This window comes from Tachypleus tridentatus, chromosome 5 (genome assembly GCF_004210375.1).
Source record: "Tachypleus tridentatus isolate NWPU-2018 chromosome 5, ASM421037v1, whole genome shotgun sequence".
Classification (NCBI taxonomy): domain Eukaryota; kingdom Metazoa; phylum Arthropoda; class Merostomata; order Xiphosura; family Limulidae; genus Tachypleus; species Tachypleus tridentatus.
This window is the reverse complement of record NC_134829.1, coordinates 13,628,711-13,762,777: the sequence shown is the minus strand read 5'-3', so window position 1 is coordinate 13,762,777 and position 134,067 is coordinate 13,628,711. Positions and strand designations below refer to the sequence as shown.

Genomic DNA, 134,067 nt, shown 5'->3' with positions numbered 1-134,067 from the left:
ACTTCTACCGTTACTCCCTAAAATTATATTATATACATATATAAACACATGTAGAGTCTTTTAGAGCAAGTCCTTGTTTTTAATAATTATTTATTTTGCAAGATTTTAATATTGGGTTGATTCTAATTGTAAGTAGAAAACTTTGAACATAATTTTTTTAAATTAAACATTCTCGTATCTACATTAAGTAAAGTCCTATAGTGAACGAGCTATTTGGAAGGATAAATTATAGAAATTTTAATTTGATAAAAGTATCATTGGCATATCGACATTTGTGTCTGATATGCAGAGCTTTATTATAGTCTTTCTTACTGATAGTTGTTAATTACGACAACTGAAGTTCAAGTATATATATTTTAAAGTTACAAATATTACAGTAAGTTTTTGTTTTTCTTGGGCTTATGGTAGGTTGGGATGAATAATTATTTTATATCATCATTTGGCATCTTGTTACGAGGAGGGGGTCTTTTTTCAGCAGTTAATCATGTTTTCTCACTGGTGATACACTGAAAATGTCTCGTCAGAGTCAACAGGTTAACTTCTGCGAAGTCTTTTCTGAAGCCAAGAAATCTATGAATCTTCTCCTGATGTACTTACTTTCTAAAATACTCGTAGCTTGAACTGTCCACATTTCTAGATTTTGCGCTCTTACACTTGTTACATATTATAATTTATCTTGGACAAGTCTCACATTTATTATATTACGTACGTTACGTATTACGTTCTCAAATAACTGGAAATTTTAATTTAGAAGTTAATTAAATGTCGATGTGTATTAAATTTGCCGACAAGATTGATACATATAATTATATTTTAACACAAATTTATTTTTATATACAAACAACAAAACAATTTACACTAACGCTTATTATAAATAGTTATTACAAATAATGATTTATATACAAGAGTTGTACAAACTTACAAACAACACAATAGCGAGTCTTCTGTCTAGTCTGGAATTTTTTTTAACGACCTTTAAGGAGAGCGAATTAATTCTACATTGATACACAAATAAAGGTCACTTGACAGGGAAGCTAGCTAGTTACTTAACTCAGTACACTTAAGTTTTCCCGACGACGATATTTTATGTCTTAGTAGAAATATTGCCTTCCAAAGTTTGTATTAATGCGTAGTCTAGGAAATTTTTTTCTAGATTCATTCTAAGCTTTTCAGATCTTGGGATCATCACCATGACAAGCTACTTCTAGAAAACATCTAAACTGGAACATTGAAATTATAGCTTACGACATACAATTAAATTTAAACGCAAATCATTCACTCTGTTAGTAAGCCAGTTGGTGTAAATTTTTGTTTCAGTAATGTAGGGAGCTTGCAGGTTTTTATTTATGAGTTAGGCCTATCAACAAACTTAACCTGTAAAATTTTAGTATTAAAATTGAAGAAATAAATAATTTTCAACATCATTAAGTGCAAAGTTATATCCACAGTGGTGGGGATAGTGTTGACCCCATTAGAAAGCTCTGCTCCCCAGCAGCCCCATTTTAAATATAGTCCTTTAATACTTTTAAATTCTTTACGTTGTGACATCCACAAAAGATGAAATAAAAGAACAAAACCAATTTACAAGAATAATATAAGGCCAAGAAGCAAATGATGTTGTTTGCTATTAAGCACAAAAGGCTATAGGAACTTTATAGCAAGATAAGTCTGCCAACACACCACTGTGCCAGTGGGGAGCAAGAAGAAACTGGATATATCAAGCAGTTGAATGTAATGTTTAAAAATAAAAGTGAAACAAAGAAGTAAAAATACATTAGGAAAGTCATAAACAAAGGCAAAAATATATAATCGAGGAGGTAGAAAAAACATACACAAAATGTATGGAAAATAAACCTGTAAATGCAAGGGCCAAATCCATCATACTTTACTTCATACTTGTCTGAGAATTCCCATCTCGGACACCATTAACAGTAAAAACTATGAACAGTAGAATACATTGGTCTATCACTAGTACTGCTGTATAACTTATGCCTGCAAAACCTTTTTCGACTACTCTAGTTATACCAACTATACTCACCAAGTTGCCCAATTTAGCACGACAGCAACAACATCCAATGAAGATCCCAGCAACCAATGACGGAAAGGTTCCAATGGAAGCATTACAAGCTTAGTTTTATAATGATTTTCAAATAAAACAAACTGAACAGTGAAAAATAAGCTATTCATATTTCTGTTCATCTAAAAGAATAATAATAATAAAAATGATAACAGCATTAAACTACGTGGAAGATGTAACAAATATCAATCACTGATAGCTGCTTTGACAAACAGGTTTGTATTGACATATTTGAAGAAAGCTTCCAAGTGATAGTTTAAGAAAGAACGAGATTAACTAAATTTGTAGAAAATGTTTCACGTACGATAAGGAACTTAAGGACAGTTGATTCTTAAAAAGAACTTAAAAGACATTTTTAAATGGTGATAATGGCATTAATTAGTTTACTTTTGTAATTGTAATACGCAGGTAATAATCTTTATTAAACTTATAAAATAAAAATGTAAATTACTATTATTATTCATTTGCAGTTAGTAAGAAATTTGACAATTTCAAATATTTCAAAATAACGCTAATTAGTTTGACTGCTGGAGGAAATTAGCTTTATATTTTTAAAAACTATCCTCATGTAATGTTGCCTATGAGTAAAAAGACATCTTAAACTTCTATTGATAGTTCAGTCATTTATATTTTCAAATAGTTTTTTTTTTACCAGTCTGTTATTTTTCACTCCACTAAAGTTGCGACCGCAGCACTCTTTTCACTTCTTTTTTTTTAGTTGTGTATAGTTAAGCGCAAAGCGACACAATAGGCTATATGTGTTATGATCACCACGAGCATCGAAGGTAGATTTGTAACGTCCGAAGTCATACTGATGACCCAGTGGGGGCTTGCGCGACTTCACTATGACAACCGAGTTATTTATCTAGTGATTTGTTTACTCATATACATCATTCGTCGAATGCAGCGCTTTCTGAACTTCAATCTTCGCATACATCCTTCAAGATTTATCTGTATGGTAATTGGTATATCACTGAACGTACGCTCTGAATGACGGCTAGCCAATGAGCGAATTAGATGACGCGCACGCCCTCTGACTATTAGCCAATGTTTATTTGTAGACAGATAATGCAATAATCATATTTAAATTTGTTTTTCTTGGAATATTTTCTAATACACATTTAAATAAATATATAACTATTAAAATAAAACAAAAAGACGTCCGTGTACCACTTAAAATCAACTCGCGTACCACCAGAGGTACGAGTAACAAACTTTGGGAAGCACTGATGCAATGTAAAATGAACACCTGATAAACTAGAATTAGCCAAGTGAGCCGTAACATTAGATCGTATTATACAACAATTTATCCAGTTGCTTCCTGGAACACAACTAACGATTACACAAACAATTATATAAAATATAGGTGAAATAAACAATAAAACAAAGTAAATATATTTATATCAAAATTAGACTTTAAAACTCTGTCTGAGTTGAAATCTCTATGACTGATATATATATTACTTTCAGTTTTAAGCATATGTGTGTGTTTTGTGATAACAAAGCCGCATTAGATTATCTGCTGAGTTCACCGAAGGGAAACGAACTCCTGATTTTAGCGTTGTAAAAGCGAAGACTTACCGCTGTACTAATAGGAAACAATTTAACCATAAATTTAGGATTGATTAAAGTTCATGTGTACCTTTGTGCTTAATCTTTAAACAAACAAATATAATAGAGTCCGTTTTTAAACCCTTCTTCTGACCATTAGTTAGTTACCCAAATATTATTTTTATTTTTATTTCTACAATAACATGTATTAATTATATTGAAACAATATTCTAGCCGTTACAGCTATTAGTAGAAACGTTACCCTACGGGCAGTTGTTTATCAGCTGCTAGTAGAAACGTTACCCTCCGGGTGGTTGTTTATCGGCTACTAGTAGATACGTTACCCTATGGGCGGTTGTTTATCGGCTACTATTAGAAACGTTACCCTACGGGCGGTTGTTTATCAGCTATTAGTAGAAACTTTACCCTACGGGGGGTTGTTTATCAGCTACTAGAAGAAACGTTACCCTACAAGCGGTTGTTTATCAGCTACTAGTAGATACGTTACCCTATGGGCGGTTGTTTATCGGCTACTAGTAGATACGTTACCCTACGGGCGGTTGTTTATGCAATGCTAGTATTCATACTTCATTGCAAGAAAATTAGAAATAGTGAAGATTTTCTAAAAAAAGATAATTTTGAGGAAGTACTACACGAGAAAAGTGTTCGGATTGTTCTCTTTCGTCATAGAAAACTCAATTGAATGCATCAAGATGATTCAACGTACAGAGCTCAAAAATTTCATAAATGTTACTGCTATAAACTGTAGTGTTTTTATGTATTAAAAGTATATTGTTTCTTATTAAGCACAAAGTTACACAAAGGGCTATCTGTGTTCTGCCCCTCAGGGAGTATCGAAATCTGGTTTCTAGTAGTATAAGTCCACAGACTTATCATATGACACTGGTGAGCTATTAAAAGTGCTACACTTTATTAAAATATTTTTAATAACTCGTTTTTAGTGCTACATTTAAAAATTACATCAATAAAGATTTAATCAAACCCTCAAACACAGTCCAAATGAAAGTCGTGTTCTTGTAAGGTTATTATTTGCAGTGAAAATGAAACATTATTCAAAGTGTTTGGTGACAATACACCCTACTTTGAAACTATCTGCATGTAATAAATGTTCAGGCTTTAACTTGCCTTTTATTGTACTAACTGCAGAACTAAAACAGCAAATGTAACCAACATTGCTGTAAAATGAGAGTTTAAACTGATGTGCACAATATAAATACTGCTTGAAAGTATTTTGCAATGAGATCATCAATCACACGATCAGCGAGGTAAGGTGACGTTTCAGACAATTCTACCATTTATAATGAATATCAGACTATAGCAGCCATAGATGCAGTAGAATTTTACAAAGTAAATTTCAGGTCCTGGCATGGTCAGGTGGTTAAGACACTCGACTCGTAATCTGAGGGTCGCGGGTTCGAATCCCCCGTCACATAAACCATAGTCGTCTTTTCAGTGTTGTTGGCGTTATAATGTGACGTTTAAGCCCACTATTCGTTAGAAAAAGAGTAGCCCAAGAGTTGGCGGTGGGTGATGATGACTAGCTACCTTTCCTCTAGTCTCACACTGCTAAATTAGGGACGGCTAGCACAGATAGCCCTCGAGTTGCTTTGTGCGAAATTCCAAAAAACAAACAATAAAATAATGTCCATAAAATTAAATTTATATTAATTAAAATACTTAATTTTGGAAAATAGCCTTTTAAAACAAGAACTTTGATAGGTTTTTCTTTGGGTGGAGCGATGAAAAATTTGAATTAAGGGTCCGAGCGTTTTTTTCACATTTGAGAACTATTGGACTATAGGCTTAGAATGAATTGGCATATCGCAACGTTAAAGGTGTTCTGGTTTGACCAACTAACATTTATGGCAAGCTTGTAAAATTTATCCATTAGAACTAGCTATTTATGTTGAAACATTTTTGTAGCCATTGCATTTGTTAATATTCATGTTTATTTGCTTTACCGGCAAGCACATATAAACTTTAATGAATCGCAAATCAGCAGGCCTAATATTTAATTTTTATCACAAATAATCAATATGTTTAAATAAAATTTTATGCTCAGTAAAATCAGGTTAGATTGATTTTCAGAGTACCAGTGTTTGAAGTTTATCTTCCTTTATCTTCATGAAGTGTCGATGCAGGATTTATTTTTCAACTGACTGCATCTTTGAATATGCTGAAGAACCTAAGAACGTATATCGTATGTTATTTTATGGAAAGTCTAACTTGTACCCTGGTGAGACATCTGGAAGTAAATGAGTTCATAATGCCAAAATCTGGAATTAGATTTCCGCAGTGAAAACAGAAGATAGCCTAACACTGCTTTGCTAACGAAAGAAAAAAAAAGCCATAACTTGTGGTAACTCGTCCACCATGACCCAAATATTAACATACTACACACATGCGAGACATTCTAGAATATTGAAAGGGATTTACTGTTATACGTTTATTTTAATACCTACGCTTGCTTCTGTATAGTTTTCTTTCTTTATTTTTGCATGTGACATATTTTCGACTGTGTATTGTGCAAGTATTTCTTGTTCTCAAAATTTTTAAAAAATTCTTGAGAAAAAGAATCAACAACATTTGGTTAACGAAAACGTGCCAAAACATTGTTGAAATTTCGAGTAACTTGCGTAATTTGTATAAAAGCAGCTAGCCGATTGAGGTAGAAGACGAATATTATCAGTCAGCTACAGTCAGTGCGCTATAGGCCTCAGAAGCTATAATTGTGATTAACTCTTTTTGATCGGAAAACTATATAATTGAACCAGGAACGTTTGTACTTTTTGAACATTATGAACTGTTTAACTTCAGTGAATTAACTTCGGACTTCAGTATTTCTATGAGGACAATGGATATTATCGTTGTCGAAATGTTGCGGATGCTCTAAGCCCGTGGTTCTTAACCTGGGTTCAATCAAACCCCAGGGGTTCTGCGGAGGTGAAAACACACACAATGTGTGTGTGTCCGTTCCGTTCACCCCACTCGTATGATTCGTGACATCATGCTCCACTTGGCCATCATTGGCTGCGGCTGATCACGTCACATCACTTGGCCTTAATATATATGCTGCAGGGAACTTCGTGCTGTGTGCTTAGCAGTCGACTTGTGACTGTAGTAATCGTGTGCCATTTGTGATTTTTTCCTAATCTTTCAATCCCTTCATACTAACTATGTCGAGCAAAAACAGAAAGTTGTCGGACGAATACGTACAATATGTATTCTCGTGTATAAAGAAACATGATGGGAGTCAGGGTCCTCAATACATGATTTGCAATGTCAAGTTGAGCAATTCTAGTCTAGCACTGGTAAAACTAAGATAACTCTCCCTAAAGTTGTATGGAGATGGGAAATACAAGAACACGACGCTTGCTAAATTCAAGGTAAAGAGAGCCAGGTTCGATGAAGAGGCTACTTTGCCTGTTCTGGGCTTTGTACCCATCAACAAACCGATCCTCACAGCATCGTACGAAGTTGCGTACTTGATTGCAGGGCAGGGCAAACCACACACCATTGGCGAAGCACTCGTAAAACCAGCTGCGTTGAAGATGGCGAATATCATGCTGGGAAAAGCTGCTGAAAATAAGTTATCCTAAATTCCTCTTTCAAATGACACTATGAGCAGCAGAACAGATGACATGAGCGATTACATCTTGGCTCAAGTAGTTGCAGATCTGATTTCAAACTCAGCAAAATTCAGCCTTCAACTCGATGAGACCACTGACGTTTCCAATCAAAGCCAACTTGTTGTATTCGTGCGCTATGTGAAGAACGACGAGATAAAAGAAGATTTTTATTTTGTAAGCCTCTTACAACAACAACTAAGGCAGCCGACGTGAAGAAACTTGTGGATGACTTCTTCAGAGACAACGATCTTTCGCGGGATATGGTTTCTGCAGTTTGTTCAAACGAAGCTCCAGTCATGCTGGAACGAAACTCTGGTTTTGGTGCGCTTGTGAAAGCCGATGCACCGCACATCATTGTAACGTACTATGTTCTGCACAGGCATGCGTTGGCAACAAAAACCTTGCCTTCAAAACTGGCAGAAGTATTAAAAATTGTAGTGGAATGTGTGAACTTTGTGCGAAATAGTGCCATGAAGCACCGCATCTTCAAAGAGCTGTGTAATGAAATGGGCTCTGAATTCGAGGTACTTCTACACCATTCTAACGTTCGGTGGTTATCCCGGGGAAAGGTGCTGAATCGTGTTTTTGCCATGCGTGTGGAATTAGCCCTGTTTTTTTTGAAAGCACCAACATTGTCATGCAGATTGCTTCGAAAAAGCTGAGTTCATTCTCATTTTGGCGTACATGGCCGATATCTTCAATGCTCTCAATCATCTCAATCAACAGATGCAGGGCGGTGGAGTCGACATCATCGAAGCGGAAGAAAACATGAAGGCTTTTCAAAAAAAGCTACCTTCGCAAACTTTCCCCTGCTGGACGACTGTGTAAGTAAGATTGAAGATGTGTATGAAATCGGATATATTCTGTTCCCGATGAACTGAAGCAAGCAATTGCCATGCACTTAGATGAGCTCGCAAAGTTTCTCGACGGATACTTCCCCATCAGAGAGTTATATCCAGCATGGGTGAGACAGCCTTTCACGTTTAGTGTTGCGAGAGCGGATGTCAACGATGAATACCTCGACGAAATAATTGAACTTCAGCAGAGCCAGGTTCAATAACAACTTTTCAGAACAATAACGCTCTCAACATTTTGGTGTCACGAAATCGCAGCGTACCCTCTTATTGCTAAGAAAGCCCTTGAGATACTCATACCGTTTGTATCTTTGCGAGTAATCCTTTCCGAGGATGGTAGATATAAAAACGAAGAAAAGGGACAGACTTTGTCGCGAAAATGATATGAAAGCGGCACTTGCCAAGATGAAGTCGCGCATTTCTGAACTTGTCTCTGAAAGTCACATTGGTTTGCAGTAAATATTCATTGAGTTATGTTTTTGTGTGAAATTCATGTTCTGTTGGTTTTGTTCTTTGAACACAGTGATATTGTGTGCAACTGATGCATGGTTCATTTTGTGCACTAATAAAATATCTACTTATGTTTTGAATTTGAAAAAAAAATCATATTATATTTTTCCAATTACGAAGGATTCAGTGAATGCAAGTACGAAACTTCCGGAGTTCGGTACTTCCAACAAGGTTAAGAACTACTGCTCTAACCTAACTAGCCGTCAAAATAAGTGTACATATGTATCTACGAAGAGTAATTTGCTCTCCGTGAACTTCGATGAAAGACTCAGTTATAGACAGGTTAGAACACTTAGTTTAGTTTGTAAAACTGTTGTATATAAACTATCATTTGTGATAACTATTAGTAAAAACCGTTATCATAAATTGCATTGCTGTTGTTTTTTGTTTTTATATTAAAAATATTTGTATTAAAAAAGAAAATTGTGTGTATAGAACTTGTTGGAAAATATTATAAATTGGATACATAACGTTTCGTGCTGTTTGAAATCTTAGTACGTAGTATACATAACATAATAAATCGGAAACTCGTCCAAAATAAATAATAACACGTAAAAATATCAATATTTCAGTATTCAAGGGCTTTTCATGAATTTAATAGCTATCTCAAATATTTGTAAGGAAACTTAGCAATTTACAGAATTATGTTACCTGAGTGGCTGAATGATCATGTTACCTGATGATATCTACTTGAAGCAAATCCGCAAAATGTTTTTATTTTACACAATTTTGCGTCAGATACCTTGTTCTTATGCACACCTTCTCGCTTTTTTTTAGGAATATTAATGGTATTCAGATATTTATTTCACATAAAAAACTGTATATATTATGAGGAATTGAAACCACATTTTACACCTAGTGTCTTTAATTCTGTTGCTCTAGATATCAGAATATCAGAATTTGAACTTTAAAATTTTTGCTAATTATCGAAATAAAAGGTTTTTACTTATACTTCTTAAAAGTATAAATATTTGTATACAGTATTGTTGTTGGGCTTAGGATTCTTCTAAAGTAGGTATCTGTGATTTCTTTGCGATACATTCAATAACAAACGAATAGCAGGCACTTCAGTTGTTTTCAAACTAATATAAGTATTTAAATGGTCAAGTGGTTAAAGCACTCGACTAGTAATCCGAGGGTTGCGGGGTCGAATCCTCATCACACCAAACATGCTTGCCCTTTCAGCCGTGGGGGCGTTATAATGTGACGATCAATCCCACTATTCGTTGGTAAAAGAGTAACCTAAGAGTTGGCGGTGGGTGGTGATGACTAGCTGTCTTCCCTCTAGTCTTACACTGCTAAATTATAGACGGCTAGCGCAGATAGCTATCGTGTAGCTTTACGCGAAATTCAAAACATATATACAGCAAAATTTTCACATTATAGAGATTATTGGCATATCATAAACACCATATATGATTCTCTTTTTCTTGTCAAAAGTCTATTTAGATCTATTCAATTGTTTTAAAATTTTAGTTGACAAGCTAAACTATATTAATATAGTTAGAGTAAATCTAACAATAAGAAAGAAGAAGAATTTATTCCATCAAAGCCTGTTTCATAAGTACTGTGGCATTAGTATTTTGCAATTTTGGTGTGGGTTGCCGTAATCGCTTCGTCTTCTTTCTGCAAAATATTCTCTGTTCATTTTGTGAAAATGCACACAGAATGATAAAATTACTTCAGAAACACGCTTTGATGGAATAAATTATTCTTATTTTCTATTGTTAGATTCACTCTAACATATTAAACGTTAGGCCTATCACTTCTGTGATAAACTTGACTCCAAACTTTCCCTCACTCTTAACTTTATTTTCTTCTGCTGTCGTCCATCTGGTGTTTTCGCTCGTTTGACAGCATTTATATCTTTATCACTTAATAGCCCGCCTGACTTCTAGAAATCTCTGTATTCTCGATGTCAGCGTATTGCGTTCGACGTTCAATACTTATAAGGATAATTTCCTACAATCGTCTTATTACAACAAAAACTAAACAATGGTAAAATGTTCACTTGCTAAATAAATCAATCAATTATATCTAAACTAAATAATGTTTTATATCATGACAATCACGTATGAGAAATTCAAACTAATGTGAACAACTAAAAGATGATAGTGTTGTAACATATATTTCTAATATTTTAATTTAGGTGTTTTGATTGCTAGACTGGATTTTAACATAACGGAATGATCATATCATTGATAAGTGTTTAGTATGACGTAATAACAATGTATGATGCCCAGGAGTTACCTGAATGTCTAAATTTGATATGAAATTATCGAGAGGTTTCTAGAAAAATACGTAACAGATAAAACATGATTGGCTTTATAAGAAGAATAGTCATTAAGTCAACAAAACAACGTGTCAGACAGTCAGTGTTATTCACTCTTGAGTTTATTTTGAAGGCACAGTAGGTTTCTTTATGAATTTCGCCCAAAGCTACACGAGAGCTGTCTGCACTAGCAGTTCTTAATTTAGCAGTGTAAGAATAGGGGGAAGCCAGCTAGTCATCACGACTCACCTCCAACTCTTGGGCTACACTTTTTACCAATGACTAGTGGGATTGATCAAGACATACTAACGAACCCACGGTTGAAAGGACGAGCGTATTTGGTGTGACGATGATTCGAACCTGCGGCTCTCAAATTACGAGTCGATCGCCCTAACCAGCTGGCCATGCCAGGTCAGATACAATAGGAAATTTAACAAGTAATAGAAGTTCGATGGCGAGCTAATTCTAAAACTTGGTTATAGTCAATTCGCAAAACTATGTAAGTTGTGACAGTTTCAGTGAGTAATAAGACACTTTCCTTTTCGTGGAGTGGAACTTGTAGTATTTTTACTGAATGATCCAAGAGAGCCCAAGATATCATCACAACTTATTTGGAGTAATTAGGAAGAACCAGTAAATTTTTACAATCGAAACATCTACATGCTTCCATATGAAGGCTCTTCCATTGAGACTGCAGCTTGTATTTCCTGTGTTAGGTAATTTGCCAATTACTAAACAGTGGTGACTGTATAAAATGATTATTCGCATTTCAATCTTACCACCTAACTAGGCTTAGCATGGCCAGGTGGGTTAAGGCGTTCGACTCGTAATCCGAGGCTCATGGGTTCGAATCCCCGTCGTACCAAACATGATCGCCATTTCAGTCGTAGGGGCGTTATAATGTGACGGTCAATCCCATTATTCACTGGTAAAAGAGTAGTTCAAGAGTTGACGGTGGGTGGTGATGACTAGCTGCCTTCCCTCTAGTCTTACACTGCTAAATTAGGGACGGCTAGCGCATATAGCCCTTGAGCAGTTTTGCGCGAAACTCAATAAACAAAGAAACCACCTAACTGAAAGTGCTGTGTACTTCACACATATTTCATCTTTTAAAGTTTAACCATGGACTTGTAATTTTTGTGATTGACAAGTAACTTGCATATTTACATATTAAAAACCGTTTTAAAATAACGTTTTAGGTTAATTTTAAAGAGTAAAAGACAATTAAAAACACCATATATACAAATGTAGCAGAAACCAACTTCTTTAAATTGTATTCAAATATCCATTAATTTGTTTGTAGTTAAGCACAAAGCTATATAATGGACTATCTCTGTTCTGCTCACCACGGGTATTAAAACCCGGCACCCAGCATTGTAAGTCTGCAAACATACTGTTGCGCCACTGGGGGTACACCCGTTGATATTTGTTTAAAAGTTGATAAAACAATGAGATATGGTATGGTTAACAAATTTTACACATCATTTGATAAGTTATTGTGAAATATGAATAGTACTGCTTGAAACGCTTTGCAAAGATATATTTCGTAAAAAAAACCCATTAAGTAATAAAAAATAGTAAAACTTAAGTATGATGTAGGGATGGTAATATCAAAGAGTACAGAAACAAAGTAGTGAGGAATATATAAAATCTTACAAAAATCATTACACACGTAGCCAAAATTTTCCAATAATACTTTTTATCTACAAGTAACTGTCGAATTCCTTTCAGTTGCATGAATTCACATTTGAATAAGATCAGTCTTACAGTGATTAATAATCATAAATTTATGAGATACGATTCAGTGCTTATTGGCTACTTATGCAGGATTTTTATATGATTTTATGTATTCATTACTACCTTATTTTTATATTTTTCGGCACTGCCGTCCATACATTATTCTTACTTTTTGCATTTTTTTATTTCTCCTCTCCTTTTTAATAGTTTGATTGGAGTATGTTGATAACAGAAATTTTTGTTTTATTTCTACAATTCAATGGTATAATATCTATCGTTAATAGTTTATCAGTTTTGTCAGTTTCTCTAATATTGGAGGCCAGTGGAGTTGGAACGGCTCTTCTAGGATGATACAGATATCCCGGATCAACGTTAAGGGGATATTTATAGAACTGAGACCTCCAAACTTCACCCGAACTCTTTGCATGTGCATAAATCGATCACATGCTACAGTCATGTCGACTGATAGGAAGAACATCATAAAATTCCAGGCCATGAAATATAATACACACACAACTGCCAACTAGGGCTGTGATGATTACACGATTAACCGGTTACGGTTTGGTTACTGCTCTTAACCGGTTACGGATTTCCTAACCGGTTAATCTAAGATTTTTTCCGAGAAAAATAAACGAGGGAAAACAATACGATTATCGACATTTGCGTGTAAATATTCCATTATTTGACCTTGAAATTGGTATGTTTGCCTATCGTGATTTTACGAACTGCTTGCCTTTTTGTTTGGTTGAATTTTCGTTGTTGTTGTTGTTGAAAGCCTTTAGAGTTTTTGTTAACGTTCGGTGCGGCCGTCACGCGCAAATTCCTAGGGCTGTGACGATTACACGATAAACCGGTTGCGGTTCGGTTACGAGGCAAAGATTAACCGGTTACAAAAGTCCGTAATCGTCCCACCCTAAGTAACAGATTCATTTCACGCATGCGTGTATTGTTGTTATTCCTTATAACCTGCTTATTCTTGAGACGTCGTGGTCAATATACAAAAATTGGTGTCTTATATCAATACGAAATAGTGTTACAAGAGGTATTATTGCAAACTAAAAGTATTTAGTTAACGTTTACTTACTGGTATAAAACAAACAAAAAGGTAAACAGAACGATAACATAAGAATCATTTAATGTTTTAATTAAGTGAGGTTACACTTATTTAAAAGCTTTAGCAAAAGACATAATGAATATTTTAAGATCATTAATGCTCTTCTGAAACAGATTATACACGCATTTAAATTAAATAAAATCGCACTCAATGCTTTCATCTCTGACACATATATCTAAGTTTACAGTCGCTTAACAGATTTATTTTCTTACTAGCGAAGGTACTCGGCTTTGCTCAAGTTATTAGGTTCATATATTCTGAATGGCTATGTCAATGGATAAATGCTAAACCTATTTTAGCATAAATTGGTTTGGTTTGTTTTGAATTTCGCGCAAAGCTACTCGAGGGCTATTTGCACTAGCCGTCTCTAATTTAGCAGCGTAATACTAGAGGGAAGGCAGCTAGTTATCAACATCAACTACCAAATCTTGAGCTACTCTTTTACCAACGAATAGTTGGATTGACAATCACATTATAAGGCCACACGGTTGAGAGGACGAGCATGTTTGGTGTGAAGGGTATTCGAACCCGCGACCCTCAGATTACGAGTCGAGAACCTTATTCACCTGACCATGCCGGGCCCGTTTAGCATAGCAGAACAGTAAAACATTCGTGTTTCCCACAAACATAAAAATACTTCTTTTCTATGCGATTTTTCGCTAGTTTGCCTGATTAAAAAAAAAGATGGCACGTGGGCATGCACGTGGACAAGATAATAATACTGAGGAGCACACCTTCAGAATCCATTTATTATGGGTGCAAAATTTTAGGTTTATAGGTTCTTACCTCTTAAAGCTATGGTGGTCGCACATACCCACACACAGATACGCACAGTATTTTATTAAATATTATAAAAACATAACTAATATATTCATTTTCTTGTACAGTATGCACGTGACAAGTATCATGGTGGTCTGCTATCTTTATATGTTAGGTGTCTTGTGTACTACCCATGTGATATGCATCGTGGTAGTCTGGTATATTTATTTAACAAATAGTATATTCAATGTCTTTTGTACTGTCCATGTGATAAGCATCACGGAAGGTTAGGTCGAGATAAATATGGTGGCCTTATTATGCCAATCTTGAGATTATTTTAATCCTGAATATGAGCACATACAACACACTATTATTTCAACTTCTTCTATTTAACACCACTTTTTTTTTTAATTCTTATAACTAGATTACAGCTTCAGTGCCTAACAACTTCATACGATGGTGCTACATAAAAAAAAATCAAATACATTACAACTTAACCAAACAAATAAACAAACGAAACATAAAAGTGAAGGGTAAATTATTTTTGACATTTACAGGTTTCGCAGTTCTTACTGATGTTCTTTTTTTTTACCGATTTCCTTACTCCTATAAGCGTTGTTTGAAATGTGTATCTAACATTAATGTCTCAGTTGTACACTAAGAGACGAACTCAACGGCACTTTACAGTACAAGGCTGAGTGCTCCCCCATTACTAACATGCTAGACTGTGGTGCTTAGGTGCTGCGGTTCGTGTCTTGTTACTGAAAGAAAAAATAGCGATTGTGCTCTCTTTTTTGGAGCCGTGGGTTTATTATAAGAGTGACAGTAAATTCCAACTATTTGATCTGATAAGAGTAGCTAAATAGTTGACGGCAATGAGAGTCGTTGAAAGCTGCCCTCCCTTTCGTCTGTCACTTCAAACTCGAGAGCGGCTAGAATATGACAATTGAGTATCTTCTTTCAAGATTCGACAAACGATCCTTGTGAGACACCAGCTGTAGAATTAAGTGTTTCAAAATGTATTTACTTGTACTTTAACTTGTCTGTCAGAAAGAAAGTTTTAAAACCTCTGAGTAAATAACGTACAGACCATTGAGCTGATACGAGAGGCTTTTCTACCTCAAAAACAATTGTTAATGAGGTATATTAGAAGTTAAACTTTCTCCATATGAAGTCAGGGAATCTCTGAAAGATAGATCTGAAATACAGCTTTTACAGTTCTCTGATTTAAAACGTATTAGTAACAAATAAAGAAGAATGTGGAATAATTTCAGCGTGAAATGATTTTTATCACTAATAATAGGCCTATTGGATTTAACTGTTTTGTCAGAAGTCTCAGTTAGTCTGTTTCTTAGTTTTCGCCGAGTTGTTTTGGTTATTGTTGAGAATAGCATGTTGTTCTAAAGCGTTTAATATTTTTTTATTAATTTACCAGTAGTAGTTGTGACACTAACAGTTCTCTAACAGTGGTTAGTTAAAGATATTTCTATTTTTTCGAAATATGAAGAGAAACACATAAGCAGTAAGAAGCACATTTTCAAGGAGTGAGGTTAAATGTATAACTTATTAACTTGTTTTGTGAGGAATTTTCCTGGAAATGTCGTTATGTAAACTATAAGGAGGTGGCGACAATACTGTTAGTTGTAATATCTTTGTCAGATATGTTTCTCGAATCCGTGTGCCAAGAAAAAGTGTGTTGGATAATTGTTGTCTGGTATGAACTTAGTAGGAGTGGTACCCTTTTATCATCAGTGACAATTTGTAGTGCTGGGCTTCATGTTTGTTGTTGAAGTCTTTTATACTTTATTGTTTTCAGGTATATGATTTCCAGTAGGCAGTTATACGTATCTGTGATACAGTAGGTTCTGGAAATCATTGAAAGCAATATTTCAAACATTATCAGCAAAAGAAGCACAAATACAGAAATGAACAAATAAATACAATCTTTATTCACAATTACCAACTGTACCGGGTTCTGTATAGCAGAATGATTGAACAGGCTGCTAGGGTAAATAGAAGGCTTTACAAAAAGATAAATACAAAACAGAAACAAGGTATGAGGAACAATGATGATTGTACCACCCAAAAACAGAAGAAATAATGAGGCTGCATTAGAGTTTTGAGTCAAATAAAGCGAAATACTTAGTGAGGTATTTCACAATTACTAAATTACCAAAGTCAATGACCACTTCAAATAAAATAAGGAGACAATCTCCAATTCATACCAACTTGTACAAGCAGTTGTGTCATTCCTTGAGAAAACCTTGCACTACTTCAGAAGTGGACACAGACAACGTAAAATTTATATAAGCTTCTACTGGATAGCCGTTGTCATATGTTACCCCTACCTAAGTAAAACAATCAGTACATGTTTATGATCTTTGTACTTCTAGTGTTCAAGAATGCCATGAACTACTGAATATGTGGCAATATACATATAATCTAAACTAGCTATGAAAGAGTGAAATGAACAGTTATTTTACTTTTGGAAACTGCTGAAATAACCTTCAACGTCAATATATACTGTCTTGAAGGTTTTTAAAATATTTTCGTTATAGAATCAAATTTAACTGGGTGATGCAGTCAGTAGAAATCAACTGTTTATCATTGATTTCAAGCATTTTCTTGAATGATTAGTATAATGCTAGCTTAATTTAGTATTGCTGTTTGGTTGAGCTTTCACTTTTATCATATTTCTTGCCTGCAGTCATCTTTATTGATTTTTAGGATTCTCTATAAGTTTAATAATGTCATAAACTTATTTCACAACATTTAGTGCTTAGAAAATAGGGATGGCCTGAAAACAAACCATTGTATTCAATTATGATTCTTGCAAATCACTGCTAAAGTTGAGTTATGGTTTTATTTGAGTACCTAATTGCCATTATCGAATGTTTCATGGCCTGTTAGAATTCACATGTCATTAAAAATGTCGTTAGAGAGGACTGATTTAAATTTTGTGCAAATTCACACGAGGGCTATTTTCCTTAACCGTCCCTCTAGCAGAGAAAGACTAGAAGAAAGCATTTAGTTTTCGTTATCAACTCTTGGGCTACTCTATTTCCAACAAATAGTGGGATTGACCATCATATCATAACCCTACCACGCCTGAAAAGGCGAACAGTGATACGTACCTACGACTCTCAGGTTGAGAGTCAAGTGCTCTAACCACGAATACTTGGAAAGATGCATTGCTTTTATAACAGCTGACTTTTAACACGGTTGTTATGAGAACTAAATAATAACAGTTAATCTAAATAGTCTTTTTACCCAACAATACTCGAGGTATCAAGAAGATCAAGTGTTTATATAACTGTCAGATCTGTGTACATTTTATTGATGTCTAAGTTTAAAGCCACCAGTTTCCTAATTATTAAAATAGTATTATCTAGCAGTCTATCATTCTTCAGATTTTCAGTAGAGCTGAGGTTGGCGGTTAGGGTGGGACGATTATGGACTTTTGTAACCGGTTAATCTTTGCCTCGTAACCGAACCGTAACCGGTTAATCGTGTAATCGTCACAGCCCTAGGAATTTGCGCGTGACACCGTACCGAACGTTAACAAAAACTCTAAAAGCTTTCAACAACAACAACAACGAAAATTCAACCAAACAAAAAGGCAAGCAGTTCGTAAAATCGCGATAGGCAAACATACCAATGTCAAGGTCAAATAATGGAATATTTACACGCAAATGTCGATAATCGTATTGTTTTCCCTCGTTTATGTTTCTCGGAAAAAATCTTAGATTAACCGGTTAGGAAATCCGTAGCCGGTTAAGAGCAGTAACCGGTTAATCGTGTAATCGTCACAGCCCTATCTGTTACTAAGGTTACTAGTATTTATGCCAGCGAGTTGTTTGCCTATCGGGGTACTTTCAACAACTTGTAACGTTAATACTTGTGTTTTTCACTCTAAACACAATGTTTACAAAAGTCGCCTTCCACAAAAATCCGTTCTAATGCACATTCGACTTTATCTCCAGCTGTCACTCGCAGCTATTCAATAAAGAATACTTGCGATTCAACCGATGACGTTATCTATCATATTTCGAAAATAATATAAAAATACAAATAAATCATTAAATCGTTGTAAGGGGTTTGTTTGTTTAAGTTTTTTAATTTGGCGCAAAGCTACACGAGGGCTATCTGAGCTAAGCGTCCCTCATTGAGGAGTGTAAGACTAGAGTGAAGGCAGTCAGTCATCACCACCCACCACCAACTCCTGGGTTACTATTTTACCAACTAATAGTTGGATCGACCGGTAACATTATAACGTCAAACTACGACTCGAGCGCCCTAACTACCTGGCCGTGTAGGGCCACCGTAGTAAGGGGACAGATACGACCAGGTACTATCCAAATCAATTATCTTCGTCAGTGTGGATGAAAGTTGTTTAGCCAAAACATTGACGGCGTATATATTTCTCTTACGGCAATATTTAGGGCGCTCGAGTCGTAATTTGAGGGCCGCGGGTTCGAATCCCCGTCACACCAAACATACTCGCCCTTTCAGCCGTGGGGGCGTTACAGTGTTACTGATCATTCCAACTATTTGTTAGTAAAATAGTAGCCTGAGAGTTGGTGGTGGGTGGTAATTACTAGCTGCCTTCCCTCAAGTCTTACACTCCTAAATTAGGGACACCTAGCTCAGATAGTCCTCAAGTAGCTTTGCGCAAAATTCGAAAACAACCAACCAATTTACAACGATCTTAACCATTTGGCTGTATTGTAATTGTAAGTTTACTACATATTACGTATATTTATTATCATTGTTACGAATATCAACCTATTTCAGGTGATTTGATTGGTCGTTTTTGCAAATTAAGAAAAACAATAAAAATTCTTATTTATATATAACATTTAAAGGTTTCATTCAAATCTTAATATAAAAAATTGTGCATTTATGCATGGAAATCTCTAACAATTTATTAACACAATGCTTACAAGTAACTAAATAGTCCGTAAAACTGATAAGAATTCAAAACACATAAGAGACTACCACCAGGGGATTTCAAACAAAGACTGCAGAAACAGTTATCTATCGGTACGACATTCTTGGCTGTAAAATGTACGCCGGGCATCTTCATAAATTATCAAGAAGGAATGAGAGAAAATATGTGACATTTAGAAGTAAAATGTGTTTGGAAACGTGAAGCTGGCTAAAACCAATGTTTATACATTATCTTGCCCGACCGACTGTATAAAGTAAGCATAAATCAAACTCCCTTAAATAAAACGTAACACTGTATTAAAATAAACCAAGATTATTAGCCGAACGTCATGCTCCCCCATTCTTACTTGTTTTAAATATTTCGATACTGTAATCTTCAATAATAATGTACCAGTAGTTTCCTAACACAACAGATAAAAGCCGAAATTTTATAAGCAGGTGCTTCAACAATTATTATTGTATCCAGTTAACCATCATTGAATGCCCTTTGTTCAAAGTTAGTTTTACTTGGAATTGAAGAAACAAATGTGGCTAGTACTGGTAATAGCGCATGCAACATAAATTTACCACTATCCTAAAGATTTTCTAGTTATTACTTTCATGGCAAGACCTAATCTCATAAAATAATATAAAAGACAGATAAAATATTGGTGAATAATATCAAAAACATTTTTAGTGACATATCAGAGAGAATAAAGTTTAAAATACAAAAGATTAAAACAATTTCATTGAAACTAAACAGTTAAAAGTAAAATTATAAATGACAAAATGAGAGAGTATAATATTAGATTAAACGATCCTTTAAGTGACTGCATTACTCACAAAAAAAAAGGAGAAAACATTTCTGCAAATCTAGCATTTGCCTTACAAAGTAAAATTAACAGTGCATTGTTAGACTTAAAACAAAGACAAATATTTCATATAATGTGTACTTTCTTTTGAAATCAGCAAATTATTATTGTCCCCTGCACGGTCTTCCAAGAATCTCATAAGACTAAGAGAACGCTGTATTAGAACCAATTATTAGTTTAGTGTCCTCAAATCACCCACATATAACATTTCTAAGCACGTGGCAGGTCTTTTACACCCCTTAATAATTAGTAGTCGGTAAAAAACAACAACAAGTTTTGGATATGCAAGTTATTTTCGAACAATATCTGATAATAAAAATAACAAAATAATATTGTAATAGTTTGTACATCTACACCCTCGAAGTTTGCTTTAGACCGGAAGAAGAAAACACCTTAACGGACACTACTCTCACAAGTTAAATTTCTATACTATTAAAACTAAGCTTTGATATCATACATTGATACAGTTCCAATAAATCTGTGTTGCAGATACGGGCTAGCTATTTCCAACTATTGCAGAGGACTTAATTTTTGGAAACTTTGGAAATCAAAGCGTTTGAGACCATCCCTTACAAAATTCAAAATTATGAAAGATATTAAGATGAAACCTTCACTATGCTGGATATGGAGAAAAAAATCGGAAAAATGTTTTTGAGTCACCTCAAAAGTATGCATTATCACATTCAAATCACAGGATTAAAAGAATCTTAAGAAAACTACCATTCTCAGATATGTTGGTTTATAGACCTGAAAATAGAATTTTTTTACTACTTGTATAGAAAATTTCGGAACGTGAAAAAAAACCACGATTTGAATTCTCGCCACAATAATTCCCACAATTCTATGGTTGTTAAAACACTGATGACAACATTTGAAAATTTTTGCTTAAATTAGTTAAATCGGGTTAAAAAAAATCAACATATCATAAAAGTCTGAAAAGATAATGCATCTCAGTTATTTTATTGAACAAAATAAAATAAAGAAGAATGATTAGATTTAAAGCCTATTACAGCTACTCTGATTTTTTATATTCAAAAGATTATTTGAACAGGTTAAAATACACTTAAATTGGTTTCGTTTTTTAGAGAGGCCCGGCATGGCCAGGTGGGTTAAGGCGTTCGATTCATAATCTGAGGGTTGCTGGGTCGAATCCCCATCACACCAAACATGCTCACCTTTTCAGCTGTGGAGGCATTATAATGTGACGGTCAATCCCACTATTCGTTGGTAAAAGAGTAGCCCAAGAGTTGGCGGTAGGTGGTGATGACTAGCTGCCTTCCCTCTAGTCTTACACTACTAAATTAGGGACGGCTAGCACAGATAGCACTCGAGTAGCTTTGTGCGAAATTCAAAAAACAAACAAAAACCAACAAGCTAGCGCAGATAGCCCTCGTGTAGCTTTGCGCGAAATTCAAAACAAACCAATTCTAATATAATTTTATAATGTTCGATTATTTGAAGTGAAAGCATTGTTTTAAGCTACATTTTCAATGTTTTTATTTAATTGTTTGCGAGAAGAAGCTCCTAACATAATGGATAGATTTAGAGAGTTCATAAAAGTAGTTTTAGAATACCAAGAAATTTTGGATGTTAATAATCGAGAGACGATCCGAAATATTTAAAAATGAAGGTATATTGTAGTGAAATATCGTGTATATTTTGTTACTCTTTCGATTAGCTGTAAAATTGTACAAATAAGTTTAGGCATATTACCATTAGCGAAGAATTTTTGTTGTAAATTGTTTATGAGCTCAGGCCTTCAGCTTGTGGCAAAGAAAATGTAGCCTGTTGATACATTATAAAAACAATAACAAAATAATTTATTATTGTTTCACGGATTAGACTGAGTATTATTTTTTAACCAAGTATTTATAATAATAAAACAAAATACTCAGAAAGATAGAAGTAGAACGTAATACCAAATTAATTGACATTTTGAAAATATGTTTCGCACCTAATTTTGACCTGTAACATTTAAAAGCCTTTTTCAAGCCAGAAAACATGATAAAATATCCAATGAAATGTAATATTTCAAGCCATACAGACAACATGGTAAAGTATCCATTCAAGTAAGATCTTCCAAACCTAATAATGTGGTACAATATCCAATCAAATATAACACTGCACAACAATTTTTTTGAAAAGTTTTGCGTCCTAAAACGTTTTTGCTGATTGTGACAGGTACCTTAGGGATATGCACAAATATAGTTTTGGTTTTGCTTCACCACGTAGGAACTCTAAGAAATAGACAGTTAACTGTTTACCGGCAATAACGTATTTAATTGCGTTTATGTTTCTAATACGTTATTAAGTTCAACATAATTAAAAGTGTTTTGCTCCTGATTTTCGTTTGTATTCAATGTCCGGTGCATCACGTTGCAGTGTTCAACAGTAGTCAGCAAGCATTGACGGAATCCAGTTGCCGTGATGCCGTTTTTCCATTGTAGCAATGTCCTGGTGAAACTTTTCACCGTGTTCGTCACCGACAGCACCGAGATTTGCGGGAAAGAAGTCCAAGTGTGAGTGAAGGAAATGAATCTTGAGTGACATGTTGCACTTCATTGTTTTGTATGCTTTGAGAAGTTTGTCTACTAGCTGAATGTAATGTGAAGCTCTGTAATTGCCAAGAAAATTGTCAACAACGTTTTTGAAGGCTCTCCAAGCAATCTTTTCCGGCCCAACTAACAGATCTTGGAACCGCTTGTCACTCATAACATGTCTGATCTGAGGGCCAACAAAAAATGTCCTCTTTGATCTTGGCATCAGTTATTCTTGGGAACATCTGCCTTAAATAACGAAAACCCTCGCCTTCTTTGTTTATTGCTTTCACGAAATTCTTCATAAGTCCCAATTTTATGTAAAGAGAAGGCAAAAAAATCTTTGGCGGGTTGACGAGCGATTCATGCGCCACATTTTTTATGTCCTGGAACTAATTTTTTACGGAGTGGCCAGCTCTGTCTAGAATAATGTGACTCTTTAGCACGACTGTCCCATTCAGAGATGAAACAACAACATTTTGTATAGCCAAGCTGCAGTCCCAGTAATAGAGCAACGACTTTCAGATCTCCACAGATATTCCAGTTGTACTTGCTGTACTGGATGTGCTTCAGCAACATTTTCATGTTCTTGTAGATTTCTTTCATGTGTGCTGCATAGCCAACAGGTATTGAAGGGTGAACGTTGTCATTGTGTAACAGAACAATTTTGAGGCTTAACATTGATGAATCAATAAAAAGACGCCACTCTTGAGGGTCGTGGTCACAACCCAAAGCAGAGAACAATCCTTCGATGTCAACACAGAAACAGAGAATGTCAACTTGTGCAAATAATTTGGTTTTATCATCTTGGCGGCTTCGATAAACAGACATTTTAGTACCTGGTGACATCAAACACCATTCCTTCAATCTCGAATCCAGCAATTCGGCTTTTGCTTTTGATAGACCTAAATCTCTGACCATATCGTTTAATTCTAACTGTGTTATGAGATGTGGATTGCCTGAGGAACACGGTCAAAATCCGGATCAATGTTCCCTACATTGAAGTTTCTTCATCTGGTTCGTCTAAGATCCATTACTCTGGTGGTTTCGGAATTGGAAGACTGTCGTCATGTGGCACGGGTCTCATTGCTGAAGACAGATTAGGGTATTCAATTGACTTCTTGTTTTTGGCAGAGAAACCAGACACATCAGTCAAACAGAAGTAACAGTCCGTCATATGATCTTTCTGTTCTCACCATATGATCGGGACAGCAAACGGCATTGTCTTTCGAGTACCTCTGAGCCAAGCTCTCAGACAGACAGCACATGTTGCAAAACAAATGTGAGGCGCCCATTACTGGTCTTGATCACCAATTTTACAGCCGAAGTACAGATGATATGCTTTCTTCACAAAAGTAGTCATTGAGCGTCTCTGATGAACAAGCGTATACTCGACACAAATATAGCAGAATGTATCGCGGCTGTTACGACATTGACGAGACATACTGACCGACACCAATCGTCCTGTAAAACGTCTATAACATCTAACTTACTTGTTACAGTGCTACTGAGGCAAAGCTAAATTCTGAAAAAAAAAAACGAACACACTACAAGGTGTATATTAATCCAATGAGCAGCATCTGTGCATGCAAGCCACTTTTATAGCCTGCTAAGACAGTGTCAAGCTGGCTCCGGCCTGCCCAGACATGCCCAGGCTGCATATACTTCCACAGAACAACTTCCAACCTGGCCTGATTTCATGTCTGGACATGCCCAGACTGCACAAAACATTGTTCATAGGTCTCTTACAGAAACGAAAATTTTTGGACACAAATATAAGAAAAAACATGACAAAACTGAAGATTTCGTTGAAACGGTACGTGATGGGCAAATTTGGATGTGGTTTTCGTGATCAGCAGCCAACAATCTATAAGGAACATCCAACAGTGTTCAAGAAACAAAAACTTTGTTGTGCAGTATAAACTTTCAATACAGAAAATATGCTAAGATGTCCAATTAAATACAGTTTTCCAAGCCAGACAACATGCTAAAATATTCCATCAAGTATAATCTTTCAAATAAGACAAAATCTTTAAATATCCAATTGAATATAGTCTTTCAAGCTAAACAACATACAAAAAATCCATTCAATCACTTTTCCAAGCCATATGCATTTTTTGTGAAATGTAAACCTTCTCTTCATCACTGTAGATAGGTCCTTATGATCACAAGAAAATGATATATTTATGATACTTTTGACATAAGAATTATTGTAATTTAGCAACTTTATTAAAACTCTCGTTATTTGCAGGATGAGTCTATTAAATGTTTGTGTCTAACGAAAGATGGCGATAGCCTACAAAAGGTTTCATTTAAATGTACTTTCAACCCTGTACTGTTTAACGATCTACAATCAAAATAGTAAATATTTCGTATTTACCACCCTTAACAAAATTTGATATTCTTTTTATTATTTTAAAGTTAAAGGTTATATTTCAAAAGTCACCAACATCTTATATAACATGCTTGTAATATTACAAAATTGTGAATAAGGTATAAGATTATTCAATAAGCTTAAAAACATTTAATCAAACAACTAAAATTATAATTCAGTTGAGTTAAAGGTTTATTAAAGCAGTTCCTTCATATATTCAAACAAGTGTTCCTTCTTAGATCACAAATAAAAATATGCTTTTCTCCGATCCCTTGATGCTTCCGAAAAGAAAATTCTAACAATACTTGTGCAATAGTATATAGAATTATCACAAGCCAACTAACTAAAATTAACAAAAGTGCTCATTCAAGGTGGGTCTTGCTACTAAAGCTGTTTGCCCCTATATCTGATTTTAAGCTGCCAACTAAAAGGAAGCCAAATAACCGGCAGGTCCTACCACCAAACTCTTGAATTCCTCTTCGGCGAATAATGGGATAGGCCATTGTATTATTATGCTTCTTTACTGAAAAGGCAAGTATGTTTGACATCTGATTTCGATTCCACGACCCACAGATTACGATTCAAGCACCCTAACTGCTAAAGCAGATGGAAGTATGCCAAAGTTTTATAACTTTGATCAAAAGATATATAGGAATATTATAATAACAATTGTTACTTAAGCAATACCATTTCACCACAGATCATTTGCTGCTTATTTTAACCTTCTTCTTTGATCAGAAACTTGTTGAAGAAATTAAAGCTTATTCCAATGATAGGTTTAAAATATTTTTTACGCTACCTATTTTTCAAGTGAAATGTGGCGAATACAATTTTAAAGAGACCAAACTTTCATCCACACGGTTGAACCTCACAGCCACGCCAATTCTGTAACGTAAATCAAGCAATATTGGTAAATTTTCTCTCACATGATGCCTTTATGAGTGATTCACGCACTTTTAAATGTTGACGAAGTATTCACTATCTAGGTAAGGGTGAGGAAGCAGCAAGTACAAAAAATTGTGTTTTGCAAAAACAACATTAAGACGTGTTTTGAAAAAAAATCTTTGTGTTACGGAACTTAGACTTGTACGTTATGTTAGTTGCTGCAAGCTGGAACACTTCTGAAAGAGATTCTCACAGTAAAGTTCATTTAGGGGATGCTAAGCAAGTTGGCTTGGCACCATATGGAACTCAGATACGTTTTTTCTTTGACAATACAGCTGGCATTGGTCAAGAGGAATAAGTTAGCTGCAGTGGCAACTATAGATGCTTATTTTGATTCAAAACAAGTTCCAAAGTTCATGAGCACTCCAAAGCATTAACAAGTGTCTCCGCCGCCTTTGTTGATATAATTTGTCATTGCTTCAAACAGGTCAGCAGGCCTTCTCGTGTTCAGTTTTAATGGTTGCACTCCCATGCACCAAAAGTTTCTTATGGTTCATAAAGTCACTGAATGAGGGGATGCCCATATCATGTAGTGACACAGAATAAGTGTGGGGAAATAATGTTCAAAATAATGCTGTAAGAATTATAGGAAGGTCGATAACTAGTTGTGGCAGCAAATTCTTTGGGAATTGTAATCCTCTTGATCCTAAATTGGGTCTGGCTGTCAGCTCGATGTGGATGTAACAGTCAGTTTACAACTAATGTTATTATTAAGGTAGTTATGAATTTGTGGTAATGTGATATATTCTTGTAACAACACAGAGATATGGGTTCTGGAGCGACAAAGACTCAGTCTGAACTAACCTGTGTGCATCAGAAACAACCAGTTGATACAAGTTTCGTTCAGGGAAGTGAATACAAAATGAATATGAGTAGATAAGTATATTTGAATTTAACACTGTTGCTTGCAAAATGAAAATAATTGTCTCTAATCTTAGTTTAGGCATTGGTATTGAAAAGATAACAAAGTTTACAGTTAGTTGATTATGAAAGAAGAGACGTCTCATTAATTTGTATGACACATTAGTTTCTGTTACATATTTCAATTGGCCAACGAAAAGTAAAATGTTGGTTGTGCATACTGGACAATTCACAAGAAGTCATGTTATGAAGTACCTGAATTACCAGTTAAAGAGCAGTTAGACTGTTTTGATTATTAGCGATCAGCTGAAATGTGTAAAAAATAGCCTTCATATTGTTTTTGCTCAAATGAATTAGTTGACCAGCAAGTAAGGCTAACACTGATTGGTCATGAAACGGCAGTTCAAGGTGACGTATTGATAATTAATTGATTAAAATGCCTTTAAACACTTGGTTGATTGATAAATTAATAGTTAATTATGACCTATACTGTCTGAGCTATCAAAAGATGTGTGACACAAAAATGTTGATCTGTTGTTACGGCCTATACTCTCTGAGCTATCAAAAGATGTGTGACACAGAAATGTTGATCTGTTGTTATGACCTATACTCTCTGAGCTATCAAAAGATGTGTGACTCAGAAATGTTGATCTGTTGTCTTGTGATGCTTTTTTTATCTATATAGCGAAGTGTAGTAGCAATACTATGGTAAAGACTGCATGATACTCACTATACTGATGTATCTAGAACAGATAAGGTTATCAGGTACAATCACATTACTAAAAAAATCTCTTATCATTGTTAATAGTAACTGAAAAAATGTTGCAATCCTTAGTTTAAAAGTACTTGCGTTATATTTTGTGGCAAATGTTGGTAGGCATTTCCTTTAAGAGGCTTCCTCAGTGCATACGAATATATATGTGATTGTCAAATGTTATGTTTCCTAGTTGTCAGTTAAAGGCTTTTACTTATACTTGTTAATAGTACAAATATATATATATATATATATATATACAATGTGTTGTTGTTGTTTGGCCTAGGATTCTTCAAAGTAGGTATCTATTATTTGTTGCAGTTAATTCAATGATAAACAGACAGTACGTACTTTACTTGTTTTCAAAACAATATAAATATTTAAAAATATACACAACAATTTTTTTCCACTATAGAGATTATTGGCATATCATGAGCACTATATATAGTTCTCTTCTTTTTGTCAAAAGTCTACTTAAGCATATCGAATTGCTTTAGAATTTTAGTTGACAAGTTAAACTATCTTCTGTATTTCTATGGTATCAATATTCTGTGTGTGATTCACACACATTTTAGGCGTCAATTACGTCAATCGTTTGGTCTTCATTTTCTTAAAAGTGAGGAACACATACCAGTACACGTTTGACCTGAGAAACCCAGGGAAGATCTGTCAATTTTCTCACAAAAGGCTACAATCAGCTCAAGGCAAACAGAAACACTTATATGATAGGAAGGTTAATGATTGATGTTTCAAGTTCGGACAAAAGGTTTTGATTCTGCTACCTACAGATAATAACAAACATCACCCTGCAGTGAAGAGGTTTTTTGAGGTGCAGAAAGTGAATGGCAGAATGAATTATAAGGTGAAAGTGGATAAGAAGACATATATCTACCTGCCAATCTGCTATTAAGGTAGATATGAACATGACAAGTGAGACTATCATGCAGATTCAGAAAACAGTGAATTTGTCATAGAAAATGAAAGTCTACTAGACGTAAGGCTACTGGATGTAGATGAGATGTACGAAGATATCAGCGTAAAAAAGAATTGATTGGCAATCAGAAGAACAGTTATAAAATCTACTATACAAATTTGCAGCTGTCTGCACAGACAGACCTTGTGCAACACCAGATCAAGACCACGACTAGCGATCCAATCAAGATGAAGCCTACCAAATACTTCATGCAATGAAAGACCTGATCAAACAGGAAGTAGAATCAATGGTAGAAGCTGGAATTATCAAACTTTCAAATTCAGCCTTCTGTTCACCAATGGTAATGGTGAAGAAGAGGGACTGCTCAAACTGCTTTTTTATAGATATCTGAAATATGTGCCTTGTGATGACTCTAAACCTTCGGGTAACCCTTGGGCAGTTATGGCCTAACTAAATGGGGGCAAGCTCTTTTCCAAAATCGACCGCAGTAATTGTTATTGGCAGATCCCGACAGAAGCATACTCTAAAGAGAAGACAGCCTTTGTGACACCAGATTGGTACTACCAGTTCAAAAGTATGTCATTTGGATTAATCAACTCAGCAGTTACATTCAACTGCATGATGAGGAAGATGTTGTGCAAAACCACCAACACTGAGCATTATGTAGACAACAACCTGACTCATACAGCCAGATGGGAAGACCACCTGAAGAAACTCAAAGAACTGTTTGGAAAAGCGCTACATCGAACTTTGTTGGACACAAGATTGGTGACTGACAGATAGCCATGGAAGAAGAAAAGCTAACCCACATACAAGACGCGCCAGATCTGACGACAAATCAGCAGGTTAAATCCTTTGTGGGGTGAGTGGAATACTGCAGGAAATTTATCCCAATCTATAATCAAGTCAATGCACCACTGATGGACCTGATCGAAAAAAGCCAACCCAACAAAGTGAGATGGGAACAACCACAAAATATGGCTTGTTAGTTGTTTTACAAAAAAAGCAAATTTTGAAGGAATACAACAAGAATTACCTGTTATGAATTGGGCAGCTGAGTTATTTGAAGACACTTAGCAACAGGGGCGTAGATCCTGAGGGGATGGGGTATATGCCCCCCCTTCATTTTAGGTGGGAGGTATGGTGCATACAATCATCCCCCCACAGTTTTGTCTGTTGAATTGTTTTATTGCATCACAGGCCTACAAATTGTGTGTTTGTTCTTGTAATTATCATGCTCTTACCAATCGAATTACATAATTAGGCCTAGATGTAGGTTTTTTCAGTAGCCGAAATGTACATCTTTAATATAGGCGTGCTTCTTAGTTTTTCGATCTAAGCGATAGTTCGTAAGTATCAGTCAGTAGGCCTAAGTATATATGCAAGGCTAGCAAGCACTATCACAGAATCTACCTACGTCTTGTACGTAGTGTAAGATTAAGTAAAATATTCATCACAACAGAATGAACAGAGTATAAAATTCGAAAATATTACTCCCAAGCGTAAACTCCTGTGATCTAGATCTGGCAGGCCATTTGAGTTTGTAGCTGCATGAATGTGTATATTGTGCGGTTTTCCTACGCCATTTGTTCTTATGCATGTCTGGTTTATTGTTGAACGCCTTACTCTCCTTAGCTGCAGAAGCCGCTGACCATGGTGTACGTTTAGTGCACAGATAACGACAGGTTCGGGCCGCTCGAATTTAGACGCGCCCTACATCACCCCCTCCACTCCCTTTAGTCTGAGCCTCGATTTTACAACAGATCTCAATAGACCTGAGTTTGTGGCCCTCATTAATCCATTAAAGTTCAGGTTATCACCGCCCTCTAATAAAGTGCTGGTGCTTTATGGTAAAAGAACAATATATTATCTTATCATAGATAATAAAAATGTTGTATTTTCTTGTATAATTATAACACAAAAGGAGCGATTTCAACGCCCTGAAGCCTCTACTTGAATTGTATTGCTAGTTTTTGTTTAGGTGTTTTTATTTAATAGACGTGCTTATAGACATTATATAAAAACGTGTTTGCCTTTTGATGAGCTTTAACAGGAATATAATATATTTGTGATTGTTTAAGTATTTTTCGAGAAACTTGCAATTACTTGTGTTGTAACTAGCACACATTATTGTCCAGCGATGCCCAGGCGGTCAGTCGGCTTGGTAGTCACTGTGAGGTTCGCGCGTTCCACTTAAATACATTGTGCAGTTCACTCCTGCTTCCATTCTGTTCTATCTTCGTTCGTTGTACGTTAGAGTTTTTCAATAAAGACTGTGTTTTAGCATATTGAGTCATCCAGGAAACAGATTCCAATCATGACAAGCAAGCGTCTAAAACTTTCTGATATTAGACAGTTCTGCAAGCCAGTTACTAGTACTACAAGTGACAATGCAGATGCAGATAATCCAACAAGCTCAAGCAAAGGAATAGAAACTTGCCATGCAGATGAAATACCATGTTCATTAGAAGACGAGTCTGAAAAGGCTTGTGCATCTATTGCACATCAGAACCATCAGATAGTTGTGAAACAAGTTTGTGCAGTAATGAAAAATCTGACACTCCACAGATACAGTGTGAAAAACCATATCATCCAGACGCACAACTAATACCACGACAGAAAGCAAAATCTCAAAATATCAACTTCCAGGGCAAATAGTGTGATGAATTCCCATGGCTGCACTTCGACAATCAGAGTCAAAAAGTCATATGCTTTCATTGTGCCAAGGCGGAAAATAGAGGCCTTTTTACAGGGAAATTGGAGAGGTCAGTGGAGTATACCTTCATATCCACCAGTTTTTGCAACTGGAAAAAGGCAAGATAGAAATTCAACAAACACCAATCCCTCTCTCAGCACAGATTTGCTATATCTCCAGAAGGTTCACTTGATGTAACTCCAGTGACTGTCCAGCTACATGATGGAAAAAAGAAGCAGCAGGAAGAATACAAAAGAAGTCAAAATATTCAAAAGTTTACATTTCTTACTGCGTCAAGGTTTAGTATTACATGGACATACTGATACGGAGGTGAACATCCTGCAGTTAATGAAGCTCCTGGAAGAGGAAGATCTTGAGTTGACGGCCTACTTGTCAAACAAAACCACATTCACATCACCCCAGGATATAATGGAGATGTTCAGCCATCAGATGCTGAGAAACATAGCACACGAAGTGCTGCAAAGTAAAATATTTGCATGAATGGTTGATGGCACTCAAGATGTTACAGGTGCCGAACAGGAAGCAATATGTGTAAGATACGTAAATGAGAACCTAGACGTCCATGAGACATTTCTTGGTTTGTACAGTGTTTTCAATACAACTAGTGAAACAATATCCTCGACTATACTTTATGTACTGACTAGACTCAATTTACCACTGTCAGGATTGAAAGCACAAACTTATGATGGAGCCGCTAACATGAATGGTGCGCACAGTGGATGTCAGGCAAAATAAAAGAGAAGCAACCATCAGCTTTGTTTTTTTCACTGTGGAGCACACAAGGCTAATTTAATAATGTAACATGCAGTTGAAACTTGTGAATGTGTTCGAGATTCTTTCCAGTGGGTACATGAACTTGGTGTCTTGCTTCAGAGGTCAGGCAAATACAAGATAATCTTTGAAAATATTGTATCGTCAGACAACCACAATGGTCCAGTTAAATACATTCGCCCACTGTGTCCAACACGCTGGTTGTGCCGCCTATCTGCATTTACATGTGCTAATGATCACTACAGTGACATTGTTGATTCTTTGTCTAAATTAGCAAATGAAGAATCAGATGTAGCAGTGAAAGCACGAGGTCTGCTGGACAGATTTGACAAAGGAAAGACAGTTTTAGGATTGTTGATGGCTCGGCATCCATTAGCTGCATTAAAGGAACTAAAACGTGCATTCCAAGCAAAATCAGCGACAGTATCTGGCATGATTAAAGCATCTGCAATGACAGTTGAGCAACTGCGGGTATTGCGAACAGAGGAAAATTACAACAAGGTATTTGATGAAGCTGAGAAAAAAGGTAACTTTTCTAGATCTAGTGCCTATTGAACTACCACGCATTCGCAGACCCCCCAGAAGGATCACAGGTGTGGGCTGAGCACACCATTCTGCAACTAGAGATTACTACAGAAGCCAATACTTTGAATTTGTCATAAAACATCTGATTACTAGATTTAATGCAGACAACAATGGCTTGAGGCAATATCTGGCACTTGAGAACATGATCACATCTGGCAAGATTGACAACTCGGTTATAAACTTTTATCCAGAAATCTTTGCACAACGGCTCGAGTTTCAGTTGCCCCTGTTCAAAGGAACAACAAAAGCAGTATCTCTAAAAGGTGCGAAGGATGCTTACTGTAAAATGCATGAAACAAGCCAGCAGGTGTTTAGTGAAGTGTTTCTTCTCATAAAAATTTTGCTTATACGTCTAGTATCTAGCTGCGAATGTGAACGCAGCTTTTCTGCATTGAGACGGTTGAAGACGTGGTTAAGGTCAAATATGTCTTCGTGCCGCCTCAACTATGTGGCAGTTTGTCACACTCACAAAGATGAGGTCGACAAGATAAATATAGAAGAGCTTATGAAAGAATTCATAAACAGATCATCACAAAGGAGGTCTACGTTTGAGGAACATGTAGACTAGAGGACGAAATGAATCTTACTTCAATGAAAAGTATGAATAATTGTGTGTTACATTGTATTGATGTGTAATTTTCAAGACATTTTAATTATTTTTATCAAACAACATGAACAGTTTTTCAGTAGATATAAACTTATCAAGGGTAACTACTAATTTTATCAATATTTGAAAACGTAATTCACGCAATGAAAGTTACTAGTACTAGTAACCTTGTCAAGTATAATGGTCATCTTTTATACTGTGCAGTGTGCAGGAATAAATTCATGTGGCAGTTAATTTGTGACACATTTGTCTTTATTCTATTAACATTTTGAAAACTGTTAACAACACCTCACTTATACAAACCTACATGGAAACCTTGAAGTATCGTGGCAACAAGATTACTATGTGACTGCATGTTTACAGTTTTCAGGTTCACGTAATCAGAGATTACCAATTTGCAAATTGAACAGTCCACATAAGTGGTTGCAAAAATCATCACCCCCCCCCCATCGGGTGCAAAAAAATGTACGCCCCTGCTTAGCAAGTACGGAAAATTATTAAAGAAATATTTTTATATATTAAAAACAAATGTTTCTCACAGAAAGAAAATAGCAGCTGCAAGTATAAAAAGCAGGCTGGCTCACAAAGGGTATAAGAGAAAAAATTAAAGAAAAGCATCACATATTTAAGAAATTTAAATTGACTGTTATTATAAACGATTATAGAATATCAAGAAAGTTGGCACAAAGGAAATTAAGACATCCAAAAAGATGTATGAAAAACAGTTTGGCTGAAAACATAAAAACTAACAGTAAGGGGTAAACAAAATGTTAGGATGGGGATAGGATACTTGAAAGAAGATTTATATCTGATGATTATGAAACAGCTAGGCTATTATATTCTGCGCTTGTTCTTCAATTTTCACTAATGAAGATGTAAGCAGTATTCCGAATTTTAAGCAATTGATGAATAAAAACAAAGTTGAACAATACAACTGCATAAATTCTGAGATTGTTAATATAAAATTGGAAAGTGTGTAGAATGATAAAGTTCCTAGGCTGGATAATATATTTCCTCGAGGGTTTTTAAGGAGGTCAAGGATCGAATATGTGAGCCACTTGTTGCAAATTTTTGTACGTTTATGAACAGTGGACAAGTACCAACAGACTGTAAATTAGTTTTGGTTATAAATGGAGTTCGGTCAAATTAGATTAATGTTGCAAATGGTATACCTCAGGACTCAGTCTTAGAACCATTGCTCTTTTTTATTTACCTCAGTGAGACAGATGAAGGAATGGTCAATAAATTGCTTAAATTTGCTGATGATATCAAGATCTTGAGTCTTGTTGGTTGTGAAGAGGATTTAGATCATTTAGTGAGTTGAGCAAATGAATGGCAGATAGGTTTTAATTATCATAAATCATAAGATACTGTATGTAGTTTATCATAATTTGAATTACAAATATAATTTAGATGTGAATAACCTTAACAGTGTCATGAAAGAAAAAAATCTTGGTATAATGGTTGATAATTTTCTTAAGACATACAAGCAGTGTGCTGTTGCTAGTGGAAGAGCAAATAGAATTGAATACAACTACAAACTTAAAGAGGTCATATTTTCATTGTATAGGTCACTGGTTAGGCCACATTTGGAACATTGTATTCAGTCTTGGGCTCCTTACCTTAATAAAGATGTTGAACTGTTGGAAAGGGTTGTTAAATTGGTACCTTGTATGAAGGATTTGTCATATGAGAGATTAAGATCCTTAAAATTGTTTTCTCTTGAAAAAAGAAGAGTTAGAGGAGATCTGATTGAAGTGTTTAAGATGGTAAAAGGAACTGATGATGTTTACACATCAACATTTTCCCTACTTCATAGTGAAGCTGTCTTCAACTAAGATAATTTTATTTTTTAAATAGAGTGGTTCAACCATGGAATGGGTTTTCTTTGGATGTTACGGAGGCAGTACATTTGAGTGTAAAAGAAAGCTTGATAGATATATGAATGACAAGAGATGCTTTTAAATTTCAATTTTAATAGTTTCAGTTTGGCTTAGAGGCTAAGACTGCCGAGATGTACCAACAAATCCCTTGTTTTCCCTAAACATTATGTTATGTCAGCAAAAAATAAATAAACACTCTGTAATTATAACGTGAGTATATTTCATCTCAATAAATTGCTTAAATTTGCTGATGATATCAAGGTCTTGAGTCTTGTTGGTTGTGAAAAGGATTTAGATCATTTAGTGAGTTGAGCAAATGAATGGCAGATAGGTTTTAATTATCATAAATCACAAGATACTGTATGTAGGTTATTCTACAAAAACACCAAACTACCCTCATTTCTTTAATACGTTAATGACTGCACTTTCCATTAACCATTTTAAACGTTGACCATCTCTGCTCCATAAATCACAGCTAATAAACCTGTCCAAAAGAGTTGGTAGCTGAACATTTTAAGGCAGATTATGTAGTGAAGAAAGAATATTTTGCTTTATTAATTAAAATCATAATTTACTTTAAACGTTAAATATTTTGGTCATAATTTCAGTTATCATATTATTTATGAATATTAAAGTTGTTATTGCCAATAGTCATTTCACAGGTAATTATAAAAGTTTAATATACCACTGGTTCCTTTATGTTATAGGACTTATCAGGAAGTTTCAGAATCATGGAAATGCAAAATGCTACAGCTTTCAGTCTAAATGTTTGTAGAAATTTTTATTTATGTTTAACCCGAACAAACTTTAAAATAACTTTTTCCAAAATTTATGAAATAATTTGAGTCATATATAATAAATAAGTGACGTTAACTTCATGTAATGTGTTTTTCAAAGTGAACTAATAAGAATATTCTCTGCATACTAAGTTCATGTTATTATCAAGTAATACTAGCGTTAAAATGTCGTATATGCGAAATAATTAGGAGACATAATTTCTATTAGGCGTAGTTTACTTGTGAAATTAGGCCAATTGGTTAATTGGATTGGATTTTCCAATATCACTTTTAATGAAATATTCAAAATAACACAACCATTAAAAGAAACCATAATAGCGCTCTTAATTCAAAAGGAAAGAGTGGAGTTTTAACTTATAGATTAAGAGGGTCTGATTCGCTGACTAAAGGTTTAGCCGAAATATAATTAATTATAACTATTCTGCAAGAACAAGGTTCAGTTCTTTAATAATGGTAATAAATATACCCACCTTAGTTATCTATCTTATGAACATGGACTGGTTTAGCACTTCCCGGTACTTCTAATATGACAGTCGTGAGTTCAACTTCTCCACATCAAGCATGCCCTTTCTATATAGATACCAATAGACCAGCCATTTTGGTGTAAAAATTCATGACTTACAAAAGTACCTGCCAGCCTCAACCAATGTCATAAGAAGAAAGAAATAGCTATGTTTCCTACAGTCAAAGGAAAAATACTTAAACTACCAATACATTTTTTGTTATAATTTTGTTAAATTAGTCAACACAGTATATTTTTTCTCAGTTGCTTTCAACAGCAGAAAATTTAAAATTTTTTAGGATGTAGATGTCAATAATAAATGTTACATTTATATTTCTAGTATTTTAGAAATTCCATTTTTTATATAGATCTTTCAATTTCTGCCCCCAGGCAGTTCAATGGTTACTCTGTGTTTGTAATGATAAATATTCGGTCTAAATACCTATAGTAGACAGAGCACATATACAGTCATGTGTTTGTTTGTTTTTTGTTTGTTTTTTTGGAATTTCGCACAAAGCTACTCGAGGGCTATCTGTGCTAGCCGTCCCTAATTTAGCAGTGTAAGACTAGAGGGAAGGCAGCTAGTCATCACCACCCACCGCCAACTCTTGGGCTACTCTTTTACCAACGAATAGTGGGATTGACCGTCACATTATAACGCCCCCATGGATAAAAATATGAACATGTTTAGTGTGATGGAGATTCAAACTCGCAACACTCTGATTACGAGTCGAGTGCCTTAACTACCTGGCCATGCCGGACCGAATATATTAGTGGGCTGTAATATTACTGGATTTAATAAGAATTGAGTAACGAATAAAGCGCTGTTTTAGTTTAAAATTTAACGAAGCTATCGAAAACGTTATTAAATTTAAAAAGTAGTGTCGTTACTTTGAACTTAACGTGTTTAGTAACGTTTCTACCCAAAAGCGCTCATTGTGTTCTTTACGCTTAGCAACAAGAAAAAAACAACAAAACATACAAAATCTCGCTTCAAAACTACATCTGTGTTACTTTTGTCCACATAATTAATGACTGTTATTTACGTAACAATAATCTTGTTATTCGTTTTTTACTATAAAAAATATTAACTAATTCCAAGCTCAGACCAGAGGCAGGAGTAACAGCGAGATAGAGCCAGATTAAATATAGTGACCTACGTAGGATTTTATAATAAAAGTAAGTTGACCTGTAATTGTAAGAAAACGACTACTTGGCGAAAAATAGCCTCTTTGAACAAATTCTTGCAAATTTTTCACACATTCTGTTATTAAATAATTTAATCACTTTAATTTGTTTCTGTCTGTGAGATTAGATGTTGATTTCTTTGTATAAAATACTGCAGAAAAAACATCTGGTAATCTCAAAATAAATTCCAATTTTGGTTAAAAGATGACACCACTTTGTAATCTATATGAAACCAAGTGCTATCACTTTTGTCTAACCCAGCATTAATAAATATATAAAGTTAACATTAGTGTAATTAATTATCTAATGTAGCAGATTTGTACTGTACTTTCTACCTCTCTTTTAGAGCTACTGGAAAACAAAAGTTGTCATTTTAATATACTGTAACATATTACAAACAGAAAGAGGAAGTGACGTCAGAGTCATCACAGATCGAAGCTTCAGAGTTCTAAAGTCAAGCGGAATCTGAAGTTTGATAGTTATAAAATAATATGGCTGATGGTTTGGTAAACGAATTTATAAACTTCAACAAGAATTGTCGGCATCTTCTTCATATTTTGAAAGATACTAAAAAATATTTTGCCGAAATCCAAAGAAGTGGATACTTGGATAACAGTAAGTTTGTTTTGAAAATGACATGTTTTCTAGCAAATATTTGTATTTCAACTGTGGCAGTAATACTTCAGAGAGTTTGGTTAAGCACGAAGCTTATATACGATTAGTTATTTATAATTTGACTATCACGGGTATCGAAACCGAATGAAAGGTAGCGTTAACAGCCCACATACTTGCCGCTGTGCCATGGTGAGCATTTAGATTAGATTAGCACATGTAAGATATTTTAAACAGTATTTATAATTTTAGAAAAACATATGATTATTTTAAATATAATTTATATATATATATGTTTAAAATTATGTTGAAAAATTTGAACAAAATAAATTTAGGGGCTTAATTCATAATGTATTTGTTAAACAAGTTTTTAATATCATTACGAGCTCTTCGCTAGGCAAGAGATAAGTTAATTAGAATTGTACTTGTCCTTGTACTCCTTAGCCCTGGTGAGACCGCATAGGCGAAACGTGGGCTGAAACTAAAACGTTTTATTGTCGTTGTGTGGAGAGTAAAGGTAGTGTTTTTTCTAACTTCTTTGCTCAATGATTAAAATATCCATATGATAAATAGAACAATGAAGAATGTTGCGTAACGTGCAACAATTGTACCACAAGCAGAAAAATGTTCAATAGATAATACGTTACATCAACTAAATAATCATATCTATACACGTGGTTAATTATTACGAAATACGAAAAATGCATTTAAAATAGTAAATTGTCATTACAGGTACATACAAATTCATACTGAATATGAAAAAAGAAACATTTAACTAGTTCAAATGAACGAATTATTACAAACACAGTTAATCAATTCACGGCACAATGCTAAAACAAAATATTTTTATTCTACAACACCCTGGTGCGGTCACCATTCAAACTTTGTTTGGTCCATAAATTCTTATTTTAATGTATTTGGTTTTCTGTATTAAATTTCTCATGATAAGTTGTGACACAAAGTTATATTTTGTTTTAAGTATTGCATTTCTGTTAGTTATACACATTGTATCCTGAACTAATTCAACTTTAACCTCCCCCCCAATGACACAACGGCATGTCTATAGACTTAAACGCTATAATCCCTGTTTTGATACCCGTAGTGGGCAGAGCGCAGCGAATCCATGGTGCTGCTTTGTGCTTAACATCAGTCAATTTGATATTCGGAATAATTTTATGCACGCGTAAATAACATTTGACTTCACTTGTAGTTTTCTTTATAGTTGATATTATGTGTAGAAATAATCAGACTTAAGGAGGTTTCGAGAAACTTAAAGAAACTACAGCAAACTTTGAGAAGCGCAAAAATGAAACCGAATAAGCTTACAATCTTCATCTGAAATTTAGAAAAAATGTTTATGATTTTTAGTCGATACAAGCTTAATTGTAAATGAAGAAAGATTTAGTTTATTTTATGATGTTAAAAAATTTGTAGAGTTTTGTTCAGTATTAGTAACTTGCGCAAATCAGAATTTCGCGCAAATCTACTCGAGGGCTATCTGCGCTAGCCGTCCCTAATTTAGCAGTGTAAGACTAGAGGGAAGGCAGCTAGTCATCACCACCTACCGCCAACTCTTGAGCTACTCTTTTACCAACGAATAGTGGGATTAACCGTTACATTATAATTCCCCTGCGGCTGAAAGGGCGAGCACGTTTGGTGTGACCGGGATTCGAACCCGCGACCCTCGAATTACGAGTCGAACAAATTAACACACTTCGCCATGCCGGGCCTGTTAATAACTTCAAAGAAATTGATTCTAATGAGCTTCTGAAGACTGTACAAAAAGTAAAATAAAAGGAAAGAGAATAGATGATATTTGTGAACTTTTATGTGCAGAACGTAAATTAATATGAAGAAATAAAAATTGAAACACGACAGGAAGCAACTACTCTTTCCTATGATTACACTTTAGCACATAAAACCATTTTTCATAAAAGGAACTTCTTACCTTCTCAGCAAAAACTTGTACCTGTTCAATCCACTAAAGTTGAGGGTTTAGAAAAAATCTAACTCGTCTTGTTCCAAATCTTCAGATAGTCAGGATGAAACTTTGTCGAAATCATCAAGGTCTGCTTGCAATTTCTGTAAGAAACCTGATCATGTTATATCTGACTGCTGAAGTTTGATAACAAGAAAAAAGAAAAGAAAAAGAGGCAACATGGAGTGTGTTCATGTCCACATATGGACATAGTTTCACCAGATCACCCTATATTGTTGATTTGGCCACTGAGAAAAGGGCTGTTGTAATTAGGGAGGAATATAGATCTTTTGTATCTGTTGGTTCTGCGACTTTCAAGTGAATCAATCATTGTTGTTGGAACGTGTACTGCCTTTAGATTCGACTTCTGCTACTGGTGAGTCTATTATTGCTCAGGGTATTGAGAGTTGCTTTGTTAATGATCCTCTTCATAACAATTATTTAGCATCAAACCTCATTTCTGGAGCAGATATGGTTGAAGTAAGATCTTCTCTGCTGATTAAAAGTGTATCATTATTGTTGGAAAACAATTTGTCTGGGGGAAAAGTTATTACTGAACCCAAAATGGTTAGTGAACCAACCACTGTTTCATCTAAGGATGATGTTGTTGTTGGGGAGAATTCAGAAGTGTTTCCCTCGTGTCATGTGACTCAGGCTAAGAAAATAAGTCAAAAATAAATTATAGAAACGTATTCAGATGACGTTATCATACATTCTTTTCAGACAGTTTTTGGATCCTATAGGGATCTTGTGAATAATTGTCCTATTGACAATTCATTGGTTTATTGCATTTTTATTAATGTATTTTCATTGATTAATGCATGTAATGTACTCTGCGCAAGTTTCGCATGTTCTATAATTTTATAGACGATTCTCGAGAGTAAGAATTAACAATATACGAATATTGTTGCCAAGTGAATTTTTGATAATTTCGCCTATAGCTTATAAATCGACGCGTCAAGAGACAATATAATATTGTTAGTCTGTTACACTCAGTATACTATGAACCTCGAAAGCAATAATTATGACAAATGCTTATTAATCGGGAAACTGCAGATATTTAACTAGGAAAGTTTATAGATTTGGAATATTACGACGCGTTCAGTTTCAGAGAATTAACTTCGGGCGTTATTATTTCCACGAAGACATTAGATATCTATCTTCCTCTGTGAAAAGTAAGCTTGTTAAACATGACTAGAACTAGCAAGGATTTCCTTCAAATGAAGTGTATCAACATAAAAGAAATTTGTGCCTTGTGGACCTTGACCAGGTAAAAAGATTGAATATTGTTTGTGAGTTTGTAAATTTTTTTATACAGTAATTATTTGTAATAACCGTTACTATAAATTATGATGTTGTTTGTATATTAAAATATATTTGTATTAAAAAAGAAAGTTGTGTCTATCAATCTTGTTCAAAAACATCACAGATTTGATACATATTAACACTTAACTTCTAAAGTAAAATTAAAATTTCCGGGTATTTAAAATCATAATACGTAACGTATGTAGCATAATAAATCGAAGGATCGTCGGAGATAAATTATAATATGCAACATAATACATTTACACTTTAAAATCCCAAGAGCGGTCCCAGAACTGCCAATAAAAGTTATTTCCCCCATCCCCTAATTGACGTCGGAAATAGCTGACTTGAAGTCACGTAAACATCTTCACAGTTTTCATGCATATAAATGACATGTAATTTGACAGTATAACAGTGATAAAGAAAATGACTAACGTTCTTTTCCTCTATTTATCTAGTTTTTTTGTACATCTACTTTTTGTGTTGTTATAAAGTATATTTCATGTTTTGTTTGAACATGATTTGGCATGACGTTATGATGATATGTGATGTCTGGAAAATTTCCCATTCTCTTTTATTTGGATTTGACGTGGCATGCACATAAGATCTCGAATTTTCTGGAGACTTGGAGAAAATATTGTAATTATATAAAAGCAACAGAGTTAATTAGATCATCAGTAATTTTTTGATGAAACAGCAATTAGTTTGCGAAATTACAACTCTAAAATCCAAGGTTTGGATCCCTGTAGTGGACACATCACATAGCTCGATGTAGCATTACTCTAAAATAAAGAAAGATAGTTTGTCAGACGATTGGTTATTAAATCTATTAGTCAGCCAGATTTGAGTTTCACACTTACAAATGGATATTTAACAAGTAAGTAACTGTCAGACGATTAGTTATTGTGTTTGTTAGTCAGTCTGAATTGAGTTTCACACTTACAAACGGATATTTAACAAGTAACTGTCAGACGATTAGTTATTGTGTTTGTTAGTCAGTCTGAATTGAGTTTCACACTTACAAACGGATATTTAACAAGTACGTAACTGTTCAGTTTTATTTATAAGTTGAACCTATCAACGAGTGAGCTTATAAAGTTTCTGACTGAAGAAATGAAATGTTTTCCTTTTTGTTAAATGGACTGGATTTTCTATATTTAACCAAATAATAAAACAGAACCCAACCCACGATGGAAATCATTACACAGTGACCTCAGGAGCGGGATGGTATTTTTAGGAATTATAAAGAATCAATATCAGACGTAAAGATTATGGACACATGCTTGAAGTGGGAATGAATTTCGATACGAATTAAAGAAGAAGTAGAAAGACGTACAAGCAAAAATGGACAGAGCATTATAATAGCCTGCAAAAGAAAGATGTAGAAAATTGGAAGAAAGGGACAAAAATTAAATGAAGGCTAAGAAGAACATTATAGAATATTAAAAGAATATAAACAGCAATACTGGTTTAGTACAGAAGGATTATGACAATAAAATCAAAGAAGTTATAGAAAATTATAGGAAAGATCTTCATGGTAAGGTATATAAAAACTAAATTAACAAACACAAGATTCAAATTAGCCACATTTCTCTTTACAACCACCCAAAAACCAACTTCAAACATCATTAAACAAGAAAAGTGTGATAGGAGAACCAATATGATATGCACCTGTCACAACTATTTCTGTACTACGTAAGACTTTATAACCTTCCTGGACAATTCCAGGTATATCACTACCTGATCCAGTTCCAAAATTTAATTTACAATTTCATCAATGTCACCCATTTGAAAAAAAACAACAGATAATGCTATAAGAGACATATAAGCCTCAGTTTGAAATAATTTTTTATCTTGTTACTCATTTGAAAGGATCAGCTCTAAAATCTTTAAGCAGTCTCTTAGCTGCGATTCATAACAGCTATCAAACTAAAGTGTCTTCCTTATCAAACAGGATTGAAGCTGTATAGAAGAAGGAGTATGTGTGTTTTTCGTATAGCAAAGCCACAAAGGGCTATCTGCTCAGCCCACCGAGGGGAATCGAACCGAGGGAGACATACCGCTGTACTAGCAGGGGGCAAGAAGAAGGAACATTCCAAAGGAAAAATATTTAATCTGTAGTTAAACGAAATATTACTACTAATTTTTATTAACACAAAATTTGTGTTTCATATTTTCATTCAATCTGCTGACTTACATTGCAAAAGTTGATCCTCTATACATATGTTTTGCCCTTCCCCGAGTGGGCTATAATATTTCGTTGCTATTATGTTTAATATCGTCAACTTTAAGAGGATGTAACTCACAGTTTACATAAAATCCCTTGTTTCCTTCTTTTTAGTAAAATATTGCTATTAAAGAATCTATGACCCTATATTTCATAGAAATTTCTGTCATAAAAAATTTTTACACCTTACCTAACTTCAGTTATTCCAATAACAGCAACATCTTCACATACGACTAGTACTCCACTATCTTGCATTTCATTTTTATGCTTATAGAATTAATTTAAATATATCCTTAAAAATTATATATGGCATGGCCAAGAGGTTAAGGCACTAGACTCATAATTCGAGAGTCGCGGGTTCGAATCCCCGTCGTACCACACATGCTCGCCCTTTCAGTCGTGGGGGTGTTATAATGTAGCGGTCAATCCCACTATTCGTTTGTAAAAGTGTAGCATAAGAGTTGGCGGTGGGTGGTGATGATTAGCTGCCTTCCCTCTAGTCTTACACTGCAGAATTAGGGACGGCTAACGCAGATAGCTCTCGTGTAGTTTTGCGCGAAATTGCAAACAAATGAAAAAAAAAATCCAGAATTTCTATATAAGCAGTAACTCCTGATCTATTATTAATCAGCTTGTAATTATTTTATTGGTTGGACAAATTCTTGTCATCATAAAGCAATTCTTATTTATTCACGACTGTGAATGAAATACAAACCTGACGTATTTCTGCATGCTCGTCCCCAATTAAAGTGCAACTACACAAAAGAAGAAACGACAAATCAAAACAACAAAAAACCAATATACTGTAATATTTTGTAATCCCTGACGTTTATCGACCAGCGATTTCTTGTGTTTGTCATGAGATGGTCAAAGTTCAAGGGGCCTGGCATGGCCAAGCGTGTTAAGGCGTTCGACTCGTAATCCGAGGGTGGCGGGTTCGAATTCCGGTCGCACCAAACATGCTCGCCCTATCAGCCGTGGGGGCGTTATAATGTGACGGTCAATCCCACTATTTGTTGGTTTGTTTTGTTTGTTTGTTTTGGAATTTCGCACAAAGCTACTCGAGGGCTATCTGTGCTAGCCGTCCCTAATTTAGCAGTGTAAGACTAGAGGGAAAGCAGCTAGTCATCACCACCCACCGCCAACTCTTGGGCTACTCTTTTACCAACGAATAGTGGGATTGACCGTCACATTATACACCCCCACGGCTGGGAGGGCGAGCATGTTTAGCGCGACGCGGGCGCGAACCCGCGACCCTCGGATTACGAGTCGCACGCCTTACGCGCTAGGCCATGCCGGGCCCTATTTGTTGGTAAAAGAATAGCCCAAGAGTTGGCGGTGGGTGGTGATGACTAGCTGCCTTCTCCCTAGTCTTACACAACTAAATTAGGGACGGCTAGCGTAGATAGCCCTCGAGTAGCTTTGCGCGAAATTCAAAACAAACAAACAAATCAAAGTTCAAATTCTATCAGATGAAATCCATACAAAATCGACTTTTGGCAGAATTCCAAATTTTTTAGGGATAATTAAAACTATGTCGAGCTACAATTTCTATCCAGACTTGTGTATCAGTTTTGTATTTTATCACAATAAAAACTTTCAATTTCTTACCAATGTGATGCTGTTTTATTTCAGTTGGATTGTTATTATTATTATTATTTTTTAATAAATGTAATCTTCTTTTAACGATAGTGTGTGTGTGTGTTTTCTTATTGCAAAGCCACATCGGGCGATCTCCTGAATCCATGAGGAAAATCGTACTACTGATTTTATCGTTGTAAATCTGTAGACTTACCACTGTACCAACTGCATAAACACGTACTTCATATTTATATGTGACTTTTATTTTCTGCTTTCATTTACAGCGAATATAAGTTTAAGTGGTCCCGGTACCGTTAGGTTTAAGAAATATTTGTTTTGAAGAAGTACAAAAATATTTCTGTCAAAGAAATAATGGAGCCAACTGTGATGTGTGCAACCAATATTATACACTGTGTAAGTCAACTAAAATATTTTAATAACTTTATGAAATTAGTTCGTAAAGTATTCTGCCATTTTAATGCACACATTCTATTCAAAGTTCTACACTGTCTAAAATAGAACGAAATCAAACGTAGGATGGAAAAAAAACAACAAAGAAAACTTTGTTAAATTAGTGTTATTACCGGCATCAGTAGCATTTAGTTGTGCAAGAAAGGCGGTATGTCGTATCAGCAAACTATTTTGTCATGGTCATTTCACTTATGTTTTTATTGATACGGTGTTGGGTCTCATTGTACATTTTATAAACCAGAGTGAAATACTAAGCTTCATCCTCTACTTCCACTCATATTGGACACGGGCATGTGATGTAGGTACTTTTTATGTTTGTTTGTTTATTTTGAATTTCTCGCAAAGCTACTCAAGGGCTATCTGCGTTAACCGTCCCTAATTTAGCATTGCACGACTTGAGGGAAGGCAGCTAATCATCACCACCCACCGCCAACTCTTGTTGCTCTTTTACCCACAAAAAGTTGGATCAACCTTATAACGCCCCCACGGCTGAAAAGGTGAGCATGTTTGGCGTGAGGGGTATTCGAACTTGCGACCATCGGATTACGAGTCGAACGCCTTAACCCACCTGGCTCTGCCTGGTTGTGTGTTTTATGTCATTCCAACCTAAAACAAATATTTTCAAATGAACTGAAATGAACTCTGTTTTTTATCTCTATTATTTAGAGTAGCTTTTTGTATTAAAATATTTATGTTCAAATACTGAAGCTTCAGTTTGCACAAATTAGCAATGATGATTCGTATCTTTTACTATTCGTTACAACCTTCACATATACATTTAACTTTATTGAATTTGCGAGAAATTTAAAATAACGTGAACAATTAAAATGCTTATTTTCAATCAAAATTTCGACGAAAACACACAGAAAAAAAAAAGTGTACTTAAGAGTTGTCTCTCAATTTGATATACATTTATCGAGCAAACGCCTTTCAATGAACCCCTACATGTTCTTGAAATACTTTACGTTACAGCCAAAAAAGACTAGTCGAAAAGTACGAAGGGGTGTAGCCTTACTGACATGTCAGGATCAACCACCTATCAAAAGGTTGACAAACTGCACACATCACGTTCTCGTTGGAGACGCCACTGAAGAATCACTATATAGAGTTTAAATACTATTTCTTCTCGGGTCAGTCTCACGCAGGATACTAATATTACCAAGTACAAACTTTCTTTGACATCAGGAGGCCGCAAGAAATATGCGATGCTGATTTTATGAGAAAAATCATTATTTTTTAAAAGGTTGTTTGTATTGTGCAAATAAAGAAAAAGGGTGTTACATCTTACCCTAAAGTAAACAATATGAAGTCTTGACGTGCATTTTATGTATATTTTAGTATTTAACAAAAAATATCCAAAGCTAATTTCTTCTCTTCTGCGTATACCTCTTAAACACATGTATAGTTTTGTCCCCCTGTTGGTAAGCAGTAAGTTCATAAACTTACAACACTATACACCAAGATTCGATTCATCTCGGTGGACGGAGAGCAAATAGCCTGTTCTCAGTCTTGCGCTAAATATACAGATAAATAAAGCATAACTTCTAAAATACAGCTTCAAATAGGTGATCTAAAAACTTGTTTGTTTGGTTTGTTTTGAATTTGCGCAAAGCTACACGAAGGCTGTCTGCGCTAGCCGTCCATAAATTAGCAGTGTAAGACTAGAGGGAAGGCAGCTAGTCATCACAACCCACCGCCGGGTCTTGATCTACTCATTTACCAACGAACTGTGTGATTCGCCGTCACATTACTGTAAAGCATAAATAACCTTTTATGAGACTTATTATAAGATTCAGCAAATGCAAGAAAACTGTGAATAGTTCTGATAGGACATAAGATATGTTTTATGACCAAGAAACGGAATCAATCAGGATAGATAATACAACAAGTGGAAAACAGTGGTTACATTCTATTGCAGCCTAAGTTTTAAGGGAAGAAGCCATGATGAGGTTTCAAGTATAAATCTTTCCAAGAAAAGAAAGTGTGAGAATCATCAAGGACGTAAATATCAGAATGTTGTCCACCTAAGCAACAAGTTGCTAAAGGTTGAAAAGAGGAAGATACCAAGAAAGGTATAACAAAACCTATACAGCAGCTTTGTAACCAGCTATTAAAAAAGCTGATAAACCATGGGAGTATAACAAATAAGTGAAAAGACAATTTGTTGAGGAGTTAAAAGCTAAAGAAGATCTAGCATGTCTAATGCACTAACTTCAGAAGGTAACCAAACAAAACTAAGAAAGAGACAGATAAGAGCATGTACAAGAATAGACTGACATTACAGCTAACTATAAAGAGAATTTTGCTTTCAGACAAACGACTGAACAACAGTTAACCATAATATTGTGTATATTAAATGTTGTTGTAAAACACTGGCATTTGAAGTTGTCAAAGATTATTACATTGCAGTAATGGAACTGGTTCTCTATAAGAAGCTTAGACATAAGATGGAAAACCAAGATGAATCAGTAAGGAAAATCTGGTACTCTGAGTAACTGACTCTGACCAGGATCTGAGGAAGAAAGAAGAGTAAAGATTCCACTACATTACTTCCAGAAAGTCACTTTTTAACAACCTGAACTGTTACAGAGGTTAAAACCTTATAAAAATACATTAAACAGCCCAATGTTCTAACACGTTGAAGCTGTTGCTTTTTAAGGAATACACAAATTAGAATTGTAATGATTTTTAACACAGTACTTCAGCCCAGAAGAGACAGGTATTTGTGAAAATATGAAGGTCAAAAGGAAGAGGAAGAAAAGTCTTGAATTTATGATAATATATTCAAAGACATACACCATGAAACGCAAGATCCCATTGTGAATGTTGCATGGACGTGTGCACTAATGAAATGATTTAGTGGATCGAAGCCATCATCCACAAAAGAGAAGATGCGAAAGAGTAGAAGGACAAGATATCAAGGCTCAAAACATCATAGGATATAGAACAAGTGTACCTTCAATTGTGCTGGTACAGAATGCCTGATGTACCAAATACTATTTCTATTAAATAGTGTTGGAGAGTTAAATGGTCCACTCAATAGATTTAGTCGCTTGGTGGTCAGATAAGTGTTATTTTTTTATTTTTAAAGTGTTCGGACTCAACTTCAATTTCAGGTGCCAGACCTTGTCTCTGATGCGCTACGGTACCACTTCAACTTTGATAAAAACTGATCCAAATTTACTGCGATGACTGTGTAAAGATACCAACTGGTCGAAACAGGTAGATACGAAAATAACCTTTTACATCATAATCATTTTCTTAAATGTTACGAGGATAGCACAGCCACTAAATCAAACAAAACAATAACCAAAGAAACGAAACTCGACCACACCGTAGACCTGCTCTTTCATATGTGGATGTTATAGTTTTTGTTGTTTTTTCTCTGTGCAAAAAGCACATCACCACGATGATTCTTTACTCTCACTCTGTATTTACAAATCAGTTAATTTTATAATTTTGAATTATTCTCACTCTTACATGGGTTTTTTTGCTACATTGGCATCCTGTTACGACAAAAACATGACGATATTACCATTTGTTTGTGATGGTGTTGAAATAAAATTAATGAAATAATTCTCAACCATACAAACTACAGCCAGGGAGTTAATGTCACAGGTAAACACGTTTCACTCAGCTTGTCCTGATATCCACTGCTTTAACAGTGAGGAGATATAGGACCTGCGATGCTCCAAGCTGGCAAGGCAGGTGATTGAAATGTTTATAAGGTATTAATACTTCAAACTTGACCAGGCAGTTGTTTCGGTTTCAGTTTGTCAAATAACTGCAAGGAAGTTGCTTGGCCAATGCCACTAATCATTGTAAGTGAAGCCATACAGATTTCATCCCTACGTTCAAAGATGCTGCAGGAAAAGACTTCGACTATTTTCTGAAAACATTTGAGACAAGCAGCTGCTTGGCATGGCAGGACTCAAGAGAAGGCAGTCCAACATCTGGTAAGGAGCTTAGATGGCCCATCAACAAATACACTGATTGAGCAATGAGGAGACTGGAAAACAGTCATGGCTATGTTGTACTGCCAATTTCATCAAGTGAAGAATCAAGCAATCCATCAAGCCACATTCAAGGTTTGAAAAAGAAACACCATCAAGAGTCTGGTCAGTTCTATTGCTTACTACCTACATTCTTGCAGTTACGGCACTTGTCTTGCAATCTTTGGCTCGTGGGTTCTAATATCTATCCTCAAATATGCTTGCCATTTTAGACGTGAGTGCATTATGTCGTGTCAGTTAATCCCACTATTCGTTATTAGTATAACTGCCTAAAAGTTGATAGTAGATTGTATAAACTAGCTTCTTTTCCTCTAGTCTATAACTGATAAATTAGGAGTAATTAGTGCAGAGTCCTTGAGTACCTTTTCACAAAATCCAAAACGAATCAAACCAAATCCTACATCTTGAACAAACAACTCTCTTTTAAAGGTTTCCATCTTCAATTTTTAGCAATATGCCTTGAAAACTGTAAATAAAAACATGAAAATACCTTCTGCCATGCGGATTACTTCTATTTTTAGTTAAGATTCTCTAACTAATTGTTTGAGCTCTTTAGACCTTTTTCACAGAAAACTGATAACTTCATAATTCTTTGTTAATAAATTTAATGGCTTTTCTACAACTTTAGTTGATCTAAGTTACTTTTCAATTGAACAGCTTCCTTTAAAGATACACCTACTCCAAATTACCAAATTCAAATGTAATCATCTATGTATTTTTGTATATATCATGTGTTGAGATGCCCATGTGTTAAGCTAACATCATAATACGTGCAATTTGTTATGAAAGTTATGGGGGTTAGTGCTCCTTCTTGTTCCTTCCTGCAGGCGCCCGTAAGTAGCAAGGCATCTCTTCGGGTTTCTCACCAAATATATTGAAAGAACAATGGTAATTCAAATTTTTTATGAACCAGCAGATGAATTTGACGATATCAATGAAAAATTTAGAGGTTTTTAAATTTAGGAATATAGACTTGAAAATGTTAGAGCCAAGCCATGAGGGAGACAGGTTTTTAAGAGTTAAGATTGTTCAATGTCTCATATCATATAAAGAAAAATATTGCCCCCCTCAGTGGCTCAGCGGTACGTCTGCAGACTTACAACGCTAAAAACCGGGTTTCGATACTCGTGGTGGGCAGAGCACAGATAACCCATTGTGTAGCCTTGTGCTTAATTAAAAACAACAACAAAAAGGAAAAAATATTCAATGCTACATCTTTTAAATGGTATCAAACGAATCGCCATAGTCTCGTAGCTTGCATAGAGGTAACATTTTGCACCCTAACCCTTGGAAAACCTAAAGATTTCCCGAAAACCTTTTCTCTTAAACTGCTGGACTTACCAACTTCAAAATGCGTTAAACGAGTCGTCCCAGCTCAGAGGTTTGCACGAAGATAGAGCTTTTCATGCATTCCCTTATGGAACCCAAGTATTTTGCGAAAACATTTTTACGGGGTTTGCCAAAAAATTGACCCTAAATTTATCATTGATATACATTAGAATATGAAAGTAAGTATGTCTACTAATTAATGTTTGTAACTTGGCTGAAGAAATTGAATTTTCATCATAGAAGCAATGGTCATTAAATTGAAAAACTGTAAAATAGTAATAGAGTTCAAATATTAAATTTGCATCATAGTGGCATTGTAAATATGTATCATAGTCCCAAAAGATCTGTAGTATTAAATAAAGGTAAGATTTTTCGATGCTACAAACTGAAAAACTCGGACATCACAGCTCTGCATGCTCAAATATTTGCTGATCCATTGAGATAGGGTGCTGCCATACCTTGTCTTTCCCATTTATCATATCATTGTACTTTAGATTTCCATCACTTGGAGGACCCATATTTAGATTCCAGAGATTAAATTATTTTCCTCATATTTGATGTTCTAGGCCTAATGCCAGTATTCATCTTAATATAACTCAGTTTTTCCAAATTTTTCTGTCTTTTACAACAGTTATGCATTTTTGTCTTCTTTGTAACTGTTTTCTGAAGCCTATCACAGGTCTTCTACTACATTTTTAAAAGATCATATTCGTTTATTGACTTCTACATTGATTATCAGCTTCCAGTCTGTACTTGGTCTCTTGATTGGTTTATTGCTGGGATATTTTGAAGAGAAATGTCTGCTTAAGGGTATTGGACTTCTTTTTCAACCGTTAAAGATCTCAAAAAAGCTCCTTTTCTCAGCCATTCATTTCTCAGGTATTCCAGGTTTCATGGAATCTCAGGTAAATGTAGTTCATCTACACTCCTATATTTCGGCACCACCCTCTTGCCTTTCCATGTCTTCTACAGGAAAGTTTCCTGCGTCTCCCATTCAGAATTCCAGACCTCCTGCATCAACTTCACATTCTATCGGAGTACAAGGGTGATAATATCCTTACCAGTTTAGCACTAACAACAACATTGGTTACTACTCTGATAGTTGGGAGATCACCTCACATGATTCGTGTCTATATTAGAGATCTTCGCCATTGATTAGTAAGTTATTAAGTTTTTATGAGAAGACTGGCCATCCGTTTCACATCTTTACCTCCATTGTCTCTCCCCTTCCTACGAATTGTATTACATCCAATCGTCAAGTACAAGCCATCGAGCATCTTGAATACAAAAAGACCGTGTAGCGTGTCAACTACTCTATCGACGTTCTTCCCGTTCGTGTGTAGTACCAAAAAAGATGGACAACTGCGAGGTGTCATCGACCTTTCTTAGTTGTCTAGTTTCCTTAGTTTACTATAAAGGTGATTTTTTTCTTTCCAGTGGCACTTTGCACCCAGTCCAGGGATGACAACATTAGCTGTTGCCAATGCCAATCTTCATAATCTAATCATGGAGTCGTCAGACCATTATCTCTATTTTGTGCAAGAGAGAAGGTTTTTCAGTTTTTCTCTCTTCCATTAGTCTTAATATTTGCCCTATGCCCCTTTCACTGAATAATCAGATCCTTTTCACACCATCTTCACTCATTATGTATTCAAACTCACCATTATATGGATGATTGGCTTTTTCTTATTCCTTCCTGCCACTTGACATAGCTCTAATGTCGAGCTCTGTTATTAGAAATTGCAAGAGCTGAATTTCTTATCATAATGTTGAAGTCTATTTTTACTTCGACACAGTACCTTGTCCATTTGAGGTATTTTTAAATTCAAACCTCAGTCAGGTCTATCTTTCTTCTCTATATCATCAGGCCATGGAATGGGTTGTTCTTCTAATATAGCTATCTCCTTCTACACAAGCTTGTGTAATTCAATCTTTTTGGAATGTGGGCATCCTTAAAATTACTCATTCCCGTGAGTTGGACCCATATGCATTCCTTTCAGTGATTATTACAGGACCATTGAAACATTTGCATGAATGTGCTGGTTCATCTGTTGATTCTATCAGCTTCCAGTCTGCTCGACCTTGGCTGGTGGTTAAAGAAGAATAAAATCACAGTAAATGTTTATCTCCCATCTCCACATTCAGAAATACATCCTTTCACAGATGTTTTTCTCCAGGGTTGAGAAACTTGTGCAGAAGATATGGAATTAAGTGGGCTTTGCACAGAAAAGAAATCTTCTCTCCACATCAACCTTTTAGAACTTCTAGCAATCAATTAGCTATGTCTTAGGCTCTCGAATTTTTGCAAGAGAAGGTGGTAATTCTTCATTTGGAGAATTTCACCGTGACTTCTTCTATTCCCAAGCAAAGAGTGCTCACCCAAGTTATTTCTGTTTTCAAACATTGAATCTTTTCTTTTGGGCCAATAATCATCAGATTTTTCTCCTTGCTCGTCATATTCCAGGTGTTATGAATTTAGTGACCAATCAGTTATCTCGTCCCAATAAAGTTCTTCCCATAAAATGGATGCTTCATTCAAAAGTCTTTTTTTTATCTGTTCTTGTCTCAGAATGTCTCAGTTTCATGCTTTTGCAAATCACTGGAAAGCCCAGCTTCGTTCCTTCTGATCTACTGTCCCTCACCCTTTGGCTTTGTATATAGATACTCTTAGCCAGAATTGGATGGACCTTCATCTACATCAGATTTAGTCATACATTCTCCATCTGGCAATCACCATTCTCCTGCTTTACACTGACTTTTATGTGGCCTATTGCACGACATCAGGGATTGACCTCTCAGGTGGCATCATTATTAATGTAGTCCATTCAGCATTTTTTGTTGGACATTTATTAACAAGAAAGATTTACTTATCATCAGTGGTCTCTCAAACATGGTTTTAATCATTTGTGTTCCACTGCACCACATATTTCTTGATTTGTGACATAGTTATTTAACAAAGGTTTGGTGCCTTCATCCGTTTCTCTGTATCAGACAGTTTTGTCAACTACTTTTCATTTTTCCATAAAGTGTAAAATTCTTGAATCCATGGTTTTGTCCTTGCTTCTGAAATCTTTTTAGGTTATCTGTTCTTGACATCTTTTCCAGGTTCCTAATTGAGATATTTCATTAGTTTTCCCCGCCTTATCTTTTCCACCTTTTGAACCTTTGGCATCATGTTTACTATATCAACTTTTGCTTAAGATTTATTTTTCTCTTGTTGGCTGGTAGACATCAATGTTTGGATGTGTTTGTAATTCATGTTTGCAGGACTCTTCACCATTCCACTTATGTTCTGTTGTATCTTAATAGATCCTTTCTTCTCTTCCTCTCTTATTCATCTTCCCTCTACTTTTTTTTTATGAATTTTCAGATTCAGATCATCTTTTATGCTAGGTTCCAGTTCTTCAGTGTTATGTCACATACACTGAAGGTTTTGGAGTTTACTATTTGTTTATCTATTGGAATCCTGAGGTATCACATAACCTTGCCCCTGTCACTTTGACAGATTTGGTTCATCAATAGATGCATATTACTTACTCTAGGCTTTCAGTGCAGAAACAAAGACTTCTTTGTATCTCATCTCATCAGATTTTCCATATCTTAATATTCCTGACGTCTCAGTTGTATCAATTGATGGAGGAGATAATATAAACTGGTATGTGGACCATACCTAATTCAAACATATCTCATCAATTACATGACTTGGCAATTGTTTCCTCAAAATGTTTTTGGCTAGCCCCTTGGCTATTCTCCATACACCAACTGGTGTTTAAGACAGGTGAGTGACTTCATTTCTTTTGTGTCTATTTCTATTCTTTTTCAGGGACCTTCTCATCATTTTCATTTTAATCCCTTTCTGTGTTTGGTGTCATCTGGTAAGGTATGTTTTTCCAAACTCACACTAGCTACCATTCAACCAATATAAATGTTCCTGGTGGCAACAAGCTCTGTTGAGACAGGGTGTTCCATAAGACTACCTTGTACTTTTATGGGTGATAAATAATTATAAAATTACAAACAATACACTATTGGCTTGTTACTCATGGACTATCTGTGCTGTATATTCCCTAAAGTGAATATTGTTCAGTGCTACATACCATAAAATTAGATTTATGACTATATATTTTAACGTTAAGATTTTTCATTCCTATAGACCTAGAAGTTAGAACATTTAGTGCTATATATCTCAATATTAAGATTTATTAGTATTTTGGAGCGTTATTTATTTTATTAAAGTTCATAAATTGTTTTTAATTGAACCTTGCTACAATCTGCAATACAATACTTATGTACTCAATTTACAGTCTGCAGGTCACAGGTTCAAATCCCCATCACAGAACATGATACCTCTTCTTTTGAGCATGAGGCATTATAATGTAATGGTCTATCCCACTGTTTGTTGATAAAGAGTAGCCCAAGAGTTGATGGTAGGTGTTGTTGATAAGCAGCCTTCCCTCTAATCTATTACTTATAGAGTATGGACAACTAATGCAGATAGCCCTTGAGCAGATTTTACATGAAACTGAAAACAAACCAAGAACTTGTTAGCTCACATGAAAATTATAAATTAAAATTTATTGGAAACTTTTTAAAATTAATAGTTATAAACATAACCAGTATAAGTAACTGATGTAGTTTGATGAAGCATAATAAATAATTGATTTTATAGGTATATTTTGGCTGTCTGTACTAAAGAGCAAATGCTTTACATGAATGACTCTTGACAGACATGGCAGAGTCTGCTCTATTTTTGACAAAGTGGAAATTTCATTGTAACTTGTTTATGACTGTTTTACCTCATACAAATATTTGATAGAGTCTTGGATAGCCCATCAAGACTTAGTACCAAGCATTGAACAGCTTGTCGTACACTTCAGCCATTCCAAGCGGTTATGTGTCTGCAATAATTCAACAAACAATCAAAGTCTTCCTTTAATATTGCTATAAATTTCAATGGATTTATTGGTTTTGTTTTTCTCATGGAAATCCATGAGTGTGGCCTGATATACTTCTTTTCAACCTCCCACTAATTCTACTTTTTTTTGTCTCATTAATTTATTTTTGGTAAGTTTTTAATGTTTTTAAACAAGACATAATCTTACACAGAATTTATATTGAATTGGTGTTTATGTGTTTTAGTTTCCAATCACTCTTTGCACAATAACTGTAATGGCAGCTAAATGTAATATTGTAGATTTTACTCATTTTTATAACTACTTAATGACAACTTTGATGTTTTTAGTTAGCATTTTACCAAAAATTACACAATAATCCCAATAAAGGTTGACAACTGTGTTAGTCATAGACACATATTTACCCAATAAAAATAAAATTTAAATAGATTTGATTACTTGACCTAAAATTTGTAAATTGAAGTAGAGAAACCACACGTAGTATTTTAACTAATTTTATTTAAAATATCTTTATTATCTGAAAAGCTGCTTGCTGATTTCATGTATTATAGATTCAATGTGTACTACAGGTTCATTTCTTTGTTTTCCCAAACTGAAACGGTCAAAATATTCAGTCACTTTATCTGAACTGCCAAACAGTTAATGAATCTTCCTGTACAGAAGATACCATTATTTCAACTTTTACCTGTTAACTTGAGTGCCTTTGGAAAAAAGTCACCTACTAGCTTGTCCTATTCTGACACATCTGATGTTTCAGAAATGGGAGAACTAATCCTACAACTAATAACTTGCACATTTAATTAATATTTACTGAAATATTTTTTATTACTCTACAAGTATTTTCTGAATTAAAAGTTTCTATAATCAGTCAAACGAGTTTGTTCATCGTTTCATTAGGATTGCAATAATGACTTTAGAAGTGAATTATTTTCAATGATGTACCAAGTTATGGGTATGTAGTAACGATATTTTTTGGAATTTTGTCTTAGGTGAGCTAGAATTTATTGGGCTATCAGCTGAGAATGAAGACATTATTGAAGGCATTGTTCATCAGCCTCTTGGCATTGTTATCCTTGGAAACAGTTGCTCTACCAAGGTTGAGGTGGTCAATCAATTATTTGGACAAGCACTACTTCCTACAGTGCCCTCTTGTGGAGATAATGGGGAAGACAAAATACACAGAAGAATGGTAAGACATCTCCCTGTTTTCTTATCATCTCTTTTGAAGAATCTTATTTTTGAAAACAGAATTACTTGTACTCCTTTACTGTTTGTGTTTTTAATTTTCACAATGCTACAAGAGGGCTATCCGTGCTAGCTGTCCCGAATTTAGCAATGTAAGACTAGAGGGGAAGCAGCTAGTCATCACCATCCACCACCAACTCTTGGGCTACTCTTTTGGTAATGAACAGTGAGATTGACCGACACATTATAATGCCTCCAAGGCATCTTAACCACCTGGCCATGCAGTGCTCACACTCTTTTACATTTTAATACATTGAATACAGAACAGTATTGCAAACGTAAAATTTTACTGATAAATGTGAAATAAATGTTTAAAACTAGTGATACAGATTATGTTTGACACGTATCGTCACTAATAAAGCCTTCAAAATAAACATATGATGCAAGTTTCATTATCAATTTAAACCCTTTTGGCTGAGTTTTATTTTTTCAATTCTAAATGTGTAGAAATATACTTCAGTAAGAATATACTGTTAAATGTGAACATAAGTAACTGAAAATTAGGTCTATCTAGCTTGTTTTTGAGGATTTTTAGTAAATTGTTTACTCTTTCATGGTGTAAAATTTGTATATATTGCTGTAAATCATTATTATTTTAATCATTGTTATCAAAGGAATGTTGTTGCTGTCCATCATTAAATTGAACTTTTGGTACTATTGCTCTACATCAGTGGTTCTTAACCTTGTTGGAAGTAATAAACCCCGGAAGTTTCGTACTTGCATTCACTGAGCCCTTCGTAATTGGAAAAATATAATATGATTTTTTTCAAATTCAAAACATAAGTAGATATTTTATTAGTGTACAAAATGAGCCATGCATCAGTTGCACACAATATCACTGTGTTCAAAGAACAAAACTACAACACATTAATTTCACACAAAAACAAAAACATAACTCAATGAATATTTACTGCAAATCAAACTGACTTTTGCTGTTGCGTTTCAGAGACAAGTTCAGAAAAGAGCGGCTTCACCTTGGCAAGTGCCATTCTCATATCATTTTCGCAACAAAGTCTGTTCCTTTTCTTCATTTTTATGTCTACCATCCTCGGAAAGGATTGCTCGCAAAGATACGTTGTAACAAACGGTATGAGTATCTCAAGGACTTTCTTAGCAATAAGAGGGTACACTACGATTTCGTGACACCAAAACGTTGAGAGTGTTGTTCTGAAAAGTTGCTGTTGAACCTGGCTCTGCTGAAGTTCAATGATTTCGTCGAGGTATTTATCATTGACATCTGCTGTCGCAACACTAAACGTGAACGGCTGTCTCACCCATGCTAGATATAACTCTCTGGTGGGGAAGTATCCGTTGAGAGACTTTGCGAGCTCATCTAAGTGCATGGCAATTGCTTGCTTCAGTTCACCGAGTACACAAATATATCATGCAATCTGCATGACAATGTTGGTGCTTTCAAAAAACGTATTGTACGTATTCGTCCGACCAATTTCTGTTTTGCTTGACATAGTTAGTATGAAGGGATTGAAAAATTAGGAACAAATCACAAATGACGCACGATTACTACAGTCACAAGTTGACTGCTAAGCGCACAGCAGGAAGTTCCCTGCAGCACAGATATTAAGGCCAAGTGATGTGTCGTGATCAGCTGCAGCCAATGCTGGCAAAGTGGAGCATGACGTCACGAATCATACGAGTAGGATGAATGGAACGGACACACACACAGTGTGAGTGTCTTGACCTCCGCCGAACGCCTGAGACTGACTCACGGAACCCCTGGGGTTCGATTGAACCCAGGCTAAGAACCACTGCTCTACATTAATCTATATATCTCAAGACTTTTTTATATTTTTAGCTTACCACATTTTTATTTATTTAGTTGCTTGCTAAAATGTGGTTGTTGTCAGAATATATTAGATTATGATGGATGTTGCTTGTTGCTTAATGCACATTACATGTTATTGCTGACAAATTTTAATGTGATTATTGTAGAAATTATATCTAATCAAACTACAGATTAGGTGTGAAGAAAAGGGTGCAGCTAAAAAGGATTGATTGTGCAACTCAAAAAAATGAAATTAAAATCAGCAGCCAAATTCGTAGCTACACTTATAACACTGATAAGACTTTCACAGCTAATATTCATTCCTCAGTTAACCAGGCCTTGATTTTTGTTCAGTGTGGGTAATGGTGGTGAGTGGTTTGGCCTTTAATTTCATTCCTTTAAACGGCACACTCCATGCTTTTTTCGATGCACATTTTTCACACCTATAGTGTTTTTATTAGATATCATAACTTTTTGTCAGCCCACACCAACAAATTACAACAATTAAGAAAGTGATATTCGACAGTAACCCAAATTAGTTTTAGAAGCGTAATCCCATCACTTAGAACAAACATTTACTTTACAAAACCAACCAGATTCTTTAAAAACATATGGGGGTAGTTTTATCTTCAAAACATTGTTAACAGCTTCTTTTACAGTGATGTCATTGAATTTATATTAACACTTTCTTGTCATCACCCCATGCAATCGGTACAGTCGTATCAAGCATCATTATTCATGCTAACTGCTTAAACTAATTTCACGTGACGCTAAACTCTTTAATTAGGATAATTTCATAAAATTTTGAAAATTTGTGCTGAAAAGGGAACGAAGAATCAATAATAGTCGTATACCTATAAGTTTCGTTTCGAAACTTGAGTTCAAAACCGCTAATCTAGTTTGCCTCGCGTAACTAAGACTTGTGTCTGCATGCCCTTTCACCTTATGGTTTTTCTGTTGTATATCAGGCATCTTTAATCCGAATGACAAAAAATAAACACAACATAACCATAGAAAACACCCACATACTAAGTAAGGAAACAAATGCAAAATCAAAAATGCCCCACTTACACAAAAAATCAAATCAAATATTAAACCAATAGAAAGGAACATTTTTATACTTATACCAATACTTATATTAGAGAGAAGGCAGCTTGTCGTCACCACCTATCGCCAACTCTTGGGCGACTCTTTTACCAACGAATAGTGGTATTGACCAACACATTACAATGCTTCCACGGCTGAAAGGTTGAGCATGTTTGGTGTGACGGGGATTTGAATTCGCGACCCTCAGATTACGAGTCGAGCGCCTTATCCACCTGGCTATGTCTGGCCTATTTCTATTAAGACTGTTTCTTAACTTCACTTTAATTCCAGTTTATTACAGCTGTATTGTTATTTATACTTTCGATTATTGGTTGACCCTTCCTTATTATAGATTCCAAAATTCATGTTACCAATTTGGGGGGCACACCTGGAACTAGTACTATGATTCAGATCTCAGGTGTGGGCAACCTGGCAGGGGATTTATCTGAACTTATTCGTCAGGAGATTGATCATTACATGGTTTAATCTATGTCTCAAGCTCTTGCCCCACTTCCTCGCAAACAAGCTGAGCCTTTTAAGGCAGATTAAAACATGGATTACTTATTTCCACCTCCAAATTTTCCTGTGCCTCCCCATGTCCTGTCTGAGAAGTCAGTTAGGCCTAATATATTTTTGGATTTTACTCCTTAGCTGTATAATATTTTATCCCTTCTTCCTATTTCTTATGAACCACATCTCCCCTTACTACATGACCAATATTCTCATCCATATTTAGTCCCCCCAGATACTCAGGTACATTCCGACTAGTTTGCCTCACAATTAAGTGGTGGGATCAGCAAGCATTTCCCCCCTGACTTTAGATCAATTTGTTCTTGCATATCATTGTGCAAACTGTTCTTTTCTGGACCAGTAATTGTTAGTTTCCATTTTGCTTGTTTGAGGTGCATCCCCTAAATCTCCTGTAAGTCTGATCCATGCCCAGCTTTCCTACCTTTGTCTTACACTCATAACTTTCTTTTGGTATCTTTCTGCTATCCATCTGCTCTCTAAGACTCTCAAGCAAAATCCCGAGAGGTTTTTCTGGGGATATCCTCCCCATTATTGTCTTATTTATCGTGTTTGGCTCTGGCTTTAAGTACGTAGTTTCTCTGTTGTTGGGGCCTTCTTGGTCATAATGCAACTTTAACTCGCGTCCATTTACCATTATCTTATATGTGTTATTTACACATGGCTCCATTTATGTGGTGATAGCTATTTCACATGATCTCTGAATTTTTGGAGTAATGAGTTACGTCAGTAGAACAGTCTACCCTTTCAAACATTGTTGCTCATTTGTCTCAACCAGAGCCCATATGGCACCTGTTACTGTTTTCCATCCTTCCCAACTCTTACCTGTTGTTTCTTATTTTATTGTTGTTTTTTTCTGATGCACCTCACATCACCAACAGTATTCGTGACTACTTGGTAGGTTTTTATCCACGGGGAGCAAGGCTTGTCGAATCTTTTCATCACTGGTATCCCATCATCAAGGATCATTGAGTTGTTTAAGTTTTAATGGAAATATTCATGATCTCATTTTTCCCACCTCCTGTCTCCTTGACCCATTTTTTTCCCCTCTGCCTTGAGATCGAATGACCAGTTAGCTTCTTAGATGGCTTATCAGTTTTACACTCTACCCTTTGTGCTTGCTTCTGCCCCTTATGTTTTTCTTAGGTTGTCAGAGCTTTTGCTTGCTATCTTCATATTCTATGGTTGCAATTCCATCATTATATGGATGACTGGCTTCTTCTGACTCATTCCAAACTAGAACTGATCAGCCATACTTGTTAGCTCCTTCTAGTGGCTACTCCAGTGGGTTGGTTACTCAAATTGGAGAATTACTCCCTCCAACCTACCCAATATCTTATCCACTTGGGTGTCTTTTTTGACACTCATCTCAGTCAGACCTAACCTTCCCCCTCTATGATTTCATTCCATGGAACTCAGTGATGTCGAGAAAACCCACTTGTAGAGAAATATATATGCAAAAATGGCTCGTTTGGGTTGAGAAAATATTTTACATAGAAGAGCGAACAACGTTTCGACCTTTTTCGGCCATCATCAGGTTCACAAAGAAAGAGGTAACTGACCGGAAGCTGACCACATGTTTGGAAGGGGTTGTGTAACTGAGTGTCGGAATGTAGAGGGCGGTATTAGATGTTTGAATATATAATTTTATTTATTTATTATATTAATATAGGTATAAAGGCGTTCCTTTATATTGGTTTATTTTGGGTTTAAGTTGTTGTATAAGTAAGGCTTCTTTTACTTTGCGTTTGTTTATGTTTGTTTATGTTTGTTTCTTTATTTAGTATTTAAGTGTTTTCTATGGTTATGTTGTGTTTATTTGACTTGCAGTGTTCGAAAACGTGTGAAGGTGACTTTTTATGATCTTTGAATCTGGTTTCCATTTTTCTACTTGCTACTTCTGCTTCCAGTACCTCTTCACTTGTCTCCCACTCTTCTTCATCAAGCTCGATCACCAATTCTATATCCAGTCATTCACGTCCTTTTCTTCGCGTTTGGTTTCATTCCAGTTCTTTGCAAGGAGATCAGATTTCTGTGGTTGAGTAGCTTTCCTTTAAGCTCATTCCATACATCCCTCTTCAATGTAAGTGTATCTGCACAAATGAAAAGTGTTCTACAGTAAGTCTGTGACTCTTGGATTCCCCGATGACGACCTACCGTTTCTTGGGTGATGGAATTTCTCACATGGCTTTTTGACTGGTGGTTTTTGGTCTCCCCACTCTCAGGTTTTTGGGCTGCCTTATTCCATACCTTTTGATTTCCCGATACTGCCGAGTTTTTGCATTCTGTGTTCTTACCATGTTAATACATTTCTTCGGGATTTGTCATCCTATCAGACAGCTTACTCTTCCAGATTTGGATATTAATGTGATCCTCCATTCCATCACTTTACCTCCATTTGAATCACTTTCCTTGTGTTACAAGTTTCATGTTTCCCTTAAAATGTACTTCCTTTTCTTAGCCTGTGGAGTCAAAGGTCTGATTTGTTTATCATTGGTGTTTCAGATATGTTTTACCACTGTACCTATCTACTCTTTTATCCATATTGTTCCTTCCTCCCAAAGGCCTCGGCAGCTAGTGAGGGTCACTGTTCCTTTTCACCTATTTCCCTTTCTTTTATTTCTCATCTATACCTTCATCTCAATTCAGATAGACTTCTTTGCCCAGTTATATTGTTATATTACCTGCATGGCTTCTTTCCATGGTACTTATTTCTTTCTCTTTATCCCTTAGAAATCTTCATCTGTTCAGGATCTTTCCTCTTTTATTCTTATCAATTATGTTCGACTTTTAATGTGAATGGCTTATTCTTGTCTTCTCATCAGATTTGACACCTCATATATTTCCTCGCATTTCATCTTCATTGGCTACTGGAGGAAATCCTACACTTAATATAATATCTCCCATTCTTTACACCACATCACTGTTTCTTACTCACTTGGTTTTTGTATTCCACCTTTAGCCATTCTTTAGGGTTCAGTGCGACTTTGACTGGATAAGTTTATATTCATACTTTTCCTTTCAGAGGCCTTTGCTTCATTTATATTACACGAATCACTCTTACTGGTGAGTAATGCTTGATCAAATATTTTTGAGCTTGAAATCTACACTATATACCCATGTTGACTCCACTTTATATCCCTGCCATGACTCTTTTGAAACAAATTGGTATTTTCTATTTTTTAAAATAGGGATTTGTGTTCACCCATTACACTCTCACAGATGATGACATTCCTCCAGATTTTCCACCTCATTCTCACTTCCCATTCTTTTAATGGAGTATGGGAATCCTTACCACTTTCAAGTTTGAAGATGCTGGGGTGATCAACCATGGAGGAAAAATCCTAAATGAGTTCCAAACAAAGATGGCTATATCCATTTAGTGCAAAGTATGGCAGTGGGTTCTGTGAGTGCAGTTGTATTTGCAAAGGAGGGAGATGAAAAACTGCAGTTTATCCCTTTGATTGGGAATCCTTAATCTACCCCTGCATAAATGTCTGTACCCTTTAGGTCCTCAGGTGGGCAACTTATTTTTCATAGTGGCCACAACTGTGGCTAATGAAACAACATTGGCCACATTATTAAAAAAAAATTAAAGATGTTAGTTTTATCAACATAACTGCATTTCAACTAGCCTTCAACGTAAAAACATGAGGACTATCATCGACAAGTTTCGTGAAATCTGGCTTAATATCTGTGCTCAATGAGCATCTTAGCTCTGTCTCTAAATTTATGTCAGTAAGCCAAGATCTGTATCTAGACTTGAAAAAATCTAACGTAGAAAATGTTGACTCGCACACCCATGTAAATCCAAACATTAAAAATAATTATTTTTGAAATTGCTATCATTAAATTTGGAAGACGCTCAATAATCAGAATAGTGAGCCACATCTTTCTCATAGAACTTTTTTACACCTTTTATGTGTTCTACACTTTGCAGGGTAAGCATCTCTTCTTGAACTTCACATTTATACAAAGACAAAAATATGTAACTCTTTTACTGAAATTTCTTAGGTCAAATTGAAATGGATAATGCAAAAATTCGGAGAAACGTGATTCAAATTTTTGAGATAGGTTTTTGATCCAGTTTACATAGAGATCAGAAAAATCATAGTTTATATTATTTTCTAGAAAACTATTCAAATTTGCAAAATGTATGAAATAATTCTTTTGTAATTGTTCCACAAGGAGGTTCAGCTTTAATTGAAATTCATGAATGGACTGTGATTGCTCGATTATTATTTTACCTCTTCCCTGAAGCTTCGTACTGAAATTATTCAAGAGAGCCATCATGTAACACAAAAAGTGCAAATCACACTGCTATGACAAAGTTTCAATTTCAAATTTTTAATCTTATCCTTTTCAACAAGATACTCTTAGTTGAGGAAATAAGATAGTAAATTGTTCCAACACTTTTCCTCCACTTAACCATATTACATTTGCAAAATCAGTAAGATCAACAAAAGTACAGTCACTGCTTTTCTTCAAAGACTTAACAGACTGTCGATGGATGAGAGAGCTTCCACTTCTAGTATAATTCACAATTTTTACAACAATGCCCATCAAAATTTTTCAATTAATCAGTTTTAGACATCCGAGCACATAAATTTTCCTTATGCAAAATGCAATGAAAAGATGACAGCGTGGACTTCACATTCATTTCAATTAAATACTGCTTCAAAAGAGAAGTAAATCCTAATTTCGCCCCAGTCATGGCGAGAGAACCGTCAATTGTGAGAGAATCCAGTTTGTTTTTAAATCCAGATTGAATTTTTTTGACATTTCAAGAAAATTTTCAAAAGTGTTTTTTCCACATGCTTGATCTCGTAATCCATAAATGTCAAATATTTCTTCCCTCACTTGAAAATCTGAAATTACATATCGAATCCAAAATATCAACTGGGAAGTGTTACTAACATCTGTTGACTCATCTAGTGCTAAAGAAAAATACAAACAGTCTTTTAGTTGTTTAAGCAATTGTTTTTCTGTCTTTCGCTAACTGTAGCATTCTACGGACAATTTTTTTTCGACTTAATTGCAAATTATTTACCTTTTTTGGGATTAAAAACAAAATATATTTAAACACTTGAAAGTTACACAATAAAAATATATTTACAAGTGCATGCAAAACAGCGTACATATATATGTAAAAATGGTTGGTTTGGGTTGAGAAAATTTTTTATCCAGAGGAGCGAACAACGTTTCGATCTTCTTCGATCATCGTCAAGTTTATAAATAAAGAAAAAGGTAATTGACCGATAGCTGACCACATGTTTGAAGGGGGTTGTGTGACTGAGCGTATATAGGTATAAAGGTGTTCCTTTGTATTGGTTTATTGTGCTTAAGTTGTTATATAAGTAAGGCTTCTTTAATTTTGCGTTTATGTTCGTTTCTTCATTTAGTATTTGGGTGTTTTCCATGATAATGTTGTGTTTATTTGATTTGCAGTGTTCGTAAACGTATGAAGGTGACTTTTTGTGTTCTTTGAATCTGGTTTCCATTTTTCTACTTGTTTCTCCAATATAGAAGTCGTGGCAGTTATCACATTGTATTTTATAAATAATGTTGGTGTGGTGTTGGTCAGTGTAGTTTTTACACGGTATAAACCTCAGTTTTGTGCCTGGTGTTTGAATAAATTTGGTATTAACTGGAATGTCATATTTTGTTACTAGTTTTTGCCAAATGTTGGTTATTTTTATGCTGATGTCGGGAATATATGGTATGCAGCAGTATATGATTTCGTGATTTTTTAATTCGTGGGATATATTTACTTTTGTTAATTGATTTTGCTTTTTGTCTGGGTGTGTGCGTATAATGTTTTCTACGGTTTGTGGAGGAAACTTATTTTTGTTGATGAAGTATTGTTTTATCTTGTCTAATTCGTCATTAATTTTATCTGGCGAGCATAGTTTTATGGCTGTGTTTATCTGGTTTCTCAATATGTTGAGTTTTTGTTTTGTTTCATGTGCTGAGTCCCAAGGAATGTATAGTCCAGTATGGGTGATTTTTCGGTGTACTTCTGTTTTAAATTGTGTATCGATTCTTGTAATTTTGAGGTTAAGAAATGATATATTAGACAAAATAAAACAATACTTCATCAACATGAATAAGTTTCCTCCACAAACCGTAGAAAATATTATACGCACACACCTAGACAGAAAACAAAATCAACTAACAAAAGTAAAAATATCCCACGAATTAAAAAATCACGATAAAATTGACTTACCAAGTAGGGTTCATTGCATCCTTGTGCTCCTCTTTTTTCTTTTCCCCTTGTTTACTACACATTTCACAGATTTGGAATTTCGCGCAAAGTTACCCAACGGCTACCTGCGCTAGCCGTCTCTAATTTAGCAATGTAAGACTGGAGGGAAGGCAGCTAGTGATCACCACCCACCGCCAACTTTTGGGCTACTCTTTTACCAACGAATAGTGGGATTGACCGTTACATTTTAACGCCTCTACGGCTGAAAAGGCGAGTATGTTTAGTACGACAGGAATTTGAACCCGCGGCTATCATTTACGGGTCGAGTGCCTTAACCCACCTAGCCATGCCGAGCTTAAGAGTATATCTAATTCAGAAGTGATGAACTTCCCTTTATCTGATCTTCTGATCTGATTCTCCCATTTCTAGAGGTATCCTTCAGACGCTTTCAGGGAGAACGTCTGTCATCCCTTCGCACTAGTCTCGCCAGCTGGCGGTTGATGGTGTTGAATAGCAGCCTTCCCTCTTGTCTTACACTGCAAAATTAGGGACAGCTAGCGCAGATAGCCCTCGTGTAGTTTTGCACGAAATTAAAAGACAAACAAAAATTTCTTATAGATACTTCCCTTTCTCACGCTTCTAACCCTTTCTCGTTATTTTCCTGTATTGATAGCTAGATAGAGACAAATATTTCACTCTCCCATTGGAGGAGAAGTGACGCATGTTGAAATGAGAGAAATGTTGGAATAATTCGACCCAAATATGGGGGGAGGAAGCCAGTGGCATTTGTAAATCAAATGTTTGTCTATAGAAGGCAGTATTGGCGATAACGTATAAGCTTGTGAGAAGGGCAAATTTTCTTGTAGAAGTATGTCTTCAGTATAGGAAAATTATAACTTTTGGTTAAATGCTTCAGCAATAAAGATATTATTGTTGCACTTTACACGTTGTTATTCACATATTCATATGTTCTGTATAATTAGATTCTTTTAAAACTAAATAGTTATTTTTTTCCAGATATTAATGTTAACTTCTGATTAGAATAAACTACAGGGTGGCCTGTAAGTCCCTACCCAACCATATGTCTTATGTATCCAGTGTATCTGTGTGCAGTCCCTCATTCTCGCTGCGTAATAAGTACCCATATACTTGTCACAATACGCTCTTCAAGTATAAACGGGCTTACATCGTCCATATTTCTCTTAAAAAAAAAGAAGAAACATTTATAATACATGCGTAATTGAATATAATATAATAACATACGAATGGGTAGGGACTTACGGGCCATGCTGTACTTAGAGAAAAACCAAAAATAAAATTAGTATAGCTACTAAATTATTATTTTCATGTGTTTTAACTTATAAAGATTAGAATGCATTGTTTTATCGGATAGGTACCCACACTGTTAATTATATTTTCATCGATAAATCAAGTAACATCTCACGAAGTTTGGCCTGCTAAAAGAAATTTAGGTTACTTATACTTTATGCTATACTAATAGTTCAAAATACGTTATTTAATAAAAGTATGATAATCAAAAATACAAAACTGAATTATTAAACTTTCTAATGAAAATATATAAAATTGAAAAAGGGTTAAAATATACCCCGGAAAACATGTGCTAATAATTAGCTTCAAAAATTGTCATAGATGTAATACTCATTGAACAACATAAGATTAATAATAGTATAATCATGCATAATCAAAATTTTTCACAACTCTCTTTATAATCGTGTGAGAAATGAAAACTCATTATCCAACTTTAAAAGCTATGTCACAGGTTACTTTATAACTATGAAGTCAAGTAGAAGAACATTACTGATAGGGCAACAAGAAACAAATGCTTGTAAAGTTATCAAGTAATAAATGAAATAAATATCTGTATCATATAATAAGTAACAATAATAATGACATTTCAAATGAAATACAATGTTAAGTGTGAAAGAAATACAGTAAATATGCTATGCTGCATTTGTTTGTTATTGTTGCTCTTTAAAAGTGAATGCTATTGAATTGCTATTTTTATATTATTAGGTTGTCATTGTTTCTCTGTAGTAGCTTTTAATATTATCTGTTATGTTTTTCTTTATTTATAATATCAGTTGTCATGTTTGTTGTGTGTTTAATTTTTATAATTGCTTCATAATATTATATTGCTACTGTTGCTCAGTATTGTTAAAATTGTTATTGTTAGTTATTATTTTCTTTACAATGTTTGGTAATGATAAATTATTTTTACCCTGTAGTAGGTTGTTACTTCTTTCTTTTTACATTATAATACTTATAATTATTTTACTGTGCATAATTAGACTGTGATTTTTTCTCACTGTCAGCAAATTATGACTCTTTATACTAATTTAGTTTTATGCTAAAATTATAATCTTTGTAGATTCGACTTTCTTATGGCAACCAAACTGAAATCAGCTTGGCATTATCTGATGATTATGAACTAATTCATCATGTTGCAGTTCCAGGAAAACCATTCATTAAAAGTATAGCATGCGAGCTTGAATTAAAAGTAAGTTGTCCTTGATATTTGTGTTCTTTGATGTGTTTGAGATATAAAAAAAGAAACTCATAAGGTAATTAAAAAGCTAAAGTATTTTAAAAGTAAAAAGAAGTACAGTTTTCTTTCATACATACTACCTAATAAACTGTATATATTACTTCTCGGCTGAAATTGGTTATTCTTGTATAAATAGGTAGACATTGAAGTATTTAACATTCATCTTCACTGTGAGTATGATCACAGTCATACTGAATATTCAACTTTAGTTTTCCATATCTCTGATCACGTCTCATATTGACTCTGCTGTATGAATGATTCCAGCTCATATTATATGTTTAATTCACATTATCCCTAACAACATTAAATACTTTACACTTAACTTGACTCCATTCTATGTATGATCACATCTCATATATTCCACATTCAACTCACTACTCTGTATCTCTGATCCTAGTTCATACTCAACATTCAACTTCACTCCATGTATTTATGATCACAGCTGATATTCAACACTCAAACTGACTCCACTGTAGCTGCAAACATAGCTTCTATTCCATGATGATGAGAAACCCACTTGAAGTGAAATGTATCTCAGGACAGCTGGTATGGGTACCAGCCATCCATCCTGAGATACATAGCTTCTACTCACGATTCAACTTGACTCCACTGTATTTGTGATCATAGTTTATACCAAACATTCAACTTGACTCTGCTGTATCTTTGATACAGTTTACACCCGAAATTCAACTTGACTCTGCTGTATCTTTGATACAGTTTACACCCAACATTCAACTTGACTCTGCTGTATCTTTGATACAGTTTATACCCAGTATTCAACTTGACTCCACTGTATCTTTGGCACAGTTTATACCCAACATTCAACTTGACTCTACTGTATCTTTGATACAGTTTATACCCAGTATTCAACTTGACTCCACTGTATCTTTGATACAGTTTATACCCAATATTCAACTTGACTCCACTGTATCTTTGATACAGTTTATACCCAATATTCAACTTGACTCCACTGTATCTTTGGCACAGTTTATACCCAACATTCAACTTGACTCTGCTGTATCTTTGATACAGTTTATACCCAGTATTCAACTTGACTCCACTGTATCTTTGATACAGTTTATACCCAATATTCAACTTGACTCCACTGTATCTTTGGCACAGTTTATACCCAACATTCAACTTGACTCTACTGTATCTGTGATCATAGATTATATTCAATATCCAACTTGACTCTGCTGTATCTTTGATACAGTTTATACCCAATATTCAACTTGACTCCACTGTATCTGTGATCATAGATTATATTCAACATTCAACTTGACTCCATTTTATAGATGATCATGCTCGAATTGAAATCTTAACTTGACTAAACTTCATTTTTGACCATAGCTGATACTAAATATCAAACTTGAATCCATTGCCTTGATCATTATTCATGACCCCAATTTTCTGTGAAACAACTCTACATGGTTGTATTAAAATAATTGTTGAAATGTATGCAAATTTAATTTTTTTTGCATAATTTTTTCATCACCTTCTTTATCTTGTAATAAGTAATAAAAATTACAAATAAGACACAATCTAAGCCTTGGATGTAAACAGTTTTCTATACTTTCTTACTACTACTCGTGTATCACTCACTAACTCATTTTACTGTTAATTTATATTAGAAAATGAATGTAACATGTGAAAGAAAAACATAAAAGCTTTTCCATTGTTATTTGTTACTTGAATAAAATATAGCTTGAGCTATATGTAGATATTATTGGGTAGTGTTTTTAAATACTGTAATGGAACCAGGAAGAAACCAACAAGAGACACCTGTTGTTCTAGTAGGTTGTTTTCAAATAATTTGTTTTTCAAAACATGAAGTAACAGTGTTTACACACAGAAAAATTCCTTTTATATGTAAACATACTATTTCATTACGTAAAGATACTCTAAAAAATCTTAAATCAACAAAATAATTCTATGCATTTCTGGGGTAATATATAATTAGCATATCTAGTCACAACATGTATTTGGCTACTGTTTTGTTGCTACAGAAATATTTACGACAACATTTAGGGTTGGTTCCAGATTTCACAGGACTACCTTCCTGTTCTATATAATTTATATCACTCTGTATTAATGTAGCTTTTTACTGTTTTTTAGCAAATTCTTGTTCAACTTTTGAATATAAAGTATATAAAACTACTGTATATTTCTTGTATTAGAAACCCTGAATTTGAATAACTTTGTTTGTTGTATGTAGAAGATCTTTGAAGTTTTTATAAAATGAAACACTTCTCGTATGTTCTAATTAATAGGATGAAGATAATATCTCAATAGCAGTCCTTGAAATCAAACTAAAGCATTCCTTACTACAAGCAAATGTTAAAGTGATAGTGTCTCCATCTACTCATCAGAAAGATTTTACTCAAGAATTTCAACAGTGTGTGACTGGTGTGACACCAATTTTTATTTACTGTTACAGTGAAGAAACTCTATCAGAAAAGGTAATGTCCTGAGAAGACTAATAGTGATTATAATATTCATTGAATAAAGTAATTAACAAAATAAATTAAGTCCAAAGTTAGTGTCATGCACTGGGTAAAAATGTGATGTATGGGTAAGTCCATTGCTTAAATTGAAGAGAAATGGAGGGGAAACTATTATCACTGTTAAAATAAGTATTAAATTCTTATGTCTTATTAACAAAATCATGTGTTTAGGTTAATGTTTTGAGAGGAATCCTTCTCTGATTGGTGTAGCCTCAATGAATATATGTGTATATAGCTACAGTAATATTGATTTGTACTGTACCAAATGTTATTCTTATCAACCATTTGTAAAGTTCATTTTCAGTTTAGTCTTAACATTTGTTTAGTGTAAGTTTTTGTTAAGTTAGAATTTAGTCTAATTAGAGACTGATCATTAATTAAGTAGCATGTTACATTAATGTATTATTGTAATGGTTTTAGTTTCATCCTAAAGATGTCGTCTCCATGGTACAATATAATCTGTTGATTTCTCATAGTTTTAGCTTTAATGGCCATATTCCATACATTTAAATCCGTTCTCTTGCCCTATCATTCTTTGGGAATAATTTCTAGTAATTTGTTCATTTAAAGTATAGTTAAAAACAAACAAACTTGTTCTATGGTTTACTTTCACCTGAGTAAACAGTTCTCTAATTAGAGGCATTTGGCTAATATTTCTGGCAGTATACTTTTTCACACTGCAATAAAACATTTATTGTCTTGTAGTTTATTACTTCTCTTCTGTTTATCTAGTTCTCTGATTAATCCTGCCAGCTCTTTTAGTCTTCCATTAAAACAAGTTGGTGTTTCCATACTACTTGATCTAATGATCCCATAACCTCTTTCTACTGGGTCACTCCAAATCTATTTGATAAGGTAGCCTCTAATGCTCAATAGTTGTTATGGTTCTCAGCTGGAAGCTTTCTTAACGTTGCTAAGGCTGCTCTTTATAAATGGGCAATAAAGTAAAGGCTCACTGTTTGCTATTCCATCCAGTTACATTAGAAATTATTTCATTTTGAGCCTGATATATCTCCTAGAGTATATTCCCATCATATGTGGTATATAAATATGTAAGAAATTACATTTTTCCTATTTTGAAATAAACTAGTTATAAATTGATCAGTTATTACTTGTATGTACAGTTTTAACATAATACATGGTCAAGAAAGTTGTTAAGTTGTTTTTTTTTTTACCTTCTTTTGTTCCTTTGTAATTCTCTTTATTAAATTTAATTTGCTGAAACTCCTTTCTCTCGAGGCATTCAATACAGGAAGAATGAAAAGCGGTTGCTATGCAGTGAGAACATTTGGAAACACAAGGCTCAGTGATCAAAAGACAATGAGCTGTAGTTTCCAAAGGTGAAAGATGACTAGACAGAATCCTTGCCAGTGTCTAAAGTTCCTGAAATATCTCTAACACAGGCTAGTCCTTAAATACACAATAAGAGAAATCCTTGCACACTTTTTCAAATATTTCAGAGCCTGAATAATTTTTTCATATCAAATAGGAAGCCATAGTTAGTGTGAAATGTTTGGGGAAGTTGTATCTTGCTTTGATGCCAGCTGATATTGTTCCAACCAGGAGCTTGAAGTTTATATGCAAAAACGGCTCGTTTGGGCTGAGAAAACACTTTCACATAGAAGAGCGAACAACGTTTCGACCTTCTTCGGTCATCGTCAGGTTCACAAAGAAAGAGGTAACTGACCGGAAGCTGACCACATGTTTGAAAGGGGTTGTGTAACTGGGTGTCGAAATGTAGAGGGCGGTATTAGATGTTTGAATATATAATTTTATTTATTTTATTAATATAGGTATAAAGGCGTTCCTTTATATTGGTTTATTTTGGGTTTAAGTTGTTGTATAAGTAAGGCTTCTTTAATTTTGCGTTTGTTTATGTTTGTTTCTTTATTTAGTATTTGAGTGTTTTCTATGGTTATGCTGTGTTTATTTGACTTGCAGTGTTCGAAAACGTGTGAAGGTGACTTTTATGTTCTTTGAATCTGGTTTCCATTTTCTACTTGTTTCTCAATATAGAAGTCGTGGCAGTTATCACATTGTATTTTATAAATAATGTTGGTGTGGTGTTTGTCAGTGTAGTTTTACATAGTATAGACCTCAGTTTTGTGCCGGGTTTTGAATAAATTTGGTATTAATTGGAATGTCATATTTTGTTACTAATTTTTGCCAAATGTTGGTTATTTGTTTGCTGATGTCAGGAATATATGGTATACAGCAGTATATGGTTTCGTGGTTTTTTTATTCGTGAGCTGTATTTACTTTAGTTGGTTGATTTTGCTTTCTGTCTAGGTGTGTGGGTATAATGTTTTCTACGGTTTGTGGAGGAAACTTATTGATGTTGGTGAAGTATTGTTTTATTTTGTCTAATTCATGGTTAATTTTATCTGGTGAGCATAGTTTTATGGCTGTGTTTATTTGGTTTCTTAGTATGTTGAGTTTTTGTTTTGTTTCATGTGCTGAGTCCCAAGGAATGTATAGTCCAGTATGGGTGATTTTTCGGTGGATTTCTGTTTGAAATTGTGTATCAGTTCTTGTAATTTTGAGGTTAAGAAATGATATTTGTTTGTTTTCTTCCTGTTCACATGTGAAGTTGATGTTGGGATGTATAGAGTTAATGTGATTGAAAAAATTAAGTATGTGTTCTGTAGATTTGAATCCCGCAACCGTGTCATCTACATATCCGTACCAGTATAATGGTGGATGTAATGCTGTGTTAATTGCTTGTGTTTCAACTTGTGTCATAAAATATTGGCTAGAACTGGTGATACTGGGTTGCCCATGCTTAGGCCATTTGTTTGTATATAGTTTTGGTTGTTGAACATGAAGTTTGTCTTTATCGTGGTGAATTCTATGAGGGTTGCTAACTGGTTACTGGGAATTTCTATAGTTGGGTTAGGGTCTCGGATATAGAGTTCTAAGGCTATCTTGCAGGCTTCAGTGGTTGGAACTTCTGTAAAGAGGGATATAACATCGAAACTGGCCATTAAGGCTTTATGATTAAGTTGATTTAGATTAGACTTGAAATTAAAAGAGTCTTTGATAAATGAGCTGGCTGATGTTACATATTTGGAGAATGCCCATGCTATGTATTTACCAAGGTATACGGCATCCCCAAACCTCATAAACCAGATTGTCCATTACGACCAATAATGTCCACATATGAATCGTTTAATTACAACCTTGGTAAATACATAGCATGGGCATTCTCCAAATATGTAACATCAGCCAGCTCATTTATCAAAGACTCTTTTAATTTCAAGTCTAATCTAAATCAACTTAATCATAAAGCCTTAATGGCCAGTTTCGATGTTATATCCCTCTTTACAGAAGTTCCAACCACTGAAGCCTGCAAGATAGCCTTAGAACTCTATATCCGAGACCCTAACCCAACTATAGAAATTCCCAGTAACCAGTTAGCAACCCTCATAGAATTCACCACGATAAAGACAAACTTCATGTTCAACAACCAAAACTATATACAAACAAATGGCCTAAGCATGGGCAACCCAGTATCACCAGTTCTAGCCAATATTTTATGACACAAGTTGAAACACAAGCAATTAACACAGCATTACATCCACCATTATACTGGTACGGATATGTAGATGACACGGTTGCGGGATTCAAATCTACAGAACACATACTTAATTTTTTCAATCACATTAACTCTATACATCCCAACATCAACTTCACATGTGAACAGGAAGAAAACAAACAAATATCATTTCTTAACCTCAAAATTACAAGAACTGATACACAATTTCAAACAGAAATCCACCGAAAAATCACCCATACTGGACTATACATTCCTTGGGACTCAGCACATGAAACAAAACAAAAACTCAACATACTAAGAAACCAAATAAACACAGCCATAAAACTATGCTCACCAGATAAAATTAACCATGAATTAGACAAAATAAAACAATACTTCACCAACATCAATAAGTTTCCTCCACAAACCGTAGAAAACATTATACCCACACACCTAGACAGAAAGCAAAATCAACCAACTAAAGTAAATACAGCTCACGAATAAAAAAACCACGAAACCATATACTGCTGTATACCATATATTCCTGACATCAGCAAACAAATAACCAACATTTGGCAAAAATTAGTAACAAAATATGACATTCCAATTAATACCAAATTTATTCAAAAACCCGGCACAAAACTGAGGTCTATACTATGTAAAAACTACACTGACAAACACCACACCAACATTATTTATAAAATACAATGTGATAACTGCCACGACTTCTATATTGGAGAAACAAGTAGAAAAATGGAAACCAGATTCAAAGAACATAAAAAGTCACCTTCACACGTTTTAGAACACTGCAAGTCAAATAAACACAACATAACCATAGAAAACACTCAAATACTAAATAAAGAAACAAACATAAACAAACGCAAAATTAAAGAAGCCTTACTTATACAACAACTTAAACCCAAAATAAACCAATATAAAGGAACGCCTTTATACCTATATTAATAAAATAAATAAAATTATATATTCAAACATCTAATACCGCCCTCTACATTTCGACACCCAGTTACACAACCCCTTTCAAACATGTGGTCAGCTTCCGGTCAGTTACCTCTTTCTTTGTGAACCTGACGATGACCGAAGAAGGTCGAAACGTTGTTCGCTCTTCTATGTAAAAGTGTTTTCTCAGCCCAAACGAGCCGTTTTTGCATATAAATTTCTCAACAGGTGGGTTTCTCGTCATCACTGATTATCAGGAGCTTGAAGAAACTACTCAACCTCACTTCTTGGATCAAAATAAAATTCTGCACTAGCTATTGTGGTGGTGGTGGGATACTTTTTTGTATTAGATTCTGTGCATAGGATATTCAATTGGAACATCTGGTTCTTTACAAACCTATGCAACTCGGGTTTTTTTTGTGTCCAGAAGGAAACTGCATCAAATGGCAAAAATATACAAAAAATATTACTGCATACCATTGGTTCAGTAACACACAAAGTTTGTTTATTTTTTTGGTCTTTCACTGGTCTCCAGATAGTAGTTTGGGCAGTCAAGATGCTGATGACACTCTGGATAGCGTAACAATAGTGATAACAGGTTTAGACCATATGAGTACTCCTATTTCATGTGTTATAGTAAATAATATTTTAAGTTGAATTTCTTGAATAAATGCAGAGAGAGGTTTGACTAATTTGATAATTACAATTAGAAATTATTTTGCCAAATATTCAATTTCATCATTGATACTCTTTCCTACCTTGTTGATTTTGTATTTCTATCATCTCCGCACTTTGTAGACATATTTCGTTGCACTTCTCCAGTTTTGACATTGCAATCTTTCTGCACATCTCAAATACTGTCTTTGAACATGTTTTCTTGTGAAAAGATCATCTAAATTAAAATATTAAGCATAGCTTACAACAGCATATGTATGAAATTATTAGTAGAGTGTACCCTTCTTTTAGTACATTTATAGCATTACCATTGTTATGTTATTACAATACAAGCATTAAGTAAGCCAAGGTAATGTAGTATTTTCAAGTTAAAATGATTTTCAGCAAGCATCAGATAGTATGATATAATAGCAGGGTGGACCAGGTAGTAATAAGACTATTCAATGCTTTATAACTTGACTGAGTTTTTTTAGTGTAAGTGAAATGATGAGGCTCACAAAATTTAACAAAATGAACACAATCCTTATTATGAAACAAAGAAAGGTAAAGTGCATCATACATAGTTGCATACACAGAACAATAGTCTCTCCAACTGAATTATGACTAGATCCACAGCTTTCTTTTTCTTTGGATAATTTTTTTCTAACTCAACATGCTAATCTTAAAGTATATCTTTATTTGGAGAACTCCATGCAAGTATAACTCTGAACTAAGAAACTACTCAATATCATCATTTTGTTACCTTTGTTTTCTCACTGTATTTGTTGGCTGTAAGATACAGAAGATGTTGTTTCATGTAGCAAAGGATATTACAGTCATAATAATTTCAACTCAAATACTATATATATCTGCATTATCCTCTCAGACAGAATAAATATGGAAAACCAAAAACAGAACCAAAAGCAACTGGATCAAAGCAGTCTTAATAACTTTCAGTACCTTATGTTTGTGTTAAAACTGCATAGAAACAGATTAAATGAGAAATTTAAAAGAGAGGTAGAAAGCATGATATACCTATGTATAACAGTGTTCATTTCTATGGAAAATTCTTAATTTGAAAAATACTACATTTTGTACATGTAAGATGTATGTATAACTGTGAATTATTCAAAATTATTTACAAGAGGATAAAGATTTCAATTAAAGATAAAATCATAAAGTTCAAAGATTAAACTTCTATTGCAAACATAAAACTAAATATTATTAACACTCCTTGCTCCTGTTCAAATCATATTGTTGATTACAGTAATATTAACCAAAACAAAAGGTTCTTAATGAATTACCTGATTCAAAAATTGAGATTGTAAAAGAGATTGAAACAGTATTTGTTAAATAATAAATTAATTTTTTATTTCCACATATTCATGTAGCAGTGTATTATAATTAATATTTTAAATTTGATAACTCACAAAATAAATATAATAAAAAAAGTACTGAAAATCATTTTAACAGCTACATGACAGTCTACAGAATCTACTCCGAGACCAAAATCACTGCTTATTAAAAAATAATGTGTTTTGTTGACTATATACATTGATACATTGATCAAAGCTCTTTTGTGAGTGGAATTCATTAATAAAATTAATCAATGAAAAAAAAAGTAGATGACAATTATTTCTACATTTTTTACTGAATAAAATAGAGCTGATTTTCATAGAAACTGACCTAGTAATAACTTTGGAGACAAAATTTTCTTGCAAATACTGGTGCATAAGATGAATAGTGTATATTATAACTTATTAACAGTTTTGAAAAGAAGACAAATATTTGTTAATTAAATTATCCTAAAGTACTTTATTTTGAAAATAAAAAGTAATTTGAAATTATCATACTGTACAACTGTGTTTGTTAATTCTCATAGCTTACTGGAATGTTTATACATCAATCTTTTGTGGGTAGGTGAGGTAACTGGTGTATTAAAAAGATTTTTCATTATAGGAAGTGACAGAGTTGCTTCACTTGAAGAAGTTAGCTCCTACAGATCCAGTGTTTTTTATCTGTTCCAAGTCATCTTCAACATGGGAACTAACAGAATCTGAGCAGCATACATACGTTACTCAATCATCCAGTCATCGAAGATGCCGCCGTTACTCTTGTCAGGAGTATCATTCACCACATCACTTCCCAATAGGTCGCAGGAGAGGAGAATCAGTGGGATCTAAACTTCAAAATGTTCCTTTAACTGTTTATCAACAGTTGTGTGCCTTGGGTTTTTTAAACCTCTTGCCTTGCAGAAACAAGGACAAGTTACACAAATCTCACAGTGATCAACTAAGGGTTGAAAGTGAACTAGTAGAACAGTTTGAAAACTTTTCCAGGTAATTGTAAATCAAATGTAATTCTTTTATTCTGTGTTGTACTTTAACCTTGTCATCTTATAGCTAGGTTAAATGTTTTATTACTAGATCAGTATCTGTTTTCAGTTTTTGAAGTTTAATCATAATAAAACTTGTTTATGTACTTTGAGTCATTTTCTTACATTTCATTTTAGAACCAAGTGCTTGTTAATTTGACTTTTTCACACTCCAAAAGTTTCTTTTCCTTCTAGTATTCTACTCTTTGTTCACCGAATCTTACAGTTTCTTCTCATCAGAGCATCTTCTTTGTTGAATAATGCCCATAACAACTGTCTTCGAACTTTTATTCTTGCTGCATTTGATATGACATGGGATCTCATGATGACACCTAAAAGGATAGAGTTTGCTCGAAAACATGAAGCTGATCTCTATTCATCACTCATGGCTGTTGCCAGTAAGAAACAAGATGAAATTCGAGACTTGATAGTGACAACTGTTTCTTGGATGAGAGAAGATTTGTTAGAGAAGGCAGCTGATTGGAAATTTCAAAGTAAGATCTTATTTATACGATGTATATACCGTTAATTGTCTAGTAAGTGAATAACAATGATATGCAGGGGTAGAAATATTCTAAATTTTCAGCAGGACACATGTCCTGCTAGACAGTGAAACCTGCCGGACATTTGAAATTTTAGCAGGACACCTCAAAATTGTCACCGGACATTACCAAAAACAAGAAATCAAGGAGAGACAATTATTATATAAAACAGAGTCATTTTATTTATAGCACTGAAACATTATTTCAAAGCAAGTGGCAACAAGCCTTGTATCTATTAAAAATGACACATCAATAAAACTGGTAGATTTAGTCATCCAGCACTAAGACATCAGCTGATGTAGACTCAGTATCTCTATTGTTTCTACGTGTGTGAGTTCCATGTGGACTCACAAATCATCTGGTTTTTTTACTGTCCTTCCACCAGGATTCTACAGACTTGCACAGTAATTATGTGCTTGCAAGATCACAGGTCTTATTCTTGGCTAATTTTATTATCATCAAGCCATTAAGAGAATCATTTATTAGTTTGGACTGCCAGTCATCCTTAATAACTGCCATCTGGGAAAATCCATGTTCTGGTTCAGCAGATGACACGGAAATCACTTGCATCAGGCATACCAAGGCCAACACTGTTGATCCAGGGAAAGGTTTACCGTCTTCAACAGTAATTTGACTTAACATGTGGGCCCACAATCCACTTGCACTACTAGCCAGGGATTCATCTGATTTGGCAAGTCTTGTTGCTTCGAGCAGTGTCTCATGTAAGTCAGATTGGCAAATATCAGCTGCAATGTTGAAACCCTTAGCTTCTAGCAGAGCACCAAAGTGGTCCAATAGTGTCTAGAGTTCATTATGGCCATAAGATGACAATGCTTTCTTGCTTTAAGGCCAGTTGCTTGGTTCAAAAATTTGAAAGGCACCAATAAAATCCTTATCAAATTCTTCAAATCTCTCATTCAGATATGTGACAATTTTACCTATGAAGATGGTAGTTTCTTCATCCATGGATTGAGCAACTGTCTCTTTTGTGGCACTTTTTGAGCCTCTGGCCCTTGTCTGACCACTAATAGCAATCACCTTTCCTCTATGTAACCACTTGCCAGTATGTTCATATGTTGTGAGCTCTTTAACAATTTTCACACATTTTAACAATTTTTAACATGATTCAGATTGCTCAGCTTCTCTTTGCAAACAGTGAGTTTGTCAGAAATAATGTTCACAGTAGCAGAATTGTCTTGCATTTTGAGACTAAGTGATGTCAAAACAGGCAGAACTGCCAAGAGTATGTCCATGTACAGGATGAATTTAAGGCTTGTCAAAGTACTGTATAATTCTGCAGCTTTCTGTCTACGTTCCACTTTGTCATGTAGCTTTACTTGATACAAATGCTCTGCTAAAGCTGGCTAGTTATGAGAAACTGACTCCAGAGTGCACTTTTTGTAGGCCACCCACTGGGTTCCTGTCCCTTTTGTTGGCTTTACCAGCTTCTTTGATACCACCCCAGTTCTGTGGCGAATTGTCATAAATCTTCCATAGGTTTTCTAAAAAGGTTTGGATACTATCAAGGTAAGGGATGTCTGTGATGGTCTTCTTAATTGCAAGTTCCAATCTTTTGGATGGTTGCAGCCAGTTCCCAGTTTGGGAGAGTTGATTGCATGCAGTTGACATCCTTTTGATACTGGGTGTTGAATCACAGGATTGATAGCTCCCTACTAATACTTGTAACTTACTTGGGAGACAGAGTGATTCATAGTTTCCCAGTCTCTTGAATTTGAGGTAAAAATGATGTGATCCTCATCCTAACCTCATGTGGATGTCAGTTTTTAGTAGCATGGGTTTTTGGTGTATTTGACTGATCTAGTATAGTCCATCATGCCCTAGAAACTATACCTGAGAGCACATCCATTTGGTTTACTTGCTTTTCTACTCATGGGATTCAGTTATATTTATTTTATTTGGTTCAGAACATGATCCTGACACTGTTCTCTCCCACTTAGATGTGCTCCTTTTCTTTATCTCTTTTGTCTTCTGCACATTTCACAATGGGACGAAGAGTATACCTGAAGTGGTGTGGTTCCCCTCGCTTGATCTTCAGATTTGGATCTCTTATTTCTTGGGGATATCCCTTGAATGCTTTTGGGAGGTACTTCTGTCATTCTCTTGCATCAGTCCCTCCTCCTATTAAGGATGGAGGTAAGTGTCATATCAGAGGTGATAATTGTTCTATACTGAAAATGTGTTTCCAATAACTGCTTTCCTCTATTCACACTTCCCTCACTTTAATGGTTTGCTTATGTTTTCTGCCATACTTCAAAGTGATGGTTCAGTAGAAGTGTATTGAGGAAGTCAGATATATCATGTGAGCATCTCATGCTCCTATTGGTGGAGAAGTGACTCATGGTGATTTACATATAAGGTGCATTGGAATCTTTCAATTCCAGTAGGGAGAGCAGAAGGTTTGTGGCATTCTTTTAGAAAAAGTACGTACATTCACTAAATGACAATAGATAATTTTGTGAAAGAAGATAAGTACCTGTCAGAACTGCATTTTCAGTATAGGAAAATTATAAATTTATTTGTTATGCCAGAAGAATACATAAGTTCAAGAAGTCTTGATATCAAATGATAGAAACCCTATTTTACACAAGTGTAAGCTGATAACTTTTCCCTGAAGATGAAAGGTCCATTTTTCAAAAGTATAAGAAATTTATTGGTACTTATAATATTTGCAATGCTACAGACCTTTACACAAAGGACTATTTATTGTACAAAGATTACATTAGCTTGAAACCCTTAATCATGAGCTTGTTGTTTAAGTTTCTCATGCCTTGTTATTTTGCTTATTATAGTGTCAATGTTTCAACATTTAACTTTCTCACAGAATAGAACATAATTTGCCAATTTTTATTCTTTCAAGTAATTTCATACGTTTTCTTGACAGAAGGTCTGGCCATAAAGTAAACATCTTAACAATGCATTAGAATGTATAATGTGGTTATGTTCATTTAGGTAATGCTAATTCATCATTAACTTTCCTCTTTATATCAGTTATTACCAACTCTCAGGTGTATTTATCAGTTTTAATTTTCTGCCTTTCAATCTCTTTAATGTTTCATTATTTGTAAGGTTGTATAATTCATTTTACATTTTTTCTTATTATTTATGTATTTCAAGATTGCTATTACAAAATAAATATTCTGATGCCTAACTTTTAATATAATTTTCATGTGTATCCATTTTAGTAAAATTTCTTTGATGATTCTAACAGGGATTTATGGCAGATTAGATAAGGTTAATAATATAGTAGACAAATATTATTTAATAAGTGTCTGATTTTATTACTGCTGTTTTATTTACATGTAATTATCATTAAAATTGATATTGTTGTTTTAAAAATTATCAATGGAAAAAAGTAATGTAACAAAACCTACAAATGTATGTCTTTAAAATGCAACTTCTAAACACTTTTACTGAAATTGGACATCTGTATATGCATTGTGACAAAAATGTAAATAATATTTACCATAATAAATAGTTAACATATTGAATCTTATTCGCAGGTCTTTGTATCTGTGAAGTGGAAAACGTTTCATATCACAACATCCAGATCTGCACATCTGAAATACAGCAGTTAGTATTAGATTCATTAAATTGTACTGTAGCTGAGAAATTAGTTGGATCACTGAGTTGTCTACAGGACTGTTATGTTGGTTAGTTTCAGTGTTTTATCAAATTTTGGTAATAGAATTGTCATGTAACATTTACAAATCCTGTTATTGTACAGTGTAATTAAAAAATATAAAGAGTATATGCATCAATGCAATATAAGATTCTATTAAAGTTGTAAAGGTAAATGTCTTAATTAAGGGAAAAAAGGAAGTAATTGTAACTGAATTAAGTACTTCCTTTACCAATATTAATATTTACAAAATTTACTTTCCAGATGAATTCATTTATAAATGTATAACTTCTATGTTCTGTGAAAAGGAAATAAATGAAATGTTGTGAATCTGACAAAGTATGATCCTTCTTTAAGTGATCTATAGCCTTGTTGTAACCTTGATGATGAGCTGTGAAATTAGGCACAATTTCAGTTTATAGTGTCCTACAACAGAGTAATTGAAGCCCCATTATAGTCACCTTTTACTGGAACACAACAAATTGTAGTCGAAATTTGATTTTACACTCAGTTGTTACTGTAAATGCTTGTTGACAGTGGACTGACAGTAGTTTACAAACGGTGCATACATATACTGACTCCTTCTGGAAGTCGTAATTAGTAGTTGTAAAGAACAAAGTGTTTAAAGGGGACATATGTTCATTTATTACTGGAAGTCTGGTTGATAGTGGACCACAGTAAAGCATAGTTAAAATTTTATTACACAAAGTTTTTACTGGAGATCCTGGTTTACAGTAATCTATAATAAAGTTTAATTCAAGTGGTTGTTTACTAGTTCTTACTGGAAATTCTAATCTACAGTAACCTATAATAAAGTGAAATTCTGATATGGTAAATTAGCTCCACTCACATAAATAGCTATTCTTATTCAGTGTTATCATCCTTTATATGGAAAATTGCATGTCACAAGCTTTCTATTTACTATTTATTGGAGTTGACTATTAATGTTAATATTAATAATGTTAAAATATAGTTGTTTTTTTTATTATAGGAACTTTAGAGCGTTGTCTCTCTAGTTTAGAGAAACACTGCAATGAAGAAAGTTCTTGTCGAGCCAGCAATTCCCTTCGTCAAATTCTGAATGCTGCTTACCAGGTGATCTAGAATTTTTTCTATGAAGTAAATAGTGAACTGTTCACTAGGATTTATTTCATGAACTAAGAGTTTTATAAGACATATTTTTAGTAAATTGGTGTCTTATTATTTTACTTATACGTATGTGTGTGTTTTTTATAGAACACTTAATCAACTCTTTTATTAGATTAATCATTGTTTTTATTTTTAAAAAAAAGCAGCTTTATAACCCAATTGAACTGAGTTTTGTTGCTTATATCATATACCAAAAGGATTTGTTTGGTATTAAAAATGATTTTATTTAGATAAGGTTAAAAATCAGGAACATTAATACAAGTAACTATTTTATATCAAATATGTTAACTTAGCATTAACTGAGTTACTATATGTTTTAAATCTTTCTCAAACCAGTATAATTCCTGATTGATATGCCAGCTTGTGTGGTTTTGCAGTAATTTTGACTTTTGTTTGTGTAAAGATATTTCTTAATGTGATCTCTGAAAATTTACCTTCTTGTTTAACATCAGTGAGAAATCTGTGATCATAGGCCAGACTAGCAACTGATAGAGCAAATAATAGTGTAACAATTTATTTTTCAATATATATCACCTTTCCTTGGATTTAAACCCAAAACCAGACCTATACCACATGAGTGGTCTATCAATTGACCTAAAGAGCTAACCCACAAACAATTGCTAATAAGTCATTTTTTTCATAAATCTAGCTACTACATTTTTCGCTTCTTTCAAGCAATGGTTAGCTTCTGGTCTAATTTCAGGGTTCTGACAATTCCACATTAAATATCAATATATTAATTTTTCTTTTTTCACAATGTAAATACTTCCTTACTTTGGATTCTAATCCAAGACCTGTCACATGCCAAGCAAGTGTGGTCCTGTAATGAGATAGTGACTTACAGCCCTAAAATCTAGTGTTTGATTACCTGCAGTGAACATAACAGGCAGTTCAATATCTTGAGTAATGTTTATTTGTAATTCACTTTTGTAAAAACTCAAACCACTGCAGTTGCCTTAACTGACTATCACATAACACATATCTTATGAAAATGTCTAGAACTTTTATTTTTTCAGATCATTAAACATATTGCCACTGAACTAGTAACAGATGAAATATAACCATTTAATGTTGCTATAGTGTTTGGCAAATGTCCAGAGAAACTGTATTGGCTCTTTATGCTTTTGAATTATTAACAAATTATTTATACTAAGATACATTTAATGCCTCACTCTTTATTATATATAAAGTTTTACTGTGTAAAATGTTTTTAACAATTAACAGGTTGATGTCACAGTTGACACTAGTGCTTCATTGCTTCGTACTGTCTTTTTCAAGATGAAACAGGTAAGTTTAACAGTCTTTGATGTTTATTTTCTTCAGAATGATAATTTTTAATTGTTAATTATTTTTGTGTTTTTATTATTTTTTACTCTAAGACATTACATAAAATTCAAATTTACATTTATGTTAGTATTAGTTATATAGTAAAGTCTTAGGTTAGGTATATGCATAACTCATTATGTATTAATATATTTTTGCATAAACAGAGATAAAAAATGAAAGCTTCAAGAGTTTATTTGCCCAAACTTGAATACTTTCTCTTCTAGGAAGATATGCAAGCTATCATGATAAAAATCTCTATACAAAGTATTTAATTATAAGCCCCTTTCAATACATGTTTTTTATATGAAAATGGGAAAGTTGTCTTACTTACTTAGAAATTTTATTTTCACATTCGTATACATTTTGTATAGTTATTTACTGAAATAACTATTTCAGTTTTTTGAAAAAAACATGTATTTGAAGGAAAGAGTGGCCAAAGGTATGAAATTATTCTGAGACATGACCGACCTCAGATAGCTTTTAATTAATTTTAACTTTGAAAAGAAAAAAAAGTCTCCTTCCAATAGATGCAACAGTTACTGGAGCTGTAAACAGAACCCTGAATTATTATTGCAGTATTGGACAATACTTAAGCTTTAAAAGTGATTTGTTAGTTAACCTTTATAATAAACAATGGTATAATAATCAAGAAATAAACAGCAATACACAATCAATCCAATCTTGATGTGAAAGAAACTACAAATGTGTACTTAAAAATACTTTTTAGACATGGACAAAAAACTGCTTAATTTATTGTTGTAGTGCATCTATTACTGCATTTATGTCATTCTTTCAGTTAAATGTTTGTAAAATGACAGTTGTTATAGGGGGTTGATGATCAATGAAACATATTTTATTTACTGTGATATGGACTGTTCAAAATACTTCTGTCAGTTCCACTTCTTAGTTACATTAATAATGTGACTATGATATAGCAGTTTCTAAATTTACAAACTGTATATGGTTGTATAATTAATGGTTAGCTAACAGGTGCATTTCTTTGAATTCATATTATTTCTACCATGAACCACATAAACTTTAAACATTAATAAATGTTATAATACATAGAATTATAGTGGCTTGAAACAGTTGATGTGTATCATACACATCACTTACATTGTTAAGTGCAATTAACATGCAGCTATGATGTATTCATAATTTCCCTGCTGAAAACGTACTTTGAAATTATTATATACTTCCTTATTATTAAAACTGCTATGTGAAGATAAAACATGTTTTTAAGTAAGCAGTATACAGTTAAAATAGTTATATTTTGTTTTCACTTACTTATATTCAGTATTTTGATAGATAATTTTAGTGTGATAGATGTTTTCACAACTGTTCAAACTGTTGTTTGTTTTAATTTTAGTGCTTCATAAGTGAATTTATTATCTACATAAATTCTGTTAATTAAATATTCATAAATTTTAAAGCAAGATTGAATAACTAAAAATACTGTGTAGGTACTCTTTTCTTATTGAAACAAATGTTTATAACTTTGATATATTTAAAAAGTATTAACATATTATCATCAACAAAAGATATATGTCATAAAGATCACCATTTAAAACCAAAAATGATGATTGTAACTTCTTTCCTGTGACACAGTTATCCAGAAACACCTGAAAATTCTTCTGCCAGTTTCTTAGTACTTATCATGACATCTTCAAAATAATTATTTATGTTTCTGATATTAATTTTTTCACACTTCTATCTGGTGTCAAAAGTGGATTGAGAGTGATATTGACAAATTATGTCAAAATAACCAATTTTCTAGATGCCACCACAAAAATAGTATACATTCTTTAAAGAAAACCAAAATAAATTTTGATCATTTGCAAGAATTTGCAGCATTGTATGGTATAGGGTTCCAAAAATGACAGTCACAAGGTAGTTTAGCTGCAATAAACTAGTTCACATACTTTTGTAGTTGCTTCTCATAGTTGTGTTGTTATTATACCTCTTACCCCAGTGAAATCTTCAAATGTTGTTCCATGTTTTATAACCTCATTTCTGATAAATTAGCTTTCTTCATTCCTTTGATATTAACTGTTCTTAAAGCTACTGACAGTAAAGTACAAGAGTAATTTACGTGTTTGATTTATAGAATAATTACACTAATGATTTATTTTGAGAGCATTTGTATTAGTTCAATTTGGAATTCATATCTGAAACAGTGATTATTTGATTTGTTGTTTTTGAATCTATGAATATGGTAGTTTGTTATAGAATCAAAGTTTGCAATACATCTCCACTCAACATAAAAAACTTCCATTACTTAAATGATTTAATTTATCACTAGTTCTGCAAAAATCTTAATGTTTTATTTTGCCAAATTCATAGATATTTATAGCTACAATAGTTATTAAGTGCTGTAGTTTAATTTTAAGTTTGATTCATACAGTATATATTGTGTAAGTTGTTTCCTGTTGAAATTCTTAATTTTTTCCATATCATAAGGTGTTCATTTCATATGCAGATTAATTTTTTTGTGAGATTCTACTATTTTGTTTCATATATTGTCTGGGATAAAAAATCTTCATCATTCAGCTGTATTTTTTGTATCATCAAACCATTTACAAAATAAAACAATGCATCTAGTTTTATAAAAATACCAAGTGTATGGCATGACACTTTTCTTAAGTGAAAAAATATCATGACTTTACTTTGTAGTGTTCCATGATTTACTAATATAATCTTGTTCAGTCATCTAAATTTTGTGGTCATGGATCAATATTCAAATTGCTTAGTTGTCTGGCTGTTACTAGTAGAAATGATGCTCTATTGGTGTCTATTTGTGTTAATAATTATTAATCATAGTATTCACACCTCATTGAAAAAATTAGAAAAACATTTCTTAAAGGAATTTTTTATGAAGTGTTGTATGGGAAAAGTGTTTAGATTGTGCTAATACAAATTCTAGGCTTTTTGCTGTCCTCAAGAAGACTAGGGAATGGAAACCTGTAATCAGTCTGTTTTGCCTCAACAACATTAAATGTGGTACTCTTCACTGAAAAAAGAAGTTTTTATATACAAACTGTAATGCTTTTGTACATTAAATATGTTGCTCTTTATTTAAAAAGGAAAATTTTTTAAACTCCATTTTTAGTACTATATTTAGAAATTACATTAAAGATATATTTAACCCTAATTTACAGACCTAGTGAAAGTCATGTTTTTGTTGTCAGAAGAATACTTTTAGTTAAAATGTGTTCTGTGATAAAGAAATGGTTGTTGCACATACCATAGCTATTTTTTTGATTGTCTGAATCTTTAATACTCAAGGTGTGATACGTTTGCATAGATTTTTGGAAAATCCCTATACCCTAATTTTCTCCCACTTGGCACAGTTTTCTTCTGTCCTATCTCTTTACACATGGCTTCTTTGCTGCTGAGATATTTTCTCTTGTCTCGGGTGCACTTGCCACCCACTTATATATGGATGGTTCTTTTTTTTCACATAGATTTAATTTGGGAGATATTCCTGAGTCTTTGGACTTGCATGTGGAATCTGCAAGACAACGCTCATCCCTTCTTTGATTACTCATTTGTCTCACCATGCTCCCATTCCAGCTTTTGTTCAGTTTTCTCATCCTTGAGCCTTCCAACTCCTTTCTGTTTTTTCATCCATAGGTCCTTTATTGAGGTATTTTGATTATCACTCTACCAATTGCCATCAGTGGTTCTGATAATTATCCTTGTGTACAATACTACTTGAGTGTCATTTGTCTGGTTTTGTCCACCAGTAGCAAGAATTCATCTTTGACCCATAGATGATCCAGGTACTCTCAGGTGAACTTTTTTTCTATTTTCCTTCTCTACATCGCTTGTCTCATGTTCCCTTGCCCTTCTTTATTCCTCCGTATCCCACTACTTGCTAGCATATTTCTGGGGCTAGTTCAGACCACTCTTACAACATGCTATAGAGCTTGCCAGTCTTCCTCCACTGGAATTTTACTGTAGACATTTTGTTGTTCTCAAGAAGAATAGGGAATGGAAACCTGTGATCAGTCTGTTTTACCTCAACAACATTTTCTCAATCTTCCCAATTTTACTATGAAGTCTTTTCTCATTCTCAGGTGGGATTTCACTTTAGGTTTGTGAATGACCAAGTTGGATGTCTTGGATGATTACTTTTACACTTCAATGCCCCTATAGTCTGGATGCTAACTTCAATTTGTCCAGAAATTTCAGTTTCTTGTAGTTTCCCTTGAGATCTTATGTCTTGTGTGATGTGATCAGGACTTTTATCCAACTTATGGATGACTGGCATCTGATAGCTCCTTCTGAACCTCTAGCTTCACATAACACTCACCTTTTTTTAAACAAAGTCAGCTTGTGTAGGTTGGATTATCAAAATAGGAAAGTTTTTCCTTGTATCTACCAGTATCTGCTTTATTTTGGGGTATTTTTCAGAACTACCTCACTTGGGCCCAACCTTATCCATGGCATCTACATCTGATAGAGTTTTCAGTTTTCTTAGCCCTCTCCTCTCTTTAAATTTCTTCATATAAGGCTCTGTTACTTTTTTAGGCTTGAGCTTCTATGGAACCCTTTTACCCTTGAGTCAAGCACATATGCTTTCTCTTTATTGGACATTGCACAACCAGTGGAATTTTACTTGGAATCTTTTGAACTCCTTCATTATCTTTTCTCCTACCATCCTGAACAAACTCTGTTGGTGGTTGTACAGAAATAACACTGAAATGGGATGCTGCTTTGCTCCAGGATTGAGAGCATGGGTCAACCATCAGGAGGCTTCCAAATGGTGATTTCCAGTTAAATAATCCTTCCATATCAATATCTTGGAGCTTCTAGCAGCACATAGTGTTTAAGGTTACTTCCTTCCCTTTATTTGAAACAAATTCTTTATGATCCATTTCAACTGGTGTCTCATACATCAATCACCAAGGGAGCATCTCCACTTGTTCACTTTATTCTTGGACAGTGGAACTCCTTTATTTGGTTCACATGCTTGATATACATCCCATGGCATGTGATCTTCCAGGTGCCTTCAACTTCATGACAGATAATCTTTTCTGATCTGATTAATTTTCCTCCACGAAGTGATCCCTTGACCCTCAAGTTTTTCAGTGGCTCTGCACTCAGTGCATGCTTCTCACCTAAATGCTTTTACTACTTTCCTTTCTTTTGGTCTCTTGTTCCTCATCCCAAAGCCCTGGCTGTGGATGCTTTTGGCAAGATAGGATAAACTGGTATCTATATGCCTACTTCCCATGGTGATTTTGATCATCCAATCCAGTCCATGTCAAGTTCTTCTGGTGACTCCTTTCTGACTGGTGCAATCCTGATTTTTACTTCTCCTTCAGCTCCAAACAACACTTCATACTGCTTCCATTGATGCTATCCTTTGCCAACCTCAGTCACCAGCCCTTCATACTGTCCTTGACATACTTGGTCTTCATGCATGGCACCTGTCTGGTCACTTGCAAAGAGGTTAACTTTATCAATATGTGTGACATTCCTTTTTCCCATTTCATTCACCCTTCCTGACTCATAGTTTATCAATAAAAGTGGAAGGTATTTCAGTTCAGTCTTTCATCATTTTTCTCTTTTCTGTGGAATTTCCTGTTTTGAGCCCACTGTCCTATTTTTAGTAGATTTCCTCACCTGGCTGTTTGATAACAGTGCTTCTGTTTCATTCAATACATGATATCATGCAGCCTTTTCCAGCATCTTCCATCTTTTGAGGCACCATTCTATATTTTCCCCTCCTACCATTTCTCTGTTATTGAATTCCTTGGAGATTAGTCTACCTCTCCATTGTATGGCCCTTCCAGATTGGAATGCCATTATTATCCTTGACTTCTTTACCCTCCCTCAATATGAGCTTCTGGCCTCCTATTCCATATATCACTTATCTCTTACAATTTATCTCCTTCTCTTAGCCTATGGGTATCATTGGTCTGAGATCTTTGCCATAAATGTTTCATGTACTCTTTGGTCTGGCATGGCCACATAGTTAAGACACTTGACTTGTAATATGAGAGTTGTTGGTTTGAATCCCTGGCACACCAAACATGCTCACCATTTCAGCCACAAGGGCATTGTAATGTAATGGTCAATCTAATTATTCATTGGTTAAAGAGTAGTCAAAGAGTTTGTGGTGGGTAATGATGACTAGTTGCTTTTCCTCTAGTTTTACACTGATAAATTAGGGATAGCTAGTGCAGATAGCCATCATGTAATTTTGCACAACATTCACAACAGAAAAACAAAAAATCATTTACTCTTTTCAATTCCACCACATGTGTTCTCCTTTATCCAGATCATTATGCTCAAAACTTTGGTGGTTCATGAGGAAAATTCTTCATTTATACCAATTTTCCTTACCTTTATTCCTGGTTTGATTTGGATTGACTTCTATGTCTTGATCATGCTCTTTGTTGTTATATTGCCCATGCTGCTTCATTTTCTGGTACCTGATCCTGCCTCTTCATTCACTGGAAATTCAAATTTTAATATTTTTCCTTCTACCCTGACAGGCTGGATTCATCAGTTTATCAATCATGTCTGTCCCTCCCTACCTTCTACTTCCAGGTGATGGCTTGTCAAATATGGCACCTTCTTCCATTGTCTAGTTTGTGTCATTGTTTGGAAAATATTCTGGAACTAGACACATGAACTACCCCTCATATGTTCATCTCCCACTACCTTCTTCAGGTGGCTATTCTTTCTTCTCTGGTTACCATCTCTGGCTGTTGCCACACTTTAAGCATCAGTTCAACTTTGACTTAGTTTCTTTCTCCTAAACTAGAGATATAGAAAGTGTAGACCCTTTTATATGCCACCTGGACTGGAGTTGACCTACTGGGTATGGTATGATGCACCCTAGCTGTTCTACACCATGGTGCACTTCTGTTTTAGCTTTTTTCACCATCATTTCAGTGGTTGGAAATCATATGTGCATTCATCTTCTGAGTTGTTCTTTCTGGAGATTTCAGTGGGATATAGAGCCATGCTAACCATTTTTTACATCTAATCAGAGATGTGCTCCAACTGATTTCTACTAAATTATGCAACATTTACTACCACACTGGGCAAAGAGTATTCCTGATACACATCTGTTCCTCTCTCAACAGAAGTCACTCTTCATGGATGTTCTTCAGATGCTTTCAAAGGATGCTCATATACATCCCATGCACCGGTCTCTCTCTAACTTTTCATTGTAGGACTCTAGATATTATTTGAGAAGAGGTAAAGTACTGTATCAGCTGCTGTTATTTTCCTACACTAAAAGTGTGTTTTTTAATAGGTATATTCCTTCACTACTGGTAATTATATTCTGCCTAATATTGAAGTGATAATTACACAAAATCAAATGCATCAGGAGGATGTGTCACATTCATATTGATAAAGAGTTGTTGCATGATAATTTGTATGCAAAATGCAGTAAACTGTTTTAATTATGGGTAGCTGGGAGTTTCAAGTCTTCATACTTTCATAAATGTCTGTCTCTCTTGGGCTGAAGTACTGTGTTAAACATTAACACCATTCAGATTTTTGTATTCCTTAAAAAGCAAGAGCTTCAACGTGTTAGAACATTGGACTGTTTAATGTGTTTTTATAAGGTTTTAACCTCTGTAACAGTTCAACTTGTTAAAAAGTGACTTTCTGGAAGTAATATAGTGGAACCTCTACTCTTCTTTCTTCCTCAGATCCTGGTCAGAGTCAGTTACTCAGAGTACCATGTTTTCCTTTCTGATTCAACCACAGTTTTCCATCTTATATCTATGTTTTTTATAAAGAACCAGTTCTATTACTGCAGGATAATAATCTTCTTTGACAACCGCAAATATCAGTGTTTCACAACAACATTTAATATCAACAACTCCATGGCTTGCTGTTGTTCAGTTGTTTGACTAAAAGCAGAATTCTTTTTATGGGTGGCCATAATGTCAGTTCATTCTTCAATATGCACTTATCTGTCTCTATCAGTTTTGTTCAGTTATCTTCTGGAGTTAGTGCATTAAACATGTTAGATGTTGTTTACCTCCTAACTCCTCAATGAATTATTTTTTTACAACAATGGTTTATCAGCTTCTTTAATAGCTGGTTACAAAGCTGTTGTATAGGTTTTGGTTATACCTTTCTTGGTATCTTCCTCTTTTCAACCTTTAACAACTTGTTGCTTAGGTGGACAACATTCTGATATTTACGTCCTTGATGATTCTCACACTTTCTTTTCTTGGAAAGATTTATACTTGAAACCTCATCATGGCTTCTTCCCTTAAAACTTAGGCTGCAAGAGAATGTAACCATTGTTTTTCACATTGTATTATCTACCCTGATTGATTGTATTTTTTTGGTCATAACAACATATATCCCATGAGGGCTATTCACTGTTTTCCTGCATATGCTGAATCTTATAACAAGTCTCATAAAAGGTTATTTATACTTCACAATAAATCATGATCTTTTGACCTTTCTTAGGCTTGTTGTGTTATCTGTCCTGACTGATCTTGATGCTTATTGAGAACTGTTTGTTGCTATCTTGCATATATTGGATCTTTCAGAGAGTCCACAAAAGGTTATTTATACCTTACAATAAGTGATGATCTTTGGATATTTCTTGGGCTGTTTTAACAAACTGATTTATGCACTTTGATCTATCTTGTGGATGTGATGTTCCCATTCATCTTAAAAATTCACTATTTGGCAATGTTGTAGCATTTCACAAATTGTGGGTGCAACCTTGCAAACAAAAAATAATTACAATAATACATACAGCATTTTAACATGTATCAATGTATTAGATCTAATCACTTAACACACTCTTTCGCTCATTTAAAAAAAAAGGGCACATCCAAAACACCATGGCCCAGCATGTCCAGGTGGTTAAGGCACTTGACTCGTAATCCGAGGGTTGTGGTTTCAAATCCCCATTACACCAAACATGGTCGTCCTTACAGCTGTGTGGGCATTATAATGTGATGGTCAATCCCACTATTCATTGGTAGGAAAGTAGCTCAAGAGTTGGCAGTGGGTGGTGATGACTAGTTGCCTTCCCACTAGTCTTGCACTGCTAAATTAGGGACGGCTAGCGCAGATAGCCCTCATGTAGCTTTGTGCGAAATTTAAAACATACCAAACCAAAATACCATATTTATTAAAGGAGGATCATGGATGACAAAGATTGAGAAATGCTGCTTTAGTAGGTAGTCTGTAAGACAAAATGTGGATGAATTTGAATATATTCTCAATTTTCATTTACATGATATTTGTCTCTGTATGGTTTGAAAAGTCAAACTACATAAACTCCCTAGGAGATAAGTCATTTCTCTGTTCCCTGCTTATGTACAGACCTCTGTTTGCACATTGTAACACATGTTTTGCTGATAAGGCCTGATACCCCTTTTAATAATTACAGTGCCATCTGGAATTGTGGAGTTACAAAATTTAAAATAAAAAAATAAAGGCATAGTTTCTTTCTAATATGAGGCTCTTTGTTGTAATGGATTTATCTAGTCAATACAATTATTCTTAACAAAATTTCACTCTGTGTGCTTGTGCTCAATAAGAGGATGATGCCTTCTGGTGACTAATAATTCCATGATGGGTACCTTTCCTACCTGTGTGTGTATTATTGCATAATATCTGAGACATCAGAAACAAGATAACTGCTCTTGATGTAATGTTTCATAGCAACAGTCAGGATGAGGGATACTGTTTTTGAACCTGTTTGGTGTTCCAAAGGTTTTTAATATTTCTGAAGTAAGTACTTCATTTTAATTCTAAAAATGTAAAAATTCAAGTAATTATCACTTAATTTCAATTTTGATTAATTCAATAGTTATATTATTCCTTTTCAATATTTGTTTCTCAGTTTCACTTCTCCATTTTGTTACTTTTCTTGTGCAATTACAGTGGAACCCCTCAGATTTGGTCACCCCTTGAAACCAGTTATTCAACCACAGTCCCTTTTTTGTTTACATAATCCCTAATTATGTACAGTGGAACTCCTCTAATCAGGCCAGTGTTTCTCAGTCCAGAAAGTTCCTGCTTTAGAGGGGTTCCACTGTAATTGCTTTTATTACTTCCTGAACTACTTGCCAGTTATTCCTCACATGCTTTACTTATAACAGTTCCCCATCACAGAACACTTGTATGCTTTTTGTCAAAATGTCTCTTAAATATGCTGCCACTTGCAATATTGTTATCTGCAATTATAGTTAGAGGTATGTTATACAGGTTGCACTGGCTATCATTAGTTTAAGAAAAATATGCTAAATACAACAAAATAACAACATCTTTTAAATGGAACATACAAGTTTTAAAGTTAATAATTCAGTTTTAAGATTCACTCTGAAAATTCATTAAAATTATATGGAGAACAATTTGTCATACTGAATTAATACAATCAATTAAAATATATTGTGGTAAATATACTGTATGTTTTGTCTAAAATAAAATAATTTAAAATTATAGATCTTGACAGCATTGGGACTGCACAGCCATAATGATGCAAGCCTATTGACCCTAACCCTGGTTAGGTGAAATGTTTAAGTGTTAGTTACACTTTTTTTAGGATCTTAAATTTTCATATGACTGAAATCATCCTCATTTTATCTAATAAAATACAAAGATTATAGTAATAATAATTAATTACACTTATTTTTAACACTGAAAATGTTCATAAGTATTAAAAGTTTGCAAATAATTTTAGCTTGATTGTTAGCTTTTCCAGGCTATGCCATGGAAATCAACTTCAAAAATTGATTCTGAGTGGAAGAAGAATGTGGCACTTGAAATACTGAATAATATTAGCGAGTCCCGTCTTGCCCGGTCTATCTGTAACCACTTCTGTGAGCGACTGAAAAAATCCCATAACCAGTTTTCTGCTGCTTTGAGAAATCTGGAAGAGTTACACTCAGGAAGACTGCAGAGAAATGAAGAGTTAAAGCTAAGGGTACACATATTATATGATTATTTAGAGGAAATATAGAATATACACTGTTCTAGGGAGGTAACATCAGTTATGTTACTGAAATGAGATTATAATGTAACCGGTAAAAATAAATATAGATGCTCAAGAAATTGTGGATTAAGGTAAAAAGTAACAGGACTGTTTCTTTTCTAACTGGTATATAAAACTGACTGTACAACTTGTATGCCTCATGGTGATGGATCAAGTTTTTAAAAAGTAGAAACATTTACTATTTTCAATGATGATTCAAAGTAATAAAAACAACAGTAAAAGCTATGTCTTGTGTAGAGATGTGTTGGATTAGAAACTAACAGTATAGCCTTGAACCTTTTATATTGGTACAAGATGTGTTAATTTTTGTTAACTGCTTCAAAATATTGGCAATAAAAACATTTGTTTAAGAAAATGTTAACTAATAAGTTACTGATAAGAAGAGTGATATCATATGTGTTTTATTCATGCAAAAAGCACTTGTTAAAAAAAATGTAAACTAATAGGTTGTCAAAGAGAAAGGTAATGCCATGTATAGTGTTTCATTTGCACACAAAACATTTGTTAAAATATTTCAAAAAAAAATAATTACATCTAAATTATTGATGAGAAGGACAATGTCATGTATGTATCATTCATGTACAGAACACTTGAAGAAAGAAATGAAAACTGACAAGTTTTTGACAATGCCATATGTTTAACGTTGAATGGTATGATTCTTTGGAGTCTCTTTTGGACCCATAGTGGGGGACTCAATGATAGTGGGTAGTTGTGGCTGCACATGAGATCACGACAATTGTATAGCTCTCAGTGTAGAAGACCTGATATTATCATCCACTGTGGTTAAAGACTTTTTTACTGTTTTTATGTTTGTGGTATTTTAGATGTTGTTGCAACTAATAGAGTCATACCATCATGGCCATTGGCCAAATTTTAGTACCAGGAAGATCTTTTTAAGTTGGAGAATGTAATGGTTCTATCCAAAGATGTATGCACATTTGATGTTATTAATAGTTTGTTAACCTATCCTCTTTAATGGAATACTTCATGTGTACATGATGGTAACTTTTAATTCTTTTATATTTTACTTAAGATGATGTGGCCCTTAGTAATTTGTTGATGGTGGTGACTGGGCTGCAGACAGACTAGATTTCACGAGTGAGTCTGTTAACATTAAACACAAGATCAAATCTAGGTGTCCAATAACACCTGTAAGAAAGCACAAAGGTTTTTAACTAGGACACATGACTTGATTTTTGTAAGTGGTACACAAAATCAGTATTGCATAATATGTAGTGTATGAAGGTTTGTAAGCATGTATATCTGAAAACTTCTGGTAAACTAAAGTTTTAACTTTCTAAGCTAGGTAAAGAATGAAATGTAATTTTCAAAGAGTCTTCAAGTGATTGGTCAGTGGAAAAATAACGGTAAAGTTGTGAGCCTTTCATATAAATGGATCAAAATACATATAAACAACAGTACAGGCCCTGTAGAATGATGGATCAAGATATAGGTAATATTACAGCTTCATAACTTTCATAATGAAGGATTAAATATGTGAAAACAACTATCTTGTGTGGCAAGGAATCAAGGTAAGAATAACAGTAAAACAGTTCTCTATCTTTTGCAATGATAGACATAGTAACAAACAGTGAAGATTTATGGCTTTTGTGATGTTGGATAAAGGTACATAAAGCCAACAGTACAAGCAATGCATCTTTTGTATATTTTATTTATTCAGTATTTTAAAGATTTTTTTTCATGCTTTTTGTATTTGTGTATTTCAGCTTTATGTAAGTAAGTTGTTGTTTTGATATTAATCAAATGTTAAAAAAATTTTATAACTTTGTCACAATAGTAGTTTTAGGTTATGTTAGGAATTTGAAAACTAGATAAATAAATTATGGTTATGAAGTAATGTTTCATTTTTCTTAAAATATTTTATAAATAGTCTGCGTAAACTGAGTTTTCATGTTTCCTTTTGTTTACATCAATTTTTTGTAACTCACTGATATTATTTGATATATTGCTGAATGAAAATTTCAAAATATGGCAATAGAAATAGGAAATAACCATCAAATTAATTTTCAGGTGAGAAAAACAGTTGCCCCAAAGATTGCAAGATGTGCTTTGGAAAGTAAATCACTCATAGACGTTATTGCATTTGGTAAGATTGTTATATTAGCCATTTGTAATTTACTGTTGCATTAGGTAAGACTGTTGTATTAATTATTTGAAACTAGTGCATGCTTTCATGGATAAAACCATACAGTTTAAATATATAAGAAGACATGAACAATTTTTTAATGCACATAATTTTAATATGCAAGGTTTATATACGTAAACAGTTTATATTGATATGTTGCAGGTAATAATGACCAAAATACTAAAGCTTACAGTCACATGAAGGAGGTAATGAAAATAGGAAAAACATCCAAGTAAAATGTTTATTTGCGTAGTGAACTCTCTGAATCTCGTCTTTTGTTTTCACTTTATGATTTCAATTATACACATTATAAGATGGTGAGTGGTATATGGGTTAATGTTAAAAGACATTTTGAAACAAAAGCTCTTCTTAACTGTTTATTACACTAGTTATAGAATAAATAAGCAGTAGAATAGCTGTAGGTGAAGAGTTAGTAACAGCAACTATCCTGCTTATTATAATAGTAGAAATATGGCATTAGGGACCAATAACATACTGAAATTGTGTCATAGGCTATCACATTTTCCTTCATACTCTTTACTCATTAGGTATGCCTCAGTTGAAAGGTGAGATTGGTAGAGGTCAGTTTGGAATTGTGTATTCCTGTGAAACATGGGGTGCATACAGTCCATGTGCTGTAAAGACCGTTGTACCTCCTGATAACAGGCATTGGAATGATCTAGCAATGGAATTTTTCTACACAAGGTGTGTGTGTGTAATCTTTCTGAATCATCCAAAAAGAAATCAATGTTGAATTTAATAAATATTATGGTTATTAAAAACCTATTCACAAGAGTAAAAAAATATGTAGGATCAATAGTTTGGTAAATCACTTAAAAAAACAACATAAAGTTCTCTAGTAAGTCAGTAAAAAGGTTGACAGTTTTGTATTGTCATATCTATCGGTTTTTTTCAGAGGTATATGATCAATAGGGCAAAGGAATGAAAAATATTTAATTATGGCTTTAACAGGATAAAGACTACAGTGTTTTATCAGAGTTTGTCATCAAGTTACAGGTGAACAGTTAAAGTATGTTGCATCAGACTGCTGGGAATAAAGACAAATATAAAAAGCATTTACATCAACAGTTTCATTTTATTGTTTTTAAAGATTTACAAATTTAAAAAAACGACTAAAATTTAAGGATAGGCAAAAAAAATTAATAAGAATTACACTAAACTTAAGACTTATATACCTGTTTTTTAGATTTCCATTAACAAGCTGATAAATCAGAACTGGAGAGGTATAAGAAAACAATGTTATTGAACTTGTCGTGGTCTTTTTATTTGCTTTATGTTTTTGATGATTATAAATAATAGTAAACAAATCTATCTAATGACATTTCTTGTGATAAATGTATCAAAAAAGAATTCATAGTTAGTATCTTCTCTAAAAATAAAAATGTTTTTGATTAATATACACTGCTGGCCAAAATTTGGACAATGAACATAAAGTAAAAATATGCATTTTGCATCATTAGACTGAACCACTTTTTTGAGTAGAGTTTCGAAAGATGAAAATAAGAAAAGGGAAAATAAAAATAAAAACGTTTTAACCTTGAATAGGGAAAATGTGAACACTATGAAATTAGCCTAAATACTAGCTGGTCAAATGTTTAAGACCATACTGAAACACAGTGTTAATCAGTAAACATGTAACGAAATTTAGTCATTTGTATTCAAGCATTAGTATTGTCAACATCTCCCACTGACATCTCCTGTGTTACATTGGATAAAAACATGGCCAAGGCTAAAAAGTTGACAGAGTTTGAACGTGGCAGAATTGTCGAGCTGCAAAAGCAAGGTGTTTATCAACGTGCCATCGCTGGTGAGATTGAGTGTAGTAAAACTGCTGTTGCAAATTTCTTAAAAGACCCTGAGGGATACGGAACGAAAATTTCAAGTGGTCAGCACAAGAACATTTCACTGGTGTTGAGGAGGAAGATTTGTTGGGTTGTCCGGCAAGACACCAGCCAATCATCAAACCAGATTAAGGCCCTTATGGTCACAGGATGCAGCTGAAGAACAATAAGACAGCATCTACGAGAGAAAGGCTTTAAAAACTGTAAACGTCTTCAAAGGCCACGCCTCGGTTAAACTTTGCAGGGAAGCACCAAACATGGGATGTAGAGAAGTGGAAGAAGGTTTTGTTCTCTGATGAGAAAAAATTTAACCTGGATGGTCCAGGTGTCTTCCAACGTTACTGGCATGATAAGGATATCCCACCGAAGATATTTGCTACACAACACAGTGGAGGAGGTTCCATCATGATCTGGGGTGCTTTCTCCTCCCATGGAACAATGGAGCTTCAGATTATACAGGGGCATCAAACAGCAGCTGGCTACATTGACATGTTGGAGAGAGCATCCTTATTGACTGAAGGCCCTTGCTTGTGTGGAAATGGCTGGATCTTTCAGCAGGACAACGTTGCAATCCACAATACCCACAGGATAAAGGACTTTTTCATGTTGAATAACATGATTCTTTTGGACCATCCAGCATGTTTGCTCGAACTGAACCCCATTGAAAATGTTTGGGGGTGGATGGCAAGGGAAATCTATAGAAGTGGCCATCAATTCCAAACAGTGCATGATCTTTGTGAAGCCATTTTCACTACTCAGAATAACATTCCAGCCAGCCTTCTGCAAACGCTTATATCGGCCATGCCAAAGCAAAATGTTTGCAGTTATTCGCAATGAAAACCATGCAACTCACTACTGAGAACTCTTGTTGGGCATTTCCTACCCTGTTTAGGACTTCTTTTTGGTATGGTCTTAAACCTTTGACCAACTAGTATTTAGGCTAATTTCATAGTGTTCACATTTTCCCTATTAAATGCTAAAAAAGTTTTTTTTTTTTTCAGCTTTCGAAGCTGTACTCAAATAAGTGGTTTAGTCTAACAATGCAAAATACATATTTTTTCTTTATGCTCATTGGCCTTAAGATTTTGGCTAGCAATGTATGTGTTGACATATTAACAGGACAACTGCAATACAGAATGATCTGAATAACTAGTAAGGTATCCCCAGATGAAGTAAAATTCATTTCATACATTATACAGCATGTAACAAGAATTAACACAAAGTAATACACATAAAAACTCTTAAATAATCCAAGTTTATCTTTTATGTTCACAGTACTAAAGAGTTTTTCATTATTGTACTTGCATAGGTTTCTTTACCTTTGACCCTTGTATTTCAACATTTTCTCAGCTTGTATTGCTTTAATATTTTGATATGTCATGATGCATGTATGAAGACGTTTTTGTATTAAAAACTAGATTTGACATATTGATATATGATGAAATTCCAGCATTTTTTAATTTTTAGTAGTAGATTATTTGTTTATTTTAAAGAAATAAAATTTAAAATGTTAAAATATTAATAAAGAAATACAACTTTAAAATGTTAAAATATTCATTGACAATCATAATCTAATGAAATTTTCTTACTGTTAGAGAGATAATAAATTCTATAAATACATCTTGTAATAACTTTGTATTACACAACAGCATCTGCTCAGGACAAAACTTGAATGTCTGTAATTTTGATCATGCAAATTCCACTAGCCTTAAACTGTGGTAAATATATTCCTTTTTGTTTTCTATATATTTCAATGATGTACTCTTAAATACTACATCTCCTACAGACTTTTTGTCAATGATCTCGCTAGTCCTCCCTTACATATCCAGTAGGCCTGTGAAAATACTATCTTTAGGAAATTAATTCATTTCAGTGGAGAAAAAAACTAAGCTAGCAGTTGAACAAAATTTTTTTAATGTGATCTATGCTCTGAGGAAAGAGAATTTGTGTTGTCTTGCCAGAAGCATACCTGACCATAAGAGAGTTGTCCAGATTAAAGGGTCTGTCATTGACCACAATTATGGAGGTGGACAATCACCAGCTGTACTCCTAATTATGGAAAGATTACAACAAGATCTATTTCAAGCACTGAAGATGGGGTTAGATATTTTTGCAAGGTTACAGGTAATACTGTTATGAATGTAACTGGTGATTAGTGTATTCTGTGCTAAATATAGAAGTGTCACAGTGTGTTTAATCATATAAGGTGGAATTAATTTGAAATAATGGTGGCACAGCATTCTGGCTAAATAAAATTATAGGTACACTGTACTTATGCATTCCCACCCTACTACATCTCTGTTACTAATTTATTACTTACACTGTATTTAAAGTTTGCAGTTAGTTTGATGATACTGTAGTCCATTCTGGAGGCAGACTTAGATATTGCTGCTACATTAAAATTCAAGCTTGTATGTCAACTGTGAGGGTATTGTATTCTGTACTTAAGCAGACTTAAATATCAGTGCTCAGTTATTATTACTTGCATTAAATTTTAAACTTATGTATATACTGAGGTTATTCTATTGTTTACTAATCCAAGTGATCCAGTATTTGTATTTAATTTATTTCCAACCACTGCATTAATACATTCAGTGTGAAAATGTATCAAACCAAAACAAGTAAACTCAATGCATTTTGCATAAATCATGGGAAAATAAGTATCAATTATTGTCTTCCCAAAACCTGTTTCTAAAATTACGAAAGTAACTTTGTTGTTTAAAATACATTTAATAATCATTGTCTGTCTAATCTTAAAATTAAACCCATGTTTTCTTTCCATGAAATAAATATATTCATCAGTATTAATTTTGTAAACAATAATATGGGAAATCAACACTAGGTGTTATGATTGTACATAATTTGTAGTTCCGAGGCTTTTATTGGTTCCCTGTTGTAGAGAGTGGCTGATGCATTTTTTCCATTAGATACATTTAAACCATTGCAAATTGATCATAGTGATACAGAAATAGCTGAATTATTCTAGTTAATTCTGTATTGAAAGCAGACTTAGATATTGCTGCTAGGTTATTATTACTTGTATTCAATTTATAGCTTATAAGGAGGCTAAAGGGTATTATATTCTGTAAAGGGATACTTGGATATTGGCAGATAGCTTATTAGTACTTACCTTAAGTACTAATTTTGTAGTTAGTTTCAAAGTAGTGTATTATATACTGAAGGCAAGATTCAGTATTGTGCTTTATTATTCTTACATTCATTTAAAGCTTACATTGAATACATTATATTAAAATTTGAAAATGGATATCAGCAAATCACTTGACAGCCAAAACAAATATAAAGTTATGATACAACAGCATGTACTGGAACTATATTTTCATATCGGTTGGCATTTTGTAGGTAGCATGATGCCACTGGAAGTTGATCACTTTTACAAAGGGTTATGTCATGGCCATTTACATGTCAACATACTCATATGCTCAGATCATTAATATCAAGGACAGATAATTTTAAAGATGGAAATATTCGTTCTGCTTAATTCTATTAAAAACAAAGGAATAAGGATCAACTTTGTGTATACCTTAAGTAATTATTCAACCAGCAGATGCTGAACATTCTCATGAACTTAGTAGCGGTGTGGTAGTTTCAGTTACATGAAGATGTTTGGTATACTGAAGCATGCTTTTAAGCAGTCAGCCAGTATCTGCAACCTACAGAACTTGACAATAGTAATATGGCTTCAGGCTTTCAATTACAAAATGTTAGCAGAAGTTATTGCATGTGACTATTTCTTGCCAAAAAATGATAATGCTTCATCAGAAAAATGTATATTATATAGAAAATGTTAAATACTATAAGCAGCTGTGCTATAACTATATAGGCATAATATTTTACATCACTACAATAGAGGGTTCAGAAGAACCCCTTGTTCATATGTATGACTTCCTGTATAAATGTAATGGATTCACTATTGATATGAGTGAAATAATACAAATGTAACTTACTAATGTTAATACAGACATGTGGATGTACACAGTGATATAACACACTTCACTGATAATGAGATCAGAGGATGTATATGGCGATGTGATGTGCTAGAGTGACGTAGAGATGAGTGTAGTCAACACATGTAACCTACCACAGTGAAACAGATAGGAATGTGTCAACTTGTGATTTATCCTTCCAAATTAAATATATTTGATTGGGCTGACATGAATAGTGGTATACCTGTCAATATAAACATGTGGATATAAACTATCACAGTAATATACAAGTCAGTCAACACAGTGATATAATGTATAACAACAATATAAATATCATGGGATCAAATTGTGATGTAATTTATCACAGTGTGTAGGTGCAAAGTAGGTCAACAATACAACCTACCAGTTATAAAAACATTTTGTGTGTGTGTGTGTGTGTATATAGATATACGTAACACTCATATTCTACTACTAAGGTAAGATTTTTCCACAGAAATTAGTATTTATAGGTTTTCCCTGTGTCTGTAGCAATGCAACAGAAATATACATTTTGCAATTTCATATTTGTGTGATTATTGAAGATATTTTTTATTCAGTGTTTGAAGTGGGATGGTTTGTGGAATTTTTAGAGCTGAGTACTATCTTTATGTGTATTCATTATTATGAAAGTCACTGAAATATAAAAATTATAAACCTATTAGGTTAGATAACGTAATGTTAGGTAAAATAGTGGAAAATAATAAAAACTGTTCACAAAGTATACTCACAAGCAGCTCACATGTAAAATGACTTGACATGGTAACATGAATTGCATGTTTGCTGTGTGATTTACAACTTGTGTGGTGGGATTATTAGTTAAAGAGCAATGAAACAATACAATTAACTATCAACAGATGTATACAGTTATAAGTTATAGGTTATGAACTTAGTTACACTGACCAAGCCATAGTGAGAGGTTTCATTTGCTCTACTTTAATTTCTGCCTCTCTCTTATGTACCATTTTAAGAAAAAATACAGTCTCTCCTCCCAGTCCTTTATCACCATAAACAGTTATTGCTTCATTGTTTGAGAAGCTTACAATCTACTAAAAAGTTGTTAGTGGGTCTTGGAGCTCTCCTGAAATGAAGTGGAAAGGCATCCCAGTTCAAACACTGTTTTTACTTCATAACATTGTACATAACAAATCTAAAAACCAAGATTATCAATATAGCTGATTCATAACTAAGAGAACTGATATCCTTCAGATTGGTCTTGATGTAGTTGAAGGGATTCGATTTCTTCATAGTCAAGGACTCATTCATCGAGATATCAAACTGAAAAATGTACTGGTAAGTCACAAGTCATTATCAAGTTAAAAATCCCAAACCTATGATTTATGGTAACTGTTTTCTTTCTAAATAAGTTACTGATAAGCTGAAAAATTGTCTTTTCTGGTAACTGTTCCATTTCTCAATGGCTGTTAAGCTGAAATATCTATCTTATGTGGTAAATATTCTCTTTCTCAGTAACTTGTTGATAAACAGAAAAACTGTCCTATCTATGAAATTTTTCCTTTATAATCATATATTATTAATTTATGAAAATTTTTATACAGTTAATAACTGTATTGTTAAATTATATTTGTATTTCCGATACCAATCACGTTCACAAGTTTTGGTAAGCAGTATTTAATAACTCTCGAGATTTATTTCTGATACCTGTCACCTTCATGTTCCTTTATTAAATCTCATTTTATTTTTTGAGTGTCAAAATAATAACATTTCTAGTGATTAGTTACTTCATAGACGTATTTATAATTGGCATCAAGTTTCCATTTATGATAACTGCTACATTTGTAATTATGAATATGCGTGTTTTAATACTGTATTGTTTGTTCCTCTCATTTTCCTACTCATTCATTAATAGCTTAAAATTATATTGTATCTATGGCAATATTTAAATTTTAAGAAATATATTTTAAAATTAAAAACTAATACTGCCACATTTTATTGTATTTAGTTTACACAACAATAAGTGCAGGCCTCAATGGTTTTATTGTTTTTAGAGTTCTACACTAATTCCTGTACACTGAAACTGATATCCATTTATCTCCATCACGTACAGAAATTTTGAAAATGTCATATGCACTTTCACATAAGTGAATCTATGCTTTAAATGTTGACGACCACAGGCTATATATTTCTATATACCAATTGCCATATGAAATTCATATTGATTGTTCTAGAATGCATGAAAAATACACCACTAATATATAAACATTTAACAGGCTGCATGATGTTATTTCTGGATAGTATATATTTGTGCATGCACTTTGACATCATTATTGTTTCTTTTCAGTATTATTTATTTCTCATTATGGCAATGTGAGGTTGTGTAAAAGACTCAAATATATTCTGTTATATCTGGTAAATTTGTTGTAAAGAAGCAAAGACAAAACATTACAGAATTCATCAAACAAATAAAACTTGGGGACCAAGACAAATTGTGGGCTCCATACAAAGTTGCAACATTTGTGTCAAAGAGTTGAGGCAATGAACTACAGGTGAAAAAAAAAAAGTACTTGCTTTTTAGAATTACCATGGAGGTGACTACTGTTTTTGCTCATGTAACGTGCAAGACTACAACACTCAAAGTAAAAGGGGAATTTCTTATCCACTCCGTTATAAGAACTGTTGCTCACGGCCTTAATGTACCCATACATACTTTACCAGAGACTCTTAATACAGTTTCATCTGATTCTCATATCAATAGGAACAATGATAGGGACCTGAAACTTCTGATGAACCATCACTTTTCACATGGAAAGAGAAGCATGGATTGCCTTTAAGGATGTTATTGACAAATGTTTAGGAAACAACAAGGACCCAAATGGCAAAAATATTATCAGTAATATGCTTGAAAAATTCAAAGAGTTGGTTTGTAATACAAGCTTGAAAGTTCACTTCTTACACTTATATACTAACTATTTCCCTGAAAATCTCAGTGTCATCAGCAAAGAACGTCAGTATGATGGCTGGTTACTGTTGGTTAAAAAAGAACATTACATATAATAGTTAAACGAACCTTATATGCAAAAACGGCTTGTTTGGGTTGAGAAAATATTTTACATAGAAGAGCGAACAACGTTTCGACCTTCGCTCTTCTATGTAAAATATTTTCTCAACCCAAACGAGCCATTTTTGCATATAAATTTCTCAACAAGTGGGTTTCTCGACATCACTGAGTTAAACAAACCACCTAAATGTCACCTTATGTAATGTTTAAAGGTTAGTATACTTTAAATCCCTTATAGTGATGGAACATGATGAGATACATGTTCGGCATGTAATGTTATTTGAATACAAAAAGGGAAACAATGCCTCTGTAGACACAAAGAATTTTATGGAATTGTTTCAAATATTGAAAAGTGTCAACAATGGTACAGCAAATTTCATTCCAGTGACTTTAGTCTTAAAAACTGTTATGGCAGGGCCTGACATGTTAGAACTGATGCTCTGAAAATGCTTTTTAAGTCTAACCTAAGGCAAAATACTCATGAAATTTATGAGAAAGCATCAAAGGTGTTTGAACTCTCCAATGATCATCATTTCCAACATGTGAATGTTGCTTCATCTTGTGAACCATTTTTGGACAGAATTGTCACAGGTAATAAAGAATGAAACACTAAAAACAATGGCTCAATCCTAGACCAAAACCAATTCTGATCCCATCCACAGAAAATAATATTTTTGCATTTAATGAGATATCAGAGGGATAATTTATTTCATACTGCACAATCCACAGCAAACTGTCAGTGCTTAGATTTAAGATTTATAGTCAACAACTGGAACATTTAAGTCCTTCATCAAAAACATCCTTTTTTTCATCAGTCAGAAAGGTGTTCTTTTTCTCCATGACAATGCACATTTGACACAACAAAATATTATGTAGTTGGGTTGGGAGGTTCTCCCCCACCCACCATGGCACTATCTTTTTCATTTGCTGCAACACCATATTTAATAGGAAAAAATATGCAAATGTGTAAGGTGTTAAAGACGATATCATGTTTCTTGTTTCAAAGACAAGAGATTTCTTTAATCATGGCATTACAACCTGATTGTAAGATAGAAAAACAATCCATAAGAATGGAGACTTCCATTTAATAAATTTTTGACGTGTAACTTTGTTTGTTTTTCATCTAAAAAGAAGTGATTTTAATTTATTGATGACATAATACATAAAAGAAAGATTTCACAAAAACTCGGGATGAATAAAGAAACATATTCATTTGGCATCAGTGTTCTTTCCTCTTCTTCATTTTGAATTTTTGTTAAAAATCATAATAATAAAAAATGTACCATTGTGGTAAACAAAATAATTTTATATAGGCAAGTTTATTTTCCCCTGATCCGTAAAAAATTCTTACGTGATAGAAAAAAATGAATATCATTGCTGAATTATGGAAAATTTGTTATTAAAACTGAAACAATTTCCATGAAATTTAAATGTACAAGTCTGTGTAATATTTAATGATACAGCTAATGTAAATAGATGTTTGGAGTTCAAATATTAAAAACTGTTTTTTTACTGTATTATCAACCAAAGTGATGCTATGAACTACATTGTTTTCTCTGAATTGGACAAATGTTTATGTTAAATTATTGTTCCAATAATTCCTTATCTTAAGCCAATGCTGAAAGTACCTTAACAGATATAGGCTTCTGTAAATTTGAAGCTATCATAACAGTCGTTAATGTTGAAACATGACAGTTACGTTATTTACTTTAGCTGGATGCTAGAAACAAAGCTAAGATAACTGACCTAGGCTTCTGTAAACCTGAAGCTATGATATCAGGCAGTATTGTTGGAACACCAATCCACATGGCCCCAGAGCTGTTCACAGGACACTATGATAGCAGTGTAGACGTTTATGCTTTTGGAATCCTTTTCTGGTACTTGTGTGCTGGAGACATCAAGATGCCTTACATATTTGAACAGTGTCAAACAAAGGATCGGCTTTTTGACAGTGTTGTTCAAGGTAGGATGTTAGTATATGTTTTAGTTTTTAATCTTGTCTACAACACTTAGAAAACCTAGTATTCAAGTTGTTTATAAAACATGAAAATTCATACATGCAGCTACATAATGTATCTTGTAATTAGCAACATTGCAAATAAAAGCATGCTTCCATTTGTACTTATAATCTTATCAAATTTTAGGATGTTTGTGTGTGTAATCATATTATTTATTGTAGAAGAATCATATATTGTGTTCATAAATATAGGTGGATCATTTTATTTCATTGTATGCGAGATTTTTTAAAATTACACATTCTGCTGAGTTTAATTTCCTTAATCCAGCTCTTCCCAGGGGATGATTTAAATAATTTTTGTTAACCTTGTCATATCATATATTGGACTTGCTGTATATTGTTTATTTTTTGCAAAAATAGTATATTTTGTCTTTAAAACCAAACTTGATCAGTCAAGTTTAATAAATAAGTTCAAAACCAATTCTATTCTTCTTTTATCCTAAATTTGTATATAATTTTCAACAGTAAACCTGTTATGTCAATCTTAAATTGAGTTGATTTTAAATAAAATATGCTTACTTTTTTCATACATCAGAAGTAAAGTTTCTTGGGCATGCTTTATATCTATCGTTTCTCACATTAACAGCTAAATTTTCTTAAAAAATACAGTCTAACACTGAGAACTTGTCACAGGTGCAAGACCAGAAAGATTGCCACAGTTTAGTGATGACTCTTGGAAACTGATGTGTGAATGTTGGGCTACAGACCCAAAACGACGACCTTTTCTGGGAGAGGTAGAACCTAGATTGAAGTCCATTATGGACTTTTATAATAGCAACTCTCCAATTATTGGAAATTGCAATCAATCAAAACAATTTGTTCATCCGGGAATCACAGAACCTGTCTTTTACAGTGAATTGTTGAAAGGTGCCTTATAGTTTCTAGCCACACCAGAAGGATCACCAAGGCATTGCACAAGATCTCTTTTTTTTTCTTCTATAAGCAATTAACATCTAGTGCAATATAAACAAACACATCTATTATTTTGTCTCAATAATCCAGTAAACTTGTGATGTGATATACACAACCTTGTGTCTTCATTTTATCTCACTAAGCCAATGAACATCCTAACAACTTGTGCACTGTCAACAAAGCCCATTTGTTATAATATTAAAATTACTCAAAGTATAGAAACGTAAAGAGCTTTTTATCAAACAGTTTATTTTGCTTTGTGAGAAACACCACCACAAGATATAATCCAAAATTACATGAACTACTCAGATTGTGTTTAGTATACATTTCCTTTGAAGAAGGCAATATTACCGTGGTTATTTTGTTCACAAAATATTTAAAGTTAAATTGCTAACTGAGATTATCTTAGTAAATTTAGTAAATTCTGAAAAAGATAACATTAATGTGTAACAAACTAGTGTCATTTTGCACTTACTTACTAATTAAGTATTTTATTACAAGTTTCAGCTTTCACAGTAAGGAAAATTTTTTAGAACAGGTATAACATTTCCATTACTAGTGCAATAATTTTCAAGTGCACAAGTTTTAGTGTGTTGATTGTTGGTTTAAATACCAAAATCTTTTTTAACCAATAAAACTTGTATACTAAGAATGATTGCTCTAGTGCTTGAAACATTATACCTGTTTCAAAAAAACCAATCTTCCTTACTGTAAAAGCTACAGCTTGTAATGAACACTAGTATGGATCTGATCTTTCTTCCTGTCATTGATGGCTAACTAAAATTTACCAATAATCAGTTGAGATTGAATAAAGTCCCAACCCTTCATATTTGTTTTAATGATATATTCATTTACAATAGCCAGTTTACAACCAAACCATTATGTTACACAACAATTAATTACTAAAACAACTTTTCAGTTAACATAAAATAACTTTTCTATTTGGAATCTAAGATTACTTAGTTATCTTCACTGGTGATAGTTTGGCTTTACCTTCCATTAAGAATTATTCTTATCTTGCATGCTTTCTCCATTAAAGGTCACATTGTTTAAGTCTGATTTTATGACAATGAAATTATACATAACTGAATGCACTAAATATATATTCAGAAAATCTGGCAGTTTCTTTAGTATACATTACAATTGTGTTGTACACTAAAAAATTAAAATGTTCTAATAAAGTATAATTAGTTTGTGAATTTCCAAAGCATATATTAAGTCAGTTGGAGGGCAAGGTAATGCATAATGTCAAATATGACAGGTCAAGTGCAACCACCCCACCTTACATTTCATAGCTAACTTAAATAAATAAATTTTGCAAAATCAAGCCTGACAAAGAGGCATAATAGTACAGTTAATGAGTCAAATGTCAGTACCTTCCTTTTTGAGCCAATCAAAATTAAGATCATGAATGAAATGAATTTGTGCCTTTTTCATAGAATTATTGGTAAAAATCAGTTAGCTTAACAACATCTGATATATAGAAAAAGCCAGTGCATTTTGGTAATACTACTTCCAACAGTGGCTTTTATGTCATGTGGCTCGGCAACAAAAGTGTAACGAAACATTGTGTTTAGTTTATGTACTGAAAGTATAAAATAAAATGTAACTGCATCTTTACTTTAGGCTTGCTATATCAACACCCACTTCACGTTATAAGGTTTCAGGGCACCACCACCCTTTCACAGCCCCCTTGCATCTACGTCGCTAAGAGGCAGACAGTAATCAAACTATTCTATCTGGATATGTGCACTTAAGGTTTTATGACTCTTGTTTTGAGAAATCAAGCATAATGTGATGCACACTGGCTTTCATACAAGTTAGATAATAATACTTCAGTTTCATTTACTTAACTCCTATAACTTCCTATATGAATATCACATTTTTAAAGCAAAAGTTTATATTTTATCTGATATTTTCTCTACTTTAGTTGAATCATCAGTGTACAGTAATATGAAATTTTGAAAATTATAAAATAAAATGAACAACTTTTTCTTTGAATGAATTATTTTTGCCAAATCTTTTGAATTTCCACATTTTACTTTTTCACATCTAATTGCCTGGTTTGTGTGACATTCAACATTTTTCAGATCAGAACAGCAGCAATTCAAAGTGGAAACTTTTCCATATATTTACATATGCTCAAGTGTAGCCCTGAACTGAAATATTCATAATTATCTAACCTTATTTTTGTTTTTGAAAATTTTTTAATTGATAGAATGATTAATTTACCTTTTAAATATCTTCAAAAATAAATACATAAATCACTAAAACAGAATGTTCAAATGTAACTATTTTAACTAGTTTCTAACTAAGCAATTTAACAAAAAATAAAAGTTCAATATATGCTGGTAAGCACTGAATCAATTCCTCCACATTCTAACATCTATTGGTGCCAATTTCAAAAGGACTGCTGAAGGTGTGATGTTTAAAACAAGTCATTTATATTGGTTATAAACAGAGACATCCAAAAAGGAGCATGTAGTTTTGCAAATTGTTCTAGAAGTATAGATGGGCAGAACTCCTGTCATGAGTTGAGAAGATTTAATTCTCATTACAGGAGGAAGTTATCACATTGAACCAGTACATTACACATTGAAACTGCTTATACATTGTGTCTAGAATACATCCAAGATCATAAATGCTATAATATTCAACTTAAACAAAAAAGAAATTTCAGAATTTACAAGCTAATTATGTGGTACCCAAATAAAAAGATTGAGAATTTCAAACATTTTATTTGAAATTAATAAATTGAAACTTAAATAAAAATTATCTATTTTCATATGACAATCTTTCTATCCCATATTATCCTAGCAACCCTCCTGAATCTCTTCAAACAATTCAGTGCTCTTCTGAACTTATTTTCTCTTGAAAAAAGTAAAGTTAGAAAGAATCTGGTTGAGGTGTTTAAGATTTTGTGGCAATCAATAGTGTTGATGCATCATCATCTTTTTTAATATTTAACAGTAAGATGACTATAGAACAAATAAATATGGCAAGGTAAAAGTAATATTCAGCTAAAACAACTTTTTTTTTCTAATAAGGTAGTTGTCTTCAGATGTTGTAGATGCAAAGTGTGAGTGTAAGGAAAAGCTTGAAACATGTGAGTTATGAGGGCTGGCTTTGTTTTCTTGTGTGCTTTAATTCAGTGGAAAGGATGGCCTAGATAAGCAGAAAGGCCCCTTGTTTTCCTTTAATCTTAAATTTTACAGTAGTAAAAAAGTTCCTCACTCAAACATCAATTAATTTGGCTTATAAATTGTACTCCTGTGTTATTTGATCTATAAGCCATTATGGCCACTGATAAACATTCATCCCTCTTTCTCTGGTTATTATCCATAATAAGTATTAAAACTGTAATCAATGTTTGAACACTTTCTTCACCAAACCTGTTCCCTTCCGGAAGGTGAAGAATGAGATTTTTCAATTCACAATAATGTCCACAAATATCTAAACAAAAGTTTAAAATTTCTACCCAGGTCTGAATAGATTATCATCATGAATGTGCTAAAACTGGAGGTAAAATTATGCACGATAACTCTTACTATTTCTTCGGATCCCATGGTTTCTAGTATATACACTTAAGCCCAATTTGTTAAATATTCAAAGAACCAAAATATACTTATGTTCCAATTTTCTTCCTGGGAATGACCTCAAAATGCTAAGATCTACATGCTATAAAGGGCTTGTAGTTTCAATTGGTTGCAAACAACAAAGTAAGTTTTAATTAGACATCACTGTTTTGCTTTTAACATGATAGGTACATCTCTGACACAATGTTTTACCTCTTACTAAATTTATTCCTAGTGAATAGCATTACCTATCAAGTTCCCACACACATTCAAAACTGGGGAACCCATAATCCTCAAGTACCACCAGACCTACCAATGAAGAACACTACTATCTACATCCTTGCATAACATACAACAATACTCTCCATAAGCATGACAGGTTTTATTTAAAAAAAAAAGTTTCTTAATCATGGGTTACACAATGACTGATTACAGTTAGAGTAAAAAAAAAAATTAAATTTCAACATGACATAAAAAAATTATTATATGCCTGCATACCACACTGCTACAAGGTATATTTAAAACATGAAATAACTAGTAAGTTATTGAAGGTGCTAAAATACTTATAATAAAGGGAGAAGTTAATTATGAAATAAGTATGGTAATGAAATAAATATTTTTTCACAGTTCTAAAAACTATTTAAAAATTATTTATTTCAAATTCTGTTGACTTAACAGAAGATGAAAGAAAATGTTTATTTTCTACAAAGTGTTCAGACTTGTCATGGTTCTGAATGAGACAAACTTTTATTTGTACTCAAATAATATATATGTTATTCAACTTTCATTTTCCAGGCTTAACATTTCTTTAAAATATTTTTCAAAACAGTTATTATATGTGGTAAGTTATCAATTGGTAATGTATGATTAAAAAAAAAAAAGAATCATATACACTTTTATTTCTTCATCTTTATTCTATCTAAAGAAATCTGTAAACAGATCTATGGTATTAAAACAAGTACAATTAAAATTACTTTACACATTATATGAAGCTACATTAGATCAAGTAAGTAAACCAAGCACTTGTATACAACAATCACTGAAAAAGTATCTAACTACTTTACACATTATAAGAAGCTAGTGGGAGGCAACCTGTGATTAGCTCTGACATTTACTAGGGGGTATCCAAGTTTCTATTTTTGGCTTTGTTGTACTGTATGGATAGTATGCCTCACTGGTACCAGATTTATTCTCTACATGGTCAATCATCCACCGATGTTGAACAGTTGGAACTTTGGTTGGTGAATTGTCAGTCATATAGTGAAGCCACAGATGCCTAAGAAAAAGAAAGAGCATCTGCCATCACAACAGACTTTTATATAATAATAATAAAAACAGGTAGATTAGTTGGTTGGTTTGGTGTTTTATGGCAACTAGGCTATCTGAACCAAACATTCAGAAAAAAGTTAAAACTGAAGTAAGATTATTAAAATTCATAAAAGAAGACTAAGGTAAAACAAGGCAAATCACAAATAGCATTAAATCCAATTTTTACATATAGTTTACAGCAGTAAGAGAAAAACTACAGTATTACAAGTTGTAAAGAACTTTCTGTAGTATAATTGTAATTATCATAACTCACCAGCAAGACTAACAGGTAAGTTCAAATACCACAGGTAGTTACCTGAAGTTGGCCTTTCCAGTCCTGGTTTCGAGTTATTTGACATTATGGCCATAATCTAATTTCAAATCGAACTAGATGTACTTTGATTCTTAAAAGGGAATCACATTAAAAAAGGTCTAATGTATAAACTAAAAACTTAAATAGCATTAAAAAGATTAATGGCCTTTAAAAAAACTAAAAAAATTTCCAAGGTGGACAATGTCACCACTGCCAATAACACTGTATAACGTTATGAATAAACCTTGGGATAAAACATGTTTAAAATGGTGCCGTTGTTGACAGTCGTAACGAGTGCAAGAACGTAAAATGTGGCTTATTGTGACCTGATTGTTACACAGACAACACATTGGTGCATCAGTCCCAGATAAAATAAAACAATGAGTTAAAAAACTGTGACCAATGTGTAGTCTAGTAAGAACAACTTACTCTTTCCGATCCTTAAGAAAGCTTGTTTTCACATTACTCATTCCAAGTTGACTGTAAACTGGCATGGATCTGAGCCTTGAATACAGGATCATAGTCTATGTATGGAACGGGCACAGCAGTGATAGTGCCAGGGCAGACAGATTTAGCTGTTGTGTTAGCAAGCCCATTCCCACAAATACCAATGTGGCCTGGTATCCAGAAAAACTGAATAAAAGTAGATGTTAAGAGAAATGTGAAGGGATGATTATAGTCATAGAGACAATCAGCTCAAAAGGAAAGAGATGATTGTTCTGCCATAGTCTTGATGGCTGAGAAGTGGGAGGAAGAAGCAGAAGTGCTAGAAACACAGCAAAAGCTTTCATCCAGAGTATCAGCGATGCTCCTGATATCAGCTACTTCCAGGCCATTAGAGAGCAAGATCAAGAGGAGGACAGAATTATATTGCCCACTAACCTTTCAAATCTTGTCCCATATGACTTTGGAACAGGTGGTAGAAGAAATGCTGGTTGTGAATTTAATCCAAGATTCCTTCCGGCTTTGACATCTTACCCACTAAGTATGTGCATGGGTCTAATGGAAAGAGATGTGGTGTGAGAGTGTGGGATACCTACGTAAAGTATTCCAGGCCCATTTTTGAGCCTTACATGCCACGTGACAGGAATGATTCCACCACGGACAAGGATGTTGTGGAAAACGTGTTGAGATTTTAGGAATACATCGAGCAGCTGCCTGTATAGTACGAGTTACTGCTGCCACACAGTCATCTATTGATGGTTACAGACAATAGCAGGATCAAGTTCTGCGAGAGTAGTGAAAGAGGGCCAGTTTGCTTAATCCAGCTTCCACCAGGGCACCCTTGTCGGATGGCATCAACCATGGCCAGTTTCTCTCAAAATTAAAGGAAAATGATCACTACTTCGTGGATTATTGTCCACCCTCCATGAAAAGTGGGAGAATAGTGAAGGGGAGCAAACTGAGAGATCAACAGCAGTAACGGACAGACTAGGTGCATGAAAATAAGTATAAGAATCACTATTGAAAAGAGAAAGGTTGTGATCAGAGAGCATACACTCTACAGAGCAACCCCTCCAATCAATACCAGCATTTCCCCAGAGGGCATGATGTCCCCCAAGGATTAAAAAAGGAGATGGTAACTGTTCAATGAAAGCATCAAGGCCTGATTGATCATATGTCTCTCCAGGCAACAGGTAGAGAGGACAAACAGAGATGGTATGACCCAAGGAAACACAGAGAGCTATGGCCTCCAAAGGTATGTCAAATGGCAAAGACAGGTTGGGCACATGCTGATCAACTAACAGTGCCACCCCTCCATGCCCTTTTACATCACACAGCCTGTAATTTCTGTACAAAGAAAACTGCCAAAAGGTGACTATATCGGTAGGTTTCAGAAATGTTTCCTGTTAGGAAAGACATACAGGATGGTAGGAAGCAATCAGTGTTTTGATGTAATCCAGATTACAACGTAAACCTCAACAGTTCCATTGCATCAAAGTGACCATTTTAATTTATATGTAGGCAGATTAGGTGGAGAGCCCTTATATTTAAGACCACACATTTTTTCTTTATTGTCTTTATTCGAGGGAGGTCTATCAACCTCCATGGATCCTGCCCTGGGTTGACTGGGCAGGTCTTTGTTATTGTAAAGGAATTCCAGTGACTGAGGACATGAAAAAATGATTTTTGCATCTTGGGGTGGGAGAAGATGTACCCGAGGAAAGGCTCATACCAAAAACCAAATGAAGTGGATCATGGGGTTTACTGGAATGTATGTTGGGGACAAAGATGGATGTTGATGCTGATTCATCAACTTTTTTAACCATGGAAGTCAAAAGACTTTTCATTTGGTTTGAGAATGATTCTTTTGGAGTCACAGAGAGATCTGTCTGCACTCCCATTGTTGTAGTGAAAAGAAGTGCAGCAGAATACATCCAAAATGAAGTGGTGGACAGCAACTTTCGAGCCTCAGGGTCAGTAATGTTTTGAATCATTTTCAAAGGCTGCATCTCTTTTTCTTCCAACCATTTAGGGCAAGAACAAAAGTAGGATGATAAACAGCCAAACGGACCCTCATTGCATACTCATATGCATCATGGTCCTAGCCACCACAATGAGCACATGTTCAGAAACCATAACATGATGTCCTTGAGTGACCAAACTGCTGACACTGGAAACATCTGAGAGGGTTTGGAATGTATGGCCATACCTTGCAATTAAGATAACCTGCCTTGAAGGTAGCAGATAGACGTGGTGATGTAAATGTCAGAATGAGGACATTGTTCAGCATCATAATTCCATCTTTGCAAGTAGAGATATGCCTCACTGCAGAAATTCCTTGGGTGGAGAAACCAGCGAGAATCTCAGACTCAGGGATGTTCTTCAAATCCCTCTCAACAATAACTCCTCGTGACTAATTCAAACTAGTATGAGGTGAAACCTCAATAGTTATATCTCCAATCACCTTTGAATGCAAGAGGAGTTCACTGTGTTGAGATGTGGATGTTTCCACCAATATGTTATAAGAACAAAGCTTCTTTACTGACTTTGGAGAGCCAGCAAGTACCCCTAGTCCCTTCTGAATGAAAAAGGGATACATCTGCCTGAAAGGTTTGTCTGAAAGAGAATGTAGTGTAAGAATATGAGGTACAGGTGTTACAGATTTTGAAGACTGTTGGTCAGGATCTTCAAGACATGGTCATTTACCTATGAACTGTTTTTTCACTATTTTATTTAAGTTTTTATTTGGAGGATCCACAAGAAAAAAGAATATATCGGTGCTCACTGACCCCACCTACCATGGAGCCCTATGAGGGGATGCTCTACAATGACAAACAATGCACCAATGAGCTGCATTGGTTTCGTGAGCACTGTACCCAAACACCAGCATCAGATACAGTGTCCACAACACCTGTTGAGAACATCCAACACTGGTTCTTGGTTGATCCATGCCCAAGTGTACCAGCTGATTGACCCTATGGGGACTACCCCAAAGCCAAAGTGGTGTGTTAGGGTTGGACCTCTCAACCACCAGGATCCTCTCCTCTCCTTCACAGGTCACCACACATGGCAAAAACGTGGGTGGATGTTTAGATCCCAGAGTAGGCAAACTGAAAAAACAGAACCTTCCCTGGGAGGTCTCCTCACCATATACAGGAATCCACACCTAGGGAAAAAAACAGGTGGAACTCTGGTTGGTGGATTGTCAGTCGTATAGTGAAGTCACAGATGCCACGGAAAAAGAAAGAGACTATCTGCCATCACTGATAAAAACAACAGACTTTATAATTATAACTCATGTATTTTTACTTTCAATGCATGTTATATCTCTTTGTATTCCATAATTATTTAACTGAAAGAGGCCTCAAACTTTTTCAACAATTTTGTTTTTCATATACTAACTTATTCATCTAAACACACAACTGGAAGAAAAAACTTTACACTCATTGACTTACTAAAATTCCTTTTTGGGATACACAAGTATTTTTATTATCTACACATTTAGAAAATTCATATTTTACTATAAATTTTTCAGAAAACAAACTATCTTATGCACCTTTTCAAAAAAAGTATTTTCATTCCATATGAAACAACAATGGTCCTCCATAATAATAAATTCTTGTCATACAAGTTGACATTAAATGCTATGGAAGAACAGGTTGCTTCAGAAACTAATAAAATAATTCCAACAGAAGAATATTTTTTTTAAATAACAGGTTTATGTTCAGAAAATTATTAAAGATAATGAATAGCATAGTTTTGAATTGAAAATACAGTGAACAGATTTCAAAAAAAGGCTTTGTTCTTAATAAAATATGGCAAACACCAGTTTCGTATTATGGAATATAACAGATTACCACTAATATGGAAAACACCATTTGTGGTTAATAAGAAATAGTAAACAAAGCTGTTTTGTAAGGTATGAAAAATTTGTATTCCATGAGATATTACAGATTACAGAAAAGAATCATTGGGTTAACAAGATATGGGAAATACAGAGAACATTATGGGAGATTTTACACACATTATAGAACAACATGTTTAGCAACTCATGGAAAATGTCACGTTAGTGTAATATCTTAAAATTTAATAATACGTTTGCAATCATCATTTTCTTCATATTCACAACCATGACAAAACTCATCAAGATATATTTTACTATGATACATGAATGTAAAAGAATAACAAAACATCTTACCATTCTGCTGGTACTTGACTTCCATCATAGTCCATATTGACAGCTTCACTGTATTCTACCCATCTGTTTCTTCCTGTAACAGAATTCATACTATTTACATCATACAGTACACATCTTTACTGTAACCTAATCATGCTATACCTGTAACATAATATGCAGTGATCTAACATACCAGTTCTGATATAATCATCACTCCAATTTTTTCACCTGTTTCTACCTGTGAACAAAATTATACTGCTAAACTATTATATTAATACTAAAACAGATCTTTTACCGTAGTCTAGCCATGTGGTTATACGTGTATCAGATATATAGACTCAGTATTCTACCATACCTGTTTTGATACAGATCTTCACCACAATCTACCCACATAGTTCTACCTGTAACAGAATACACAGTGATACACAGACACTTATGATGTGCATAACTGAATATCCAGAAAGTATATTCCATGCTGCATCATGAATTTGCAATTATATTATATCCAGTTATAGCATAATATGGAGAAAAATTAAACAAATCAAAAATGAGTTAAAAGTTGATAATATTTCTTCAATTAGTAATGCAATACAAAAATAATTAAGATTACAGCTATATTTCTTTTAAATGTAAATTAAATTTGCTAAGCAAGTTTATCTACATTTGCATTACTTGATTAACAGTTGTTGCATTTTATTAGTATTTTGAAACATAAAAGAACAATGTTCAAAAAAAACATTTAGTTAAATAGAGTATTATGTTGCATATTTTATGCAAGTACAGTCAGAATTTAAAACGTATGAAGCACAATAGGTCAACAATAAAAACTGTCTGCCTTTTAAAGTGCAAACTACATTGTACATTACAAATCAAATATCTTGTTAAAATTGGAAATTATTTTTACAGTAACTTAAAAAAAATTAAAATGAAGCATTTGATAAATTTACAGAGGTTCCTGTTTATTTGATAAGCATTTAAAAACAAATACCCAAAGGCCAAACATAAAAAAAAACCTCAATTACTTATCTTGAGATCAATGAAATGGAGTGTTATGTTACAAGTTAGTTGAATTTATAACAATATCCATTACCATTTGAATACCAATACCTCTGACCCAACAATTCACTAGACTGGTAGTAGATCGATATATACAGTATATTGGATCAGTTGCTTTAAAAGATGTACAACTTGAAAAAAGATGATAATCCTAACACCCAACTCCATAACCAGACTTTTTACTCATGTTTTAACATAACAAAACATATTGTTTGTGATACAAACAGTGAACTTAGCCACAAAAATATACAAACAAGACACAGTTTGGTCCTTCAGACTGTCCTCACACACGTAGTCTTCAACTAAAGGCCAAGCTTTATTTTTCTGCTGGAAGTGGCTGACCAAAAGCATCCTTTGTTGAGGCAGACCCAGTAAAAGAAGGAATCAGAAAAAACAAGTTTAAATTCTCACCAGCTATTCCTGGCTCATTTATCAAAAAGACACCTCAGAACCCCCAAAGACACAACCCTTGGTCCACATGTATGTCACCATCTTGCAGCACATCATATCATGGACAGTTCTGACCATTAACAAACACCAGATAGCAGAGGTGGAAGAGAAGACATCTGTTTGACCACTGAAATAAAATCATTAACACTGGAATTTGTACCCATCAGTAATGTTTTTGTTAAGTAATTTATAAATATGAATGAAAAGAACCACAGAAACACCAATCATGTTAAAAACCACAACTTAAACAGTAAATAATCACAACACTCCTATTGGTAAAAACCCATGTAGAATGTTTCATTAAGAAAAAGTAATTACCTTTTCTGAATGAGGTACTTATATCTAGTACCAAAATACATGGAGCACTGAAGTTGGAAAAAATTTACAAATTAATTTCCTTAAGACATTTGAGTGGAGTATTAAAAGGCTGTAGCAAGCTTTTTTAATACTTAGATGGTTAAAAAATGGAAACCTAGGAGATGAAGTAGCAACAGCTTCAGCAGATGGTATGTTTTCAAATTTTTCTATCATAGAGTTTGAAATATTCCAACTCATACTTTCAACAGCTTCCTTTACATTCCAATTAAAAACAAAGCCTAAGCTTTAAATCAAACTTTATGTCAGGTCAGGTGTGCTTTAAATATGCAATAACATGTAAAGTAACATCATGGGTCATTACTCCTACATTAGTGCCAGAAAGATGCCTGGCTTTTAAAGTTTTAAGTATTTTATAAGTGGGTTTTGCTGAAATTTAATTATAATTGCATTATTTTAATAGAGAATTTTCTGCCAATCATAAAAAGTTACATATTCAGCTTTTGTACAACAAATGAATAACATTCACAGCACTCACACACCTATTCCAAAAATATTAATATTTCATGTTTATAAATAATTTTCCTTCAAGATTTTCACTCCAGATATTGACTTATTTCTCCTTTATTTACACAATCTTTTCTAGTTCCTCTTCACAGAAAGTAAAAATGTCTTCCATAAACAATATTCAATAACTAATAATTCTTACCATAAAAATACATATTATTTTCAAAATACTTGTTTCCATATTTGTCAACTCCAACTAGAGTTCCTTGCTTAAGATCATCAGTCCTGTAACAAATAAACAAAATATTTACTAGGTAAACCATATACAAAGGATCAACCAAAACACCAAATCTAAATTCAAATAGCCTTTTACATTCCTATGCATGTACCTATCCAATAAAAGTTTAAATACTTATTTCATCTTTCTAAGAAGCAAAGTGTCATTGCTACTATCCAAGCTACATACAGAAACATATTTTCCTGTACTCAACTCCAATCACTAAGATATTCAAACATCTTTCTTGAACTCCTCCAATTCTGCAGCTTCTAATACACCAAAAGTAAATTATTCCACCGGCCAAACAGATATGCAGCTAAAGATTTTTACAGGAGATCTAACAGACTTTTAATTACAACAATTGCTGATTTATCAACTGATATGTTATAGGAAATTAGAAAAAAAAATCAGCTTTGTATCATATTAAGTCTTAGAGCTATGGCTTATTATATAAACCAATGTCTTTTACAATTTTGGGTTTTCAGGTGATTTTACTGCTTCACTATGCAAATCCTAAGAGAAACTTGGTTTGAGACCATTTTTGAATTCTGTGAGATTAATTCAGTCAGTGTAGCAAATTTCAGCCTTCTACCACCATTACTCTTGCAGCTTTAAGCAGCCAAAGTTGCCCAAAAATGAATTTCCCAAAAATAAAAAATTAAATTTTACAGGGCTGTAAATCAGAAACTATTAGAGATATTGATCTAATCTTTGGCAATTTTTCATTATATGGGTAGATAAGCACATGTGAATTTTTTCAAGGCATTCTGTAGGGGTCACCTACAGCCCCCTAGATGATTTGACATGGAATGACCCTAATGTTATATAGAAATTATGTATAATTAAAACTTTCAACAGCTGGCTATGCCATCTTCATATTTTCATTATTCCACTACGTTTCATGCAAAACTTGTCATAAATTTAATTTATTTCAATCCAGTGAAATCACAAACTAATAGACAAACTAACACTATAGACACAGTCATCTCACTTTTGACCAGTCTTATTTATTTAATTTGCTCAAAATTTTAATAAAATAATTACAACTCAGAATAAAAAATATTTGAAGTTGAAAATGGTAATGCATCTAATTCATTCAAAAATAAATACCATTGTATGTTAGAAGCCTTATGCATCAACTAGTGCAAGTTTAACAGTTCTTCTTGATCCAAGATTTATTTAATATACAAAATAGTTATATTCGTCCATCTCAACACTTCCTTAGTGACAGATGGTGCACTAGATATTCTTCAGAATTAAGTCAAACCAAGTTAGTTTAATATGAATGGTTTAAGCTTTAAAGATTTTTTCAGACAATAATTCTTGATGTATACTAAATGGTATTCACATTACTACACTATCAAAGCTTACTTAATAACCCATTTGTGACTCTTTCCCCTCAATTTAGTCCTGGTGAAGGACATTTACCTGCATATAAAGAAAGGTACTTCTAACACTAATGCTTCTATCTCCAGTGTTTGAAATGTTCTATTACTGCATGCATGTAATCACATCAGTAATTACCAAGTAGGCATGAAAAAATGTCCTTTAATCATTAAATTATTATCTTACCTACAAGTGGACATGCATGCACCCAACAGGCCAGTGCATTTTTACCTATACTCCAATTACAAAAAGGCAGTCTGTTAAACTCTAAAGTGAAAAAAAAAAAGTCATAGAAGGAAAGACAAAGACAAAAATGGTCAGAGAAAAAAAGAATGTCCAGACTGTCACTGTTAATGTAATTCATCTTAACAGAAATAAAGACGGTGAGTTAAAAAAGTCAAGCTTTGGAATAGAGTAGGCACCTCTAACTGAGAGAATATATATTCACATTAATAAAATGACATGGAGATGCAAATATAACTTTTGACAGTGTACATATTATCTTCAGCTGAGACAGTCTTATTGTTCTAACAGTAACAGAATGGTTGACCTTTGATAAAGGTTGCTTTCAGGCTTGGATGGAGTAACCTTAAGGGAAACCTTGGTAAAATTTAAGTTGATTTTGAATGTGAAAGCATATTTATATCTTTAATGAATGCGACAATCTTAATAAAAAAATATTACGATAAGCCAAATCTGACAAAGTACATTCAGGTATTTATAAACAGACTGAAAAATAAAAAAGTGAGTCACAAAGTTGGGTTACATTTAGCCCCTAGAATTTATATACCCTAAGCCTATTCGGCTGACCTTCTGTTACATTTAAAAACTTGGCTTGGTCAAAATTAACTAATAGTAACATCTGTTACACAGCTGTGTCATCTTTATCACTTTATCATTATTATTTATGGGTCAACCATTAACTCAATATCACTATCATAGTATTAAAGAAATATTTTCACGAATGACCACACATGGTAAATATTTTGAGTATTCTTTTCATGTAGTATACAAATACATACCTATATAATTTTAGAAATGAACCAAGGATTCCGCCATTCTGGCGTATAATATCAAAACATCTCTTTATTTTATCTAAACCAATAAGTTTGGCCATTATTGTGCTTCCAATACAATACGGTTAAAACTTGATTGAAAAGGAATATATGGCCTACACCATATGCAACGACACCTATTAATCTCTAAAGTTTTACTCTGTTTTTCTTTTTAATTTATTTAAATGTTTAAATAACAATTTAAAGTGGTTAGTTTTTGAAGAAAAAGAATTGCTAAAGAAGTCTTTTGTCTTCAAAATAAGAAGATAAGTATTTAATATGCAGGATAAGGTACAAAAATAATTCAAACAAAAGTACTGAGATAAGATCGATAAAGATCGAAGCAAACTTGTTTACTTCAAAATGTACATCCCTACACCTGGTGATTCACCTGTGAGCTTAAAAACGTATAACACTAAAATTAGTCGTCAATTCATGTGTTGTTGAAAGTGCAGTTAGCTCACTGTTCGGCTGTGCACGTAATAACAGAACAACCTCGAGATATATTTTAAAACTAAATACAAAATTTAACACATTTGCATAATTGTTAAAGTACTTCTAAATGAAACATGAGGCATCAACTGAGTGTGAGAGATATCCTCACCATTAGAGGCAGTTTCTGTAGGGACAAGATGTGAAGAGGTAACTTTTAATTGATCAAAAGAGAAAAAGAAGTTCGTGATTAACATCAAATAAACAATGATGTATAAGCATAAGGAAGAGTTATAAGTGGTGGAACATATTACATGTTTCGAAAAATATTGGTCTGTGCTCTTCAGGTATGGTCTGTACTAAGCAATACAATGTTTGTAAATAGATATACACAAAAAGACACAAGAATTAAATCTGACGGACATGATGTCAGCAGGTGATAAGATATAGATAAAGTCTGATTAAGCGTACAAATGGTGAATAGACATTGCTAAATATGGCTAGTGTTGCTAAGGCCAATGTCACGGTATAATAAGAGATCGTTTGCTTTGATTATTTCTATAGTTTCAAAATAATCTCTCTCTTTCTAGTTTTGAGTTGAGGTAAAAGAATAATTTAATCCTAAAGTATTTTGTGACTTGTTTCAAAGAGGTGATATGTTAGAGCAGATATCAGAAATTCTCCTCTATACATGTTTCATTGGTATTTGTATCTAATGTCCTGTGCATTTCTTTCCACATTCACATGGGATATTATATATGCTTTGTTTTTGTTCATTTAGTAGGATTTCTTTCGGATTGGGTAATAAGATGTTAATCATATGTGAAGATTTGAATAGAATTTCTACGTCAATACTTAAGTTGTTAAGTAAGCTAGTGTTTGCTTTGGCAATTTCTGACATAAAATGGAATGAAAGAAATTTACAGCTTTATGTTGTTCAAAGGTGAAAGTTTAGAGTCGACATAATATTTTCTCTGGTTCTGGAGTTTAATGGAAATCCTATCTATGATGTTTGAGTTGAAACTTCTAGATAATGTATTCTTCAATTAGTTCAATTCAGTTCATAAGTCTTCTTTGTGAGTGCAAAGTTGCATATAATCTATGTAAATCATGCTTCTTTATTCAAGTAACAAAGGAAAACCCATGTAATTAATGACGCTAGTTTGTCCGTTTTCGGACTTTCGTGAAGAGCAATTATATTGTTATCTAAACTAGTCATCCTTAGTTTAGAAGTGATAGACTAGAAAGATTTAAGCTATGGTTTGGTAACGAAATTCGAACTCGTAACCAACAGACTGAAAGTTGGGTGCCCTAATCACTGGGTCATTAATGGTATTAGAAAACAGAGAAATATGGATACATATTGGGCACCAGAACTTCCAGAAAGAAACCTGCAACATATTGCATCTCAGTCGTAGGAAGCAAGGTGTGATATACTATAACAGGTAAGAATCCACGAACACAAAATTAAATGACAAAAGTTGTCCATGCGTCCAAAACAACAGTATGTAACATAATAAGGATAATCAACATAATCTGGAAAGATATCATAAACTACGTGCATACAAGCTACTTTTGTGATATATTTACTTAGCTGTCATATATCTCAGGCAGCTGGAGAATGAAATGAGTATTCATGCTATTCCATCTGAATATATATCGGTTAACTGTACACATTGAGTACCTATGTACATCTTTGCAGCCGGACTGTTGAAACAGTTTCAGGGAGCCATCATTCTCACACACTAGGTGGTTTATTGAAAGACACCAAGAAACAGCATGTGCTTTGGAATTGGTAGTCTAACAGTAGAACCTTTTTCAATATAAGCTATACCAATAAAGACATGGTATGGATACCAACCATTTTAATAAAAAATATTCAACCTCTGCATATATATACTTTCTTCAATTTATTTTTGTCAAGTTTTATGTTTGGATCATGTTATTTGCAGTAGGTCCTTGCGACTTGTTGGCGATAAAATTAAACAATAAATTATTAACACACAGTCTACTGGTTTTAACATAAAGTATTAAAAGAAATCAAACATACTAATAGATGTTTGTTGCACCGTTGATTATCACGGCTGTATCCGTAGCTTTGAGCAACTGTTCCATTTTCTTCAATGTTTACATAGGCTTTTTCAGTTATTTTTACACAGAACTTGAAAAGCCGAATTATTATTTTCTACTCTGTTATAATAATACAGTTTGTGATAATTTTACTTTAAAATTGTCACTGTATGCTTTTTATGACTAAACTCACGATCACTCAGTTTAATGCTAATCCACTACAAACTACATTTTGGATGGGTATTTATATCCTGACAAGAGTCTAGAACATTACACACACTGCTATATATTATGGTGCAATAATAATTAATTGAAACAACGAGAAAAACTCAAAGAATTTTAATAACATAGTCCAATAATACAACAATAACAAATTTATAACTGACTAGTGTACCATACAACGTATGAATGACAGTTACGTAAGTAAACTTGTAATAAACTATCGCTTCTGGACTGGCATAATCAGTGGTTAAGTCAGTAGACTCTCAATTTATAGGTCGTGAGTTCGAATCCATGTCCCATCAAACATCTTTGCCCTTCTTCTCTTCCACAACTAACTGTTGGTCACCCATCTTGTATCCAACAAAGTCCAACACAGAATAACTAATGCATATTTAGATGTTCTGATTATCAGACTTGCTGCCCTCACTCATTCAATTTCTTTAGGTGTGCTTCTAATACTTAATAGTGGTGGTTTTGTGCAACATCATCCTCATCATGTGATGCTTTCTACTGAGTTGACTAACCAAAACAGCATCCTCTTGAACTGATAACACCCAGCTAGGGTCACAAATGCTGTCTTCTCTTTAGAATGTGTCTCCAATGGGATTTGTCAATGACTTTTGCAGAGATCAATTTTAATAAAAAACTTGGGCTTATCTAGTTTTGACATAATAGGCTTTGGGGTGCTATAGGTTCAAAGTCGAACTTTATCAGAAGATTCAGTTTCAGAAAATGTATGAAGAAGCATTTGAATAGTAGGCTGAATTTGAATGTTCCAGCTTTTAACATTTTCTTAACTTCTTGCTTGATCAGATTTCTCATCACAGAGGGCGTCTGGTAAGGCTTCGCATTATCCAAATCCAGGTTGTTTTCACGATCTGGTATTACAAAAGGCCTATTTTGACAGGTGTCAGTCAAGCATTGTATGTAGAAGGTACTGATGATTCTATATGGTATCTTCCTAGTTCCTAGATGTCTTCCCACAATCGATTCATGACCCAACTTCATCATTCGAGCTTGATATTCTGTTCGTACTGTGATTTTCTTAACTTCACGGGTGGATCTGCCTTGATAGATATGGTATAGCACTCCCTTCTGATCTTTTGATTCTCTGAATTGTAAGCCCCTTTCCCTTTTGTCCGGTGAGTACTGTCTTCAAGTTTCTGCAGTGAAAAGTCTTTCTTCTATACTTCCTTCAGTTCCTTTAGACTTACATTCTTAATTCCGCCTTTTGAAGTTTACAAGAATTGATGTTTTGCTTGTTGTTCTTTTCTTAAGCTCTTATGGCGTCACTAGTCTCCTTTCTGTTTGGTTTCTCCAAATTCCTATTGTCGGATATATTACCATTCACTAAGTCGTGAATGAATGTCTTCATACACATAGCTTTAAAGTCTCTCATGCAGTGTGCGGATTGTCCTCTGGCTTTTAATCCCTCCTTCAACTACTGTGCAAAGGAGAGGAAATGTTATGTTACAAAGAAACACAAGAAAAAATAGCAAAATAACCTGTTGAAGACCTGTGCTAAATTTACATAAGTATCAGACTATTTTGTAAATGTAAAATATTTGTGTTTAATGTTTCAGGTCAAGCTTCAGAGTTGTATGTTACAACAAACGTACTTGTTATGGGAAATTTTCTCACTCTCCCATCTGTCAGCCCATACAAATGTGTTTCTGTCATTTCTATCTATCAGATACTAGACTGGTTCTCATTGCTACATCCAATAGCTTATAGGATGTTCATTTTTTTGTCCCCAGTATAATCTTCATCTACTTGTTTGTTGGTGCCTCTTTGTGTTTGTCACATTCTCCAATCACCACTGGCATCATTCACCCGCATGCTAACCTGAGTAGACCATCAATCCTGCACTTTTATATCGTTTTGATAGCATTTCCTTCTTGTGATGAACTGTTAGAAATTGGTATTCGATACCCATGATGGGCAGAGCACAGATAGCCATTTGCGTAACTTTGTGCTTAATAACAAACAAACGTCTTGTGCTGAATCTGACAAGTTGTCTCTACCTTGTTTTTTTTCTGACAGCAGAATCTATCATGACAGTCACTCTTTTCTTCTTTTTTACCACCACCATCTACGTAGGTAGTTCCAGATGCTTTATGTTGAGATCTCTGATGTTGTTTGTTGGTGACAGACTTGCATTCACTTGCAATGTGACCAATTTTATTACAAGCATAACATCTCTTCTTCCTTTCATCTGTTAACTTCTTGTCACCTTTGGTAGTATCCTGCTTCTGGTCTACTATCCCTTGTCTCAACTTTTATAGATAATTTATAGACTTGCAAGTCATGCTCATTTCATGGGCTTCTACATATTGTTGTGCTAATACGATAATGTCTTTTGGTACTCTCTCTCTCTTAGGTTTAGTTTGTTTTGTTTTGGGCCTGGCATGGCCTAGCGCGTTAAGGCGTGCGACTCGTAATCTGAGGGTCGCGGGTTCGCATCCTCTTCGCGCTAAACATGCTCGCCCTCCCAGCCGTGGGAGCGTTATAATGTGACGGTCAATCCCACTATTCGTTGGTAAAAGAGTAGCTCAAAAGTTGGCGGTGGGTGGTGATGACTAGTTGCCTTCCCTCTTGTCTTACACTGCTAAATTAGGGACGGCTATCACAGATAGCCCTCGAGTAGCTTTGTGCGAAATTCCAAAACAAACAAACAAACAACATTATTTTGTTTTGAATTTCGCGCAAAGCTACTCGAGGGCTATCTGCACTAGCCGTCCCTAATTTAGCAGTGTAAGACTAGATGGAAGGCAACTAGTCATCACCACCCATCGCCAACTTTTGAGCTACTCTTTTACCAACGAATAGTGGGATTGACTGTAACTTTATAACGCCCCGACGGCTGAAAAAGCGAGCATGTTTGGTGTGACTGGGATTGGAACCCGCGACCCTCGGATTACAAGTCGAGTGCCTTAACCACCTGGTCATGCTGGGCCTCTCTCTCTTAGGCACAGTTACATGTCAGTCAAGCACGTGATCGTGAATTGTCCATGTATTAGTAGATCTCTGTCAGTCCTTTTAAACTATCTCTACACTTGGTCATGCCATTCCATCTTGTGATGTATTACTATGATGTGCCTCAACTTAAAATACAGTTTTTGCAGTGTTAGGTTTGACTGCCCTTGGTCAGTTCATAACATTTCAGTAAAATAGTTTTGTTTTGTTTTTTACTTTTCATAGTTCATGGCATCTTCTGACGCCCTAATCATATACACTTGAAAGCCGCTTTCTGTGAAAAGAAAAAAAAAGACAGACTGCCCAGTCGTCTTTGTCTAGTTTCTGAATTTCAGAAAATCTTTCAAACGTCTGAGGAAAGCATCCGCGTTGCCTTTCATTTTATCAAATTTTGTCAACTGGAGTCATTTGGTCTTGGCCTCATTTTCATTCGTGAGGCCTCCGTCTTTATGTGCTTGGCAATTTTAATTTATGACTTGCAATCTCTCGACTTCTATCCTTTTTTCTTTTCCTTTTCTTATTTCTCTTATTCTTTTTCGCCTCTTCTCTACTCCCTACTCTTCTCTCTTATGTTAACACACTTCTATTTCTAGTTCTTTTTGTTGTTTAACAAATGTTCATAGATCGCCATCCTTATGCCTAAATTGCTCTCCCCCTCTCTACCCGTTTATAAATGTTTGTCGACGTGGTTATATAGTGTGGTTCTGATATCTACCTAGAGAAGGTTCTGTACTTTCATTGTTCCTCTTATGGTATCTAAACATCCATCCACGCGTTTGTCGTGCGTGTCGACTCGTAAAGGAGAGGATGAGGTCCTGGTGGTCGTGGTATTACAACCCCAACACGCTACTTTGGCCTGAATCCCTATAGACCAGCGGTCTTAAAATAGCCATCAGGATCAATTGGCTGGCCCACTTGGGCTACAGTCAACTGAGGACCAATGTTGGACGTTCTCAACAGGTGTTGTGTACATTGTTTATGATGCTGGGGTTTTAGTATAGTGCTTACAAAACCTTGGTGTTGTTGCAGTGTCTTTGTTTGGCATTGTATTGCGTCCCATCGTAAGGGGTAGGGTCAGTAGGCACTGCAATATATTCTATTTATTATGGATACCCCAATCCTTGAAAATTGAAAAACCAGGTAATTAATAAGTGACCACATTTGGACAACTCTGTTACACAGTCACCAACACAATCGGATTCCACACCTCTGTTACTCATTTTGCATTATATTAGAGCAGATGTCCCCCTTTTCTCACTCAAAAGGGATTAGAGAGCATTGATGGCTTTCCTAAATCAGTCAAAAAGTTGCGCTCTGAAGATATTTAGAGGCTTACATCTACATCACAACACATGAAACTCCTAAAATCAAAGGTCATTGGAAATGCACTCATCGAGATTACTTCCCATGCTACTTTGAATTTCTCATGAGGAACTATTGTCAAAAAGGCTTAAAGAGCATTCCTGAGTCGTAGGTCCTCGCTGGTTCTTCATACCAAGTGTTTCTGTGGTGCACTGTATTTCCACTCATAAGGACAGAATAATGCTGCCAACAAATTTTATTCTCTTGACGTTTACATCACCACTTTCACCTGCCACCATCAAGGCAGGCTAACTGAAATGTAATGTATAGCTATATATTCCAAACCCCCTCTGATCTTTCCAGTGTCAGCGGTTCAGTCATTCAAAGGCGTTTTGTTGTAGTTCTTTGACGTATGCTCGTTGTGATGGCAAAGACCACGACGCCTACGAATGCAAAATGAAATTTCACCGTGTTAATTATAATGGTTCCCACCTCTCTGACTTTTATTCTTGCCCTAAGTGGGTAGAAGAAAAAGAGGTACAACGTTTAAGAGCAGTGAACAATATCTCCTACTCAGATGTTCAAAAGTTACTTCCCTCATTCCATCTCGGACACATGCTGCTGCACTCTATTTCAGTGCTACGGTTGGAGTGCAGGCAGATCTATTCTTGCTTCTGACAGAGGGTTGTTCTCCAATCTCGTGAAGAGTCTTTTGCCTTTCATGGTTATAAGAATTAATGAGTCAACTTTTACGTCTATCTGTATCCACCATTCCTTCTAGTGGCTCCCTAGATTCAATTTCTTTGGTTCCAGCTTCTGGCATCTGCTCGGGTCCACCTTCACTCCCTCAATCGCTGGAATCTTTGTCCACCAAAAGAGACCTGTTTACTCGACCCAGAGCACAATCCATGGGGGTCGACAAATCTTCTTCTACTGTAGAAAAACGACGTTGTCGAAAAAGGAAG

At 34.1% G+C, this 134,067-nt stretch overlaps 2 protein-coding genes across 3 annotated transcripts; one reads left to right on the top strand and one right to left on the bottom strand.

Moving 5' to 3' along the window:
• The first annotated feature begins 38,206 nt into the window (after positions 1-38,206).
• On the top strand, positions 38,207-113,239 carry LOC143250562 (dual serine/threonine and tyrosine protein kinase-like). Of its 2 annotated transcripts, none has more exons than XM_076501301.1 (16): positions 38,207-38,394; positions 57,198-57,397; positions 69,445-69,573; positions 71,892-72,080; positions 79,231-79,610; positions 79,841-80,139; positions 83,709-83,858; positions 84,819-84,922; positions 86,201-86,263; positions 97,002-97,232; positions 99,333-99,408; positions 99,996-100,152; positions 103,274-103,433; positions 106,499-106,582; positions 110,022-110,271; positions 110,959-113,239. In XM_076501301.1, the coding sequence occupies exons 1-16, from the start codon at positions 38,271-38,273 to the stop codon at positions 111,201-111,203; spliced, it is 2,841 nt and encodes a 946-aa protein (XP_076357416.1). In that variant the 5' UTR covers positions 38,207-38,270; the 3' UTR covers positions 111,204-113,239. The 2 variants fall into 2 exon arrangements, with proteins under 2 accessions (XP_076357416.1, XP_076357415.1); XM_076501300.1 differs by having other exon boundaries at positions 38,209-38,394; positions 103,271-103,433.
• A 2,467-nt stretch (positions 113,240-115,706) lies between these two features.
• On the bottom strand, positions 115,707-126,244 carry ND-B17.2 (NADH dehydrogenase (ubiquinone) B17.2 subunit). The gene is made up of 4 exons (XM_076501302.1): positions 126,068-126,244; positions 123,585-123,667; positions 121,076-121,148; positions 115,707-116,088 (listed from the first exon to the last, which is right to left on the bottom strand). The coding sequence occupies exons 1-4, from the start codon at positions 126,160-126,162 to the stop codon at positions 115,911-115,913; spliced, it is 429 nt and encodes a 142-aa protein (XP_076357417.1). The 5' UTR covers positions 126,163-126,244; the 3' UTR covers positions 115,707-115,910.
• Between the last annotated feature and the right edge of the window lie 7,823 nt (positions 126,245-134,067).

Excerpts from the sequence above, each read along its gene's own strand:
- ND-B17.2 (XM_076501302.1), bottom strand. The coding sequence starts at position 126,162 with ATGGCCAAACTTATTGGTTTAGATAAAATAAAGAGATGTTTTGATATT. Across the intron at positions 121,149-123,584 it reads AAATAATATGTATTTTTATG|GAAGAAACAGATGGGTAGAA; the intron begins GTAAGAATTATT and ends ATTCTGTTACAG. Across the intron at positions 116,089-121,075 it reads AGTCAAGTACCAGCAGAATG|GCATCTGTGGCTTCACTATA; the intron begins GTAAGATGTTTT and ends TCTTTTTCTTAG.
- LOC143250562 (XM_076501300.1), top strand. The coding sequence starts at position 38,271 with ATGGCTGATGGTTTGGTAAACGAATTTATAAACTTCAACAAGAATTGT. Across the intron at positions 97,233-99,332 it reads ATGAAGAGTTAAAGCTAAGG|GTGAGAAAAACAGTTGCCCC; the intron begins GTACACATATTA and ends ATTAATTTTCAG. Across the intron at positions 103,434-106,498 it reads ATATTTTTGCAAGGTTACAG|ATTGGTCTTGATGTAGTTGA; the intron begins GTAATACTGTTA and ends GATATCCTTCAG.